General features: G+C 47.0%; 1 protein-coding gene across 2 annotated transcripts; it reads left to right on the top strand.

Moving 5' to 3' along the window:
* Window positions 1–54073: 54073 nt before the first annotated feature.
* LOC110505942 (papilin) lies at window positions 54074–126050 on the top strand. 2 transcript variants are annotated; one of them, XM_036962902.2, is made up of 20 exons: window positions 54074–54799; window positions 64871–64933; window positions 68273–68376; window positions 83010–83070; window positions 85076–85178; window positions 85919–86049; window positions 88508–88631; window positions 89312–89392; window positions 91844–92016; window positions 98662–98785; window positions 100649–100775; window positions 102477–102542; window positions 112930–113134; window positions 114095–114271; window positions 114967–115117; window positions 115227–115307; window positions 118200–118401; window positions 118827–118902; window positions 123676–123796; window positions 124251–126050. In XM_036962902.2, exons 2-20 carry the CDS (start codon window positions 64877–64879, stop codon window positions 124661–124663), a joined length of 2577 nt encoding a protein of 858 aa, XP_036818797.2. In that variant the 5' UTR covers window positions 54074–54799; window positions 64871–64876; the 3' UTR covers window positions 124664–126050. The 2 variants fall into 2 exon arrangements, with proteins under 2 accessions (XP_036818797.2, XP_036818798.2); XM_036962903.2 differs by lacking the exon at window positions 102477–102542 and having other exon boundaries at window positions 54357–54799.
* The last annotated feature ends 7839 nt before the right edge of the window (window positions 126051–133889 follow it).

The raw sequence follows: 133889 nt of genomic DNA, 5'->3' as shown, positions 1-133889 counted from the left end.
CCACCACTGCGACCTGTATGCTCTAGTCGGCTGGCCCTCGCTACATATTCGTCGCCAGACCCACTGGCTCCAGGTCATCTACAAGTCCATGCTAGGTAAAGCTCCGCCTTATCTCAGTTCACTGGTCACGATGGCAACACCCACCCGTAGCACACGTTCCAGCAGGTATATCTCACTGATCATCCCTAAAGCCAACACCTCATTTGGCCGCCTTTCCTTCCAGTTCTCTGATGCCTGTGACTGGAATGAATTGCAAAAATCGTTGAAGTTGGAGACTTTTATCTCCCTCACCAACTTTAAACATCTGCTATCTGAGCAGCTAACCGATCGCTGCAGCTGTACATAGTCTATCAGTAAATGGCCCACCCAATTTACCTACCGCATCCCCATACTGTTTTTATTTATTTACCTTTCTGCTCTTTTGCACACCAGTATCACTACCTGCACATGACCATTTGATCATTTATCACTCCAGTGTTAATCTGCTAAAATTGTAATTATTCACCTACCTCCTCATGCCTTTTGCACACATTGTATATAGACTATTTTTCTACTGTGTTATTGACTTGTTAATTGTTTACTCCATGTGTAACTCTGTGTTGTCTGTTCACACTGCTATGCTTTATCTTGGCCAGGTCGCAGCTGTAAATGAGAACTTGTTCTCAACTAGCCTACCTGGTTAAATAAAGGTGTTCTCAACTAGCCTACCTGGTAAAATAAAGGTGAAATAAAAAATAAAAAATAAAAATGAGGCTTTTAAAACATGTTCCAAGGGCAAATCAATGCTCCCAATGCAACCCTTACAACAACAACAACAACAACAACAACAACAACAATATTGCAGTTTTAAAACTGCAGTAAAAGCATTGATGTAAAGTACTTAGGTAAAAACACTACTAGTACTACGTGTTTTTTGGGGGTATCTGTACTTTACTATTTATATTTTTTGACAACCTTTACTTTTACTCCACTACATTCCTAAAGAAAATTATGTACTTTTTACTTCATATATTTTTCCTGACACCAAAAAGTACTGGTTACATTTTCAATGCTTAACAGGACAGGAAACACAGTTGAACTGCAGTTATACTGCACTCTGACTGCAATATTTTTTTTCGTAAGGGAATACACTGTATATGAAATACATATTGGCTTACAAAGAGAAAACTATTTTAGGTGCAGAAGTAAAAGTGGGGTTGGGCTTAATCACTAGGTTCTGTAGAATCCATATATGGTGTTATTTCCTGGGGGACTGACATCTATATGCCCAGCAACACTTTCTACTCCACCCACTCCATTGGTCCCAATGCAATACACTGTAGGCCTACAATACACTGAAGTGATTAGTCACTTCAAAGAATAATGGACTGGCACACCTGTTAACAAACCTAATTTAACCTGATGATAACGAGCCATACCTGTTAACGAACTAAATTAACCTGATGATGAGCCATACCTGTTAACAACCTAGATTAACCTCATTATGACGATCCATACCTGTTAACAATGTAGATTAACCTCATTATGACGATCCATACCTGTTAACAACCTAGATTAACCTCATTATGACGATCCATACCTGTTAACAACGTAGATTAACCTGATGATGATGAGCTAGTTGTGTCTTTTACACATTTGAATCGGCCCAAGGCCAGCCTTGACCTGTGCCAAAAACACTGACCCTTAAAATGGAGCCAATGGACACTATACGGTACAAATATACAGTACACTTTTGGCTTGCTCTATAATGTAGGTGCCAAATTCTGACTGTTAACAAGTGATTAACTAACTGCTTCAACGTTATTAGTGTCATGTTCATTTACAGGTAGACCAGTCAGTGACCTGCGGTGTGGTCATTTACAGGTAGACCAGTCAGTGACCTGCGGTGTGGTCATTTACAGGTAGACCAGTCAGTGACCTACAGTGTTAATTTACAGGTAGACCAGTCAGTGACCTACGGTGTGGTCATTTACAGGTAGACCAGTCAGTGACCTACGGTGTGGTCATTTACAGGTAGACCAGTCAGTGACCTACGGTGTGGTCATTTACAGGTAGACCAGTCAGTGACCTGCGGTGTGGTCATTTACAGGTAGACCAGTCAGTGACCTACAGTGTTAATTTACAGGTAGACCAGTCAGTGACCTGCGGTGTGGTCATTTACAGGTAGACCAGTCAGTGACCTACGGTGTGGTCATTTACAGGTAGACCAGTCAGTGACCTGCGGTGTGGTCATTTACAGGTAGACCAGTCAGTGACCTACGGTGTTAATTTACAGGTAGACCAGTCAGTGACCTACAGTGTGTTAATTTACAGGTAGACCAGTCAGTGACCTACAGTGTGGTCATTTACAGGTAGACCAGTCAGTGACCTGCGGTGTGGTCATTTACAGGTAGACCAGTCAGTGACCTACAGTGTGTTAATTTACAGGTAGACCAGTCAGTGACCTACAGTGTGTTAATTTACAGGTAGACCAGTCAGTGACCTGCAGTGTGGTCATTTACAGGTAGACCAGTCAGTGACCTACGGTGTGGTCATTTACAGGTAGACCAGTCAGTGACCTGCGGTGTGGTCATTTACAGGTAGACCAGTCAGTGACCTACGGTGTGGTCATTTACAGGTAGACCAGTCAGTGACCTACGGTGTGTTAATTTACAGGTAGACCAGTCAGTGACCTGCAGTGTGGTCATTTACAGGAAGACCAGTCAGGGACCTACGGTGTGGTCATTTACAGGTAGACCAGTCAGTGACCTACGGTGTGGTCATTTACAGGTAGACCAGTCAGTGACCTGCGGTGTGGTCATTTACAGGTAGACCAGTCAGTGACCTACGGTGTGGTCATTTACAGGTAGACCAGTCAGTGACCTACGGTGTGGTCATTTACAGGTAGACCAGTCAGTGACCTACGGTGTGGTCATTTACAGGTAGACCAGTCAGTGACCTACGGTGTGTTAATTTACAGGTAGACCAGTCAGTGACCTGCAGTGTGGTCATTTACAGGTAGACCAGTCAGTGACCTACAGTGTGGTCATTTACAGGTAGACCAGTCAGTGACCTGCGGTGTGGTCATTTACAGGTAGACCAGTCAGTGACTTACAGTGTGTTAATTTACAGGTAGACCAGTCAGTGACCCACGGTGTTAATTTACAGGTAGACCAGTCAGTGACCTACGGTGTGGTCATTTACAGGTAGACCAGTCAGTGACCTGCGGTGTGGTCATTTACAGGTAGACCAGTCAGTGACCTGCGGTGTGGTCATTTACAGGTAGACCAGTCAGTGACCTGCGGTGTGTTAATTTACAGGTAGACCAGTCAGTGACCTACGGTGTGGTCATTTACAGGTAGACCAGTCAGTGACCTGCGGTGTGGTCATTTACAGGAAGACCAGTCAGTGACCTACGGTGTGGTCATTTACAGGTAGACCAGTCAGTGACCTACGGTGTGGTCATTTACAGGTAGACCAGTCAGTGACCTACAGTGTGTTAATTTACAGGTAGACCAGTCAGTGACCTACAGTGTGTTAATTTACAGGTAGACCAGTCAGTGACCTACAGTGTTAATTTACAGGTAGACCAGTCAGTGACCTACGGTGTGGTCATTTACAGGTAGACCAGTCAGTGACCTGCGGTGTGGTCATTTACAGGTAGACCAGTCAGTGACCTACGGTGTGGTCATTTACAGGTAGACCAGTCAGTGACCTACAGTGTGGTAATTTACAGGTAGACCAGTCAGTGACCTACAGTGTGTTAATTTACAGGTAGACCAGTCAGTGACCTGCGGTGTGGTCATTTACAGGTAGACCAGTCAGTGACCTGCGGTGTGGTCATTTACAGGTAGACCAGTCAGTGACCTGCGGTGTGGTCATTTACAGGTAGACCAGTCAGTGACCTGCGGTGTGGTCATTTACAGGTAAACCAGTCAGTGACCTGCGGTGTGGTCATTTACAGGTAGACCAGTCAGTGACCTACAGTGTTAATTTACAGGTAGACCAGTCAGTGACCTGCGGTGTGGTCATTTACAGGTAGACCAGTCAGTGACCTACGGTGTGGTCATTTACAGGTAGACCAGTCAGTGACCTACGGTGTGGTCATTTACAGGTAGACCAGTCAGTGACCTACTGTGTGGTCATTTACAGGTAGACCAGTCAGTGACCTGCGGTGTGGTCATTTACAGGTAGACCAGTCAGTGACCTACAGTGTTAATTTACAGGTAGACCAGTCAGTGACCTGCGGTGTGGTCATTTACAGGTAGACCAGTCAGTGACCTACGGTGTGGTCATTTACAGGTAGACCAGTCAGTGACCTGCGGTGTGGTCATTTACAGGTAGACCAGTCAGTGACCTACGGTGTTAATTTACAGGTAGACCAGTCAGTGACCTACAGTGTGTTAATTTACAGGTAGACCAGTCAGTGACCTACAGTGTGGTCATTTACAGGTAGACCAGTCAGTGACCTGCGGTGTGGTCATTTACAGGTAGACCAGTCAGTGACCTGCGGTGTGGTCATTTACAGGTAGGCCAGTCAGTGACCTACAGTGTTAATTTACAGGTAGACCAGTCAGTGACCTGCGGTGTGGTCATTTACAGGTAGACCAGTCAGTGACCTACGGTGTGGTCATTTACAGGTAGACCAGTCAGTGACCTACGGTGTGGTCATTTACAGGTAGACCAGTCAGTGACCTGCGGTGTGGTCATTTACAGGTAGACCAGTCAGTGACCTGCGGTGTGGTCATTTACAGGTAGACCAGTCAGTGACCTACAGTGTTAATTTACAGGTAGACCAGTCAGTGACCTGCGGTGTGGTCATTTACAGGTAGACCAGTCAGTGACCTACGGTGTGGTCATTTACAGGTAGACCAGTCAGTGACCTGCGGTGTGGTCATTTACAGGTAGACCAGTCAGTGACCTACGGTGTTAATTTACAGGTAGACCAGTCAGTGACCTACAGTGTGTTAATTTACAGGTAGAACAGTCAGTGACCTACAGTGTGGTCATTTACAGGTAGACCAGTCAGTGACCTGCGGTGTGGTCATTTACAGGTAGACCAGTCAGTGACCTGCGGTGTGGTCATTTACAGGTAGACCAGTCAGTGACCTACAGTGTGGTCATTTACAGGTAGACCAGTCAGTGACCTACGGTGTGGTCATTTACAGGTAGACCAGTAAGTGACCTACAGTGTGGTCATTTACAGGTAGACCAGTCAGTGACCTGCGGTGTGGTCATTTACAGGTAGACCAGTCAGTGACCTACGGTGTTAATTTACAGGTACACCAGTCAGTGACCTACAGTGTGTTAATTTACAGGTAGAACAGTCAGTGACCTACAGTGTGGTCATTTACAGGTAGACCAGTCAGTGACCTGCGGTGTGGTCATTTACAGGTAGACCAGTCAGTGACCTGCGGTGTGGTCATTTACAGGTAGACCAGTCAGTGACCTACAGTGTGGTCATTTACAGGTAGACCAGTCAGTGACCTACGGTGTGGTCATTTACAGGTAGACCAGTAAGTGACCTACAGTGTGGTCATTTACAGGTAGACCAGTCAGTGACCTGCGGTGTGGTCATTTACAGGTAGACCAGTCAGTGACCTACAGTGTGTTAATTTACAGGTAGACCAGTCAGTGACCTACAGTGTGTTAATTTACAGGTAGACCAGTCAGTGACCTGCGGTGTGGTCATTTACAGGTAGACCAGTCAGTGACCTACGGTGTGGTCATTTACAGGTAGACCAGTCAGTGACCTGCGGTGTGGTCATTTACAGGTAGACCAGTCAGTGACCTACGGTGTGGTCATTTACAGGTAGACCAGTCAGTGACCTACGGTGTGTTAATTTACAGGTAGACCAGTCAGTGACCTGCAGTGTGGTCATTTACAGGTAGACCAGTCAGGGACCTACGGTGTGGTCATTTACAGGTAGACCAGTCAGTGACCTACGGTGTGGTCATTTACAGGTAGACCAGTCAGTGACCTGCGGTGTGGTCATTTACAGGTAGACCAGTCAGTGACCTACGGTGTGGTCATTTACAGGTAGACCAGTCAGTGACCTACGGTGTGGTCATTTACAGGTAGACCAGTCAGTGACCTACGGTGTGGTCATTTACAGGTAGACCAGTCAGTGACCTACGGTGTGGTCATTTACAGGTAGACCAGTCAGTGACCTACGGTGTGTTAATTTACAGGTAGACCAGTCAGTGACCTGCAGTGTGGTCATTTACAGGTAGACCAGTCAGTGACCTACAGTGTGGTCATTTACAGGTAGACCAGTCAGTGACCTGCGGTGTGGTCATTTACAGGTAGACCAGTCAGTGACTTACAGTGTGTTAATTTACAGGTAGACCAGTCAGTGACCTACGGTGTTAATTTACAAGTAGACCAGTCAGTGACCTACGGTGTGGTCATTTACAGGTAGACCAGTTAGTGACCTGCGGTGTGGTCATTTACAGGTAGACCAGTCAGTGACCTGCGGTGTGTTAATTTACAGGTAGACCAGTCAGTGACCTACGGTGTGGTCATTTACAGGTAGACCAGTCAGTGACCTGCGGTGTGGTCATTTACAGGAAGACCAGTCAGTGACCTACGGTGTGGTCATTTACAGGTAGACCAGTCAGTGACCTACAGTGTGGTCATTTACAGGTAGACCAGTCAGTGACCTACAGTGTGTTAATTTACAGGTAGACCAGTCAGTGACCTACAGTGTGTTAATTTACAGGTAGACCAGTCAGTGACCTACAGTGTTAATTTACAGGTAGACCAGTCAGTGACCTACGGTGTGGTCATTTACAGGTAGACCAGTCAGTGACATGCGGTGTGGTCATTTACAGGTAGACCAGTCAGTGACCTACGGTGTGGTCATTTACAGGTAGACCAGTCAGTGACCTACAATGTGGTCATTTACAGGTAGACCAGTCAGTGACCTACAGTGTGTTAATTTACAGGTAGACCAGTCAGTGACCTACAGTGTGTTAATTTACAGGTAGACCAGTCAGTGACCTACAGTGTTAATTTACAGGTAGACCAGTCAGTGACCTACGGTGTGGTCATTTACAGGTAGACCAGTCAGTGACCTGCGGTGTGGTCATTTACAGGTAGACCAGTCAGTGACCTGCGGTGTGGTCATTTACAGGTAGACCAGACAGTGACCTGCAGTGTGGTCATTTACAGGTAGACCAGTCAGTGACCTACGGTGTGGTCATTTACAGGTAGACCAGTCAGTGACCTACGGTGTTAATTTACAGGTAGACCAGTCAGTGACCTGCGGTGTGGTCAATTACAGGTAGACCAGTCAGTGACCTACGGTGTGGTCATTTACAGGTAGACCAGTCAGTGACCTACAGTGTGGTCATTTACAGGTAGACCAGTCAGTGACCTACGGTGTGGTCATTTACAGGTAGACCAGTCAGTGACCTGCGGTGTGGTCATTTACAGGTAGACCAGTCAGTGACCTGCGGTGTGGTCATTTACAGGTAGACCAGTCAGTGACCTACGGTGTGGTCATTTACAGGTAGACCAGTCAGTGACCTACGGTGTTAATTTACAGGTAGACCAGTCAGTGACCTACGGTGTGGTCATTTACAGGTAGACCAGTCAGTGACCTGCGGTGTGGTCATTTACAGGTAGACCAGTCAGTGACCTACGGTGTGGTAATTTACAGGTAGACCAGTCAGTGACCTACAGTGTGTTAATTTACAGGTAGACCAGTCAGTGACCTGCGGTGTGGTCATTTACAGGTAGACCAGTCAGTGACCTACAGTGTGGTCATTTACAGGTAGACCAGTCAGTGACCTACAGTGTGTTAATTTACAGGTAGACCAGTCAGTGACCTACGGTGTGGTCATTTACAGGTAGACCAGTCAGTGACCTACAGTGTGTTAATTTACAGGTAGACCAGTCAGTGACCTACAGTGTGGTCATTTACAGGTAGACCAGTCAGTGACCTACGGTGTGGTCATTTACAGGTAGACCAGTCAGTGACCTGCGGTGTGGTCATTTACAGGTAGACCAGTCAGTGTCCTGCGGTGTTAATTTACAGGTAGACCAGTCAGTGACCTACGGTGTGGTCATTTACAGGTAGACCAGTCAGTGACCTGCGGTGTGGTCATTTACAGGTAGACCAGTCAGTGACCTACGGTGTTCATTTACAGGTAGACCAGTCAGTGACCTACGGTGTGGTCATTTACAGGTAGACCAGTCAGTGACCTACAGTGTGTTAATTTACAGGTAGACCAGTCAGTGACCTACAGTGTGGTCATTTACAGGTAGACCAGTCAGTGACCTACGGTGTGGTCATTTACAGGTAGACCAGTCAGTGACCTGCGGTGTGGTCATTTACAGGTAGACCAGTCAGTGACCTACGGTGTGGTCATTTACAGGTAGACCAGTCAGTGACCTGCGGTGTGGTCATTTACAGGTAGACCAGTCAGTGACCTACGGTGTTAATTTACAGGTAGACCAGTCAGTGACCTGCGGTGTGGTCAATTACAGGTAGACCAGTCAGTGACCTACGGTGTGGTCATTTACAGGTAGACCAGTCAGTGACCTACAGTGTGGTCATTTACAGGTAGACCAGTCAGTGACCTACGGTGTGGTCATTTACAGGTAGACCAGTCAGTGACCTGCGGTGTGGTCATTTACAGGTAGACCAGTCAGTGACCTGCGGTGTGGTCATTTACAGGTAGACCAGTCAGTGACCTACGGTGTGGTCATTTACAGGTAGACCAGTCAGTGACCTACGGTGTTAATTTACAGGTAGACCAGTCAGTGACCTACGGTGTGGTCATTTACAGGTAGACCAGTCAGTGACCTGCGGTGTGGTCATTTACAGGTAGACCAGTCAGTGACCTACGGTGTGGTAATTTACAGGTAGACCAGTCAGTGACCTACAGTGTGTTAATTTACAGGTAGACCAGTCAGTGACCTGCGGTGTGGTCATTTACAGGTAGACCAGTCAGTGACCTACAGTGTGTTAATTTACAGGTAGACCAGTCAGTGACCTACGGTGTGGTCATTTACAGGTAGACCAGTCAGTGACCTACAGTGTGTTAATTTACAGGTAGACCAGTCAGTGACCTACAGTGTGGTCATTTACAGGTAGACCAGTCAGTGACCTACGGTGTGGTCATTTACAGGTAGACCAGTCAGTGACCTGCGGTGTGGTCATTTACAGGTAGACCAGTCAGTGTCCTGCGGTGTTAATTTACAGGTAGACCAGTCAGTGACCTACGGTGTGGTCATTTACAGGTAGACCAGTCAGTGACCTGCGGTGTGGTCATTTACAGGTAGACCAGTCAGTGACCTACGGTGTTCATTTACAGGTAGACCAGTCAGTGACCTACGGTGTGGTCATTTACAGGTAGACCAGTCAGTGACCTACAGTGTGTTAATTTACAGGTAGACCAGTCAGTGACCTACAGTGTGGTCATTTACAGGTAGACCAGTCAGTGACCTACGGTGTGGTCATTTACAGGTAGACCAGTCAGTGACCTGCGGTGTGGTCATTTACAGGTAGACCAGTCAGTGACCTACGGTGTGGTCATTTACAGGTAGACCAGTCAGTGACCTGCGGTGTGGTCATTTACAGGTAGACCAGTCAGTGACCTACGGTGTGTTAATTTACAGGTAGACCAGTCAGTGACCTACAGTGTTAACTAACTGGCCTACCTGTAAATGGCCTACATTATCTTAATGATGATGAGCAGGCATTTAAATTTATTTTTATTTTTTAAATGAGCCCAAGGACAACCTTACGTGCCAAAACATGCATCAGGTGAAGAGTGTTGGCGTGACAACAACAACAACAACAAAACCATTTTTTGGGGGGGTCAGTGTCCAAGTGAGATCAAGCTGCTATAGCTTAGCATCACCCCAGTTATTCCTATAGCCTATCAACTGTTAACAATGCTTTTCTTAAACCCACTCTGGTCGCAAATGAATCAAAAAGGTGTCAAATCAAAACAATGTGCATCTTGGATTTTTTTGTTTTTTTGGACTGAAAGTAGCAGGGATGTGGGTTTGGGTTTTTTGTGACATATTATTACCTCATAAAATAGCAATGTGCCAGTCTGGAAAAGGTAGACTAGTGAATAGACTGGGACCGTGGTTTTACAGATACGCAATCAATCGTTTTTCCTGTACAGTACTACATTTGTACCGTATAGTGTCCAGGCGTCCCATTATAAACTGTTTGACCGCAGAAAAAGTCCAGACCTAGCTTTTTATGTTTAAACTCTCCATTTCTTGTATTCTAAGGGACTCTAGTCAGTATAATGCGCCCTGACTTTATGGACACACTATCAATTGTTTTTTCCTGTACAGTGCAATTTGTTTGCCCAACACAACACATCCCTTTAAAAAAAAAAAAAGATTGCCGTCAGAGTGCAGTATAACTGCAGTATGCTACAAATACCGCAGTAATTTAGCAGTATAACTGCAGTTCAACTGCAGCACCTTGGAGTTAATGTGCAATAACTGCTTCCAAAAAAAAAACACAGTCGACAGCAGTTATTGTTAGAGCGCTGCGTACCAGGTCATCAATGAGGGACATTCGAGCGCTGAGTACCAGGTCATCAATGAGGGATGTTAGAGCGCTAGGGTACCAGGTCATCAATGAGGGACGTTAGAGCGCTGAGTACCAGGTCATCAATGAGGGACATTAGAACGCTGAGTACCAGGTCATCAATGAGGGACATTCGAGCGCTGAGTACCAGGTCATCAATGAGGGACGTTAGAGCGCTGAGTACCAGGTCATCAATGAGGGACGTTAGAACGCTGAGTACCAGGTCATCAATGAGGGACATTAGAATGCTGAGTACCAGGTCATCAATGAGGGACATTAGAACGCTGAGTACCAGGTCATCAATGAGGGACATTAGAGCGCTGAGTACCAGGTCATCAATGAGGGACATTCGAGCGCTGAGTACCAGGTCATCAATGAGGGACATTAGAGCGCTGAGTACCAGGTCATCAATGAGGGACGTTAGAGCGCTGAGTACCAGGTCATCAATGAGGGACATTAGAACGCTGAGTACCAGGTCATCAATGAGGGACATTAGAGAGCTGAGTACCAGGTCATCAATGAGGGACATTCGAGCGCTGAGTACCAGGTCATCAATGAGGGACATTAGAGCGCTGAGTACCAGGTCATCAATGAGGGACATTCGAGCGCTGAGTACCAGGTCATCAATGAGGGACATTAGAGCGCTGACTATCAGGTCATCAATGAGGGACATTAGAGCGCTGAGTACCAGGTCATCAATCAGGGATGTTAGAGCGCTAGGGTACCAGGTCATCAATGAGGGACATTAGAGCGCTGACTATCAGGTCATCAATGAGGGACATTAGAGCGCTGACTATCAGGTCATCAATGAGGGACATTAGAGCGCTGAGTACCAGGTCATCAATGAGGGATGTTAGAGCGCTAGGGTACCAGGTCATCAATGAGGGACATTAGAGAGCTGAGTACCAGGTCATCAATGAGGGACGTTAGAGCGCTGAGTACCAGGTCATCAATGAGGGACGTTAGAGCGCTGAGTACCAGGTCATCAATGAGGGACGTTAGAGCGCTAGGGTACCAGGTCATCAATGAGGGACATTAGAGAGCTGAGTACCAGGTCATCAATGAGGGACGTTAGAGCGCTGAGTACCAGGCCATCAATGAGGGACATTAGAGCGCTGAGTACCAGGTCATCAATGAGGGACATTAGAGCGCTGAGTACCAGGTCATCAATGAGGGACGTTAGAGCGCTGAGTACCAGGTCATCAATGAGGGACATTAGAACGCTGAGTACCAGGTCATCAATGAGGGACATTAGAGCGCTGAGTACCAGGTCATCAATGAGGGACGTTAGAGCGCTGAGTACCAGGTCATCAATGAGGGACATTAGAACGCTGAGTACCAGGTCATCAATGAGGGACGTTAGAGCGCTGAGTACCAGGTCATCAATGAGGGACATTAGAGCGCTGAGTACCAGGTCATCAATGAGGGACATTAGAGAGCTGAGTACCAGGTCATCAATGAGGGACATTCGAGCGCTGAGTACCAGGTCATCAATGAGGGACATTAGAGCGCTGAGTACCAGGTCATCAATGAGGGACGTTAGAGCGCTGAGTACCAGGTCATCAATGAGGGACATTAGAACGCTGAGTACCAGGTCATCAATGAGGGACATTAGAGCGCTGAGTACCAGGTCATCAATGAGGGACGTTAGAGCGCTGAGTACCAGGTCATCAATGAGGGACATTAGAACGCTGAGTACCAGGTCATCAATGAGGGACGTTAGAGCGCTGAGTACCAGGTCATCAATGAGGGACATTAGAGCGCTGAGTACCAGGTCATCAATGAGGGACATTAGAGAGCTGAGTACCAGGTCATCAATGAGGGACATTCGAGCGCTGAGTACCAGGTCATCAATGAGGGACATTCGAGCGCTGAGTACCAGGTCATCAATGAGGGACATTCGAGCGCTGAGTACCAGGTCATCAATGAGGGACATTAGAGCGCTGAGTACCAGGTCATCAATGAGGGACGTTAGAGCGCTGAGTACCAGGTCATCAATGAGGGACATTAGAACGCTGAGTACCAGGTCATCAATGAGGGACGTTAGAGCGCTGAGTACCAGGTCATCAATGAGGGACATTAGAACGCTGAGTACCAGGTCATCAATGAGGGACGTTAGAGCGCTGAGTACCAGGTCATCAATGAGGGACATTAGAGCGCTGAGTACCAGGTCATCAATGAGGGACGTTAGAGCGCTGAGTACCAGGTCATCAATGAGGGACGTTAGAACGCTGAGTACCAGGTCATCAATGAGGGACATTAGAACGCTGAGTACCAGGTCATCAATGAGGGACATTAGAACGCTGAGTACCAGGTCATCAATGAGGGACATTAGAGCGCTGAGTACCAGGTCATCAATGAGGGACATTCGAGCGCTGAGTACCAGGTCATCAATGAGGGACATTAGAGCGCTGAGTACCAGGTCATCAATGAGGGACGTTAGAGCGCTGAGTACCAGGTCATCAATGAGGGACATTAGAACGCTGAGTACCAGGTCATCAATGAGGGACATTAGAGAGCTGAGTACCAGGTCATCAATGAGGGACATTCGAGCGCTGAGTACCAGGTCATCAATGAGGGACATTAGAGCGCTGAGTACCAGGTCATCAATGAGGGACATTCGAGCGCTGAGTACCAGGTCATCAATGAGGGACATTAGAGCGCTGACTATCAGGTCATCAATGAGGGACATTAGAGCGCTGAGTACCAGGTCATCAATCAGGGATGTTAGAGCGCTAGGGTACCAGGTCATCAATGAGGGACATTAGAGCGCTGACTATCAGGTCATCAATGAGGGACATTAGAGCGCTGACTATCAGGTCATCAATGAGGGACATTAGAGCACTGAGTACCAGGTCATCAATGAGGGATGTTAGAGCGCTAGGGTACCAGGTCATCAATGAGGGACATTAGAGAGCTGAGTACCAGGTCATCAATGAGGGACGTTAGAGCGCTGAGTACCAGGTCATCAATGAGGGACGTTAGAGCGCTGAGTACCAGGTCATCAAGGAGGGACGTTAGAGCGCTAGAGTACCAGGTCATCAATGAGGGACGTTAGAACGCTGAGTACCAGGTCATCAATGAGGGACATTAGAACGCTGAGTACCAGGTCATCAATGAGGGACATTAGAACGCTGAGTACCAGGTCATCAATGAGGGACATTAGAGCGCTGAGTACCAGGTCATCAATGAGGGACATTCGAGCGCTGAGTACCAGGTCATCAATGAGGGACATTAGAGCGCTGAGTACCAGGTCATCAATGAGGGACGTTAGAGCGCTGAGTACCAGGTCATCAATGAGGGACATTAGAACGCTGAGTACCAGGTCATCAATGAGGGACATTAGAGAGCTGAGTACCAGGTCATCAATGAGGGACATTCGAGCGCTGAGTACCAGGTCATCAATGAGGGACATTAGAGCGCTGAGTACCAGGTCATCAATGAGGGACATTCGAGCGCTGAGTACCAGGTCATCAATGAGGGACATTAGAGCGCTGACTATCAGGTCATCAATGAGGGACATTAGAGCGCTGAGTACCAGGTCATCAATCAGGGATGTTAGAGCGCTAGGGTACCAGGTCATCAATGAGGGACATTAGAGCGCTGACTATCAGGTCATCAATGAGGGACATTAGAGCGCTGACTATCAGGTCATCAATGAGGGACATTAGAGCGCTGAGTACCAGGTCATCAATGAGGGATGTTAGAGCGCTAGGGTACCAGGTCATCAATGAGGGACATTAGAGAGCTGAGTACCAGGTCATCAATGAGGGACGTTAGAGCGCTGAGTACCAGGTCATCAATGAGGGACGTTAGAGCGCTGAGTACCAGGTCATCAATGAGGGACGTTAGAGCGCTAGGGTACCAGGTCATCAATGAGGGACATTAGAGAGCTGAGTACCAGGTCATCAATGAGGGACGTTAGAGCGCTGAGTACCAGGCCATCAATGAGGGACATTAGAGCGCTGAGTACCAGGTCATCAATGAGGGACATTAGAGCGCTGAGTACCAGGTCATCAATGAGGGACGTTAGAGCGCTGAGTACCAGGTCATCAATGAGGGACATTAGAACGCTGAGTACCAGGTCATCAATGAGGGACATTAGAGCGCTGAGGACCAGGTCATCAATGAGGGACGTTAGAGCGCTGAGTACCAGGTCATCAATGAGGGACATTAGAACGCTGAGTACTAGGTCATCAATGAGGGACGTTAGAGCGCTGAGTACCAGGTCATCAATGAGGGACATTAGAGCGCTGAGTACCAGGTCATCAATGAGGGACATTAGAGAGCTGAGTACCAGGTCATCAATGAGGGACATTCGAGCGCTGAGTACCAGGTCATCAATGAGGGACATTAGAGCGCTGAGTACCAGGTCTTCAATGAGGGACATTCGAGCGCTGAGTACCAGGTCATCAATGAGGGACATTCGAGCGCTGAGTACCAGGTCATCAATGAGGGACATTAGAGCGCTGAGTACCAGGTCATCAATGAGGGACGTTAGAGCGCTGAGTACCAGGTCATCAATGAGGGACATTAGAACGCTGAGTACCAGGTCATCAATGAGGGACGTTAGAGCGCTGAGTACCAGGTCATCAATGAGGGACATTAGAACGCTGAGTACCAGGTCATCAATGAGGGACGTTAGAGCGCTGAGTACCAGGTCATCAATGAGGGACATTAGAGCGCTGAGTACCAGGTCATCAATGAGGGACGTTAGAGCGCTGAGTACCAGGTCATCAATGAGGGACGTTAGAACGCTGAGTACCAGGTCATCAATGAGGGACATTAGAACGCTGAGTACCAGGTCATCAATGAGGGACATTAGAACGCTGAGTACCAGGTCATCAATGAGGGACATTCGAGCGCTGAGTACCAGGTCATCAATGAGGGACATTAGAGCGCTGAGTACCAGGTCATCAATGAGGGACGTTAGAGCGCTGAGTACCAGGTCATCAATGAGGGACATTAGAACGCTGAGTACCAGGTCATCAATGAGGGACATTAGAGAGCTGAGTACCAGGTCATCAATGAGGGACATTCGAGCGCTGAGTACCAGGTCATCAATGAGGGACATTAGAGCGCTGAGTACCAGGTCATCAATGAGGGACATTCGAGCGCTGAGTACCAGGTCATCAATGAGGGACATTAGAGCGCTGACTATCAGGTCATCAATGAGGGACATTAGAGCGCTGAGTACCAGGTCATCAATCAGGGATGTTAGAGCGCTAGGGTACCAGGTCATCAATGAGGGACATTAGAGCGCTGACTATCAGGTCATCAATGAGGGACATTAGAGCGCTGACTATCAGGTCATCAATGAGGGACATTAGAGCGCTGAGTACCAGGTCATCAATGAGGGATGTTAGAGCGCTAGGGTACCAGGTCATCAATGAGGGACATTAGAGAGCTGAGTACCAGGTCATCAATGAGGGACGTTAGAGCGCTGAGTACCAGGTCATCAATGAGGGACGTTAGAGCGCTGAGTACCAGGTCATCAATGAGGGACGTTAGAGCGCTAGGGTACCAGGTCATCAATGAGGGACATTAGAGAGCTGAGTACCAGGTCATCAATGAGGGACGTTAGAGCGCTGAGTACCAGGCCATCAATGAGGGACATTAGAGCGCTGAGTACCAGGTCATCAATGAGGGACGTTAGAGCACTGAGTACCAGGTCATCAATGAGGGACATTAGAACGCTGAGTACCAGGTCATCAATGAGGGACGTTAGAGCGCTGAGTACCAGGTCATCAATGAGGGACATTAGAGCGCTGAGTACCAGGTCATCAATGAGGGACGTTAGAGCGCTGAGTACCAGGTCATCAATGAGGGACGTTAGAGCGCTGAGTACCAGGTCATCAATGAGGGACATTAGAACGCTGAGTAGCAGGTCATCAATGAGGGACGTTAGAGTGCTGAGTACCAGGTCATCAATGAGGGACATTTAGTGCTGAGTACCAGGTCATCAATGAGGGACGTTAGAGCGCTGAGTACCAGGCCATCAATGAGGGACGTTAGAGCGCTGAGTACCAGGCCATCAATGAGGGACGTTAGAGCGCTAGGGTACCAGGTCATCAATGAGGGACATTAGAGAGCTGAGTACCAGGTCATCAATGAGTGACGTTAGAGCGCTGAGTACCAGGCCATCAATGAGGGACATTAGGGCGCTGAGTACTAGGTCATCACTGAGGGACGTTAGAGCACTGAGTACCAGGTCATCAATGAGGGACATTAGAACGCTGAGCACCAGGTCATCAATGAGGGACGTTAGAGCGCTGAGTACCAGGTCATCAATGAGGGACATTAGAGCGCTGAGTACCGGGTCATCAATGAGGGACGTTAGAGCGCTGAGTACCAGGTCATCAATGAGGGACGTTAGAGCGCTGAGTACCAGGTCATCAATGAGGGACGTTAGAGCGCTAGGGTACCAGGTCATCAATGAGGGACATTAGAGAGCTGAGTACCAGGTCATCAATGAGGGACGTTAGAGCGCTGAGTACCAGGCCATCAATGAGGGACCTTAGAGCGCTGAGTACCAGGTCATCAATGAGGGACATTAGAGCGCTGAGTACCAGGTCATCAATGAGGGACGTTAGAGCGCTGAGTACCAGGTCATCAATGAGGGACATTAGAACGCTGAGTACCAGGTCATCAATGAGGGACATTAGAGCGCTGAGTACCAGGTCATCAATGAGGGACGTTAGAGCGCTGAGTACCAGGTCATCAATGAGGGACATTAGAACGCTGAGTACCAGGTCATCAATGAGGGACGTTAGAGCGCTGAGTACCAGGTCATCAATGAGGGACATTAGAGCGCTGAGTACCAGGTCATCAATGAGGGACATTAGAGAGCTGAGTACCAGGTCATCAATGAGGGACATTCGAGCGCTGAGTACCAGGTCATCAATGAGGGACATTAGAGCGCTGAGTACCAGGTCATCAATGAGGGACATTCGAGCGCTGAGTACCAGGTCATCAATGAGGGACATTCGAGCGCTGAGTACCAGGTCATCAATGAGGGACATTAGAGCGCTGAGTACCAGGTCATCAATGAGGGACGTTAGAGCGCTGAGTACCAGGTCATCAATGAGGGACATTAGAACGCTGAGTACCAGGTCATCAATGAGGGACGTTAGAGCGCTGAGTACCAGGTCATCAATGAGGGACATTAGAACGCTGAGTACCAGGTCATCAATGAGGGACGTTAGAGCGCTGAGTACCAGGTCATCAATGAGGGACATTAGAGCGCTGAGTACCAGGTCATCAATGAGGGACGTTAGAGCGCTGAGTACCAGGTCATCAATGAGGGACGTTAGAACGCTGAGTACCAGGTCATCAATGAGGGACATTAGAACGCTGAGTACCAGGTCATCAATGAGGGACATTAGAACGCTGAGTACCAGGTCATCAATGAGGGACATTAGAGCGCTGAGTACCAGGTTATCAATGAGGGACATTCGAGCGCTGAGTACCAGGTCATCAATGAGGGACATTAGAGCGCTGAGTACCAGGTCATCAATGAGGGACGTTAGAGCGCTGAGTACCAGGTCATCAATGAGGGACATTAGAACGCTGAGTACCAGGTCATCAATGAGGGACATTAGAGAGCTGAGTACCAGGTCATCAATGAGGGACATTCGAGCGCTGAGTACCAGGTCATCAATGAGGGACATTAGAGCGCTGAGTACCAGGTCATCAATGAGGGACATTCGAGCGCTGAGTACCAGGTCATCAATGAGGGACATTAGAGCGCTGACTATCAGGTCATCAATGAGGGACATTAGAGCGCTGAGTACCAGGTCATCAATCAGGGATGTTAGAGCGCTAGGGTACCAGGTCATCAATGAGGGACATTAGAGCGCTGACTATCAGGTCATCAATGAGGGACATTAGAGCGCTGACTATCAGGTCATCAATGAGGGACATTAGAGCGCTGAGTACCAGGTCATCAATGAGGGATGTTAGAGCGCTAGGGTACCAGGTCATCAATGAGGGACATTAGAGAGCTGAGTACCAGGTCATCAATGAGGGACGTTAGAGCGCTGAGTACCAGGTCATCAATGAGGGACGTTAGAGCGCTGAGTACCAGGTCATCAATGAGGGACGTTAGAGCGCTAGGGTACCAGGTCATCAATGAGGGACATTAGAGAGCTGAGTACCAGGTCATCAATGAGGGACGTTAGAGCGCTGAGTACCAGGCCATCAATGAGGGACATTAGAGCGCTGAGTACCAGGTCATCAATGAGGGACGTTAGAGCACTGAGTACCAGGTCATCAATGAGGGACATTAGAACGCTGAGTACCAGGTCATCAATGAGGGACGTTAGAGCGCTGAGTACCAGGTCATCAATGAGGGACATTAGAGCGCTGAGTACCAGGTCATCAATGAGGGACGTTAGAGCGCTGAGTACCAGGTCATCAATGAGGGACGTTAGAGCGCTGAGTACCAGGTCATCAATGAGGGACATTAGAACGCTGAGTAGCAGGTCATCAATGAGGGACGTTAGAGTGCTGAGTACCAGGTCATCAATGAGGGACATTTAGTGCTGAGTACCAGGTCATCAATGAGGGACGTTAGAGCGCTGAGTACCAGGCCATCAATGAGGGACGTTAGAGCGTTGAGTACCAGGCCATCAATGAGGGACGTTAGAGCGCTAGGGTACCAGGTCATCAATGAGGGACATTAGAGAGCTGAGTACCAGGTCATCAATGAGGGACGTTAGAGCGCTGAGTACCAGGCCATCAATGAGGGACATTAGGGCGCTGAGTACTAGGTCATCACTGAGGGACGTTAGAGCACTGAGTACCAGGTCATCAATGAGGGACATTAGAACGCTGAGCACCAGGTCATCAATGAGGGACGTTAGAGCGCTGAGTACCAGGTCATCAATGAGGGACATTAGAGCGCTGAGTACCAGGTCATCAATGAGGGACATTCGAGCGCTGAGTACCAGGTCATCAATGAGGGACATTAGAGCGCTGAGTACCAGGTCATCAATGAGGGACATTCGAGCGCTGAGTACCAGGTCATCAATGAGGGACATTAGAGCGCTGACTATCAGGTCATCAATGAGGGACATTAGAGCGCTGAGTACCAGGTCATCAATCAGGGATGTTAGAGCGCTAGGGTACCAGGTCATCAATGAGGGACATTAGAGCGCTGACTATCAGGTCATCAATGAGGGACATTAGAGCGCTGACTATCAGGTCATCAATGAGGGACATTAGAGCGCTGAGTACCAGGTCATCAATGAGGGATGTTAGAGCGCTAGGGTACCAGGTCATCAATGAGGGACATTAGAGAGCTGAGTACCAGGTCATCAATGAGGGACGTTAGAGCGCTGAGTACCAGGTCATCAATGAGGGACGTTAGAGCGCTGAGTACCAGGTCATCAATGAGGGACGTTAGAGCGCTAGGGTACCAGGTCATCAATGAGGGACATTAGAGAGCTGAGTACCAGGTCATCAATGAGGGACGTTAGAGCGCTGAGTACCAGGCCATCAATGAGGGACATTAGAGCGCTGAGTACCAGGTCATCAATGAGGGACGTTAGAGCACTGAGTACCAGGTCATCAATGAGGGACATTAGAACGCTGAGTACCAGGTCATCAATGAGGGACGTTAGAGCGCTGAGTACCAGGTCATCAATGAGGGACATTAGAGCGCTGAGTACCAGGTCATCAATGAGGGACGTTAGAGCGCTGAGTACCAGGTCATCAATGAGGGACGTTAGAGCGCTGAGTACCAGGTCATCAATGAGGGACATTAGAACGCTGAGTAGCAGGTCATCAATGAGGGACGTTAGAGTGCTGAGTACCAGGTCATCAATGAGGGACATTTAGTGCTGAGTACCAGGTCATCAATGAGGGACGTTAGAGCGCTGAGTACCAGGCCATCAATGAGGGACGTTAGAGCGCTGAGTACCAGGCCATCAATGAGGGACGTTAGAGCGCTAGGGTACCAGGTCATCAATGAGGGACATTAGAGAGCTGAGTACCAGGTCATCAATGAGTGACGTTAGAGCGCTGAGTACCAGGCCATCAATGAGGGACATTAGGGCGCTGAGTACTAGGTCATCACTGAGGGACGTTAGAGCACTGAGTACCAGGTCATCAATGAGGGACATTAGAACGCTGAGCACCAGGTCATCAATGAGGGACGTTAGAGCGCTGAGTACCAGGTCATCAATGAGGGACATTAGAGCGCTGAGTACCGGGTCATCAATGAGGGACGTTAGAGCGCTGAGTACCAGGTCATCAATGAGGGACGTTAGAGCGCTGAGTACCAGGTCATCAATGAGGGACGTTAGAGCGCTAGGGTACCAGGTCATCAATGAGGGACATTAGAGAGCTGAGTACCAGGTCATCAATGAGGGACGTTAGAGCGCTGAGTACCAGGCCATCAATGAGGGACATTAGAGCGCTGAGTACCAGGTCATCAATGAGGGACATTAGAGCGCTGAGTACCAGGTCATCAATGAGGGACGTTAGAGCGCTGAGTACCAGGTCATCAATGAGGGACATTAGAACGCTGAGTACCAGGTCATCAATGAGGGACATTAGAGCGCTGAGTACCAGGTCATCAATGAGGGACGTTAGAGCGCTGAGTACCAGGTCATCAATGAGGGACATTAGAACGCTGAGTACCAGGTCATCAATGAGGGACGTTAGAGCGCTGAGTACCAGGTCATCAATGAGGGACATTAGAGCGCTGAGTACCAGGTCATCAATGAGGGACATTAGAGAGCTGAGTACCAGGTCATCAATGAGGGACATTCGAGCGCTGAGTACCAGGTCATCAATGAGGGACATTAGAGCGCTGAGTACCAGGTCATCAATGAGGGACATTCGAGCGCTGAGTACCAGGTCATCAATGAGGGACATTCGAGCGCTGAGTACCAGGTCATCAATGAGGGACATTAGAGCGCTGAGTACCAGGTCATCAATGAGGGACGTTAGAGCGCTGAGTACCAGGTCATCAATGAGGGACATTAGAACGCTGAGTACCAGGTCATCAATGAGGGACGTTAGAGCGCTGAGTACCAGGTCATCAATGAGGGACATTAGAACGCTGAGTACCAGGTCATCAATGAGGGACGTTAGAGCGCTGAGTACCAGGTCATCAATGAGGGACATTAGAGCGCTGAGTACCAGGTCATCAATGAGGGACGTTAGAGCGCTGAGTACCAGGTCATCAATGAGGGACGTTAGAACGCTGAGTACCAGGTCATCAATGAGGGACATTAGAACGCTGAGTACCAGGTCATCAATGAGGGACATTAGAACGCTGAGTAACAGGTCATCAATGAGGGACATTAGAGCGCTGAGTACCAGGTCATCAATGAGGGACATTCGAGCGCTGAGTACCAGGTCATCAATGAGGGACATTAGAGCGCTGAGTACCAGGTCATCAATGAGGGACGTTAGAGCGCTGAGTACCAGGTCATCAATGAGGGACATTAGAACGCTGAGTACCAGGTCATCAATGAGGGACATTAGAGAGCTGAGTACCAGGTCATCAATGAGGGACATTCGAGCGCTGAGTACCAGGTCATCAATGAGGGACATTAGAGCGCTGAGTACCAGGTCATCAATGAGGGACATTCGAGCGCTGAGTACCAGGTCATCAATGAGGGACATTAGAGCGCTGACTATCAGGTCATCAATGAGGGACATTAGAGCGCTGAGTACCAGGTCATCAATCAGGGATGTTAGAGCGCTAGGGTACCAGGTCATCAATGAGGGACATTAGAGCGCTGACTATCAGGTCATCAATGAGGGACATTAGAGCGCTGACTATCAGGTCATCAATGAGGGACATTAGAGCGCTGAGTACCAGGTCATCAATGAGGGATGTTAGAGCGCTAGGGTACCAGGTCATCAATGAGGGACATTAGAGAGCTGAGTACCAGGTCATCAATGAGGGACGTTAGAGCGCTGAGTACCAGGTCATCAATGAGGGACGTTAGAGCGCTGAGTACCAGGTCATCAATGAGGGACGTTAGAGCGCTAGGGTACCAGGTCATCAATGAGGGACATTAGAGAGCTGAGTACCAGGTCATCAATGAGGGACGTTAGAGCGCTGAGTACCAGGCCATCAATGAGGGACATTAGAGCGCTGAGTACCAGGTCATCAATGAGGGACGTTAGAGCACTGAGTACCAGGTCATCAATGAGGGACATTAGAACGCTGAGTACCAGGTCATCAATGAGGGACGTTAGAGCGCTGAGTACCAGGTCATCAATGAGGGACATTAGAGCGCTGAGTACCAGGTCATCAATGAGGGACGTTAGAGCGCTGAGTACCAGGTCATCAATGAGGGACGTTAGAGCGCTGAGTACCAGGTCATCAATGAGGGACATTAGAACGCTGAGTAGCAGGTCATCAATGAGGGACGTTAGAGTGCTGAGTACCAGGTCATCAATGAGGGACATTTAGTGCTGAGTACCAGGTCATCAATGAGGGACGTTAGAGCGCTGAGTACCAGGCCATCAATGAGGGACGTTAGAGCGCTGAGTACCAGGCCATCAATGAGGGACGTTAGAGCGCTAGGGTACCAGGTCATCAATGAGGGACATTAGAGAGCTGAGTACCAGGTCATCAATGAGGGACGTTAGAGCGCTGAGTACCAGGCCATCAATGAGGGACATTAGGGCGCTGAGTACTAGGTCATCACTGAGGGACGTTAGAGCACTGAGTACCAGGTCATCAATGAGGGACATTAGAACGCTGAGCACCAGGTCATCAATGAGGGACGTTAGAGCGCTGAGTACCAGGTCATCAATGAGGGACATTAGAGCGCTGAGTACCAGGTCATCAATGAGGGACGTTAGAGCGCTGAGTACCAGGTCATCAATGAGGGACGTTAGAGCGCTGAGTACCAGGTCATCAATGAGGGACATTAGAACGCTGAGTACCAGGTCATCAATGAGGGACGTTAGAGTGCTGAGTACCAGGTCATCAATGAGGGACATTTAGTGCTGAGTACCAGGTCATCAATGAGGGACGTTAGAGCGCTGAGTACCAGGCCATCAATGAGGGACGTTAGAGCGCTGAGTACCAGGCCATCAATGAGGGATGTTAGAGCGCTGAGTACCAGGTCATCAATGAGGGACGTTAGACTGCTGAGTACCAGGTCAGACGACGTGGCTCTGGATACACAAACGTGGTTGGCCCGATAATGTTGTTGTTATTACTGGAGTTACTGTCACCGCTGGGGACGATCCTACCTCATAAATGGGAGGGTTTTGGTTGGTACTTAGGAGGGTTTTGGTTGATACTCAGTGAATGATGTGTAGTCTGGTCCCCTATGGCTTTCATTTTAGTTGGCAAGACAGCACAAACTGATCTGGGACCAGGCTAGTTAATGACCATAGGAGCTGACAGGACAATACAAACAGATCTGGGACCAGGCTAGGTAATGACCATAGGAGTTGACAGGACAATACAAACAGATCTGGGACCAGGCTAGGTAATGACCATAGGAGTTGACAAGACAGCACAAACAGATCTGAGACCAGGCTAGTTAATGACCATAGGAGTTGTCAAGACAGCACAAACAGATCTGGGACCAGGCTAGTTAACGACCATAGGAGTTGTCAAGACAGCACAAACAGATCTGGGACCAGGCTAGTTAACGACAATAGGAGTTGACAGGACAATACAAACAGATCTGGGACCAGGCTAAATGATATCAGCCATGTTATTCTGTGATGCTGTATGCTGATTGTCCCCACAGTTGTGAACAGAAACACAGAAATATTGATCGATGTGCGTTTCCCCTGTCCCCTGTTAAACATGTTCCCCTCTGTTCCCCCTCCAGGCGACTACGGCTCCAGTGCCAACCCAGAACCAGCCCGCCGAGCTGAGGGTACGGGCCAGAGGTGGGGGCGTGGCGGAGCAGATTGGACAGCCTGCCGTCACAGGTGGTAGAGAGCGAGGAGGACGAGGATGAAGAGTTGACACTGAAGTACGGGGCCAAACACGTCATCATGCTGTTCGTCCCCGTCACGCTCTGCATGGTGGCCGTCGTGGCAACCATCAAGTCCGTCAGCTTCCACACCCAGAACGACGGACAGAGGGCTGTGAGTACTGGCGATGTTAGGACAACGTACTGACAACGTGCTGGTGATGTTCTGGGTTAAGGAGATGGAGGAAATAGAACGGGGGGGAAGAGGGTTGTTGTAACCACGGTTACAGATTGAACGGGGGGGTGGGAGGGTTGTTGTAACCACGGCTACAGATTGAACGGGGGGGAGGGAGGGTTGGTCTCAGAGTGAGTCAGGATTGCAGAATATGAAACAAGGAGTGACTTGTTGTTTGACATTGGGTGCAGTAGACCAGCAGAACCACTAGATGGCGATAATACAACACATAATATGTTGATGGGCCATCGTTACAGATCTAAAAGGGGCCACTGGCAGAACTATGTGCTTGACCTAATAACAAAAAGGCCCATTGTTCAGTGTGTTTTACCTGTAGGCTGTAGGTCAAACACCAGAAACACAGACTAGATAATAATACAAAGTAAAGGGAGGGTTTGTATATATTCAAGATAGGATGCTCTTTGATTATTACTGATAGTTGTCTGAAGCTGTAATAATGTTGTCTGGGATCATGATACAGTGCCTTCAGAAACTATTGATGCCCCTTTACGTATTCCACATCTTGTTTTTACAGCTTGAATTCAAAATGTATTAAATACCTAAAAATCCTCGCCCATCTAATAACTTAACAAGGTGAAAACATGTTTTTATTCAAAAATAATTATTTTGCACAAAAAAAAAAGAATAACAGAAATATATTTCCTGTACTTGGCTCCATTTAGTTTCTTTTTAAGTATTCCCACCCCTGAGTCAACACATGTTGGAATCACCATTGGCAACGCCAGCGATTACAGTTGAGTCATTCTGGGTAAGTCGCTCAGAGCATTCTGGGTAAGTCTCTCAGAGCATTCTGGGTAAGTCTCTCAGAGCATTCTGGGTAAGTCTCTCAGAGCATTCTGGGTAAGTCTCTCAGAGCTTTCCTCACCTCGATTGTACAACATTTGTCCATTTATGTGTTATTTTCAACATTCTTCAAGCTCTGTCAAATTGGTTGTTGATCATAGCTAGACAGCCATTTTCAAGTTTTGCCATAGATTTTCAAGTGGATTTTAAGTCAAAATATGTGGTATTTGATTCAGGACAAAAAAAAAGTGAACTGCTTTGCCACATTTTTTGGCCAGTATTACTTTAGTGCTTTGTTGCAAACAGGATGCATGTTTTTGGGGATATTTTTTATTCTGTACAGACTTCTTTTCACTCTGTCATTTAGGTCAACGAGTCAAAACGCACCTTCCACGTTGTTCATTACTTTCAATAGAACGCATAGCCCCTCGTTGATTATCCCTGACACGGAACCCAAACCGGCTGCGCGCGTGCGCCATCGTGCGCTATTTTGCATGCTATTGATGACCCTCTTGCTTTACAGTTGTCTCTCACTGCTGTTTCTACTGGATACTACGCTAGACAAGGCAGTGAATCTGGTGTCCAGATGATATCTTGTGGATGTATGGCGTTTGTCGTCTTAAACAGCCTCTGCCACAGTTTTCCAGCTCAACTTCTTCCAATCTCATATCCCCATAGCTGCCTAGCTAATGCATCTACCAGCAACCATGGTGTGGCTGCTCAACATGGCAGACACTGGCCTCGGAAAGAGACCGCTGACCAGGAAGAACTCAACAGAAACATCCGCCGCTCGGCCTGATGGTCCAGGTGACTCTTCTTCACCTGTAGGAGAGTCTCAGCCGGATAGTCAAGGTGACTCTTCTTCACCTGTAGGAGAGTCTCAGCCTGATAGTCAAGGTGACTCTTCTTCACCTGTAGGAGAGTCTCAGCCTGATAGTCAAGGTGACTCTTCTTCACCTGTAGGAGAGTCTCAGCCTGATAGTCAAGGTGACTCTTCTTCACCTGTAGGAGAGTCTCAGCCTGATGGTCCAGGTGACTCTTCTTCACCTGTAGGAGAGTCTCAGCCTGATGGTCAAGGTGACTCTTCGTCACCTGTAGGAGAGTCTCAGCCTGATAGTCAAGGTGACTCTTCTTCACCTGTAGGAGAGTCTCAGCCTGATAGTCAAGGTGACTCTTCTTCACCTGTAGGAGAGTCTCAGCCTGATAGTCAAGGTGACTCTTCTTCACCTGTAGGAGAGTCTCAGCCTGATAGTCAAGGTGACTCTTCTTCACCTGTGGGAGAGTCTCGGCCTGATAGTCAAGGTGACTCTTCTTCACCTGTAGGAGAGTCTCAGCCTGATGGTCCAGGTGACTCTTCTTCACCTGTAGGAGAGTCTCAGCCTGATGGTCAAGGTGACTCTTCGTCACCTGTAGGAGAGTCTCAGCCTGATAGTCAAGGTGACTCTTCTTCACCTGTAGGAGAGTCTCAGCCTGATGGTCAAGGTGACTCTTCGTCATCTGTAGGAGAGTCTCAGCCTGATAGTCAAGGTGACTCTTCGTCACCTGTCCATTAAAAACTTCCTCTTTAAGTATTATGTTGGTTTAGCTTTGGAAATTGGGCTCTGAACTGTCAACTTTCATAGTCTCAATGAGTTGTGCTCATGAGCAAGGTACTTAAAAACCTTCCTTTGTCTTCTCCAGTGCTTTATTTAAATGCCTCTCTATCCCCCCCCCCCCCCCCCGGCCCGGGGCCCAGACTCCCTCATCCACTTCCGGTGTATTATAGTTGATTCATGTGGAGGCAGGGTAGCCTCGTGGTTAGAGGTGGTAGCCTAGTGGTTAGAGGAGGTAGTCTAGTGGTTAGAGGTGGTAGCCTAGTGGTTAGAGGTGGTAGCCTAGTGGTTAGAGGTGGTAGCCTAGTGGTTAGAGGAGGTAGCCTAGTGGTTAGTGGTGGTAGCCTAGTGGTTAGAGGGGGTAGCCTAGTGGTTAGAGGTGGTAGCCTAGTGGTTAGAGGGGGTACAGAAGGGTAGCAGTAGAGAACAGTAACAGAACGGTAACAGTAGCGTTACACAATGGTAATGGAATGGAACGGTAACCAAACGTTACCTAGCAGTACAGAACGGAAACGTTGCCTAGCAGTACAGAACGGAAACGTTACCTAGCAGTACAGAACGGAAACGTTGCCTAGCAGTACAGAACGGAAACGTTGCCTAGCAGTACAGAACGGAAACGTTACCTAGCAGTACAGAACGGAAACGTTACCTAGCAGTACAGAACGGAAACGTTACCTAGCAGTACAGAACGGAAACGTTACCTAGCAGTACAGAACGGAAACGTTACCTAGCAGTACAGAACGGAAACGTTACCTAGCAGTACAGAACGGAAACGTTACCTAGCAGTACAGAACGGAAACGTTACCTAGCAGTACAGAACGGAAACGTTACCTAGCAGTACAGAACGGAAACGTTACCTAGCAGTACAGAACGGAAACGTTACCTAGCAGTACAGAACGGAAACGTTACCTAGCAGTACAGAACGGAAACGTTACCTAGCAGTACAGAACGGAAACGTTACCTAGCAGTACAGAACGGAAACGTTACCTAGCAGTACAGAACGGAAACGTTACCTAGCAGTACAGAACGGAAACACAATTTGTTTTGGCATAGTAGTGTAAAATGTTTTATTAGAATAGGCATTAAAGCTTGCTAAATGTAATTATACCGCAGACACCGCTCTGTACCTCAGACACCGCTCTGTACCTCAGACACCGCTCTGTACCTCACACCGCTCTCTATCTCAGACACCGCTCTGTTCCTCAGACACGCTCTGTACCTCAGACACCGCTCTGTACCTCAGACACCGCTCTGTACCTCACACCGCTCTCTATCTCAGACACCGCTCTGTTCCTCAGACACGCTCTGTACCTCAGACACCGCTCTGTACCGCAGACACCGCTCTGTACCTCAGACACCTCAGACACCTCAGACACCGCTCCATACCTCAGACACCTCAGACACCGCTCTGTACCGCTCTATACCGCAGACACTGCTCCATACCTCAGACACCGCTCTGTACCTCAGACACCTCAGACACCGCTCCATACCTCAGACACTGCTCTGTACCTCAGACACCGCTCCATACCTCAGACACTGCTCTGTACCTCAGACACCGCAGACACCGCTCTGTACCTCAGACACCGCTCTGTACCTCAGACACCGCAGACACCGCTCTGTACCTCAGACACCGCTCTGTACCTCAGACACCGCTCTGTACGAAGTGTTATATTTGGGTCAAATACCACACATTACTGAGTACCACTCTCCATATTTTCAAGCATAATGGTGACTGCATCATGTTATGGGTATGTTTGTAGTCGTTAAGGACTGAGGAGTTTTTCAGGATAAAAGAGAAATGGTATGGAACTAACCAAAGGCTAAATCCTAGAGGAAAACCTGGTTCAATCTGATTTCCACTAGAAACTGGGAGATGAATTCACCTTTCAGCAGGACAATAACCTAAAACACAAGGCCAAATCTACACTGGAGTTGCTCACCAAGACGACAGTGAATGTTCCTGGGTGGCCCAGTTACAGTTTGGACTGAAATCTGCTTGAAAATCTACGGCGAGACTTGAAAATGGCTGTCTAGCAATGATCAACAACCAATTTGACACAGTTTGAAGAAATGTGTAAAGTATAATGGGCTTAAGTTGCACAATCCAGGTGTGAAAAGCTCTTAATGACTTACCCAGAAACACTCACAGCTGTAATCGCTGCCAAAGGTGATTCTAACATGTTTTGACTGGTGTGAATACTTATGTAAAAGGAGAGATTTCTGTATTTCATTTTTTTTAAAGTATTCTTAAACATGTTCTCACTGTCATTAAGGGGTATTGATTTTGTGTTGATGGGTGAGAGAGAGAAAAAAATATATTTAATCTATTTTGAATTCAGGCTGTAACACAACAAAATGTGTAATAAGTTAAGGGGTAGGAAGACTTTCTGAAGGTGCTGTATGTCCGTGGTGTTGTCCTGTGATATGTTGTGGTATCACACAGTCAAACAGCCATAGGTTCTACCAACAGAAAAATGGAATCGGTCAACATGACAGGAGAGAATTGGTTAAAAAAAATGATAATAATGTAATCTGTTTATAATAATTTATAATAATGTCATTTTTTTATTTAATCTGTTTATAATAATGTAATACGTTTATAATAATTTATAATAATGACATTTTTTAATGTAATCTGTTTATAATAATGTAATCTGTTTATAATAATTTATAATAATGTAATAAAAAAAACAACATTTTAATTAAAGTGTCTGGAAGGCTTCATCTTCTACAGAGTATGCTGTGGAGGATAGAGTTGGGGTTACAGGGTTAGGATCGGTGTGGTAACACATGGTTGTGTTTCCCAGGGGGAGTGAAACTGGGTCTAGGAGACTTCATCTTCTACAGAGTATGCTGTGGAGGATAGAGTTGGGGTTACAGGGTTAGGATCGGTGTGGTAACACATGGTTGTGTTTCCCAGGGGGAGTGAAGCTGGGTCTAGGAGACTTCATCTTCTACAGAGTATGCTGTGGAGGATAGAGTTGGGGTTACAGGGTTAGGATCGGTGTGGTAACACATGGTTGTGTTTCCCAGGGGGAGTGAAGCTGGGTCTAGGAGACTTCATCTTCTACAGAGTATGCTGTGGAGGATAGAGTTGGGGTTACAGGGTTAGGATCGGTGTGGTAACACATGGTTGTGTTTCCCAGGGGGAGTGAAGCTGGGTCTAGGAGACTTCATCTTCTACAGAGTATGCTGTGGAGGATAGAGTTGGGGTTACAGGGTTAGGATCGGTGTGGTAATACATGGTTGTGTTTCCCAGGGGGAGTGAAGCTGGGTCTAGGAGACTTCATCTTCTACAGAGTATGCTGTGGAGGATAGAGTTGGGGTTACAGGGTTAGGATCGGTGTGGTAACACATGGTTGTGTTTCCCAGGGGGAGTGAAGCTGGGTCTAGGAGACTTCATCTTCTACAGAGTATGCTGTGGAGGATAGAGTTGGGGTTACAGGGTTAGGATCGGTGTGGTAACACATGGTTGTGTTTCCCAGGGGGAGTGAAGCTGGGTCTAGGAGACTTCATCTTCTACAGAGTATGCTGTGGAGGATAGAGTTGGGGTTACAGGGTTAGGATCGGTGTGGTAACACATGGTTGTGTTTCCCAGGGGGAGTGAAGCTGGGTCTAGGAGACTTCATCTTCTACAGAGTATGCTGTGGAGGATAGAGTTGGGGTTACAGGGTTAGGATCGGTGTGGTAACACATGGTTGTGTTTCCCAGGGGGAGTGAAGCTGGGTCTAGGAGACTTCATCTTCTACAGAGTATGCTGTGGAGGATAGAGTTGGGGTTACAGGGTTAGGATCGGTGTGGTAACACATGGTTGTGTTTCCCAGGGGGAGTGAAGCTGGGTCTAGGAGACTTCATCTTCTACAGAGTATGCTGTGGAGGATAGAGTTGGGGTTACAGGGTTAGGATCGGTGTGGTAACACATGGTTGTGTTTCCCAGGGGGAGTGAAGCTGGGTCTAGGAGACTTCATCTTCTACAGAGTATGCTGTGGAGGATAGAGTTGGGGTTACAGGGTTAGGATCGGTGTGGTAACACATGGTTGTGTTTCCCAGGGGGAGTGAAGCTGGGTCTAGGAGACTTCATCTTCTACAGAGTATGCTGTGGAGGATAGAGTTGGGGTTACAGGGTTAGGATCGGTGTGGTAACACATGGTTGTGTTTCCCAGGGGGAGTGAAGCTGGGTCTAGGAGACTTCATCTTCTACAGAGTATGCTGTGGAGGATAGAGTTGGGGTTACAGGGTTAGGATCGGTGTGGTAACACATGGTTGTGTTTCCCAGGGGGAGTGAAGCTGGGTCTAGGAGACTTCATCTTCTACAGAGTATGCTGTGGAGGATAGAGTTGGGGTTACAGGGTTAGGATCGGTGTGGTAACACATGGTTGTGTTTCCCAGGGGGAGTGAAGCTGGGTCTAGGAGACTTCATCTTCTACAGAGTATGCTGTGGAGGATAGAGTTGGGGTTACAGGGTTAGGATCGGTGTGGTAACACATGGTTGTGTTTCCCAGGGGGAGTGAAGCTGGGTCTAGGAGACTTCATCTTCTACAGAGTATGCTGTGGAGGATAGAGTTGGGGTTACAGGGTTAGGATCGGTGTGGTAACACATGGTTGTGTTTCCCAGGGGGAGTGAAGCTGGGTCTAGGAGACTTCATCTTCTACAGAGTATGCTGTGGAGGATAGAGTTGGGGTTACAGGGTTAGGATCGGTGTGGTAACACATGGTTGTGTTTCCCAGGGGGAGTGAAGCTGGGTCTAGGAGACTTCATCTTCTACAGAGTATGCTGTGGAGGATAGAGTTGGGGTTACAGGGTTAGGATCGGTGTGGTAACACATGGTTGTGTTTCCCAGGGGGAGTGAAGCTGGGTCTAGGAGACTTCATCTTCTACAGAGTATGCTGTGGAGGATAGAGTTGGGGTTACAGGGTTAGGATCGGTGTGGTAACACATGGTTGTGTTTCCCAGGGGGAGTGAAGCTGGGTCTAGGAGACTTCATCTTCTACAGAGTATGCTGTGGAGGATAGAGTTGGGGTTACAGGGTTAGGATCGGTGTGGTAACACATGGTTGTGTTTCCCAGGGGGAGTGAAGCTGGGTCTAGGAGACTTCATCTTCTACAGAGTATGCTGTGGAGGATAGAGTTGGGGTTACAGGGTTAGGATCGGTGTGGTAACACATGGTTGTGTTTCCCAGGGGGAGTGAAGCTGGGTCTAGGAGACTTCATCTTCTACAGAGTATGCTGTGGAGGATAGAGTTGGGGTTACAGGGTTAGGATCGGTGTGGTAACACATGGTTGTGTTTCCCAGGGGGAGTGAAGCTGGGTCTAGGAGACTTCATCTTCTACAGAGTATGCTGTGGAGGATAGAGTTGGGGTTACAGGGTTAGCATCGGTGTGGTAACACATGGTTGTGTTTCCCAGGGGGAGTGAAGCTGGGTCTAGGAGACTTCATCTTCTACAGAGTATGCTGTGGAGGATAGAGTTGGGGTTACAGGGTTAGGATCGGTGTGGTAACACATGGTTGTGTTTCCCAGGGGGAGTGAAGCTGGGTCTAGGAGACTTCATCTTCTACAGAGTATGCTGTGGAGGATAGAGTTGGGGTTACAGGGTTAGGATCGGTGTGGTAACACATGGTTGTGTTTCCCAGGGGGAGTGAAGCTGGGTCTAGGAGACTTCATCTTCTACAGAGTATGCTGTGGAGGATAGAGTTGGGGTTACAGGGTTAGGATCGGTGTGGTAACACATGGTTGTGTTTCCCAGGGGGAGTGAAGCTGGGTCTAGGAGACTTCATCTTCTACAGAGTATGCTGTGGAGGATAGAGTTGGGGTTACAGGGTTAGGATCGGTGTGGTAACACATGGTTGTGTTTCCCAGGGGGAGTGAAGCTGGGTCTAGGAGACTTCATCTTCTACAGAGTATGCTGTGGAGGATAGAGTTGGGGTTACAGGGTTAGGATCGGTGTGGTAACACATGGTTGTGTTTCCCAGGGGGAGTGAAGCTGGGTCTAGGAGACTTCATCTTCTACAGAGTATGCTGTGGAGGATAGAGTTGGGGTTACAGGGTTAGGATCGGTGTGGTAACACATGGTTGTGTTTCCCAGGGGGAGTGAAGCTGGGTCTAGGAGACTTCATCTTCTACAGAGTATGCTGTGGAGGATAGAGTTGGGGTTACAGGGTTAGGATCGGTGTGGTAACACATGGTTGTGTTTCCCAGGGGGAGTGAAGCTGGGTCTAGGAGACTTCATCTTCTACAGAGTATGCTGTGGAGGATAGAGTTGGGGTTACAGGGTTAGGATCGGTGTGGTAACACATGGTTGTGTTTCCCAGGGGGAGTGAAGCTGGGTCTAGGAGACTTCATCTTCTACAGAGTATGCTGTGGAGGATAGAGTTGGGGTTACAGGGTTAGGATCGGTGTGGTAACACATGGTTGTGTTTCCCAGGGGGAGTGAAGCTGGGTCTAGGAGACTTCATCTTCTACAGAGTATGCTGTGGAGGATAGAGTTGGGGTTACAGGGTTAGGATCGGTGTGGTAACACATGGTTGTGTTTCCCAGGGGGAGTGAAGCTGGGTCTAGGAGACTTCATCTTCTACAGAGTATGCTGTGGAGGATAGAGTTGGGGTTACAGGGTTAGGATCGGTGTGGTAACACATGGTTGTGTTTCCCAGGGGGAGTGAAGCTGGGTCTAGGAGACTTCATCTTCTACAGAGTATGCTGTGGAGGATAGAGTTGGGGTTACAGGGTTAGGATCGGTGTGGTAACACATGGTTGTGTTTCCCAGGGGGAGTGAAGCTGGGTCTAGGAGACTTCATCTTCTACAGAGTATGCTGTGGAGGATAGAGTTGGGGTTACAGGGTTAGGATCGGTGTGGTAACACATGGTTGTGTTTCCCAGGGGGAGTGAAGCTGGGTCTAGGAGACTTCATCTTCTACAGAGTATGCTGTGGAGGATAGAGTTGGGGTTACAGGGTTAGGATCGGTGTGGTAACACATGGTTGTGTTTCCCAGGGGGAGTGAAGCTGGGTCTAGGAGACTTCATCTTCTACAGAGTATGCTGTGGAGGATAGAGTTGGGGTTACAGGGTTAGGATCGGTGTGGTAACACATGGTTGTGTTTCCCAGGGGGAGTGAAGCTGGGTCTAGGAGACTTCATCTTCTACAGAGTATGCTGTGGAGGATAGAGTTGGGGTTACAGGGTTAGGATCGGTGTGGTAACACATGGTTGTGTTTCCCAGGGGGAGTGAAGCTGGGTCTAGGAGACTTCATCTTCTACAGAGTATGCTGTGGAGGATAGAGTTGGGGTTACAGGGTTAGGATCGGTGTGGTAACACATGGTTGTGTTTCCCAGGGGGAGTGAAGCTGGGTCTAGGAGACTTCATCTTCTACAGAGTATGCTGTGGAGGATAGAGTTGGGGTTACAGGGTTAGGATCGGTGTGGTAACACATGGTTGTGTTTCCCAGGGGGAGTGAAGCTGGGTCTAGGAGACTTCATCTTCTACAGAGTATGCTGTGGAGGATAGAGTTGGGGTTACAGGGTTAGGATCGGTGTGGTAACACATGGTTGTGTTTCCCAGGGGGAGTGAAGCTGGGTCTAGGAGACTTCATCTTCTACAGAGTATGCTGTGGAGGATAGAGTTGGGGTTACAGGGTTAGGATCGGTGTGGTAACACATGGTTGTGTTTCCCAGGGGGAGTGAAGCTGGGTCTAGGAGACTTCATCTTCTACAGAGTATGCTGTGGAGGATAGAGTTGGGGTTACAGGGTTAGGATCGGTGTGGTAACACATGGTTGTGTTTCCCAGGGGGAGTGAAGCTGGGTCTAGGAGACTTCATCTTCTACAGAGTATGCTGTGGAGGATAGAGTTGGGGTTACAGGGTTAGGATCGGTGTGGTAACACATGGTTGTGTTTCCCAGGGGGAGTGAAGCTGGGTCTAGGAGACTTCATCTTCTACAGAGTATGCTGTGGAGGATAGAGTTGGGGTTACAGGGTTAGGATCGGTGTGGTAACACATGGTTGTGTTTCCCAGGGGGAGTGAAGCTGGGTCTAGGAGACTTCATCTTCTACAGAGTATGCTGTGGAGGATAGAGTTGGGGTTACAGGGTTAGGATCGGTGTGGTAACACATGGTTGTGTTTCCCAGGGGGAGTGAAGCTGGGTCTAGGAGACTTCATCTTCTACAGAGTATGCTGTGGAGGATAGAGTTGGGGTTACAGGGTTAGGATCGGTGTGGTAACACATGGTTGTGTTTCCCAGAGGGAGTGAAGCTGGGTCTAGGAGACTTCATCTTCTACAGAGTATGCTGTGGAGGATAGAGTTGGGGTTACAGGGTTAGGATCGGTGTGGTAACACATGGTTGTGTTTCCCAGAGGGAGTGAAGCTGGGTCTAGGAGACTTCATCTTCTACAGAGTATGCTGTGGAGGATAGAGTTGGGGTTACAGGGTTAGGATCGGTGTGGTAACACATGGTTGTGTTTCCCAGGGGGAGTGAAGCTGGGTCTAGGAGACTTCATCTTCTACAGAGTATGCTGTGGAGGATAGAGTTGGGGTTACAGGGTTAGGATCGGTGTGGTAACACATGGTTGTGTTTCCCAGGGGGAGTGAAGCTGGGTCTAGGAGACTTCATCTTCTACAGAGTATGCTGTGGAGGATAGAGTTGGGGTTACAGGGTTAGGATCGGTGTGGTAACACATGGTTGTGTTTCCCAGGGGGAGTGAAGCTGGGTCTAGGAGACTTCATCTTCTACAGAGTATGCTGTGGAGGATAGAGTTGGGGTTACAGGGTTAGGATCGGTGTGGTAACACATGGTTGTGTTTCCCAGGGGGAGTGAAGCTGGGTCTAGGAGACTTCATCTTCTACAGAGTATGCTGTGGAGGATAGAGTTGGGGTTACAGGGTTAGGATCGGTGTGGTAACACATGGTTGTGTTTCCCAGGGGGAGTGAAGCTGGGTCTAGGAGACTTCATCTTCTACAGAGTATGCTGTGGAGGATAGAGTTGGGGTTACAGGGTTAGGATCGGTGTGGTAACACATGGTTGTGTTTCCCAGGGGGAGTGAAGCTGGGTCTAGGAGACTTCATCTTCTACAGCATGCTGGTGGGGAAGGCCTCTGCTGCAGCTAGTGGAGACTGGAACACCATTCTGGTTTGCTTCGTAGCCATACTCATCGTGAGTACACTACTCATTACCACAGTAACACACCTCTCTTCTTTCTCTCTCTTTCTATCTCTAAAAACAGTTTTTTTTACTCACTTTTACATAAGTATTCAGACCCTTTACTCAGTACTCAGTACTACTTCAGACCCTTTACTCAGTACCACAGGAGCACAGCCGACCCACTCGACAGCCAGGCCCACCCACTGGGGAGCCAGGCCCAGCCAATCAGAATGAGTTTTCCCCCACAAAAGAGCAGTAGGGCCTGTGGAGGTCCTGGGCTGGCGTTGTTACACGTGGTCTGTAGTTGTGAGGCCGGTTGGACGTACTGACACATTTTCTAAAATGACTTTGGAGGCGGCTTATGGTAGAGAAATTAACATTAAATTCTCTGACAACAGCTCTGGTGGACACTCCTGCAGTCAGTATGCCAATTGCTTCCTCAAAACTTGAGATGTCTGTGGCATTGTGTTGTGTGACACATTTTAGAGTGGCCTTTTATTGTCCCCCCCAGCACAAGGTGCACCTGTGTAATGATCATGCTGTTTAATCCGTTTCTTGATATTCTACACCTTGTCAGGGTGGATGGATTTATCCCGGCGAAGGAGACATGCTCCCCAACAGGGACGTAAACAACATTTGAGAGAAATAAGCTTTTTGTGCAAAACGGAACATTTCTGGGATCTTTTATTTCAGCTCATTAAACACGTGACCACTTTTACATGTTGTGTTGCTGTTTTTTGTTGTTGTTCTGTGTAGAATGAGGACTCTATTTCTATGGTTACTATCGTCATGCTGTTCTAATGTCGTCTTGGAGACCCACACAACCCCCCCCCCCCCCCCCAAAAAAAAAAAAACAGAGGTGGAGAAGTACCCTGGCGCACTCAAAACGACCGACCGTCTGAAAAAGGACTTTCACAGAGGGGACTTTTTTTAACAAAAAGGGGACTTTGTTAAACTGACGGTTTAGGCCTTGACCTCCACTAACAGACGGTCACGTGACATGGTGATGTAACTGATGGTAATTAGCTTAACTGGTCAACTTTTTTTTCCCATAATTCCAGATCAATAGAATTTTGCTTTGTCCATCCATCAGAACTCCAGATCAGTGCCCTAAACGGCACCCCTATTCCCTAATATAGTGCACTACTTTAGACCAGAGCCCTAAACGGCACCCCTATTCCCTAATATAGTGCACTACTTTAGACCAGAGCCCTATTCCCTTCGTAGTGCCCAGGGCACTGCTCAAACGGAGTGCACTCCATAGAAGATAGGGTTGCCGTGTGTCCTGCATCCCAGGAGTCATTGGTTTTGTTTTTCTCCCCTCAGTCAGTCGCTCAGACCACGAAACCAAAGCCCTGTGAGTTTTACACAGTGTTGCTGGCCTGATCCCCCCCCCCCCCCCCACACACAATGCTGCTTTTTACTGAACAAGATATTTTGAAACTTAACTGTAACTTAACAGCTTGGAGTTTGGTCACCCCCCCCACAACGGTTTGTTGTTTGTTTTGTTCTCTCAGAGTTACATCTAAATCTAGACTCTGATACTAGCCTCTGGTCCCAGTGTTGTTCTCTCAGAGTTACATCTAAATCTAGACTCTGATACTAGCCTCTGGTCCCAGTGTTGTTCTCTCAGAGTTACATCTAAATCTAGACTCTGATACTAGCCTCTGGTCCCAGTGTTGTTCTCTCAGAGTTACATCTAAATCTAGACTCTGATACTAGCCTCTGGTCCCAGTGTTGTTCTCTCAGAGTTACATCTAAATCTAGACTCTGATACTAGCCTCTGGTCCCAGTGTTGTTCTCTCAGAGTTACATCTAAATCTAGACTCTGATACTAGCCTCTGGTCCCAGTGTTGTTCTCTCAGAGTTACATCTAAATCTAGACTCTGATACTAGCCTCTGGTCCCAGTGTTGTTCTCTCAGAGTTACATCTAAATCTAGACTCTGATACTAGCCTCTGGTCCCAGTGTTGTTCTCTCAGAGTTACATCTAAATCTAGACTCTGATACTAGCCTCTGGTCCCAGTGTTGTTCTCTCAGAGTTACATCTAAATCTAGACTCTGATACTAGCCTCTGGTCCCAGTGTTGTTCTCTCAGAGTTACATCTAAATCTAGACTCTGATACTAGCCTCTGGTCCCAGTGTTGTTCTCTCAGAGTTACATCTAAATCTAGACTCTGATACTAGCCTCTGGTCCCAGTGTTGTTCTCTCAGAGTTACATCTAAATCTAGACTCTGATACTAGCCTCTGGTCCCAGTGTTGTTCTCTCATAGTTACATCTAAATCTAGACTCTGATACTAGCCTCTGGTCCCAGTGTTGTTCTCTCAGAGTTACATCTAAATCTAGACTCGGATACTAGCCTCTGGTTCCAGTGTTGTTCTCTCAGAGTTACATCTAAATCTAGACTCTGATACTAGCCTCTGGTCCCAGTTTTTTTTTGGAAATGACGACGACTAACAAGGAATTAACGTGTTATAGCACAAACAGATCTGGGACCAGGCTATATTGATTGATCTACACTAGATTCATAGGTTTAAAAGTTTTTGTTTAATTGTTTATTTGTAGTACTCTTATCAGGTGAAGAAGTCTACTGTACCTTTCTCTATTGTGGCCTGGCTGCCTGTTTGTTACTGCTCACTCTGAGGCATGACAAACCAAAATATATTGGGACAGGGCTACTCCTGTTCTGCTTTTTAAGGGAAAGCAAAAAAGTTCATCATTGCTGATGTAGCACTGAATGCTAACTAGTTCTTTAGGGGGCAGGTTTCCTGGACACACACAAAAAAAAAACACAATGCCCATTTTTTTTAAATAGTTTTTTTCTCCAGGATTAGGCTTTATATGTGTCTGGGGAAACTGGGCCTAAATGTTGCATCCAATTAAATGCTTCGCTGCAGAGAGACCTGCACCTGGGACAAGAGATAAAATCCAACTTTGTCACGTGTGCCGAATACAACAGGTAGACCTTACAGTGAAATGCTTACTTACAGGCTCTAACAAATGGTGTGAAAAAAGTATTAGGTGAACAACAGGTAAGTAAAGAAATAAAAACAACAGTAAAAAGAGGCTAAATACAGTAGAGAGGTTATATACAGTAGAGGGGCTATATACAGTAGAGAGGTTATATACAGTAGAGAGGCTATATACAGTAGAGAGGCTATAAACAGTAGAGAGGCTATATACAGTAGAGAGGCTATATACAGTAGAGAGGCTATATACAGTAGAGAGGCTATATACAGTAGAGAGGTTATATACAGTAGAGAGGCTACATACAGTAGAGAGGTTATATACAGTAGAGAGGCTATATACAGTAGAGGCTATATACAGTAGAGAGGTTATATACAGTAGAGAGGCTATATACAGTAGAGAGGCTATATACAGTAGAGAGGTTATATACAGTAGAGAGGCTATATACAGTAGAGAGGCTATATACAGTAGAGAGGTTATATACAGTAGAGGGGCTATATACAGTAGAGAGGTTATATACAGTAGAGAGGCTATATACAGTAGAGAGGCTATAAACAGTAGAGAGGCTATATACAGTAGAGAGGCTATATACAGTAGAGAGGCTATATACAGTAGAGAGGTTATATACAGTAGAGAGGCTATATACAGTAGAGAGGTTATAAACAGTAGAGAGGCTATATGCAGTAGAGAGGCTATATACAGTAGAGAGGCTATATACAGTAGAGAGGCTATATACAGTAGAGAGGCTATATACAGTAGAGAGGCTATATACAGTAGAGAGGTTATATACAGTAGAGAGGTTATATACAGTAGAGAGGCTGTATACAGTAGAGAGGCTATATACAGTAGAGAGGCTATATACAGTAGAGAGGCTATATACAGTAGAGAGACTATATACAGTAGAGAGGCTATATACAGTAGAGGCTATATACAGTAGAGAGGCTATATACAGTAGAGAGGCTATATACAGTAGAGGCTGTATACCGTAGAGGCTTTATACAGTAGAGAGGCTATATACAGCATAGAGGCTATGTAGAGTAGAGGCTGTATACAGTAGAGTGGCTATATACAGTAGAGAGGCTATATAGAGTATAGGCTGTATACAGCAGAGAGGCTGTATATAGTAGAGGGGCTGTATACAGTAGAGGGGATGTATACAGTAGAGGGGCTATATACAGTAGAGAGGCTATATACAGTAGAGAGGCTATATACAGTAGAGGCTATATACAGTAGAGAGGTTATATACAGTAGAGAGGCTATATACAGTAGAGGCTGTATACAGTAGAGAGGCTATATACAGTAGAGAGGCTATATACAGTAGAGGCTATATACAGTAGAGAGGTTATATACAGTAGAGAGGCTATATACGGTAGAGGCTATATACAGTAGAGAGGCTATATACAGTAGAGAGGCTATATACAGTAGAGAGGCTATATACGGTAGAGGCTACTACATACGGTAGAGGCTACATACAGTAGAGAGGCTATAAAAGTAGCGAGGCTATATACAGTAGAGAGGCTATATACAGTAGAGAGGCTATATACAGTAGAGAGGCTATATACAGTAGAGAGGCTATATACAGTAGAGAGGCTATATACAGGCACTGGTTAGTCAGGCTGGTTGAGGTAGTATGTACATGTATGTAGATATGGTTGAAGTGAGTATGCACATATGATGAACAGAGCGTAGCAGTAGCGTGATGTCATTGTGCTGAGGTCATTGTGCTGAGATGTCATTGTGCTGAGATGTCATTGTGCTGAGATGTCATTGTGCTGAGATGTCATGATGAAGAGATGATGTCATTGTGCTGAGATGTCATTGTGCTGAGATGTCATGATGAAGAGATGATGTCATTGTGCTGAGATGTCATTGTGCTGAGATGTCATGATGAAGAGATGATGTCATTGTGCTGAGATGTCATTGTGCTGAGATGTCATGATGAAGAGATGATGTCATTGTGCTGAGATGTCATGATGAAGAGATGATGTCATTGTGCTGAGATGTCATGATGAAGAGATGATGTCATTGTGCTGAGATGTCATGATGAAGAGATGATGTCATTGTGCTGAGATGTCATGATGAAGAGATGATGTCATTGTGCTGAGATGTCATTGTGCTGAGATGTCATGATGAAGAGATGATGTCATTGTGCTGAGATGTCATGATGAAGAGATGATGCCATTGTGCTGAGATGTCATGATGAAGAGATGATGTCATTGTGCTGAGATGATGTCATGATGAAGAGATGATGTCATTGTGCTGAGATGTCATGATGAAGAGATGATGTCATTGTGCTGAGATGTCATGATGAAGAGATGATGTCATTGTGCTGAGATGTCGTGATGAAGAGATGATGTCATGATGAAGAGATGATGTCATGATGAAGAGATGATGTCATTGTGCTGAGATGTCATGATGAAGAGATGATGTCATTGTGCTGAGATGTCATGATGAAGAGATAATGTCATTGTGCTGAGATGATGTCATGATGAAGAGAAGATGTCATTGTGCTGAGATGTCATGATGAAGAGATGATGTCATGATGAAGAGAAGATGTCATTGTGCTGAGATGATGTCATGATGAAGAGAAGATGTCATTGTGCTGAGATGTCATGATGAAGAGATGATGTCATTGTGCTGAGATGATGTCATGATGAAGAGATGATGTCATTGTGCTGAGATGTCATGATGAAGAGATGATGTCATGATGAAGAGATGATGTCATTGTGCTGAGATGATGTCATGATGAAGAGATGATGTCATTGTGCTGAGATGTCATGATGAAGAGATGATGTGATGAAGAGATGATGTCATTGTGCTGAGATGATGTCATGATGAAGAGATGATGTCATTGTGCTGAGATGTCATGATGAAGAGATGATGTCATGATGAAGAGATGACGTCATGATGAAGAGAAGATGTCATTTTGCTGAGATGTCATGATGAAGAGATGATGTCATGATGAATAGATGATGTCATGATGAAGAGATGCATGTCATTGTGCTGAAATTGTTTTCTTTCCTTTCTGAGAAATGATGACGTTGGCTTGTCTTTGTCTCCACATGCAGACGATGATGTCTGCATTATGTTATTATTCATTTCAAATGTTCCTTTTTAAAAAAAAATTTTTATAAATGAATCAAGAATAAAACAATCATAGTATTTCTTGAATATATGAGTTTTGAGAGACTTTCCCTTTAGTTACAATATTGTTATTTAATGTCGAGAGGCTAGCAATTTGTTTTGGTAACAACAACAGCATGTTAACAAGTCGGGATTGTTATCCTTCTGCCGATTATGTTGCAAAACGTTTCTTAAACGGAATGAAACCAGGGTGGGATTTAACCACATTTAACCAATAGAAACTCAAGTTTTAGTCACATTTAACCAATAGAAACTCAAGTTTTAGTCACATTTGACCCATATAAACTCAAGTTTTAGTCACATTTGACCAATAGAAACTCAAGTTTTAGTCACATTTGACCAATAGAAACTCATGTTTTAGTCACATTTGACCAATAGAAACTCAAGTTTTAATCACATTTGACCAATAGAAACTCAAGTTTTAGTCACACGCCCCAGTTGGAAGACAGTTGGAACACTAACAAATCATGTGGAATATATTTGAACATATTGGCATTCTGATGACTGTGTGTGATGCTTGGTGCATCAGTTGAGGCTTGATTCAGATTGTTTAATGGTCACATGTACGGGGTTGCCGATGTGATTGCAGGGTACAGTGGGAAAACCTTAGGCTCCAAACTCAAACATGCAGGACAAAGTGAAATAAAATAATGAAAATGGTGTTTTAAAAACCAATTAGAACTAGGACTATATACATAACTGTGGCAGTGATAAATTAATAAATAAATATCCATTGGGGGGTGGGGACAAAGTAAAGACTGTGGGGGGGAATGACAATGGTGGGAGCAGCAGAATGATCATTGAGGGGGGGGGGGGGTCCATGGTGGGAGCAGCAGAATGATCATTGAGGGGGGGGGGGGGTGTCCATGGTGGGAGCAGCAGAATGATCATTGGGGTGGGGGGGGGGGGGGTGTTCATGGTGGGAGCTTCAGAAGGATCATGGGGGGGGGGGGTGTTCATGGTGGGAGCAGCAGAATGATTATTGGGGTGGGGGGGGGGGTGTTCATGGTGGGAGCAGCAGAATGATCATTGGGGTGTGGGGGGGGGGTGTTCATGGTGGGAGCAGCAGAATTATTATTGGGGTGGGGGGGGGGGGGGTGTTCATGGTGGGGAGCAGCAGAATGATCATTGGGGTGGGGGGGGGTGTTCATGGTGGGGAGCAGCAGAAGGATCATGGGGGGGGGGGGGGTGTTCATGGTGGGAGCTTCAGAAGGATCATGGGGGGGGGGGTGTTCATGGTGGGAGCAGCAGAATGATTATTGGGGTGGGGGGGGGGGTGTTCATGGTGGGAGCAGCAGAATGATCATGGGGGGGGGGGGTGTTCATGGTGGGGAGCAGCAGAAGGATCATGGGGGGGGTGTTCATGGTGGGAGCTTCAGAAGGATCATGGGGGGGGGGGTGTTCATGGTGGGAGCAGCAGAATGATCATTGGGGTGGGGGGGGGGGGGGGGTGTTCATGGTGGGGAGCAGCAGAATGATCATTGGGGTGGGGGGGGGGGGTGTTCATGGTGGGGAGCAGCAGAATGATCATTGGGGTGGGGGGGGGGTGTTCATGGTGGGAGCAGCAGAATGATCATTGGGGTGGGGGGGGGGGGGTGTTCATGGTGGGGAGCAGCAGAATGATCATTGGGGTGGGGGGGGGGTGTTCATGGTGAGGAGCAGCAGAATGATCATTGGGGTGGGGGGGGGGGGGGGGGGGTTCATGGTGGGGAGCAGCAGAATGATCATTGGGGTGAGGGGGGGGGGGTGTTCATGGTGGGAGCAGCAGAATGATCATTGGGGTGAGGGGGTGTCCTTGGAGAGATTGAAATGTATACAAAAAAAACAACTGAATATTTACATGGGACAAAAACGGGACAAAAACAAACATGTCTTACTGCTACGCCATCTTGGATTGAAAATGTGCCCAAGAACACCAAGGTAACCTGTCTAAATGACTACCGACCCGTAGCACTCACGTCTGTAGCCATGAAGAGCTTTGAAAGGCTGGTCATGGCTCACATCAACACCATCATCCCAGAAACCCTTAGACCCACTCCAATTTGCATACCGCACCAACAGATCCGCAGATGATGCAATCTCTATTGCACTCCACACTGCCCTTTCTCACCTGGACAAAAGGAACACCTATGTGAGAATGCTATTAGTTGACTACTGCTCAGCGTTCAAGACCATAGTGCCCTCAAAGCTCATCAATAAGCTAAGGACCCTGGGACATAACACCTCCCTCTGCAACTGGATCCTGGACTTCCTGACGGGCCGCCCCCAGGTGGTAAGGGTTGGTAACAACACATCGCCACGCTGATCATCAACACGGGCCACTCAGGGGTGCATGCTCAGTCCCCTCCTGTACTCCCTGTTCACTCATGACTGCACGGCCAGGCACGACTCCAACACCATCATTAAGTTTGCTGATGACACAACAGTTGTAGTTGGCCTGATCACAGACAACGACGAGACAGCCTATAGGGAGGAGGTCAGAGACCTGACCGTGTGGTGCCAGGACAACAACCTATCCCTCAACGTGATCAAGATAAAGGAGATGATTGTGGACTACAGGAAAAAGAGGACAGAGCCACGCCGCCATTCACATCGACAGGGCTGCTCCTACCAAACCATTCAGACAGTACTGGGACCTCCTACCAAACCATTGAGACAATACTAACCTGGGGTGGCTCTAGTGGTTAGAGCGTTGGACTAGTAACCGAAAGGTTGCAAGTTCAAACCCTCAAGCTGACAAGGTACAAATCTGTCATTCTGCCCCTGAACAGGCAGTTAACCCACTGTTCCTAGGCTGTCATTGAAAATAAGAATTTGTTCTTAACTGACTTGCCTAGTTAAATAAAGGTAAAATTAAATACTGGGACCTCCTACCAAACCATTCAGACAGTACTGGGACCTCCTACCAAACCATTGAGACAATACTGGGACCTCCTACCAAACCATTCAGACAATACTGGGACCTCCTACCAAACCATTCAGACAATACTGGGACCTCCTACCAAACCATTCAGACAATACTGGGACCTCCTACCAAACCATTCAGACAATACTGAGACCTCCTACCAAACCATTGAAACAGTACTGGGATGGAAGTCACTGGAAACCCAAAAGTCAGCCTGGTACCCGGCCCAGGACAGCGGTGAGATCCAGATGTGGAGGCCCTACACTTTTTCTTTCGCACTCCATATCACACACATCTTGATTTACATTTGGCTATCATGGCTTCCTTTTAACTCTCACATGCCCTCTGCACCTTCTACCTCTTAGTGCTGTCGGGTTCAGGAGCAGGCTATAAGAAGTAAGCTGTCATTCTCTCTGGGGGCGGGGCAGTTTCCTCTGGAGATGGACTAGGCTCTGTGGGTAGGACAGAGGTGTGACAGTTTCCTCTGTAGACAGAATGTGCTCTGGATCAGGCTCGGTGTGGGAGGGTGTGTAGGTCCTGTAAGGCGCTGTGACTGTCATTGTGATGTGCGTCTACGTGTAACCCTACGTGGGCTGTAGCCCAGGATAGTTCTCCACTAACGGGATTAGAGACGGAGTGAGGAGGAGGGAGCGGCCCAATGTGAGACACGTAGGGACTAGGGGATTAGGCTTTAAATAGTCCCCCCCCGGAACAGGACAGGACAGGACAGGTAACTAACAGGTAACCAACCAACACAGACGTTGGTCAACCTGAGAGGAGACGAATATCCTAATTTACCACCTGGGATAGCAGCTTCCTTTCACATCTTTTGTCTTTCAGCCAAATCAGGCGACCACCTGCAGAAGCTTAGGCCACAAAGTGAGGAATTCAACAAGCTCTCGTCTATACAAGTACAAGAAGCTTATCACGAAGCTTGACGAAAACAAACTGAACGACCACCTGCAGAAACTCTCCATCTACACAGTGAGTACAAGAAGCTTGACGAAAACAAACTGAACGACCACCTGTAGAAACTCTCCATCTACACTTTGAGTAGAAGAAGCTTTAACCCGACTTGGCAAAGGACAACAAGATGTCGTCGAAGGATAAGTTGGAGGGTCTGGTGAAGCGTATGGAGTTGACCCTGACGGAGATGGAGGCTCTGAAGCTCCACTGTGGGAAGCAGAGTGAGGAGCTTAGCCAGCTGGTGGTGGACCTCCGCAGGGAGAACCAGGAGCTTCTGGAGAAATATAGTCAGCTAACTCTGGACATGAAGGAAGCCAAGGAGATTATAGAACGACTACAGGACACAAAGTACGCCTTTGACGCCAAGGAGAGACAGGCACGCAAACTCAGCAAGCAACTGTGAGAAAGAGCGAAGGAGATGACGGTTGAAATTGGCTCTGAGGATCTTGGGGGGGGGGGGGATAATCCCACTGGGGCACGAACTGGAAAGAATCAACGGAGAGGGAGAAAGGACTGTGTAAAAGGGAGCATGGAGGGGTTGACGGTGGGTGAGAAGGTTAGGGTGGGTTATTAGATGGATGGGAGAAAGGACTGTGTAAAAGGGAGCATGGAGGGGTTGACGGTGGGTGAGAAGGTTAGGGTGGGTTATTAGATGGATGGGAGAAAGGACTGTGTAAAAGGGAGCATGGAGGGGTTGACGGTGGGTGAGAAGGTTAGGGTGGGTTATTAGATGGATGGGAGAAAGGACTGTGTAAAAGGGAGCATGGAGGGGTTGACGGTGGGTGAGAAGGTTAGGGTGGGTTATTAGATGGATGGGAGAAAGGACTGTGTAAAAGGGAGCATGGAGGGGTTGACGGTGGGTGAGAAGGTTAGGGTGGGTTATTAGATGGATGGGAGAAAGGACTGTGTAAAAGGGAGCATGGAGGGGTTGACGGTGGGTGAGAAGGTTAGGGTGGGTTATTAGATGGATGGGAGAAAGTGGGTAAAAAGTCTGAAAAAACGAGGATGGAATATATGTAATATGCAAAAGGAAAATGCCTGTTTTTTTGGGGGGGGGGTTTGAGTTGTTCAAATGAATTAGGGCAAGGGTTTGGCATGTCATGTAAGGTTGGTGTGGTTTGTTCTTCTAAATGTATAGACTGTATAATTTGTGTGTGTGTGTGTGTACATTTTAACCGACGTCGAGGATGGGATAAATGTAAAGGAAAGTAATTACAATGTGAACTCAAATGCTGTGGCTTAGTGTGTAACTATAACGCTCTATTTAGATGCAATGACCAAGACAGCAGATTGGGGATTTCTGTGAGGAGAGGATGTGGGGACTGTGGATTCTAGCAGAGGGCCCATCCTTGTGGCCACCATGGTTTATGAGGTATACCAAACCAGGGCTCTCCAACCCTGTTCCTGGAGAGATACCCTCCTGTAGGTTTTTGCTCCAACCCCAGTTGTAACTCACCTGGTTCATCTTTTCAACCAGCTAATTATTAGAATCAGGTGCGCTAGAATAGGGTTGGAGTGAAAACCTACAGGATGGTGGCTCTCTGGGAACAGGGCTAGAGAGCTCTGAGATAAACTGTAAAGGAGACATTTAAAAGGGTACCCTAGTCCCTATTTAGTGTACTACTTTTGACCAGGGCCTATAGTCCCACCTGGCACCCTATACCCTATAAGTAGTGCACTAAATAGGAAATTGTTTGCCATCATTGTGCTCACATGGTGTTCTACAGGAAAAAAAACAACAACCTGTAGTTAGTAACAGCCAGGTTGGAAGATCCTCAAAGGAAAGCTTAATCATCTATCAAATTACAGTGGCTGGGTTGGTTGGTAAGTGTGATAGTGTTGATTAGACACAAAAAACAAACAACATCTGATACTGGATTTGGGTGATCACGTGTTCACTGCCTGACTATAACCACACCCTGGTGCATGAACACGTGAGGTTCTGTTCTATAGAGCCCATCTGGACCTCCAAGACAGTTCCACTTCTTTCTTTTTCTTCTTTCTTTAATTCTTCCCCTTTTCATTTTTTGTTGTTGTTTGTTTTTGTTTTTTTTGTAATGTAACCTTTATTTAACTAGGTTGATTTAGACCAAGGGGGGGGGTGATATTAAGGATCAGGGCCTGATTTAGACCTGGGGCACCAGGTGGGGGTGATATTAAGGATCAGGGCCTGATTTAGACCTGGGACACCAGGTGGGGTGATATTAAGGATCAGGGCCTGATTTAGACCTGGGACACCAGGTGGGGTGATATTAAGGATCAGGGCCTGATTTAGACCTGGGACACCAGGTGGGGTGATATTAAGGATCAAGGCCTGATTTAGACCTGGGACACCAGGTGGGGTGATATTAATGATCAGGGCCTGATTTAGACCTGGGACACCAGGTGGGGTGATATTAAGGATCAGGGCCTGATTTAGACCTGGGACACCAGGTGGGGTGATATTAAGGATCAGGGCCTGATTTAGACCTGGGACACCAGGTGGGGTGATATTAATGATCAGGGCCTGATTTAGACCTGGGACACCAGGTGGGGTGATATTAAGGATCAGGGCCTGATTTAGACCTGGGACACCAGGTGGGGTGATATTAAGGATCAGGGCCTGATTTAGACCTGGGACACCAGGTGGGGTGATATTAACGATCAGATAGAACAAATAAATCAGCTGTACTCCGGACCTTGTAGGGTAAGAGTTGAGTACCCCTCTACTAGATTACCATCAAATGCACCCTCTATCCACCTCTATGCCATGCGCGCTCAGACGGTGGCGGGAGGAGATCAAGACGCCCCGACACACAGAGGATTACATCACTGCATTGAGCCAGGTCCGGCCATGGAACTGCTTGGGGTATACAGGAGATCAGATGGACACTTGGCAATCACAGAGTTTTCATTATTTATAGTCTTTGGTACCTACATCTATGGGGATACATAGGATAGACATGACAAAAATGGACAATGGCTATTCTACTTTGTCATAGAGTATGAGTCACTTTGTGAATATGGACCCTGATTGCTCTCTCCCTCCATCCCCATTTCTTACTCTGGCTTTTATAGACCCATGTCTTCCCCCTCTGGCTATCATAGACCCAAGTCCTCCCCTTCTGGCTATCATAGACCCAAGTCCTCCCCTTCTGGCTATCATAGACCCAAGTCCTCCCCTTCTAGCTATCATAGACCCAAGTCTTCCCCCTTCTAGCTATCATAGACCCAAGTCTTCCCCCTTCTAGCTATCATAGACCCAAGTCTTCCCCCTTCTGGCTATCATAGACCCAAGTCTTCCCCCTTCTAGCTATCATAGACCCAAGTCTTCCCCCTTCTGGCTATCATAGACCCAAGTCTTCCCCCTTCTAGCTATCATAGACCCAAGTCTTCCCCCTTCTAGCTATCATAGACCCAAGTCTTCCCCCTTCTAGCTATCATAGACCCAAGTCTTCCCCCTTCTGGCTATCATAGACCCAAGTCTTCCCCCTTCTAGCTATCATAGACCCAAGTCTTCCCCCTTCTAGCTATCATAGACCCAAGTCTTCCCCCTTCTAGCTATCATAGACCCAAGTCTTCCCCCTTCTAGCTATCATAGACCCAAGTCTTCCCCCTTCTAGCTATCATAGACCCAAGTCTTCCCCCTTCTGGCTATCATAGACCCAAGTCTTCCCCCTTCTAGCTATCATAGACCCAAGTCTGAGTGAAGACCACTTTATAGTACTACTGTCTTATTTGGTCTTTCATCAGAGACCATTACATGCTTTCCCTACAATTTCGATGACATAATTCCCTTAAATTTCAATGACATAATTTTCGGGAAAACATCCAGGTCCCAAACTACACAAATGTATCAAAGTTTTTATGATCAAGTGGAACGATTCAACAACAACAAAAATGTAATTGAAGAGAAAGATTGCAATAAAGATCTTGACGATTATGTGACAGCTACCCATTGGTCTTTATTGAGAATGTTATATCGCTCAGTCTGTTTACATACGGAGGGAGAAATCTCATAGTGGCTCTTGAATTGATGGTTTAAAGGCTTGTAGTAAAGTAAGCATTTACACGGTAAGGTATTTGGCGCATGCGACAAATAAAAATGTAATTTTACCCATAATTCCACAGAGCAGATCTACCACCAGGTACTACTGGGCTGTACATAATAGCAGTTTGTTTTCGGTATTTCTGCCTAAAAACGAGTTGAAGCTAAAATCACTGTGCTAGTAAAATGACCTCAACCCCCCCCCCCCCCCCCCCCCCCCCTCCCCCCCACCCGAAAGAGAGGAGAGAAACCTCACCCTTGAAAGAGACGTGGTGGGGAGGGGAAGCCGGTTCTGGGAACACATGGAGGTAGTTTTCTTAAACACAGTCTTTGTACGGGCTCTGGCGGTTTCCTGTTTTTTAAAACCCAAAATAAGCTCTCTGTTTAACTAACTAACTGATCCTCTCTGTTTACTAAACTAACTAATCGTCTCTGTTTACTAGACTAACTAATCGTCTCTGTTTACTAAACTAACTAATCGTCTCTGTTTAACTAACTAACTGATCCTCTCTGTTTACTAAACTAACTAATCGTCTCTGTTTACTAGACTAACTAATCGTCTCTGTTTACTAACTAACTGATCCTCTCTGTACTTCTCAAGTGATAGTTTAACAAGAGATCAATGGTCACGACACAGATTAACATGTCAACGTCTAAACGTCTCTTTTACAAGGTCTTTCTTTTGTATTATATTTAGTTCTTCTCCTGGTTTCTTTCCCATTTCTGTACTTCATTTCCTAAAGGAAAATTCTCCAAAATGTGTGGGAAAACACAACTAATTGTTAGTGATTATAACATCTGCCTTGAAGCTGTTCATGCTTTAGGCTTTATGACACCCCTTATTTATAGTGTAGGGTTGACATGTTCAACCTCAGATGTATTACTTTGGTATATTTCATTTCTCTCCTTTTATGATCCTTAACTGCCGAGGTGGAAGGTAGCCTAGTGGTTAGAGTGGAGGGTCGGCAGGTAGCCTAGTGGTTAGAGTGGAGGGTCGGCAGGTAGCCTAGTGGTTAGAGTGGAGGGTCGGCAGGTAGCCTAGTGGTTAGAGCGTAGGGCCAGTAACCAGCAGGTAGCCTAGTGGTTAGAGTGGAGGGTCGGCAGGTAGCCTAGTGGTTAGAGTGGAGGGTCGGCAGGTAGCCTAGTGGTTAGAGTGGAGGGTCGGCAGGTAGCCTAGTGGTTAGAGCGTAGGGCCAGTAACCAGCAGGTAGCCTAGTGGTTAGAGCGTAGGGCCAGTAACCAGCAGGTAGCCTAGTGGTTAGAGCGTAGGGCTAGAGCGTAGGGCCAGTAACCAGCAGGTAGCCTAGTGGTTAGAGCGTAGGGCCAGTAACCAGCAGGTAGCCTAGTGGTTAGAGCGTAGGGCCAGTAACCAGCAGGTAGCCTAGTGGTTAGAGCGTAGGGACAGTAACCAGCAGGTAGCCTAGTGGTTAGAGCCAGTAACCAGCAGGTAGCCTAGTGGTTAGAGCGTAGGGCCAGTAACCAGCAGGTAGCCTAGTGGTTAGAGCATAGGGACAGTAACCAGCAGGTAGCCTAGTGGTTAGAGCGTAGGAACAGTAACCAGCAGGTAGCCTAGTGGTTAGAGCGTAGGGCCAGTAATCGAAAGGTAGCATAGTGGTTAGAGCGTAGGGCCAGTAACCAGCAGGTAGCCTAGTGGTTAGAGCGTAGGGCCAGTAACGAAAGGTAGCCTAGTGGTTAGAGCCAGTAACCAGCAGGTAGCCTAGTGGTTAGAGCCAGTAACCGAAAGGTAGCCTAGTGGTTAGAGCGTAGGGCCAGTAACCAGCAGGTAGCCTAGTGGTTAGAGCGTAGGGCCAGTAACCAGCAGGTAGCCTAGTGGTTAGAGCGTAGGGCCAGTAACCAGCAGGTAGCCTAGTGGTTAGAGCATAGGGCCAGTAACCAGCAGGTAGCCTAGTGGTTAGAGCGTAGGGCCAGTAACCAGCAGGTAGCCTAGTGGTTAGAGCGTAGGGCCAGTAACCAGCAGGTAGCCTAGTGGTTAGAGCGTAGGGCCAGTAACCAGCAGGTAGCCTAGTGGTTAGAGCGTAGGGCCAGTAACCAGCAGGTAGCCTAGTGGTTAGAGCATAGGGCCAGTAACCAGCAGGTAGCCTAGTGGTTAGAGCGTAGGGCTAGAGCGTAGGGCCAGTAACCAGCAGGTAGCCTAGTGGTTAGAGCGTAGGGCCAGTAACCAGCAGGTAGCCTAGTGGTTAGAGCGTAGGGCCAGTAACCAGCAGGTAGCCTAGTGGTTAGAGCGTAGGGACAGTAACCAGCAGGTAGCCTAGTGGTTAGAGCCAGTAACCAGCAGGTAGCCTAGTGGTTAGAGCGTAGGGCCAGTAACCAGCAGGTAGCCTAGTGGTTAGAGTGTAGGGCCAGTAACCAGCAGGTAGCCTAGTGGTTAGAGCGTAGGGACAGTAACCAGCAGGTAGCCTAGTGGTTAGAGCGTAGGGCCAGTAATCGAAAGGTAGCATAGTGGTTAGAGCGTAGGGCCATTAACCAGCAGGTAGCCTAGTGGTTAGAGCTTACGGCCAGTAACGAAAGGTAGCCTAGTGGTTAGAGCCAGTAACCAGCAGGTAGCCTAGTGGTTAGAGCGTAGGGCCAGTAACCAGCAGGTAGCCTAGTGGTTAGAGCGTAGGGACAGTAACCAGCAGGTAGCCTAGTGGTTAGAGCGTAGGGCCAGTAACCAGCAGGTAGCCTAGTGGTTAGAGCGTAGGGCCAGTAACCGAAAGGTTGCTAGATTGAATCCCAGAGCTGACAAGGTAAGACATCTGTTGTTCTGCCCCTGAACAGGCAGTTAAGCCACTGTTTTAAGGCTGTCATTGTAAATAAGAATGTTTTCTTAACTGACGTGCCTAGTTAAATAAAATAAATAATTAATTAATGTCTCCAAAATGTAGAAAACACAACCAGCTCTTTTGAGACCTGATTTAGGGTTAGGTATACTGGAGCTACCTGCCTAGTATAATGGAGCTACCTGCCTAGTATACTGGAGCTACCTGCCTAGTATACTGGAGCTACCTGCCTAGTATACTGGAGCTACCAGCCTAGTATACTGGAGCTACCTGCCTAGTATACTGGAGCTACGTGCCTAGTATACTGGAGCTACCTGCCTAGTATACTGGAGCTACCTGCCTAGTATACTGGAGCTACCTGCCTAGTATACTGGAGCTACCTGCCTAGTATACTGGAGCTTACCCGCCTAGTATACTGGAGCTACCTCCCGAGTATACTGGAGCTACCTGCCTAGTATACTGGAGCTACCTGCCTAGTATACTGGAGCTACCTGCCTAGTATACTGGAGCTACTAGCCTAGTATACTGGAGCTACCAGCCTAGTATACTGGAGCTACCTGCCTAGTATACTGGAGCTACCTGCTGAGTATACTGGAGCTACCTGCCTAGTATACTGGAGCTACCTGCCTAGTATACTGGAGCTACCTGCTGAGTATACTGGAGCTACCTGCCTAGTATACTGGAGCTACCTGCCTAGTATACTGGAGCTTACCCACAGGGCTACAGGTAGCCTCCTAGCCTGGTCCAAGACCTGTTTGTGCTGTCTTTCCAACTCCTATTTGTCAATGGCCACCAAACATAACGCCCGTAGGAGTTGACATTGGGCAAGACAGCACAAACACAAATGTATATTAGTAATTGTAACACCCTGGTAATAAGGGTGATATGACACATAACCTGACACTGCTATTTATATATTTTTATTTATTTAACTAGGCAAGTCAGTTAATAACAAATTCTTATTTATAATGACAGCCTACTGGGGAACAGTGGGTTAACTGCCTTGTTCAGGGGCAGAATAACATATTATTTTATTTTGTCAGCTCGGGGTTTCCATCCAACATTTTTTTTTGGTGACTAGTCCAACGCTCTAACCACTAGGCTACCCTGCCGCCCCATGCTAGACTCATTGTAATGCTATAACCACTGGCATGTAAAAACGAAAATAACAAATTAAAAGTTAATCCTGAATATTCATTCTGAGAAGAAGGGTATTTAAATCTTCAAACTTTCATTAACAGTTCTTTTTTACAATCTGAAATTATAGCCTCAAAAATAAAGTCTCGATTTGAGTTCTGCACATAGTAACCACCACCACGAAGATAAGGCAAGATGCGGTTAGCCTGAGTGACGCTGACAGAGGAGGTTTTTTAACACCGACTGGACCATAGTTGCTGGAAGTAAGGGTACTGCAGCACCCCACCCCCCACGAACGAAAAGAAAAACGTTTCCTCCCCCACAAAAGTAGTGGACTGAGCCTTTAAAAATAGGCGTCTGTAGCGCGGGTAACTCTCCTCTTTGAAGAAAACAATTTGCAGCACCCACAAACTACTTCCAGTGGCTATGGACTCGACTGTTTCTCCTGGTTTCAATATACTGTTATTAAAAAGAGAAAGTAGAAGTGTCTAGTAGCTAGAGAACCTGTTCAGAACAGGGGTTGTCTTACAACGACATAGACAGGGCTCTATACTCCAGAACTAAAACCCTCCCCTGTACACCGGAGGCACCACAACACCAGCGCAGCGAAAATACACAAGGTGTTTTTGGACAGTTCAAGGGACGCAGAAACGCTCAACAGGTAAATTCGACCAAACTTTTATTACGATTTTGAGGCATATTGTAAGAAACAATTATTGGGTAGTTTCTGGAAAACCAAGACTTTTCCAAGAGTTGTTTTTCACATTTGTAACCTACTACTGGGCTATTTATTTCCGAGTTTACAAATGAACTAACGTTAGCAGAACTCACCGATGATAAACCGAGGCTACCTATAGTTTTTTTTTCTAGCAAATAGTTTCCCCCACAGGGTTTTGGCTATCTCCACCCTGCTGCAGGACTCTTAATAACAGCAGCATGCACAGACTGGCAGTGTGGACAGCATCACTTTTTTTTTCACTCCAAAGAAAATTCCCTGTTTTCTATATTATTCTATGTAATACTTAGTGTTCAGGATGTACACACAAAAAAACACTTAACTGTACTTGCTTTATCCTGTTATCACAACACTGATTAAATAAGGTATTCACAATATGCATTACTTTTTTGATGGACCATTCCTTCAGTGTGTGTACAGTATGTATGCGTGCGCGTGCATGTGTGTATTCGACGCGCGCGCGCACGTGTGTGTGTGTGTGTGTGTGAAGTGTGTTTTTACATCTATGTGTCTTTGCTACTGCGGGCAAGGAATGGGTCTGGTCTGAGAGTACAGAGTTCGTGCAGCTCAGTCCATTGATGGTGTTACGCTTCGATCACAACCGACAGTGTTGTTGCATTGTAGTACACCAGAATTACATTCATTTCACATGAAGCTGCGTTTGCCTTGCAGCATTGCGTTGCGGAGGCAGGTTGCAGTGCGTTCGGTGTGGCGCATACTTTGGATTTATCGACAGTATGCGTAAACGGCTTGACAGAAATGGTAGCAGGAGGTGAATGTTGAACTGTTGTTGCACACATATCCAGATGATGCTGCGTGCTATTTTACGCAATGATGCTGTCGGGAGTGTTCGAAGCGTTAGTGAGAGTTGAATCCTTGCCCTAACAGGTTGAGCACAATAGGTTCATAGAGACGCTGACACCAATAACAAGCTTCAAGTGAGTGCAATTATGGGTAGTCAGATCAGTCCCGAGCAGTGTCCGCTATGTTGCCCCTGACTCGGCCCCTCACTGCCTCCCAGACGTCTTGGCAGCATCAAATCAAATCAAGCTTTATTTAGACAGCTCATTTCAGACATGGAATGCAACGCAATGTGCTTTACAGGAAAAAAAACCGAGAAAAAACGATACAAATAAATGCTGAAATATTTACTACTGTAAGGACAGACGCTGGTAAACGAGAGGCAAGTACAGGGAGTGAACATTTGAATACATATTGGAAGTAAAACAGAACAAGGACAGCGTCTGGACAGGGGAAACATAACGACATTAATGCAGACACGGGGAAGAAACTGAGGAAGTGACAGATAGAGGGGATGCAATCAATGAAGTAAAATAGTCCAGGTGAGTCCCGTGAATCGCTGATGCGCGTAACCTTGGTGACAGGTGTGTGTGTGTGTAATGATGGACCGTCGAGCGCCAGATAGGGGGAGCGGGGGCAGGCGTGACTACACAACAAACATAAGATGAAAACACAAGAATGACTAACTGAAAAACGAAAAAGCACCCTGAGGAAAAGCAAAGCTAAGAAGATGGTTCTGCCCCCCAGCCTCCCGCTCTGCCCCCCACAGCCTCTCCGCTCTGCCCCCCCCAGCCTCCCCAGTCTGCCCCCCCCAGCCTCCCCGCTCTGCCCCTCCCCCATCCTCCCCGTTCTGCCCCCCCCAGCCTCCCGCTCTGCTCCACTCTACCCCTCTAGCCCAATCACATGGAGTGTCCACCCACCAACCATCCAGCGGCCTGACCTGGGCTAAATGTGTTTGTAGAGTGTGTTGGCGTCCGGTAGGCTACGCGTTATGTTATGTTTGGTGGCCAATGACAATAGGAGTTGGAAAGTCAGCACAAACAGGTCTTGGACCAGGCTAGGACCTGTAGCCCTCTGGGTAAGCTCCAGTATACTAGGCTGGTAGCTCCAGTATACTAGGCAGGTAGCTCCAGTATACGAGGCTAATAGCTCCAGAATACTAGGCTGGTAGCTCCAGTATACTAGGCTGGTAGCTCCAGTATACTAGGCTGGTAGCTCCAGTATACTAGGCTGGTAGCTCCAGTATACTAGGCTGGTAGCTCCAGTATACTAGGCAGGTAGCTCCAGTATACTAGGCTGGTAGCTCCAGTATACTAGGCTGGTAGCTCCAGTATACTAGGCTGGTAGCTCCAGTATACTAGGCTGGTAGCTCCAGTATACTAGGCAGGTAGCTCCAGTATACTAGGCTGGTAGCTCCAGTATACTAGGCAGGTAGCTCCAGTATACTAGGCAGGTAGCTCCAGTATACTAGGCTAGTAGCTCCAGAATACTAGGCTGGTAGCTCCAGTATACTAGGCTGGTAGCTCCAGTATACTAGGCTGGTAGCTCCAGTATACTAGGCAGGTAGCTCCAGTATAATAGGCTGGTAGCTCCAGTATACTAGGCACGTAGCTCCAGAATACTAGGCTGGCTAGGCTAGCCTCAGGGGGTAGAGAGGGTCTACTGGGTCCAGCAGGCTAGGCTAGCCTCAGGGGGTTTAGAGGGTCTACTGGGTCCTGCAGGCTAGGCTAGCCTCAGGGGGTAGAGAGGGTCTACTGGGTCAGTCAGGCTAGGCTCAGGGGGTAGAGGGGGTCTACTGGGTCAGTCAGGCTAGCCTCAGGGGGTAGAGAAGGTCTATTGGGTCCATCAGGCTAGCCTCAGGGGGTAGAGAGGGTCTACTGGGTCAGTCAGGCTAGGCTCAGGGGGTGAGAGTGTCTACTGGGTCCAGCAGGCTAGGCACAGGGGGTAGAGAGGGTCTACTGGGTCAGTCAGGCTAGCCTCAGGGGGTAGAGAGGGTCTACTGGGTCAGTCAGGCTAGGCTCAGGGGGTAGAGAGGGTCTACTGGGTCAGTCAGGCTAGCCTCAGGGGGTGAGAGTGTCTATTGGGTCCATCAGGCTAGCCTCAGGGGGTAGAGAGGGTCTACTGGGTCAGTCAGGCTAGGCTCAGGGGGTAGAGAGGGTCTACTGGGTCAGTCAGGCTAGTCTCAGGGGGTAGAGAGGGTCCACTGGGTCAGTCAGGCTAGCCTCAGGGGGTAGAGATAGTCTACTGGGTCAGTCAGGCTAGGCTCAGGGGGTGAGAGTGTCTACTGGGTCCAGCAGGATATGCCATATTTCCTGCTTCCCTGATAACATAGCAGCCAAGGAAAACAAACAACAGGCTGTCCAGCTGATCACCACACAGAACATTACAGCGTAGCGACAATATTTCATCTCAATAAAGTCTAGAGAGAGCGAGAAAGGCCAGGTTGCTGTGCACTCTTCTGCTGTACAGATGGTTCTGGTTCCAATGCTGACTATTCTGTTTATTTACAGAAAGGGAAAGTCCAAAGTGATGCCCTGAAATGGTTTGGTTTCCCAACACAAACTCTCTCTCAGTCATTACAGATATAGATGGGCTGGTGGTGCCTTCTCTCTTGAGATTGGCTAGCTGGTTGGAGGTTAGGTAGGTTGGCTGGCTGGTTGTTAGGTAGGTTGGCTGGTTGTTAGGTAGGTTGGCTGGTTGTTAGGTAGGTTGGCTGGCTGGTTGTTAGGTAGGTTGTCTGGCTGGTTGTTAGGTAGGTTGTCTGGCTGGTTGTTAGGTAGGTTGGCTGGCTGGTTGTTAGGTAGGTTGGCTGGCTGGTTGTTAGGTAGGTTGGCTGGTTGATTGATTCGTTGGTTGGTTGAAGGTTGGTTGGCTGGTTGATTCGTTGGTTGGAAGTTGGTTGTAGGTTTGTTGGTTGGTTGGTTGGTTGGCTGGTTGATTTGTTGGTTGGAAGTTGGTTGAAGGTTGGTTGGCTGGTTGGTTGGCTGGTTGATTGGCTGGTTGATTCGCTGGTTGGTTGGTTGGTTGGCTGGTTGATTGTCTGGTTGATTCGTTGGTTGGTTGGAGGTTGGTTCGTTGGTTGGTTGGCTGGCTGGTTGATTGGCTGGTTGATTCGTTGGTTGGTTGGTTGGCTGGTTGATTGGCTGGTTGATTCGTTGGTTGGTTGGCTGGCTGGGAGGTATGTAGGTTGGTTGGTTGGTTGATTCGTTGGTTGGAGGTTGGTTGGCTGGTTGATTGGCTGGTTGATTGGCTGGTTGATTCTTTGGTTGGTTGGAGGTTGGTTGGTTGGTTGGTTGGCTAGCTGGTTGATTGGCTGGTTGATTCGTTGGTTGGAGGTTGGTTGGTTGGTTGGCTAGCTGGCTGGCCATAGCCGACCAAAACTTCCAACGTAAATGCCAGAACTGTAGCTCCCACACTGCTCCGTTTAGCATCACTGCTAACATTGTGAAAAACAAAAACAAAAAATATGGATACAGGGTATACGGTCTACAGACTGTAACAGACTATAAGCGGCTGTGACACTTGTCGGATGTGGCAGGGCTTGACAATTATTACGGACTACAAAGGGAAAACATGATGCGAGCCTACCAGACGAGCTAAATGCCTTTTATGCTCGCTTCGAGGCAAGCAACACTGAAGCATGCACGAGAGCACCAGCTGTTCTGGTGATAAACACTCTCTGTAGCCAATGTGAGCAAGACCTTTAAACAGGTCAACATTCAAAAAGCCGCGGGCCAGACGGATTACCAGGACGTGTACTCAAAGCATGCGCTGATACACTAGCAAGTGTCTTCACTGACATTTTCAGTCTCTCCCTGATTGAGTCTATAATACCTACATGTTTCAAGCAGACCACCATAGTCCCTGTGCCCAAGGAAACCTGCTTAAATGAGCACTCACGTTGATAGCTATGAAGTGCTTTGAAAGACTGGTCATGGCTCACATCAACAGCATCCTCCCGGATACCCTAGACTCACTCTAATTCGCATACCGCCCCAACAGATCCACAGATGACGTAATCTCAATTGCACTCCACACTGCCCTTTCCCATTTGGACAAAAAGAACACCTACTATTTAAGAATGCTGTTCATTGGCTATAGCTCAGCATTCAACACCATAGTGCCCTCAAAGCTCATCACTTAGCTAAATTCCCTGGGACTAAAAACCTCCATCTGGAAATGGATCCTGGACTTCCTGACGGGCCGCCCCCAGGTGGTGAGGGTAGGCAACAACACATCAGCCACGCTGATCCTCAACACTGGGGCCCCTCAGGGGTGTGTACTTAGTCCCCTCCTGTACTCCCTGTTCACCCATGACTGCGTGGCCAAACACGACTCCAACACCATCATTACATTTGCTGACGACACAACAGTGTTAGACCTGATCCCCAACAGTGATGAGACAGCCTATAGGGAGGAGGTCAGAGACCTGGCAGTGTGGTGCCAGGACAACAACCTCTCCCTCAATGTGAGCAAGACAAAGGAGCTGATCGTGGACTACAGGAATAGGAGGGCCGAACAGGCCCCCATTAACACGAAGACAGTCGTGAAGAAGGCACGACAAAACCTATTCCCCCTCAGGAGACTGAAAAGATTTGGCATGGGTCCCCAGATCCTCAAAGTTCTACAGCTGCACCATCGAGAGCATCCTGACCGGTTGCATCACCGCCTGGTATGGCAACTGCTCGGCCTCTGATCGTAAGTCACTACAGAGGGTAGTGCGTACGACCCAGTACATCAGTGGGGCCAAGCTTCCTGCAATCCAGGACCTATATAATAGGCGGTATCAGAGGAAAGCCCATAAAATTGTCAGAGACTCCCGTCACCGAAGTCATTAACTTCTCTGCTACCGCACGGAAAGCGGTACCGGGCGCCATGTCTAGGACAAAAAGGCTCCTTAACAGCTTCTACCCCCAAGCCATAAGACTGCTGAACAATTAATCAAATGGCCACCGGACTACGACACTGCTGCTACTCGCTGTTTACTATCAATGCATAGTCACCTCACCCCTACCTACATGTACAAATGACCTCTAACCTGTAACCCCGCACACTGACTCGGTACCGGTTCCCCCTGTATATAGCCTCCACATTGACTTGGTACCGGTTCCCCCTGTATATAGCCTCCAGATTGACTCTGTACCGGTACCCCCTATATATAGCCTCCACATTGACTCTGTACCGGTACCTCCACACTGACTCTGTACCGTAACACCCTGTATATAGCCTCCACATTGACTCTGTACCGGTACCCCCTATATATAGCCTCCACATTGACTCTGTTCCGGTATCCCCTGTATATAGCTTCCACACTGACTCTGTACCGGTACCCCCTGTATATAGCCTCCACACTGACTCTGTACCGGTACCCCCTGTATATAGCCTCCACACTGACTCTGTACCGGTACCCCCTGTATATAGCCTCCACACTGACTCTGTACCGGTACCCCCTGTATATAGCCTCCACATTGACTCTGTACCGGTACCCCCTGTATATAGCCTCCACACTGACTCTGTACTGGTACCCCCTGTATATAGCCTCCACACTGACTCTGTACTGGTACCCTCTGTATATAGCCTCCACATTGACTCTGTACCGGTACCCGCTGTATATAGCCTCCACATTGACTCTGTACTGGTACCCCCTGTATATAGCCTCCACATTGACTCTGTACTGGTACCCCCTGTATATAACCTCCACATTGACTCTGTACCGGTACCCCCTGTATATAGCCTCCACATTGACTCTGTACTGGTACCCCCTGTATATAGCCTCCACATTGACTCTGTACAGGTACCCCCTGTATATAGCCTCCACACTGACTCTGTACCGGTACTACCTGTATATAGCCTCCACATTGACTCTGTACCGTAATACCCTGTATATAGCCTCCACATTGACTCTGTACCGTAATACCCTGTATATAGCCTCCACATTGACTCTGTACCGGTACCCCCTGTATATAACCTCCACATTGACTCTGTACCGTAATACCCTGTATATAGCCTCCACATTGACTCTGTACCGGTACCCCCTGTATATAGCCTCCACATTGACTCTGTATCGGTACCCCCTGTATATAGCCTCCACATTGACTCTGTAATGGTACCCCCTGTATATAGTCTCCACATTGACTCTGTACTGGTACCACCTGTATATAGCCTCCACATTGACTCTGTACTGGTACCACCTGTATATAGCCTCCACATTGACTCTGTACTGGTACCCCCTGTATATAGCCTCCACATTGACTCTGTACCGTAATACCCTGTATATAGCCTCCACATTGACTCTGTAATGGTACCCCCTGTATATAGCCTCCACATTGACTCTGTACCGGTACCCCCTGTATATAGCCTCCACATTGACTCTGTAATGGTACCCCCTGTATATAGCCTCCACATTGACTCTGTACCGGTACCCCCTGTATATAGCCTCCACATTGACTCTGTACCGGTACCCCCTGTATATAGCCTCCACATTGACTCTGTACCGGTACCCCCTGTATAAAGCCTCCACATTGACTCTGTACCGTAATACCCTGTATATAGCCTCCACATTGACTCTGTACCGGTACCCCCTGTATATAGCCTCCACATTGACTCTGTAATGGTACCCCCTGTATATAGCCTCCACATTGACTCTGTACCGGTACCCCCTGTATATAGCCTCCACATTGACTCTGTACCGGTACCCCCTGTATATAGCCTCCACATTGACTCTGTACCGGTACCCCCTGTATAAAGCCTCCACATTGACTCTGTACCGTAATACCCTGTATATAGCCTCCACATTGACTCTGTACCGGTACCCCCTGTATATAGCCTCCACATTGACTCTGTACTGGTACCCCCTGTATATAACCTCCACATTGACTCTGTACTGGTACCCCCTGTATATAGCCTCCACATTGACTCTGTACCGTAATACCCTGTATATAACCTCCACATTGACTCTGTACCGTAATACCCTGTATATAGCCTCCACATTGACTCTGTACCGGTACCCCCTGTATATAACCTCCACATTGACTCTGTACCGTAATACCCTGTATATAGCCTCCACATTGACTCTGTACCGGTACCCCCTGTATATAGCCTCCACATTGACTCTGTTTCGGTACCCCCTGTATATAGCCTCCACATTGACTCTGTAATGGTACCCCCTGTATATAGTCTCCACATTGACTCTGTACTGGTACCACCTGTATATAGCCTCCACATTGACTCTGTACTGGTACCACCTGTATATAGCCTCCACATTGACTCTGTACTGGTACCCCCTGTATATAGCCTCCACATTGACTCTGTACCGTAATACCCTGTATATAGCCTCCACATTGACTCTGTAATGGTACCCCCTGTATATAGCCTCCACATTGACTCTGTACCGGTACCCCCTGTATATAGCCTCCACATTGACTCTGTAATGGTACCCCCTGTATATAGCCTCCACATTGACTCTGTACCGGTACCCCCTGTATATAGCCTCCACATTGACTCTGTACCGGTACCCCCTGTATATAGCCTCCACATTGACTCTGTACCGGTACCCCCTGTATAAAGCCTCCACATTGACTCTGTACCGTAATACCCTGTATATAGCCTCCACATTGACTCTGTACCGGTACCCCCTGTATATAGCCTCCACATTGACTCTGTACTGGTACCCCCTGTATATAACCTCCACATTGACTCTGTACTGGTACCCCCTGTATATAGCCTCCACATTGACTCTGTACCGTAATACCCTGTATATAACCTCCACATTGACTCTGTACCGTAATACCCTGTATATAACCTCCACATTGACTCTGTACCGTAATACCCTGTATATAGCCTCCACATTGACTCTGTACCGTAATACCCTGTATATAGTCTCCACATTGACTCTGTACCGTAATACCCTGTATATAACCTCCACATTGACTCTGTACCGTAATACCCTGTATATAACCTCATTATTGTGTTACTTTTTATTATTTTTTACTTTAGTTTATTTGGTAAATATTTGAACTCTTCTTGAACTGCTGGTTAAGGGCTTGTAAATAAGCGTTTCACGGTAAGGTCTACAGACTAGATGGTCTACAGACTAGAAGGTCTACAGACTAGAAGGTCTACAGACTAGATGGTCTACAGACTAGAAGGTCTACAGACTAGAAGGTCTACTGACTAGAAGGTCTACTGACTAGAAGGTCTACAGACTAGAAGGTCTACAGACTAGAAGGTCTACAGACTAGAAGGTCTACTGACTAGAAGGTCTACTGACTAGAAGGTCTACAGACTAGAAAGTCTACAGACTAGAAGGTCTACTGAGTAGAAGGTCTACAGACTAGAAGATCTACAGACTAGAAGATCTACTGAGTAGAAGGTCTACTGACTAGAAGGTCTACATACTAGAAGGTCTACAGACTAGAAGGTCTACTGAGTAGTAGGTCTACTGAGTAGTAGGTCTACAGACTAGAAGGTCTACACACTAGATGGTCTACAGACTAGAAGGTCTACAGACTAGAAGGTCTACAGACTAGAAGGTCTACAGACTAGAAGGTCTACTGACTAGAAGGTCTACTGACTAGAAGGTCTACAGACTAGAACGTCTACAGACTAGAAGGTCTACAGACTAGAAGGTCTACTGACTAGAAGGTCTACTGACTAGAAGGTCTACAGACTAGAAAGTCTACAGACTAGAAGGTCTACTGAGTAGAAGGTCTACAGACTAGAAGATCTACAGACTAGAAGATCTACTGAGTAGAAGGTCTACAGACTAGAAGGTCTACAGACTAGAAGGTCTACAGACTAGATGGTCTACTGAGTAGTAGGTCTACTGAGTAGTAGGTCTACAGACTAGAAGGTCTACACACTAGATGGTCTACAGACTAGAAGGTCTACAGACTAGAAGGTCTACTGAGTAGAAGGTCTACTGAGTAGAAGGTCTACAGACTAGAAGGTCTACACACTAGATGGTCTACAGACTAGATGGTCTACAGACTAGAACGTCTACAGACTAGGTCTACACACTAGAATGTCTACAGACTAGAAGGTCTACTGAGTAGAAAGAAGGTCTACTGACCAGAAGGTCTACTGACCAGAAGGTCTACAGACTAGAAGGTCTTCAGACTAGACGGTCTACAGGTCATTAGAATAACGACAGTATAACTTTATACGACTAACGTGTTGTCCTTTCATCTCCATCAGTGAAAGATGAAGATGCTGTGGTATCTGTCTGCTCTGCAGCTGTTCCTGGCTCCAGCTCTCCTGGTAAGCAGACGTAATGTTCATCTGAATAGTATTGTATAATATTGTTATTATATTCTGTGAATACATATAGTCAGGTACAGGGGTCACATCTAACCTATATGTTACAGTAAGGTGTTATATACGATCATACAGGGGTCACATCTAACCTATATGTTACAGTAAGGTGTTATATACGATCATACAGGGGTCACATCTAACCTATATGTTACAGTAAGGTGTTATATACGATCATACAGGGGTCACATCTAAACTAGTTACTGTTAGGTGTTATATATGATCATACAGAGGTCACATACAGCACCCCCTGTCCTTTGGATTGATCCAGTGCCTTCAGAAGGTAGGGTCAAAACCGAGAGGACTAGAAAAAGGAGAACGGGGAAAACACGCTGGTTGACTTGACTAAACATACAAGACAAACTGGCACAGAGACAGGAAACACAGGGATAAATACACTGGCACAGAGAGACAGGAAACACAGGGATAAATACACTGGTACAGAGAGACAGGAAACACAGGGATAAATACACTGGTACAGAGAGACAGGGATAAATACACTGGCACAGAGAGACAGGAAACACAGGGATAAATACACTGGTACAGAGAGACAGGAAACACAGGGATAAATACACTGGTACAGAGAGACAGGAAACACAGGGATAAATACACTGGTACAGAGAGACAGGGATAAATACACTGGCACAGAGAGACAGGAAACACAGGGATAAATACACTGGTACAGAGAGACAGGAAACACAGGGATAAATACACTGGCACAGAGAGATAGGAAACACAGGGATAAATACACTGGTACAGAGAGACAGGAAACACAGGGATAAATACACTGGTACAGAGAGACAGGAAACACAGGGATAAATACACTGGAACAGAGAGACAGGAAACACAGGGATAAATACACTGGTACAGAGAGACAGGAAACACAGGGATAAATACACTGGTAGAGAGAGACAGGAAACACAGGGATAAATACACTGGTACAGAGAGACAGGAAACACAAGGATAAATACACTGGAACAGAGAGACAGGAAACACAGGGATAAATACACTGGAACAGAGAGACAGGAAATACAGGGATAAATACACTGGTACAGAGAGACAGGAAACACAGGGATAAATACACTGGCACAGAGAGACAGGAAACACAGGGATAAATGCACTGGTACAGAGAGACAGGAAACACAGGGATAAATGCACTGGTACAGAGAGACAGGAAACACAGGGATAAATACACTGGTACAGAGAGACAGGAAACACAGGGATAAATACACTGGCACGGAGAGACAGGAAACACAGGGATAAATACACTGGCACGGAGAGACAGGAAACACAGGGATGAATACACTGGCACAGAGAGACAGGAAACACAGGGATAAATACACTGGTAGATGACAGGATAGTGGTGAGCTAGATGACAGGATAGTGGTGACAGGATTGTAGTGAGGTGGATGACAGGATAGTAGTTAGGTAGATGACAGGATAGTCATGAGGTAGATGTTAGGATAGTGGTGACAGGATAGTAGTGAGGTAGGTGACAGGATGGTGGTGAGGTAGATGACAGGATGGTGGTGAGCTATATGACAGGATAGTGGTGACAGGATATTGGTGAGGTTGATGACAGGATAGTCGTGAGGTAGATGACCGGATAGTGGTGAGGTAGATGACAGGATAGTGATGAGGTAGATGACAGGATAGTGATGAGGTAGATGACTGGATAGTGATGAGGTAGATGACTGGATAGTGGTGACAGGATAGTGGTGAGGTAGATGACAGGATAGTGGTGAGGTAGATGACTGGATAGTGATGAGGTAGATGACTGGATAGTGGTGACAGGATAGTGGTGAGGTAGATGACAGGATAGTGGTGAGGTAGATGACAGGATAGTGGTGAGGTAGATTACAGGATAGTGGTAACAGGATAGTAGTGAGGTAGATGACCGGATAGTGGTGAGGTAGATGACAGGATGGTGGTGAGGTAGATGACAGGATAGTGATGAGCTAGATGACTGGATAGTGGTGACAGGATAGTGGTGAGGTAGATGACAGGATAGTGGTGATGTAGATGACAGGATAGTGGTGAGGTAGATGACAGGATAGTGGTGAGCTAGATGACAGGATAGTGGTGAGGTAGATGACAGGATAGTAGTGAGGTAGATGACAGGTTAGTGGTGAGGTAGATGACAGGATAGTGGTGAGCTAGATGACAGGATAGTGGTGAGGTAGATGACAGGATAGTGGTGAGGTAGATGACAGGATAGTGGTGAGGTAGATGACAGGATAGTGGTGAGGTAGATGACAGGATAGTAGTGAGGTAGATGACAGGATAGTTGTGAGGTAGATGACAGGATAGTAGTGAGGTAGATGACAGGATAGTGGTGAGGTAGATGACAGGATAGTAGTGTAGGCCCTGGTCTAAAGTATCGTGTTCCTATAAAGCCCTGTGGGCCCTGGTCTAAAGTATATTGTTCCTATAAAGCCCTGTTGTCCCTGGTCTAAAGTATCGTGTTCCTATAAAGCCCTGTGGGCCCTGGTCTAAAGTATTGTGTTCCTATAAAGCCCTGTTGTCCCTGGTCTAAAGTATCGTGTTCCTATAAAGCCCTGTTGTCCCTGGTCTAAAGTATCGTGTTCCTATAAAGCCCTCTTGTCCCTGGTCTAAAGTATAGTGTTCCTATAAAGCCCTGTTGTCCCTGGTCTAAAGTATCTTGTTCCTATAAAGCCCTGTGGGCCCCGGTCTAAAGTATCTTGTTCCTATAAAGCCCTGTTGTCCCTGGTCTAAAGTATCTTGTTCCTATAAAGCCCTGTGGGTCCTGGTCTAAAGTATCGTGTTCCTATAAAGCCCTCTTGTCCCTGGTCTAAAGTATAGTGTTCCTATAAAGCCCTGTTGTCCCTAGTCTAAAGTATCGTGTTCCTATAAAGCCCTGTGGGCCCCGGTCTAAAGTATCTTGTTCCTATAAAGCCCTGTTGTCCCTGGTCTAAAGTATATTGTTCCTATAAAGCCCTGTGGGTCCTGGTCTAAAGTATCATGTTCCTATAAAGCCCTGTGGGCCCTGGTCTAAAGTATCGTGTTCCTATAAAGCCCTGTTGTCCCTGGTCTAAAGTATCTTGTTCCTATAAAGCCCTGTGGGCCCTGGTCTAAAGTATCATGTTCCTATAAAGCCCTGTGGGCCCTGGTCTAAAGTATTGTGTTCCTATAAAGCCCTGTGGGCCCTGGTCCAAAGTATCGTGTTCCTATAAAGCCCTGTATAGGCCCTGGTTGTAGTGCACACAATAGGGAATAGGGTGCCATTTGGGACAGAGACCATAATGTGTTGTTGTGTATGTCCAGCTGCCCAATGGGGACTACTGGGAGGAATGGAGTCCCTATGGAGAATGTAGTCGGAGCTGTGGGAGTGGGGTTACCATGAGAACCAGGAGATGTGTCAGCCAGAGGTAAGAGAGTGATGTTGTTCTTTGTTGTTATTTCTTTCTTTCCTGTTTCTCTGTCCACTCTAGGCTACCCCTGTGTCTCTCTGTCCACTCTAGGCTACCTCTGTGTCTCTCTGTCCACTCTAGGCTACCCCTGTGTCTCTCTGTCCTCTCTAGGCTACCCCTGTGTTTCTCTCTCTGTCCTCTCTAAGCTACCCCTCTGTTTCTCTGTCCTCTCTAGGCTACCCCTGTGTCTCTCTGTCCACTCTAGGCTACCCCTGTGTCTCTCTGTCCACTCTAGGCTACCCCTGTGTCTCTCTGTCCACTCTAGGCTACCCCTGTGTTTCTCTGTCCTCTCTAGGCTACCCCTGTGTTTCTCTCTCTGTCCACTCTAGGCTACCCCTGTGTTTCTCTCTCTGTCCTCTCTAGGCTACCCCTGTGTTTCTCTGTCGACTCTAGGCTACCCCTGTGTCTCTCTGTCTACTCTAGGCTACCCCTGTGTCTCTCTGTCCACTCTAGGCTACCCCTGTGTTTCTCTGTCCACTCTAGGCTGTCCTATGTTTTACAAGGTCAAATCAAATCATATGTTATTGGTCACATACACATGGTTAGCAGATGTTAATGCGAGTGTAGCAAAATGCTTGTGCTTCTAGTTCCGACAGTGCAGTAATAACCAACAAGTAATCTAACAATTCCCCAACAACTACCTAATACACACAAATCTAAAGAGATGGAATAAGAATATGTACATATAAATATATGGATGAGCGATGGCCAAGCGGCATAGGCAAGGTGCAATTTACGGTATAAAATACAGTATATACATGTGATATGAGTAATGTACGATATGTAAACATTATTTGAAGTGGCATTATTTAAAGTGGCATTGTTTAAAGTGACTAGTGATCCATTTATTAGTGTCCAGTGATTGGGTCTCAATGTAGGCAGCAACCTCTCTGAGTTAGTGACGGCTGTTTAGCAGTCTGATGGCCTTGAGAAAGAAGCTGTTTTTCAATCTCTCGGTCTGAGTTTTGCACCTGTACTGACCTCGCCTTCTGGATGGTAGCGGGATGAACAGGCAGTGGCTCGGGTGGTTGTTGTCCTTGATGATCTTTTTGGCCTTCCTGTGACATCAGGTGCTGTATGCGTCATGGAGGGCAGGTAGTTTGCCCCCGGTGATGCGTTGTGCAGACCGCACCGCCCTCTGGAGAGCCTGGCAGTTGAGGGCGGTACAGTTGCTGTACCAGGCTGTGACACTGCCCGACAGGATGCTCTTGATTGTGCATCTGTAAAAGTTTGTCAGGGTTTTGGGTGACAAGCCAAGTTTCTTCAGCTTCCTGAGGTTGCAGAGGTGCTGTTGCCACACTGTCTCAGTTTGTCTGTGATGTGTACACCCAGAAACTTAAAACGTTCCACCTTCTCCACTGCGGTCCCTTCGATGTGGATAGGGGGGTGCTCACGCTGCTGATTCCTGAAGTCCCCGATCATCTCCTTTGTTTTGTTTACGATGAGTGAGAGGTTGTTTTCCTGACACCACACCTCCTCCCTGTAGGCTGTCTTGTCGTTGTTGGTGGTCAGGCCCACTACTGTTGTGTCGTCTGCAAACTTGATGATTGAGTTGGAGGCGTGCATGGCCAAACAGTCGCGGGTGAACACATAGTACAGGAGAGGGCTGAGCACGCACCCTTGTGGGGCCACCAGTGTTGAGGGTCAGCAAAGTGGAGATGTTGTTTCCTACCTTCACCACCTGGGGGCGGCCCATCAGAAAGTCCAGGACCCAGTTTCACAGGGCGGGGTTGAGACCCAGGGCCTCCAGCTTGTTGATGAGCTTGGAGGGTACTATGGTGTTGAATGCAGAGTCAATGAACAGCATTCTTACATACAGTGGGGCAAAAACGTATTTAGTCAGCCACCAATTGTGCAAGTTCTCCCACTTAAAAAGATGAGCGAGGCCTGTAATTTTCATCATAGGAAATCCAGAAAATCACATTGTAGGATTTTTAATGAATTTATTTGCAAATTATGGTGGAAAATAAGTATTTGGTCACCTACAAACAAGCAAGATTTCTGGCTCTCACAGACCTGTAACTTCTTCTTTAAGAGGCTCCTCTGTCCTCCACTCGTTACCTGTATTAATGGCACCTGTTTGAACTTGTTATCAGTATCAAAGACACCTGTCCACAACCTCAAGTATTTGTAAAAATTATTTTATACTTTTTTGCCCCGCTGTAAGTGTTATTTTTGTCCAGATGTGCAGTGTGATGGTGATTGCGTCATCTGTGGACCTTTTGGGGCAGTATGCAAACTGAAGTGGGTCTAGGGTGGCCGGTAAGGCGGAGGTGATATGATCAAAGCACCTCATGATGACAGAAGTAAGTGCTACGGGGCGATAGTCATTTAGTTCAGTTATCTTTGTTTTCTTGGGTACGGGACAAATGGTAGCCGTCTTGAAGCAAGTGGGGACAACAGACTGGGATAGGGAGAGAGATTGAATATGTCCGTAAACACACCAGCCAGTTGGTCTGCGCATGCTCTGAGGACACAGCTAGGGATGCCGTCTGGGTCAGCAGCCTTCCGGGGGTTAACACGTTTAAATGTCTTACTCACGTCAGCCACGGAGAAGGAGAGGAGGGGGGCCGTAGTTATTGTTAGCGTGACGATGGCACTGTATTATCATCAAAACGTGCAAAGAAGGTGTTTAGTTTGTCTGGAAGCGTGACTTCGGTGTCTGTGATGTGGCTGTTTTTGTTTTTGTAGTCCGTTATTTCCTGTATACCCTGCCACATACGTCTCGTGTCCACCTTGTCCCTGTACTGACATTTCCCTTGTTTGATTGCCTTGCGGAGGGAATAACTACACTGTTTATATTCAGCCATATTCCCAGTCTTTCCATGGTTAAATGCGGTGGATCGCATATTCAGTGTTGTGCGAATGCCGCCACCCATCCACGGTTTCTGGTTAGGGTAGGTTTTAAAAGTCTCAGTGGGTACAACATCTCCAATGCACTTCTTTATAAACACACTCACCGAGTCAGCGTATAGGTCAATGTTGTTCTCTGAGGCTGACCGGAACATATTCCAGTCTGCGTCATCAAAAACAATCTTGAAGCGTGGATTCCAATTGGTCAGACCAGCTTTGAATGGTTCTCGTCACTGGTACATCCTGTTTGAGTTTCTGCCCTTAAGACGGAATGAGCAAGATGGCGTCATGGTCGGATTTGCTGAAGGGAGGGCGTGGGAGGGCTTTGTATGCGTCGCAGAAGTTAGAGTTGCAGTGATCGAGAGTATTAGCCCTGCGAGTCGTGCAATCAATATGCTGATAGAATTTAGGTAGCCTTGTTCTCAAATTTGCTTTGTTAAAATCCCCAGCTACAATAAATGCAGCCTCAGGATATATGGTTTCCAGTTTAGAGTCCAGTGAAGTTCCTTGAGGGCCGTCTTGGTGTTCGCTTGAGGGGGAATGTACACATCTGTGACTATAACTGACGAGAATTATCTTGGTAGGAAAAATGGCCGACATTTGATTGTAAGGAATTCTAGATATGGTGAGCATGAGGACTTGAATTGCTGTATGTTGTTATGATTACACAATGAGTTGTTAATCATGAAGCATACACCCCCACCCTTCCTCTTCCCAGTGAGGTGTTTATCTCTGTCAGCGCCATGAATGGAGAAGCCCTGTGGCTGAACCGATTTCGACAAAAAAATCCAGAGAGAGCCATGTGAAACAGAGAATATTACAATCTCTGATGTCTCTCTGGAAGGCAACCCTTGGCTCTAATTTCGTCTACCTTGTTCTCAAGAGACGGGACATTGGCAAGTAGTATACTTGGGAGCGATGTGCACGTCTACGGAGCCTGACCAGAAGGCCACTTCCTCTGCCCCTTCTGCGGCGCCGTTGTTTTGGGTCGGCTACTCGGATTAGATCATTTTTCCTGGGTGGTGGTTCGAACAGAGGATCCGCTTTGGGAAAGTCGTATTCCTTATCGTAATGTTGGTCAGTTGACATCACTCTTATATCCAATAGTTCTTCCCGGCTCTATGTAATAAGACTTAGGATTTACTGGGGTAACAATGTAAGAAATAATACATTAAAAAAACAAAATACTGCAGTTTCCTAAGAACGCGAAGCAAGGCGACCATCTCTGTCGGTGCCATATTTGATTGTAGGGAGTGGCAGTTTAACTTTGAATAGGATTTCTATCTTTAAGTTGGGTGTTGCCTTCTACACCCTCAGCGTGCTGTGAAGCCAACAGAAGATGAAAAGGGAACTTATTACTGTGTTACAGCAACACTCGTTGTGAACCAATTATACAGCGTCTTTCCTTCTTGACAGGTTTTACTAGCAGTGGCTTAGTGTTTGTTCTTGACAGATTTAGCTAGCGGTGGTTGAGTGTGTGTTCTTGTGCGTGTGTTGAAAGGAATCTATATTTGTGGCTTGTTGTGCTGGAGGTTGATTATGCAGGAAAGAGAGGAGCAAGGAGAGAGGGGAGGGATAGAGCTAAGCTAAGCGCTTTGTCCATAAATCATATAGTTGGAATCCAGCCTGCTTGTTCCCTCTTGCACCTGATAATATTATGAAGAGAGGAAAGTAAAGTACATGTCTCCCCATGTACAGCCGGATGATCGTGTAGTCTCCCATTCTAACTGGATGAGGAGGTACAGACTCAAGGAGTCTTACATGACATGTCATCCCCCTGGGGTCACTACACCCCAAATCCTTCCTAAGGAGTTTGGTTGTAAATGAGTGTCTTTGACTTTGTTCTTCATAGTTCATCCCCCTTTCCCAGCAGTGATCTATACTGCCCAGCAGACACAGACAAATCAGATATTTATGCTGCTATCGCAAATCGCCACAAACGTTAGTCAGCAGCAACTTTTTCAGTACGATTTAGTGATGGCAGCTTGAGGTTGGTATGGTAAAGGAACAGGCTCAAAGCTGTTCCTTTGTGGGCACTGGGCTGAAGGCTGGGTCTGTGGGCACTGGGCCGAAGGCTGGGTCTGTGGGCACTGGGCTGAAGGCTGGGTCTGTGGGCACTAGGCACTGGGCCGAAGGCTGGATCTGTGGGCACTAGGCTGAAGGCTGGGTCTGAGGGCACTGGGCCGAAGGCTGGGTCGGTGGGCACTGGACCGATGGGCTGAAGGCTGTGTCTGCGGGCACTGGGGTGAAGGCTGGGTCTGCGGGCAATGGGCTGAAGCCTGGGCCTGCGGGCACTGGGCTGAAGGCTGGGTTTTAGGGCACTGGGCTGAATGCTGGGTCTGTGGGCACTGGGCTGAAGGCTGGGTCTGCGGGCACTGGGCTGAAGGCTGTGTCTTAGGGCACTGGGCTGAAGGCTGGATCTGCGGGCACTGGGCCGAAGGCTGTGTCTGCGGGCACTGGGCTGAAGGCTGGGTCTTAGGGCACTGGGCTGAAGGCTGGGTCTGCGGGCACTTGGCTGAAGGCTGGGTCTTAGGGCACTGGGCTGAAGGCTGGGTCTGCGGGCACTTGGCTGAAGGCTGGATCTGCGGGCACTGGGCTGAAGGCTGGGTCTGCGGGCACTGGGCTGAAGGCTGGGTCTGCGGGCACTGGGCTGAAGGCTGGGTCTTAGGGCACTGGGCTGAAGGCTGGATCTGCGGGCACTGGGCTGAAGGCTGTGTCTTAGGGCACTGGGTTGAAGGCTGGGTCTTAGGGCACTGGGCTGAAGGCTGGGTCTGCGGGCACTGGGCTGAAGGCTGGATCTGCGGGCACTGGGCTGAAGGCTGGATCTGCGGGCACTGGGCTGAAGGCTGGGTCTTAGGGCACTGGGCTGAAGGCTGGGTCTGCGGGCACTGGGCTGAAGGCTGGGTCTGCGGGCACTGGGCTGAAGGCTGGATCTGCGGGCACTAGGCTGAAGGCTGGGTCTGTGGGCACTGGGCTGAAGGCTGGGTCTGCTTAGATCTCAGTTAGGAGGAATTTATTCAAACAGAAATGGCTTCCTAGACGTGCTGAAGCACAGCTACACTGATGTCATTGGTTATTTTCATTTCACATTTTGGAAAATAAATTAGACAAATATCTTGACAGCGGAGTCAAATCCATTTAATTTACTGTCAGTTGAAGGGACATGGATATAGAAGTATGTGATTTGGCACATGAGACAGAGAGAGAGCTTTGTATCACTGTACAGGGAAAAGTATATTGTACCTTTATCTCCATCCACGCCCTAGCACCCATGGCTACCATTAAATACTCTCTGCCTGTTGAATCATTAATGCTGTCACTGTTAGTCTAACACGCCCAAATGCTGCTCTACCCCGTTACACGCCAGACAGTCAGTTAGCCAGCCAGCCAGCCAGTCAGTTAGCCAGCCAGACAGTCAATTAGCCAGCCAGACAGTCAGTTAGCCAGCCAGACAGTCATTTAGCCAGCCAGACAGTCAGTTGGCGAATTAGCCAGCCAGACAGTCAGGTAGCCAGCCAAACAGTCAGTTAGCCAGCCAGACAGTCAGTTAGCCAGCCAGACAGTCAGTTGGCCAGCCAGACAGTCAGTTAGCCAGCCAGACAGTCAGGTAAACAGTCAGTTAGCCAATTAGCCAGCCAGACAGTCAGTTTGCCAGCCATCCAGCCAGACAGTCAATTAGCCAGCCAGACAGTCAGTTGGCCAGCCAGACAGTCAGTTAGCCAGCCAGACAGTCAGTTGGCGAATTAGCCAGCCAGACAGTCAGTTAGCCAGCCAAACAGTCAGTTAGCCAGCCAGACAGTCAGTTAGCCAGCCAGACAGTCAGTTGGCCAGCCAGACAGTCAGTTAGCCAGCCAGACAGTCAGGTAAACAGCCAGACAGTCAGTTAGCCAATTAGCCAGCCAGACAGTTAGCCAGCCAGACAGTCAGACAGTCAGTTAGTTAGCCAGCCAGACAGTCAGTTCAATAACAGTTGGCTGAACAGAAATAAGACAAATGTCTTGACAGTAGTTACCTGCCTCCCCCAACTGGTACACCCAGTCCAGCCTCCATGCTACCTGCCTCCACCCAGCTGGTACAACCAGTCCAGCCTCCGTGCTACCTGCCTCCCCCAGCTGGTGCACCCAGCCTCCATGCTACCTGCCTCCACCCAGCTGGTACACCCAGTCCAGCCTCCATGCTACCTGCCTCCATCCAGCTGGTACACCCAGCCTCCATGCTACCTGCCTCCACCCAGCTGGTACACCCAGCCTCCATGCTACCTGCCTCCACCCAGCTGGTACACCCAGCCTCCGTGCTACCTGCCTCCCCCAACTGGTACACCCAGTTCAGCCTCCGTGCTACCTGCCTCCCCCAACTGGTACACCCAGTCCAGCCTCCGTGCTACCTGCCTCCCCCCAGCTGGTACACCCAGCCTCTGTGCTACCTGCCTCCCCCAGCTGGTGCACCCAGCCTCCATGCTACCTGCCTCCCCCAACTGGTGCACCCAGCCTCTGTGCTACCTGCCTCCCTCCAGCTGGTACACCCAGCCTCCATGCTACCTGCCTCCCCCAGCTGGTACACCCAGCCTCCATGCTACCTGCCTCCCCCCAACTGGTGCACCCAGCCTCCGTGCTACCTGCCTCCCCCAACTGGTACACCCAGTCCAGCCTCCGTGCTACCTGCCTCCCCCAACTGGTACACCCAGTCCAGCCTCCGTGCTACCTGCCTCCCCCCAGCTGGTACACCCAGCCTCTGTGCTACCTGCCTCCCCCAGCTGGTACACCCAGCCTCCATGCTACCTGCCTCCCCCCAACTGGTGCACCCAGCCTCCATGCTACCTGCCTCCACCCAGCTGGTACACCCAGTCCAGCCTCCATGCTACCTGCCTCCACCCAGCTGGTACACCCAGCCTCCATGCTACCTGCCTCCCCCCAGCTGGCACACCCAGTCCAACCTCCGTGCTACCTGCCTCCCCCCAGCTGGTGCACCCAGCCTCCGTGCTACCTGCCTCCCCCAACTGGTACACCCAGTCCAGCCTCCGTGCTACCTGCCTCCCCCAACTGGTACACCCAGTCCAGCCTCCGTGCTACCTGCCTCCCCCCAGCTGGTACACCCAGCCTCTGTGCTACCTGCCTCCCCCAGCTGGTGCACCCAGCCTCCATGCTACCTGCCTCCCCCAACTGGTGCACCCAGCCTCCGTGCTACCTGCCTCCCTCCAGCTGGTACACCCAGCCTCCATGCTACCTGCCTCCACCCAGCTGGTACACCCAGTCCAGCCTCCATGCTACCTGCCTCCATCCAGCTGGTACACCCAGCCTCCATGCTACCTGCCTCCACCCAGCTGGTACACCCAGCCTCCATGCTACCTGCCTCCACCCAGCTGGTACACCCAGCCTCCGTGCTACCTGCCTCCCCCAACTGGTACACCCAGTTCAGCCTCCGTGCTACCTGCCTCCCCCAACTGGTACACCCAGTCCAGCCTCCGTGCTACCTGCCTCCCCCCAGCTGGTACACCCAGCCTCTGTGCTACCTGCCTCCCCCAGCTGGTGCACCCAGCCTCCATGCTACCTGCCTCCCCCAACTGGTGCACCCAGCCTCTGTGCTACCTGCCTCCCTCCAGCTGGTACACCCAGCCTCCATGCTACCTGCCTCCCCCAGCTGGTACACCTAGCCTCCATGCTACCTGCCTCCCCCCAACTGGTGCACCCAGCCTCCATGCTACCTGCCTCCACCCAGCTGGTACACCCAGTCCAGCCTCCATGCTACCTGCCTCCACCCAGCTGGTACACCCAGCCTCCATGCTACCTGCCTCCCCCCAGCTGGCACACCCAGTCCAACCTCCGTGCTACCTGCCTCCCCCCAGCTGGTGCACCCAGCCTCCGTGCTACCTGCCTCCCCCAACTGGTACACCCAGTCCAGCCTCCGTGCTACCTGCCTCCCCCAACTGGTACACCCAGTCCAGCCTCCGTGCTACCTGCCTCCCCCCAGCTGGTACACCCAGCCTCTGTGCTACCTGCCTCCCCCAGCTGGTGCACCCAGCCTCCATGCTACCTGCCTCCCCCAACTGGTGCACCCAGCCTCCGTGCTACCTGCCTCCCTCCAGCTGGTACACCCAGCCTCCATGCTACCTGCCTCCCCCAGCTGGTACACCCAGCCTCCATGCTACCTGCCTCCCCCCAACTGGTGCACCCAGCCTCCGTGCTACCTGCCTCCCCCCAACTGGTGCACCCAGTCCAGCCTCCGTGCTACCTGCCTCCCCCAACTGGTACACCCAGTCCAGCCTCCATGCTACCTGCCTCCACCCAGCTGGTACACCCAGTCCAGCCTCCATGCTACCTGCCTCCACCCAGCTGGTTCACCCAGCCTCCATGCTACCTGCCTCCCCCCAACTGGTGCACCCAGCCTCCGTGCTACCTGCCTCCCCCAGCTGGTGCATTGCTACTTCCTGAGGCTACCGTCCACCTGGTCTGTTGTGTTGTGTCTCGTCAGGAACATTAGTCAGCCTGTCCAGTACCTATCTTCAATTATTAGACCACATCACTCTTTTGACTTGAACTCCTCCTGCACCCTATTACAGTATGCGTCAATGTTCCCTTCACAGATACCAGTTACCATGTTGCCAACAGTTACCATGTTGCCGACAGTTACCATGTTGCCAACAGTTACCGTGTTGCCGACAGTTACCGTGTTGCCGACAGTTACCATGTTGCCGACAGTTACCATGTTGCCAACAGTTACCATGTTGCCGACAGTTACCATGTTGCCGACAGTTACCATGTTGCCGACAGTTACCATGTTGCCGACAGTTACCATGTTGCCGACAGTTACCGTGTTGCCAACAGTTACCATGTTGTTCAAACAGAAAGGGAGGAGGAGGAGTATAGTCTGAGCCTGGGTGAAGTGAATAACACTTAGGATACGTCTCAAATGGCTCCATATTCCCTGTTTAGTGCCCTACTTTAGACCAGGGCCCATAGGGCTCTACTTTAGACCAGGGCCCATAGGGCTCTACTGTTGACCAGGGCCCTTAGAGCTCTACTTTAGACCAGGGCCCATAGGGCTCCACTGTTGACCAGGGCCCTTAGAGCTCTACTTTAGACCAGGGTTCATAGAGCTCTGTCGACCAGGGCCCATAGGGCTCTACTGTTGACCAGGGCCCATAGGGCTCTACTGTTGACCAGGGCCCATAGGGCTCTACTGTTGACCAGGGCCCATAGGGCTCTACTGTTGACCAGGGCCCATAGGGCTCTACTGTTGACCAGGGCCCATAGGGCTCTACTGTTGACCAGGGATCATAGGGCTCTACTGTTGACCGGGGCCCATAGGGCTCTACTGTTGACCAGGTTTCATAGAGCTCTACTGTTGACCAGGGCCCTTAGAGCTCTACTGTTGACCAGGGATCATAGGGCTCTACTGTTGACCGGGGCCCATAGGGCTCTACTGTTGACCAGGTTTCATAGAGCTCTACTGTTGACCAGGGCCCTTAGAGCTCTACTGTTGACCAGGGATCATAGGGCTCTACTGTTGACCAGGTTTCATAGAGCTCTACTGTTGACCAGGGCCCTTAGAGCTCTACTGTTGACCAGGGATCATAGGGCTCTACTGTTGACCGGGGCCCATAGGGCTCTACTGTTGACCAGGGATCATAGAGCTCTACTGTTGACCAGGGTCATAAAAGCTCTACTGTTGACCAGGGATCATTGAGCTCTACTGTTGACCAGGGATCATAGAGCTCTACTGTCGACCAGGACCCATAGAGCTCTACTGTCAACCAGGGATCATGGAGCTCTACTGTTGACCAGGGATCATAGAGCTCTACTGTTGACCAGGGATCATAGAGCTTTACTGTTGACCAGGGTCATAAAAGCTCTACTGTTGACCAGGGACATTAGAGCTCTACTGTTGACCAGGGATCATAGAGCTCTACTGTTGACCAGGGTCATAAAAGCTCTACTGTTGACCAGGGATCATTGAGCTCTACTGTTGGCCAGGGATCATAGAGCTCTACTGTTGACCAGGGATCATAGAGCTCTACTGTTGACCAGGGTCATAAAAGCTCTACTGTTGACCAGGGACATTAGAGCTCTACTGTTGACCAGGGATCATAGAGCTCTACTGTTGACCAGGGATCATAGAGCTCTACTGTTGACCAGGGACATTAGAGCTCTACTGTTGACCAGGGATCATAGGGCTCTACTGTTGACCAGGGATCATAGAGCTCTACTGTTGACCAGGGATCATAGAACTCTACTGTTGACCAGGGATCATAGGGCTCTACTGTTGACCAGGGATCATAGAGCTCTACTGTTGACCAGGGTCATAAAAGCTCTACTGTTGACCAGGGATCATTGAGCTCTACTGTTGACCAGGGATCCTAGAGCTCTACTGTCGACCAGGACCCATAGAGCTCTACTGTCAACCAGGGATCATGGAGCTCTACTGTTGACCAGGGATCATAGAGCTCTACTGTTGACCAGGGTCATATAAGCTCTACTGTTGACCAGGGATCATTGAGCTCTACTGTTGGCCAGGGATCATAGAGCTCTACTGTTGACCAGGGATCATTGAGCTCTACTGTTGACCAGGGATCATAGAGCTCTACTGTTGACCAGGGTCATAAAAGCTCTACTGTTGACCAGGGACATTAGAGCTCTACTGTTGACCAGGGATCATAGAGCTCTACTGTCGACCAGGGATCATAGAGCTCTACTGTTGACCAGGGACATTAGAGCTCTACTGTTGACCAGGGACATTAGAGCTCTACTGTTGACCAGGCTCTACTGTTGACCAGGATTGAACTCATCATGGAGACATAACACTAGCCTAGTGGTTAGAGCATTGGGCCAGTAACCGAAAGGTTGCTGGATTGAATCCCCGAGCTGACAATGTAAAAATCTGTTGTTCTGCCCCTGAGCAAGGCAGTTAACCCACTGTTCCCCAGGCGCCGACGACATGGATGTCGATAATGGCAGCCCCCCGCACCTCTCTGATTCAGAGAGGTTGGGTTAAATGCAGGAAGACACATTTCAGTTGAATGCATTCAGTTGTACAACTGACTAGGTATCCCCCTTTCCCTCCCCTCTCTTACGCGTTCTTACTTGTGGAATCATAAAGATGGGACATGTCTGGTATTTAGTCTCAGGCATAACAAGCCTGGCTAAACACCTTGTTATTGATAGAACACAGATCTGAAGGGAAAGCTCTTACCAACACCACCCTATGAATACCAGCTCTTACCAACACCACCCTCTGAATACCAGCTCTTACCAACACCACCCTCTGAATACCAGCTCTTACCAACACCACCTTCTGAATACCAGCTCTTACCAACACCACCCTCTGAATACCAGCTCTTACCAACACCACCCTCTGAATACCAGCTCTTACCAACACCACCCTCTGAATACCAGCTCTTACCAACACCAACCTCTGAATACCAGCTCTTACCAACACCACTCTCTGAATACCAGCTCTTACCAACACCACCCTCTGAATACCAGCTCTTACCAACACCACCCTCTGAATACCAGCTCTTACCAACACCAACCTCTGAATACCAGCTCTTACCAACACCACTCTCTGAATGCCAGCTCTTACCAACACCACCCTCTGAATACCAGCTCTTACCAACACCACCCTCTGAATACCAGCTCTTACCAACACCACCCTCTGAATACCAGCTCTTACCAATACCACCCTCTGAATACCAGCTCTTACCAACACCACCCTCTGAATAGCAGCTCTTACCAACACCACCCTCTGAATACCAGCTCTTACCAACACCACCCTCTGAATACCAGCTCTTACCAACACCACCCTCTGAATAGCAGCTCTTACCAACACCACCATCTGAATAGCAGCTCTTACCAACACCAACTTGTGTGGGCTCCAGGGAATTTCCCTTTGGTGCAGATCTAGGATTAGCTTCCCTTCCCCCTAACCCCCCCTATCCTCCAGATGGCATCCAGTGATTTTTGAACTTTTTCCTCAAGTATAAATAGAGTCAAGTACACACACTAAATATGTTTTTAACATCACATTACACAACTGCACACTTCAAGGAGATGGGACATTCAAGGAGATGGGACATTGTAAGGAGATGGGACATTGTAAGGAGATGGGACATTCAAGGAGATGGGACATTCAAGGAGATGGGACATTCAAGGAGATTGGACATTGAAGGAGATTGGACATTGAAGGAGATTGGACATTCAAGGAGATGGGACATTCAAGGAGATTGGACATTGAAGGAGATGGGACATTGAAGGAGATGGAACATTGTAAGGAGATGGGACATTCAAGGAGATGGGACATTCAAGGAGATGGGACATTCAAGGAGATGGGACATTGAAGGAGATGGGACATTCAAGGAGATTGGACATTGAAGGAGATTGGACATTGAAGGAGATGGAACATTGAAGGAGATGGGACATTCAAGGAGATTGGACATTCAAGGAGGTTGGACATTCAAGGAGGTTAGACATTCAAGGAGATTGGACATTCAAGGAGGTTAGACATTCAAGGAGATTGGACATTCAAGGAGGTTAGGCATTCAAGGAGATTGGACATTGAAGGAGTTGGACTGATGGTCAGATGTGATGTCATCACAATGCTTGTGGGAACAATAAAGCCCCCCCCCCCCCCCACACTTGTGCCATGTCATGTTATACCTGGTCCACCTATTGAGATGTGCCTTTTGTTAAGTAAATCAAGTGATAAATGAGGTGAAAAGGAATGGATTTCTATGAATTTGTAGGGTCCGCTCATATAGCAGACCAATACCCAACTACCCACTTAGTTAGTTAGGTCTGTTCAGAGGCGTTAAGGGGGTAGGATGTTGGGTGGGGGGGGGGGGGGGGGGCATATAAACTACATCTTATGTTTCTGTGCAATAGTTATTGTTAAAACTTAAATACATATTTTCAAAAAGGTGAAAAGGAGACTGGGAGAGGACTTTAACCATGAGTGGAAAAAACTGACCCAGGATCAGCGCGGAGGAGCAACTTCACCCTACACTTCCTGTACATCAGCGGAGGCTGGTGGGAGGAGCTATAGGAGGACAGGCTCCATGTAACGGCTGGAACGGAATCAACGGAACGGAGTCAAACGTGTGGTTTCCGTTTCGTTTGACACAAGTTCCATGTATTCCATTCCAGCCGTTGCAACGAGCCCGTCCTCCTATAACTCCTCCCACCAGCCTCCTCTGCTGTACATACTGCAGGAAGCCAAACGCTCTTGTAGGGACTGTGTACCAAATGGTACCCTATTCCTTTTGTAGGGCACTACTTTTGACCAGGACCCATAGAGCTGTGGTTGAAAGTAGTGCACTACGTAGGGAATAGGGTGTAATTTGGCGTGAACCCTTCACTGTGTACTGATGTAGGTGAAAGGTCAGCCTTAATGACTACATTATCTTCATCGTGTAATTATCTCTGTAATCTCTCTCTCCCGGTTAAGAGGGCGAAGTTGCCTTGCCCCCAAATGCTGATCCAGGGTCAGTTTAGCTTAAGGTTAGGGTTGATGAAGCTGATCCTAGGTCTGTACCTAGGGGAAAGTTCCGCCTTGGAGCTCTGAGCCCACTGATTGTAGCCTGGTCCCAGGTCTGTTTATGCTGTTTTGCCAACTTCCAGGATGTTGTCATGCCGAACATGTATTGGCAAGACAGAACAGATCTGGGACCAGATAACTGATGAATTAGCTCTAATCTTTATCCTGTCTTTAAACCATGAATAACCTCTGACCTTTAATCCGTGTTACAGGACTGACGGAGGGAATAACTGTGTGGGACCAGACAAGTCCTACAGCTCCTGTAATATCCAGGTAAACAACATGCTAATTCCCCAAATCCCCAAAAACGTTCTTTCACAGACTATTCATCTTGGTGTAACTCTCTGTCTATTACTGTTGGTGTAACTCTCTCAGTCTATTACTGTTGGTGTAACTCTCTCAGTCTATTACTGTTGGTGTAGCTCTCTCTCTGTCTATTACTGTTGGTGTAGCTCTCTCAGTCTATTACTGTTGGTGTAGCTCTCTCTCTGTCTATTACTGTTGGTGTAACTCTCTCAGTCTATTACTGTTGGTGTAACTCTCTCAGTCTATTACTGTTGGTGTTGCTCTCTCTCAGTCTATTACTGTTGGTGTTGCTCTCTCGCAGTCTATTACTGTTGGTGTTGCTCTCTCAGTCTATTACTGTTGGTGTAGCTCTCTTTCAGTCTATTACTGTTGGTGTAGCTCTCTCTCAGTCTATTACTGTTGGTGTTGCTCTCTCTCAGTCTATTACTGTTGGTGTTGCTCTCTCTCAGTCTATTACTGTTGGTGTAGCTCTCTCTGTCTATTACTGTTGGTGTAACTCTCTCTCAGTCTATTACTGTTGGTGTAGCTCTCTCAGTCTATTACTGTTGGTGTAGCTCTCTCTGTCTATTACTGTTGGTGTAACTCTCTCTGTCTATTACTGTTGGTGTAACTCTCTCTGTCTATTACTGTTGGTGTAACTCTCTCTCAGTCTATTACTGTTGGTGTAGCTCTCTCAGTCTATTACTGTTGGTGTTGCTCTCTCTCAGTCTATTACTGTTGGTGTAGCTCTCTCTCAGTCTATTACTGTTGGTGTAGCTCTCTCAGTCTATTACTGTTGGTGTAGCTCTCTCAGTCTATTACTGTTGGTGTAGCTCTCTCTCAGTCTATTACTGTTGGTGTAGCTCTCTCAGTCTATTACTGTTGGTGTAGCTCTCTCAGTCTATTACTGTTGGTGTAGCTCTCTCTCAGTCTATTACTGTTGGTGTAATTCTCTCAGTCTAATACTGTTGGTGTAGCTCTCTCTCAGTCTATTACTGTTGGTGTAATTCTCTCAGTCTAATACTGTTGGTGTAGCTCTCTCTCAGTCTATTACTGTTGGTGTAATTCTCTCAGTCTATTACTGTTGGTGTAGCTCTCTCTCAGTCTATTACTGTTGGTGTAATTCTCTCAGTCTAATACTGTTGGTGTAGCTCTCTCTCTCTCTCAACCCTGTTACTGTCAACCCTGTTACTGTCAACCCTGTTACGGTCAACCCTGTTACTGTCAACCCTGTTACGGTCAACCCTGTTACTGTCAACCCTGTTACTGTCAACCCTGTTACTGTCAACCCTGTTACGGTCAACCCTGTTACGGTCAACCCTGTTACTGTCAACCCTGTTACGGTCAACCCTGTTACGGTCAACCCTGTTACTGTCAACCCTGATACTGTCAACCCTGATACTGTCAACCCTGTTACGGTCAACCCTGTTACTGTCAACCCTGTTACGGTCAACCCTGTTACGGTCAACCCTGTTACGGTCAACCCTGTTACTGTCAACCCTGTTACGGTCAACCTTGTTACTGTCAACCCTGGTACGGTCAACCCTGGTACGGTCAACCCTGTTACTGTCAACGCTGTCATGGTCAACCCTGTTACGGTCAACCCTGTTACGGTCAACCCTGTTACGGTCAACCCTGTTACGGTCAACTCTGTTATTTTATTTGGCACTAATTAGTTACTTACTATAACACTTTTTTTGTTTAACCTCTTGAAAACTTTTTTTTAACATTAAGTTGAACATGTCCTCTTTATGACAAAATATTCAAATTAGGTGACCAGGGTACACTTCTTCAAAGGCAGCGAATTGGCAGAACGACTCAGTTGTTAATCTTTGGGAATAAACCATATATTTCATGTTAAGTTCATATCACTGACAGGAAAGAGCCAACAGGGTGTTATACAGTAATATACTCTCTGTCGGCCTATGCCCTGACTTCTAATTACCCCTCTAATTACCCCTTACCCCATTACCTCTCCCTGTGTATCACCCAGGATTGCCCAGAGGGATCTCGGGACTTCAGAGAGGAGCAGTGTTCTCAGTTTGATGGATCTGACTTCCAGGGAAAACGATACAAATGGCTCCCATACTATGGAGGTGAGTCAGGAGGGCCTGAGGGCCGGGGCTTTATACAGCTCCCATACTATGGAGGTGAGTCAGGAGGGCCTGAGGGCCGGGGCTTTATACAGCTCCCATACTATGGAGGTGAGTCAGGAGGGCCTGAGGGCCGGGGCTTTATACAGCTCCCATACTATGGAGGTGAGTCAGGAGGGCCTGAGGGCCGGGGCTTTATACAGCTCCCATACTATGGAGGTGAGTCAGGAGGGCCTGAGGGCCGGGGCTTTATACAGCTCCCATACTATGGAGGTGAGTCAGGAAAAAGACTGTATAACGTTTGGTAAAGACTGTATAACGTTTGGTAATGACTGTATAACGTTTGGTAATGACTGTATAACGTTTGGTAATGACTGTATAACGTTTGGTAATGACTGTATAACGTTTGGTAATGACTGTATAACGTTTGGTAATGACTGTATAACGTTTGGTAATGACTGTATAACGTTTGGTAATGACTGTATAACGTTTGGTAATGACTGTATAACGTTTGGTAATGACTGTATAACGTTTGGTAATAACGTTTGGTAAAGACTGTATAACGTTTGGTAATGACTATAACGTTTGGTAATGACTGTATAACGTTTGGTAATAACGTTTGGTAAAGACTGTATAATAATAACAGCAATGTTCAGCAGACCACTGGAATATATTACTGGTAATGTTACGCAAATTCCAGGTGAAGAAGGGTGAACTAAAGGTGTGTTTGTGTTTCCCACCAGCTGACAACCTGTGTGAGCTGAACTGTATGCCCAGAGGAGAGAACTTCTTCTACCGCCACAGGACAGCTGTGGCCGACGGCACGCCCTGCCACCCCGGGAGGAAGGATGTCTGTGTTGATGGAGTCTGTAAGGTAGGTGTGTGTGTGTTCGTGTGTGTGTGTGTGTGTGTGTGTGTGTGTGTGTGTGTGTGTGTGTGTGTGTGTGTGAGGTAGGATTAAACTTGAGGCTTAATAACAGAAGGGTATTGTGATTATCGAGGGGGGGGGGGGTTGGATGGAACTTATCAACACTTTCACTCAATTCATCAATTTCACTCTGACCTTAACATGTTTCACTCTGACTTCAGTTTCCCTCTAACTTCAGTTTCCCTCTAACTTCAGTTTCCCTCTAACTTCAGTTTCCCTCTAACTTCAGTTTCCCTCTAACTTCAGTTTCCCTCTAACTTCAGTTTCTCTACAACTTCAGTTTCCCTCTAACTTCAGTTTCTCTACAACTTCAGTTTCCCTCTAACTTCAGTTTCCCTCTTACTTCAGTTTCCCTCTAACTTCAGTTTCCCTCTAACTTCAGTTTCCCTCTTACTTCAGTTTCCCTCTTACTTCAGTTTCCCTCTTACTTCAGTTTCCCTCTTACTTCAGTTTCCCTCTTACTTCAGTTTCCCTCTAACTTCAGTTTCCCTCTTACTTCAGTTTCCCTCTTACTTCAGTTTCCCTATTTCTTATAACTTCAGTTTCACGGGTACTTCAGTTTCCCTTTAACTTCAGATTCCCTCTAACTTAAACCTGTATTGAGTTGTGTGACAGCCTTCTTGTCTTCCTGAATCCCACTGATAAGATCTTCATAGCTACGCAAATACCTTCCCAGATCTAGTATCTCTCTCCTTCCAGACCTAGAATCTCTCTCTCCTTCCAGACCTAGTATCTCTCTCTCCTTCCAGACCTAGTATCTCTCTCTCCTTCCAGACCTAGAATCTCTCTCTCCTTCCAGACCTAGTATCTCTCTCCTTCCAGACCTAGTATCTCTCTCTCCTTCCAGACCTAGTATCTCTCTCCTTCCAGACCTAGAATCTCTCTCTCCTTCCAGACCTAGTATCTCTCTCTCCTTCCAGACCTAGTATCTCTCTCCTTCCAGACCTAGTATCTCTCTCCTTCCAGACCTAGAATCTCTCTCCTTCCAGACCTAGAATCTCTCTCTCCTTCCAGACCTAGAATCTCTCTCCTTCCAGACCTAGAATCTCTCTCTCCTTCCAGACCTAGTATCTCTCTCTCCTTCCAGACCTAGTATCTCTCTCCTTCCAGACCTAGTATCTCTCTCCTTCCAGACCTAGAATCTCTCTCTCCTTCCAGACCTAGTATCTCTCTCTCCTTCCAGACCTAGTATCTCTCTCCTTCCAGACCTAGTATCTCTCTCTCCTTCCAGACCTAGTATCTCTCTCTCCTTCCAGACCTAGTATCTCTCTCTCCTTCCAGACCTAGTATCTCTCTCTCCTTCCAGACCTAGAATCTCTCTCTCCTTCCAGACCTAGTATCTCTCTCCTTCCAGACCTAGAATCTCTCTCTCCTTCCAGACCTAGTATCTCTCTCCTTCCAGACCTAGAATCTCTCTCTCCTTCCAGACCTAGTATCTCTCTCCTTCCAGACCTAGAATCTCTCTCTCCTTCCAGACCTAGTATCTCTCTCTCCTTCCAGACCTAGTATCTCTCTCCTTCCAGACCTAGTATCTCTCTCCTTCCAGACCTAGTATCTCTCTCTCCTTCCAGACCTAGTATCTCTCTCTCCTTCCAGACCTAGTATCTCTCTCCTTCCAGACCTAGTATCTCTCTCTTTCCAGACCTAGTATCTCTCTCCTTCCAGACCTAGTATCTCTCTCCTTCCAGACCTAGTATCTCTCTCCTTCCAGACCTAGTATCTCTCTCCTTCCAGACCTAGTATCTCTCTCCTTCCAGACCTAGTATCTCTCTCTCCTTCCAGACCTAGTATCTCTCTCTCCTTCCAGACCTAGTATCTCTCTCTCCTTCCAGACCTAGTATCTCTCTCTCCTTCCAGACCTAGTATCTCTCTCTCCTTCCAGACCTATTATCTCTCTCTCCTTCCAGACCTAGTATCTCTCTCTCCTTCCAGACCTAGTATCTCTCTCTCTCCTTCCAGAGAACCCTGTTGCTGGAGAGATACCCTCCTGTAGGTTTTCACTCCAACCCCAGTTTATCAACCAGCTAATTGTTAGAATCAGGTGTGTTAGATTAGGTTTGGAGCGAAAACCTACAGGATGGTAGCTCTCCAGGAACAGGGTCATAGAGACCTGGTGTAAACCTACAGGAGGGTATCTCTCCAGGAACAGGGTCGTAGAGTCCTGGTGTAAACCTACAGGAGGGTATCTCTCCAGGAACAGGGTTGGAGAACCCTGGTTTAAACCTACAGGAGGGTAGCTCTCCAGGAACAGGGTCGGAGAGGCCTGGTGTAAACCTACAGGAGGGTATCTCTCCAGGAACAGGGTCGGAGAGGCCTGGTGTAAACCTACAGGAGGGTATCTCTCCAGGAACAGGGTCGGAGAGGCCTACTCTAACCCATGTCCCTATCCCCCCCCCCCCCGTAGCGTCTGGGCTGTGACAACATGCTGGAATCCCCCCAGCAGGAGGACCCCTGTCTGCAGTGTGGGGGCAACGGACAGTCCTGCTACCCCGTCAGGAGCACCTTCAGCATGACCAACCTGCCCAAAGGTACAGTTCTCTTACCTCTTCACCAGGATCCGTGGATAGAGCTCCCGTTACAGCCCACTCTCTGTACATCAGTGTGTTAACATAGCATCTCTCCAGGTATCGACTCTTCATGTCCACTGGTGTGTTTTATGTCTCCTGTCCTCCTCCCCCCAGGCTATAACCAGGTGTTTTATATCTCCTGTTCTCTTCCCTCCCAGGCTATAACCAGGTGTTTTATCTCTCCTGTTCTCTTCCCTCCCAGGCTATAACCAGGTGTTTTATGTTTCCTGTTCTCTTCCCTCCCAGGCTATAACCAGGTGTTTTATCTCTCCTGTCCTCCTCCCCCCAGGCTATAACCAGGTGTTTTATCTCTCCTGTTCTCTTCCCTCCCAGGCTATAACCAGGTGTTTTATGTATCCTGTTCTCTTCCCTCCCAGGCTATAACCAGGTGTTTTATCTCTCCTGTTCTCTTCCCTGCCAGGCTATAACCAGGTGTTTTATCTCTCCTGTTCTCTTCCCTCCCAGGCTATAACCAGGTGTTTTATCTCTCCTGTTCTCTTCCCTGCCAGGCTATAACCAGGTGTTTTATCTCTCCTGTTCTCTTCCCTCCCAGGCTATAATCAGGTGTTTTATCTCTCCTGTTCTCTTCCCTCCCAGGCTATAACCAGGTGTTTTATATCTCCTGTTCTCCTCCCTCCCAGGCTATAACCAGGTGTTTATCATCCCTGTGGGAGCCACCTCCATCCAGATCAGAGAGACTGTTGCCACTCGTAATTACCTGGGTGAGTCCCTAACTGCCCGGGTGAGTCCCTAACTGCCTGGGTGAGTCCCTAACTGCCCGGGTGAGTCCCTAACTGCCCAGGTCCCTAACTGTCCGGGCGAATCCCTAACTGCCCGGGTAAATCCCTAACTGCCTGGGTGAGTCCCTAACTGCCTGGGTGAGTCCCTAACTGCCTGGGTGAGTCCCTAACTGCCTGGGTGAGTCCCTAACTGCCTGGGTGAGTCCCTAACTGCCCGGGCGAGTCTTTAATTCCTTGGATGACTGGGCTAGAGATGACAGGACATGAGATGGCAATAGGACAGTTGTACCAGAAAAGCTGTGTTCTATGGTGGTGTAATGATCTGTGACTCTGAACTCTAGTCCTTCTGTCTGTAATGATCTGTGACTGAACTCTAGTCCTTCTGTCTATAATGATCTGTGACTGAACTCTAGTCCTTCTGTCTGTAATGATCTGTGACTCTGAACTCTAGTCCTTCTGTCTGTAATGATCTGTGACTCTGAACTCTAGTCCTTCTTTCTGTAATGATCTGTGACTCTGAACTCTAGTCCTTCTGTCTGTAATGATCTGTGACTGAACTCTAGTCCTTCTGTCTGTAATGATCTGTGACTATGAACTCTAGTCCTTCTGTCTGTAATGATCTGTGACTCTGAACTCTAGTCCTTCTGTCTGTAATGATCTGTGACTGAACTCTAGTCCTTCTGTCTGTAATGATCTGTGACTGAACTCTAGTCCTTCTGTCTGTAATGATCTGTGACTCTGAACTCTAGTCCTTCTGTCTGTAATGATCTGTGACTGAACTCTAGTCCTTCTGTCTGTAATGATCTGTGACTCTGAACTCTAGTCCTTCTGTCTGTAATGATCTGTGACTCTGAACTCTAGTCCTTCTGTCTGTAATGATCTGTGACTGAACTCTAGTCCTTCTGTCTATAATGATCTGTGACTGAACTCTAGTCCTTCTGTCTGTAATGATCTGTGACTGAACTCTAGTCCTTCTGTCTGTAATGATCTGTGACTCTGAACTCTAGTCCTTCTGTCTATAATGATCTGTCACTCTGAACTCTAGTCCTTCTGTCTCTTCTGTCTCTGAACTCTAGTCCTTCTGTTTGTAATGATCTGTGACTCTGAACTCTAGTCCTTCTGTCTCTAATGATCTGTAATTCTGAACTCTAGTCCTTCTGTCTCTAATGATCTGTGACTCTGAACTCTAGTCCTTCTGTCTCTAATGATCTGTGACTCCGAACTCTGTGTCTGTGTCTGTCTCTGTCTGTCTGTGTCTCTGTCTGTCTCTGTCTGTCTCTCTCTGTCTCTTGCTGTGTCTGTCTGTGTTTGTGTCTGTCTGTCTATCTCTGCCTGTCTCTGCCCATCTCTGCCTGTCTCTATCTCTGCCTGTCTCTGCCCATCTCTGCCTGTCTCTGTCTCTGCCTGTCTCTGCCCGTCTCTGTCTGTGTCTGCCTGTCTTTGTCTCTGTCTGTCTCTGTTTGTCTCTGCCTGTCTCTGTCTCTGCCTGTCTCTGTTTGTCTCTGCCTGTCTCTCTCTCTGCCTGTCTCTGCCGTCTCTGTCTGTGTCTGCCTGTCTTTGTCTCTGCCTGTCTCTGTGTCTGCCTGTCTCTCTCTCTGCCCGTCTCTGTCTGTGTCTGCCTGTCTTTGTCTCTGTCTGTCTCTGTTTGTCTCTGCCTGTCTCTGTCTCTGCCTGTCTCTGTTTGTCTCTGCCTGTCTCTCTCTCTGCCGTCTCTGTCTGTGTCTGCCTGTCTTTGTCTCTGCCTGTCTCTGTGTCTGCCTGTCTCTCTCTCTGCCTGTCTCTCTCTCTGCCTGTCTCTGCCGTCTCTGTCTGTGTCTGCCTGTCTTTGTCTCTGCCTGTCTCTGTGTCTGCCTGTCTTTGTCTCTGTCTGTCTCTGTGTCTGCCTGTCTTTGTCTCTGTCTGTCTCTCTCTCTGCCTGTCTCTGCCGTCTCTGTCTGTGTCTGCCTGTCTTTGTCTCTGCCTGTCTCTGTGTCTGCCTGTCTCTCTCTCTGCCTGTCTCTCTCTCTGCCTGTCTCTGCCGTCTCTGTCTGTGTCTGCCTGTCTTTGTCTCTGCCTGTCTCTGTGTCTGCCTGTCTTTGTCTCTGTCTGTCTCTGTGTCTGCCTGTCTTTGTCTCTGTCTGTCTCTCTCTCTGCCTGTCTCTGCCGTCTCGGTCTGTGTCTGCCTGTCTTTGTCTCTGCCTGTCTCTGTGTCTGCCTGTCTTTGTCTCTGTCTGTCTCTCTCTCTGCCTGTCTCTGCCGTCTCTGTCTGTGTCTGCCTGTCTTTGTCTCTGCCTGTCTCTGTGTCTGCCTGTCTTTGTCTCTGCCTGTCTCTGTGTCTGCCTGTCTTTGTCTCTGTCTGTCTGTCTCTGTCTGTCCGTGTCTCTGCCTGTCTCTGTGTCTGCCTGTCTTTGTCTCTGTCTGTCTGTCTCTGTCTGTCTGTGTCTGTTTCACCAGCCGTTAAGAACCTGCGTGGTGAGTACTACCTGAACGGCCACTGGGTGATTGAGTTCTCTAGGACCACTCCAGTAGCTGGCACCATGCTATACTACCAGAGAGGGGCTGAGGGAGAGATGACTCCTGAGACCATCATCGGTCGTGGACCCACCACCGAGCCGCTGGTTATAGAGGTCAGAGTCAGTTGATCCTTTAGTTCCTTGGGGAGGGGGGGGGGGGGATTAGGTTCTAGTCCTTCTGTCTCTAATGATCTGTGACTCTGAACTCTAGTCCTTCTGTCTCTAATGATCTGTGACTCTGAACTCTAGTCCTTCTGTCTGTAATGATCTGTGACTATGAACTCTAGTCCTTCTGTCTGTAATGATCTGTGACTCTGAACTCTAGTCCTTCTGTCTGTAATGATCTGTGACTGAACTCTAGTTCTTCTGTCTGTAATGATCTGTGACTGAACTCTAGTCCTTCTGTCTGTAATGATCTGTGACTCTGAACTCTAGTCCTTCTGTCTACAATGATCTGTGACTGAACTCTAGTCCTTCTGTCTGTAATGATCTGTGACTATGAACTCTAGTCCTTCTGTCTGTAATGATCTGTGACTCTGAACTCTAGTCCTTCTGTCTGTAATGATCTGTGACTCTGAACTCTAGTCCTTCTGTCTGTAATGATCTGTGACTGAACTCTAGTCCTTCTGTCTGTAATGATCTGTGACTCTGAACTCTAGTCCTTCTGTCTGTAATGATCTGTGACTGAACTCTAGTCCTTCTGTCTGTAATGATCTGTGACTCTGAACTCTAGTCCTTCTGTCTCTAATGATCTGTGACTCTGAACTCTAGTCCTTCTGTCTGTAATGATCTGTGACTCTGAACTCTAGTCCTTCTGTCTGTAATGATCTGTGACTCTGAACTCTAGTCCTTCTGTCTGTAATGATCTGTGACTCTGAACACTAGTCCTTCTGTCTGTAATGATCTGTGACTCTGAACTCTAGTCCTTCTGTCTGTAATGATCTGTGACTCTGAACTCTAGTCCTTCTGTCTGTAATGATCTGTGACTCTGAACTCTAGTCCTTCTGTCTGTAATGATCTGTGACTCTGAACTCTAGTCCTTCTGTCTCTAATGATCTGTGACTCTGAACTCTAGTCCTTCTGTCTGTAATGATCTGTGACTCTGAACTCTAGTCCTTCTGTCTCTAATGATCTGTGACTCTGAACTCTAGTCCTTCTGTCTGTAATGATCTGTGAATCTGAACTCTAGTCCTTCTGTCTGTAATGATCTGTGACTCTGAACTCTAGTCCTTCTGTCTCTAATGATCTGTGACTCTGAACTCTAGTCCTTCTGTCTGTAATGATCTGTGACTCTGAACTCTAGTCCTTCTGTCTCTAATGATCTGTGACTCTGAACTCTAGTCCTTCTGTCTGTAATGATCTGTGAATCTGAACTCTAGTCCTTCTGTCTCTAATGATCTGTGACTCTGAACTCTAGTCCCTCTGTCTCTAATGATCTGTGACTCTGAACTCTAGTCCTTCTGTCTCTAATGATCTGTGACTCTGAACTCTAGTCCTTCTGTCTGTAATGATCTGTGAATCTGAACTCTAGTCCTTCTGTCTCTAATGATCTGTGACTGAACTCTAGTCCCTCTGTCTCTAATGATCTGTGACTCTGAACTCTAGTCCTTCTTTCTGTAATGATCTGTGACTCTGAACTCTAGTCCTTCTGTCTCTAATGATCTGTGACTCTGAACTCTAGTCCTTCTGTCTCTAATGATCTGTGACTCTGAACTCTAGTCCTTCTGTATGTAATGATCTGTGACTCTGAACTCTAGTCCTTCTGTCTGTAATGATCTGTGACTCTGAACTCTAGTCCTTCTGTCTCTAATGATCTGTGACTCTGAACTCTAGTCCTTCTGTCTCTAATGATCTGTGACTCTGAACTCTAGTCCTTCTGTCTGTAATGATCTGTGACTCTGAACTCTAGTCCTTCTGTCTGTAATGATCTGTGACTCTGAACTCTAGTCCTTCTGTCTCTAATGATCTGTGACTCTGAACTCTAGTCCTTCTTTCTGTAATGATCTGTGACTCTGAACTCTAGTCCTTCTGTCTCTAATGATCTGGGGGGGGGGTTGTAATTTCATTTTGTATGTATGTATGTATTCATGTTTTCTGACAATTATTATGAAAAAATAAATATCACAACAACACAAAAAGAGGTCTGTAACGGTTTTCTGTATGGGAAAGAGAGTCGGACCAAAATGCGGCGTGGCTATTGCGATCCATGTTTAATCAAACAAAGTAAACACGATCAAATACAAAAACAAATAAACGTAACACTAAAACCGATACAGCCTAATACTGGTGCAAAGTAACACAGAGACAGAAACAAGGACAATCACCCACAAAACCCAACACCAAACAGGCTACCTAAATATGGTTCCCAATCAGAGACAATGACCAACACCTGCCTCCGATTGAGAACCATATCAGGCCAAACATAGAACTAGACAAAGTAGACATGTAAACATAGAATGCCCACTCAGATCACTCCCTGACCAACCAAAACATAGAAACATACAAAGCAAACTATGGTCAGGGTGTGACAAGGTCAGAGTCATACAACGACCTCCTCGGCTGTTATAGACCTGAAACACGGGTGTTTATGTCACGTGTTTTAAAGTACCTTCTAATTTGACATTTGAGTCATATACGGGCAGTTTCCCGGAAACACAGATCTCCATTAAAAAATGCTTTAGTCCAGAAGAAGACTTAATCTGTGTTTGGGAAATCGCCCCTCTAGTTCTTTTCGCAGACGCACTTAGCCAGAGTGAATCAAACCTTGTCATTCAGTTAAAGTAGGTAAAGCAATTCCATACGAGTAGTCTGATCCCAGGTCTGTTGTAGTCTGGTCTCAGGTCTGTTGTAGTCTGGTCTCAGGTCTGTTGTAGTCTGATCCCAGGTCTGTTGTAGTCTGGTCTCAGGTCTGTTGTAGTCTGGTCTCAGGTCTGTTGTAGTCTGGTCCCAGGTCTGTTGTAGTCTGATCCCAGGTCTGTTGTAGTCTGGTCCCAGGTCTGTTCTAGTCTGGTGTCAGGTCTGTTGTAGTCTGGTCCCAGGTCTGTTGTAGTCTGGTCCCAGGTCTGTTGTAGTCTGGTCCCAGGTCTGTTGTAGTCTGGTCCCAGGTCTGTTGTAGTCTGATCCCAGGTCTGTTGTAGTCTGGTCCCAGGTCTGTTGTAGTCTGGTCCCAGGTCTGTTGTAGTCTGGTCCCAGGTCTGTTGTAGTCTGGTGTCAGGTCTGTTGTAGTCTGGTGTCAGGTCTGTTGTAGTCTGGTGTCAGGTCTGTTGTAGTCTGGTGTCAGGTCTGTTGTAGTCTGGTGTCAGGTCTGTTGTAGTCTGGTGTCAGGTCTGTTGTAGTCTGGTCCCAGGTCTGTTGTAGTCTGGTCCCAGGTCTGTTGTAGTCTGGTCCCAGGTCTGTTGTAGTCTGGTCCCAGGTCTGTTGTAGTCTGGTCCCAGGTCTGTTGTAGTCTGATCCCAGGTCTGTTGTAGTCTGGTCCCAGGTCTGTTGTAGTCTGGTCCCAGGTCTGTTGTAGTCTGGTCCCAGGTCTGTTGTAGTCTGGTGTCAGGTCTGTTGTAGTCTGGTGTCAGGTCTGTTGTAGTCTGGTGTCAGGTCTGTTGTAGTCTGGTGTCAGGTCTGTTGTAGTCTGGTGTCAGGTCTGTTGTAGTCTGGTGTCAGGTCTGTTGTAGTCTGGTCCCAGGTCTGTTGTAGTCTGGTCCCAGGTATGTTGTAGTCTGATCCCAGGTCTGTTGTAGTCTGGTCCCAGGTCTGTTGTAGTCTGATCCCAGGTATGTTGTAGTCTGGTGTCAGGTCTGTTGTAGTCTGGTGTCAGGTCTGTTGTAGTCTGGTGTCAGGTCTGTTGTAGTCTGGTCCCAGGTCTGTTGTAGTCTGTTCCTAGGTCTGTTGTAGTCTGGTCCCAGGTCTGTTGTAGTCTGGTCCCAGGTCTGTTGTAGTCTGGTGTCAGGTCTGTTGTAGTATGGTCCCAGGTCTGTTGTAGTCTGGTCCCAGGTCTGTTGTAGTCTGGTCCCAGGTCTGTTGTAGTCTGGTCCCAGGTCTGTTGTAGTATGGTCCCAGGTCTGTTGTAGTCTGGTCCCAGGTCTGTTGTAGTCTGGTCCCAGGTCTGTTGTAGTCTGGTCCCAGGTCTGTTGTAGTCTGGTCCCAGGTCTGTTGTAGTCTGGTCCCAGGTCTGTTGTAGTCTGGTGTCAGGTCTGTTGTAGTCTGGTGTCAGGTCTGTTGTAGTCTGGTGTCAGGTCTGTTGTAGTCTGGTGTCAGGTCTGTTGTAGTCTGGTGTCAGGTCTGTTGTAGTCTGGTCCCAGGTCTGTTGTAGTCTGATCCCAGGTATGTTGTAGTCTGGTGTCAGGTCTGTTGTAGTCTGGTGTCAGGTCTGTTGTTGTCTGGTGTCAGGTCTGTTGTAGTCTGGTGTCAGGTCTGTTGTAGTCTGGTCCCAGGTCTGTTGTAGTCTGGTCCCAGGTCTGTTGTAGTCTGGTCCCAGGTCTGTTGTAGTATGGTCCCAGGTCTGTTGTAGTCTGGTCCCAGGTCTGTTGTAGTCTGGTCCCAGGTCTGTTGTAGTCTGGTCCCAGGTCTGTTGTAGTCTGGTCCCAGGTCTGTTGTAGTCTGGTCCCAGGTCTGTTGTAGTCTGGTGTCAGGTCTGTTGTAGTCTGGTGTCAGGTCTGTTGTAGTCTGGTGTCAGGTCTGTTGTAGTCTGGTGTCAGGTCTGTTGTAGTCTGGTGTCAGGTCTGTTGTAGTCTGGTCCCAGGTCTGTTGTAGTCTGATCCCAGGTATGTTGTAGTCTGGTGTCAGGTCTGTTGTAGTCTGGTGTCAGGTCTGTTGTAGTCTGATCCCAGGTACGTTGTAGTCTGTTCCTAGGTCTGTTGTAGTCTGATCCCAGGTATGTTGTAGTCTGGTGTCAGGTCTGTTGTAGTCTGGTCCCAGGTCTGTTGTAGTCTGGTCCCAGGTCTGTTGTAGTCTGTTCCTAGGTCTGTTGTAGTCTGATCCCAGGTCTGTTGTAGTCTGGTCCCAGGTCTGTTGTAGTCTGATCCCAGGTATGTTGTAGTCTGGTGTCAGGTCTGTTGTAGTCTGGTGTCAGGTCTGTTGTAGTCTGGTCCCAGGTCTGTTGTAGTCTGGTCCCAGGTCTGTTGCTGTCTGATCCCAGGTCTGTTGTAGTCTGATCCCAGGTCTGTTGTAGTCTGATCCCAGGTATGTTGTAGTCTGGTGTCAGGTCTGTTGTAGTCTGGTCCCAGGTCTGTTGTAGTCTGGTCCCAGGTCTGTTGTAGTCTGGTGTCAGGTCTGTTGTAGTCTGATCCCAGGTCTGTTGTAGTCTGATCCCAGGTATGTTGTAGTCTGGTGTCAGGTCTGTTGTAGTCTGGTCCCAGGTCTGTTGTAGTCTGGTGTCAGGTCTGTTGTAGTCTGGTCCCAGGTCTGTTGTAGTCTGGTCCCAGGTCTGTTGTAGTCTGGTCCTAGGTCTGTTGTAGTCTGGTCTCAGGTCTGTTGTAGTCTGGTCTCAGGTCTGTTGTAGTCTGGTCCCAGGTCTGTTGTAGTCTGGTCCCAGGTCTGTTGTAGTCTGGTGTCAGGTCTGTTGTAGTCTGGTCCCAGGTCTGTTGTAGTCTGGTCCCAGGTCTGTTGTAGTCTGGTCCTAGGTCTGTTGTAGTCTGGTCCCAGGTCTGTTGTAGTCTGATCCCAGGTCTGTTGTAGTCTGATCCCAGGTATGTTGTAGTCTGGTGTCAGGTCTGTTGTAGTCTGTTCCTAGGTCTGTTGTAGTCTGGTGTCAGGTCTGTTGTAGTCTGGTCCCAGGTCTGTTGTAGTCTGGTCCCAGGTCTGTTGTAGTCTGATCCCAGGTCTGTTGTAGTCTGATCCCAGGTATGTTGTAGTCTGGTGTCAGGTCTGTTGTAGTCTGGTGTCAGGTCTGTTGTAGTCTGGTGTCAGGTCTGTTGTAGTCTGATCCCAGGTCTGTTGTAGTCTGTTCCTAGGTCTGTTGTAGTCTGGTCTCAGGTCTGTTGTAGTCTGGTCCCAGGTCTGTTGTAGTCTGGTCTCAGGTCTGTTGTAGTCTGATCCCAGGTCTGTTGTAGTCTGGTCCCAGGTCTGTTGTAGTCTGGTCCCAGGTCTGTTGTAGTCTGGTCCCAGGTCTGTTGTAGTCTGGTCCCAGGTCTGTTGTAGTCTGGTCCCAGGTCTGTTGTAGTCTGTTCCCAGGTCTGTTGTAGTCTGGTCCCAGGTCTGTTGTAGTCTGTTCCTAGGTCTGTTGTAGTCTGGTCTCAGGTCTGTTGTAGTCTGGTCCCAGGTCTGTTGTAGTCTGATCCCAGGTCTGTTGTAGTCTGGTCTCAGGTCTGTTGTAGGTCTGTTGTAGTCTGATGTCAGGTCTGTTGTAGTCTGGTCCCAGGTCTGTTGTAGTCTGGTCCCAGGTCTGTTGTAGTCTGGTCTCAGGTCTGTTGCTGTCTGGTCCCAGGTCTGTTGTAGTCTGGTCCCAGGTCTGTTGCTGTCTGATCCCAGGTCTGTTTGTAGTCTGGTCTCAGGTCTGTTGTAGTCTGATCCCAGGTCTGTTGTAGTCTGGTCTCAGGTCTGTTGTAGTCTGATCCCAGGTCTGTTGTAGTCTGGTCCCAGATCTGTTGCTGTCTGATCCCAGGTCTGTTGTAGTCTGGTCTCAGGTCTGTTGTAGTCTGGTCCCAGGTCTGTTGTAGTGTGATCCCATGTCTGTTGCTGTCTGTGTCTCTCTCTGTCTTTCTCTGTACTCAGTCAAATTAAATAAAGGTAGAGGTTTTGATGTGTTTCTCTCTTTCTCTCCCCCCTCAGTTGATCATCCAGGAACATAACCAGGGAGTAGAGTACGAGTACTACCTCCCTAACGGTCGGTCCAGAGAGGGATACTACTGGAGCTTCGGCTCCTGGTCTACCTGCAGCAGAGAGTGTGGATCAGGTACGTGTCCTTCTGGGGTTGCAATATTTTGCTTACTTTCCCCAAATTCCCAGGTTTTTCAGAAATTACATTTTAAAAAATCCCGGAATCAGGAGGGAATAAGCAGGAAATCCGGAATCTTCCAAGCAGGAAATTGACTCTAATTTTGCAACCCTAGTCCCTCTTTACTATAACGTCACCTTATTTTAATCTAATGTCACTTTACTTTAATCTAATGTCGCCTTACTTTAATCTAATGTCACCTTATTTAATCTAATTTCACTTTATTTTAATCTAATGTCACCTTATTTACTCTAATGTCACCTTACTTTAATCTAATGTCACCTTATTTTAATCTAATGTCACTTTATTTTAATCTAATGTCACCTTATTTACTCTAATGTCACCTTACTTTAATCTAATGTCACCTTATTTTAATCTAATGTCACTTTACTATAATCTAATGTCACCTTATTTAATCTAATGTCACCTTACTTTAATCTAATGTCACTTTATTTTAATCTAATGTCACCTTACTTTAATCTAATGTCACTTTATTTTAATCTAATGTCACCTTACTTTAATCTAATGTCACCTTACTTTAATCTAATGTCACTTTATTTAATCTAATGTCACTTTATTTAATCTAATGTCAATTTATTTTAATCTAATGTCACCTCACTTTAATCTAATGTCACCTTATTTAATCTAATTTAACTTTATTTAATCTAATGTCACTTTACTTTAATCTAATGTAACCTTATTTTAATCTAATACCTTACTTTAATCTGTAACCTTACTTTAATCTAATGTCACTTTACTTTAATCTAATGTAACCTTATTTTAATCTAATACCTTACTATAATCTGTAACCTTACTTTAATCTAATGTCACCTCACTTGAATCTGTCACCTTACTTTAATCTGTCACCTTACTTTAATCTGTCACCTTACTTTAATCTGTCACCTTACTTTAATCTGTAACCTTACTTTAATCTGTAACCTTACTTTAATCTGCCACCTTACTTTAATCTGTAACCTTACTTTAATCTGTAACCTTACTTTAATCTGCCACCTTACTTTATTCTGTCACCTTACTTTATTCTGTCACCTTACTTTATTCTGTCACCTTACTTTAATCTGTCACCTTACTTGAATCTGTCACCTTACTTTAATCTGTCACCTTACTTTAATCTGCCACCTTACTTTAATCTGCCATCTTACTTTAATCTGTCACCTTACTTTAATCTGTCACCTTACTTTAATCTGTCACCTTACTTTAATCTGTCACCTTACTTTAATCTAATGTAACCTTATTTTAATCTAATACCTTACTATAATCTGTAACCTTACTTTAATCTAATGTCACCTCACTTGAATCTGTCACCTTACTTTAATCTGTCACCTTACTTTAATCTGTCACCTTACTTTAATCTGTCACCTTACTTTAATCTGTCACCTTACTTTAATCTGCCACCTTACTTGAATCTGTAACCTTACTTTAATCTGCCACCTTACTTTATTCTGTCACCTTACTTTATTCTGTCACCTTACTTTAATCTGTCACCTTACTTTAATCTGTCACCTTACTTTAATCTGTCACCTTACTTTAATCTGTCACCTTACTTTAATCTGTCACCTTACTTTAATCTGCCACCTTACTTTAATCTGCCATCTTACTTTAATCTGTCACCTTACTTTAATCTGTCACCTTACTTTAATCTGTCACCTTACTTTAATCTGTCACCTTACTTTAATCTAATGTCACTGGAGTCTTTTTGTTTACATGATGTTTCTGACATATCTTGACTTGGTCCTTCTTCTTCATCTTCTTCTTCCTCCTTGACTGATTCCTCCTTCTGTTCCCTCTTCCTCCCTCCACTAGGCTACCAGTCCCGTCTGGTGTTCTGTGCCATCGATAACGAGGCCTACCCAGACTACCTGTGCACCGCCCTGCCACGCCCCCTCACCAACCGCACCTGCAACCCTCAGACGTGCCCTCAGACCCGTCGGTGAGTCAGCCGGGCACTAGTGGGGGGGCTACGTATCACAGTAACTCCTTTTGGGAAATCAACAGACTTTTCAAGTAAATGGTGTTAGTTATTTACAGTCAGTGCCTCAAAAGCTGCAAAACGTTGTCCAGCGTTAACAAATGTGTGTGATTACGGGATAAGCTAGCCCAGAGCCAGTCTTAGCCTGGGGCTAAGGACAATGTGGTGTGAAAAGGCTTTTGGAGGAGAACAGTGATACCTTGTTATGACTGATCTGGGTTCAGTAGTGTTAGTCCATGCAGGAGCTCTGTCTGGGCTACTAGCTGTGTCTGGACTCCTAGCTGTCTGGCTGGGCTACTAGCTGTGTCTGGACTCCTAGCTGTCTGGCTGGGCTACTAGCTGTCTGGCTGGGCTACTAGCTGTCTGGCTGGACTACTAGCTGTGTCTGGACTCCTAGCTGTCTGGCTGGGCTACTAGCTGTCTGGCTGGGCTACTAGCTGTGTCTGGAATCCTAGCTGTCTGGCTGGGCTCCTAGCTGTCTGGCTGGGCTACTAGCTGTGTCTGGACTCCTAGCTGTCTGGCTGGGCTCCTAGCTGTCTGGCTGGGCTACTAGCTGTGTCTGGACTCCTAGCTGTCTGGCTGGGCTCCTAGCTGTCTGGCTGGGCTACTAGCTGTGTCTGGACTCCTAGCTGTCTGGCTGGGCTACTAGCTGTGTCTGGACTCCTAGCTGTCTGGCTGGGCTACTAGCTGTCTGGCTGGGCTACTAGCTGTCTGGCTGGGCTACTAGCTGTCTGGCTGGGCTACTAGCTGTCTGTCTGGACTCCTAGCTGTCTGGCTGGGCTACTAGCTGTGTCCGGACTCCTAGCTGTCTGGCCGGGCTACTAGCTGTGTCTGGACTCCTAGCTGTCTGGCTGGGCTCCTAGCTGTCTGTCTGGGCTCCTAGCTGTCTGGCTGGGCTACTAGCTGTGTCTGGACTCCTAGCTGTCTGGCTGGGCTCCTAGCTGTCTGTCTGGGCTACTAGCTGTGTCTGGACTCCTAACTGTCTGGCTGGGCTACTAGCTGTGTCTGGACTACTAGCTGTCTGTCTGGACTCCTAGCTGTCTGTCTGGACTCCTAGCTGTCTGGCTGGGCTCCTAGCTGTCTGTCTGGACTCCTAGCTGTCTGGCTGGGCTACTAGCTGCCTGGCTGGGCTACTAGCTGTCTGTCTGGATTCCTAGCTGTCTGTCTGGACTCCTTGCTGTCTGTCTGGACTCCTAGCTGTGTCTGGACTCCTAGCTGTCTGTCTGGACTCTTAGCTGTCTGGCTGGGCTCCTAGCTGTCCGGCTGGGCTCCTAGCTGTCTGGCTGGGCTCCTAGCTGTCTGGCTGGGCTCCTAGCTGTCTGTCTGGACTTCTAGCTGTCTGGCTGGGCTCCTAGCTGTCTGGCTGGGCTCCTAGCTGTCTCCTATCTGTCTCCGAGCTGTCTGGCTGGGCTCCTAGCTGTCTGGCTGGGCTCCTAGCTGTCTGGGGTGTATTCACTAGAAACTAAATTGAAGCAAACGTAACGAAACAGGGCGGGAGCTACCAGAATTTGTCCAAAAGAAACTCTTGTTTTTGTTGAATTTTTTATTTTTTTTCCCCGTTATGAAACATTTTGCTGCGGTATGCTACGATGTGCACTAATGAATACACCCCAGGTCTCACTGTTGTGGGTGATGTTGTTGTTGTTGTCCCTGTTCATAAAGGATGGCGTACCTGTATCAGCCAATTGCGTGGACGCCCTCTGAAAGCCCCAGAACATATGTGTACAGGTAACCCAGGGCCTACGGTGGCCCCCGCTGATCCCCGGAGCTCAAACACAGGGGATATATATTTACACAGTTAGTCATTTAGAAGACACTCTTATCCAGAGAGGTTTACTGTTAGTGCGTATATGAGATCATGTCTTCATATACACTAGGTCAAGTAGGCCAAAGATTCAATATATTTCATTTACTACATCATCCACTATAGGCATGTAATGCTAACCTGGACATTATAGACACATCATCCACTATAGGCATGTAATGCTAACCTGGACATTATAGACACATCATCCACTATAGGCATGTAATGCTAACCTGGACATTATAGACACATCATCCACTATAGGAATGTAATGCTAACCTGGACATTATAGACACATCATCCACTACAGGAATGTAATGCTAACCTGGGCACAGCATCCAATATAGGCATGTAATGCTAACCTGGACATTATAGACACATCATCCACTATAGGAATGTAATGCTAACCTGGACATTATAGACACATCATCCACTATAGGAATGTAATGCTAACCTGGACATTATAGACACATCATCCACTATAGGCATGTAATGCTAACCTGGACATTATAGACACATCATCCACTATAGGAATGTAATGCTAACCTGGACATTATAGACACATCATCCACTATAGGAATGTAATGCTAACCTGGACATTATAGACACATCATCCACTATAGGAATGTAATGCTGACCTGGGCATTATAGACACATCATCCACTATAGGCATGTAATGCTAACCTGGACATTATAAACACATCATCCACTATAGGCATGTAATGCTGACCTGGACATTATAGACACATCATCCACTATAGGCATGTAATGCTAACCTGGACATTATAAACACATCATCCACTATAGGCATGTAATGCTGACCTGGGCATTATAGACACATCATCCACTATAGGAATGTAATGCTGACCTGGGCATTATAGACACATCATCCACTATAGGCATGTAATGCTAACCTGGACATTATAGATACATCATCCACTATAGGCATGTAATGCTGACCTGGACATTATAGACACATCATCCACTATAGGCATGTAATGCTGACCTGGACATTATAGACACATCATCCACTATAGGCATGTAATGCTGACCTGGACATTATAGACACATCATCCACTATAGGAATGTAATGCTAACCTGGACATTATAGACACATCATCCACTATAGGAATGTAATGCTGACCTGGACATTATAGACACATCATCCACTATAGGAATGTAATGCTAACCTGGGCATTATAGACACATCATCCACTATAGGCATGTAATGCTAACCTGGACATTATAAACACATCATCCACTATAGGCATGTAATGCTAACCTGGACATTATAAACACATCATCCACTATAGGCATGTAATGCTGACCTGGGCATTATAGACACATCATCCACTATAGGCATGTAATGCTAACCTGGACATTATAAACACATCATCCACTATAGGCATGTAATGCTGACCTGGACATTATAGACACATCATCCACTATAGACATGTAATGCTGACCTGGGCATTATAGACACATCATCCACTATAGGAATGTAATGCTAACCTGGACATTATAGACACATCATCCACTATAGGCATGTAATGCTGACCTGGACATTATAGACACATCATCCACTATAGGCATGTAATGCTAACCTGGACATTATAGACACATTATCCACTATAGGCATGTAATGCTGACCTGGACATTATAGACACATCATCCACTATAGGCATGTAATGCTGACCTGGGCATTATAGACACATCATCCACTATAGGCATGTAATGCTAACCTGGACATTATAAACACATCATCCACTATAGGCATGTAATGCTGACCTGGACATTATAGACACATCATCCACTATAGGAATGTAATGCTAACCTGGACATTATAGACACATCATCCACTATAGGAATGTAATGCTGACCTGGGCATTATAGACACATCATCCACTATAGGCATGTAATGCTAACCTGGACATTATAGATACATCATCCACTATAGGCATGTAATGCTGACCTGGACATTATAGACACATCATCCACTATAGGCATGTAATGCTGACCTGGACATTATAGACACATCATCCACTATAGGCATGTAATGCTGACCTGGACATTATAGACACATCATCCACTATAGGAATGTAATGCTAACCTGGACATTATAGACACATCATCCACTATAGGAATGTAATGCTGACCTGGACATTATAGACACATCATCCACTATAGGCATGTAATGCTGACCTGGACACATCATCCACTATAGGCATGTAATGCTAACCTGGACACATCATCCACTATAGGCATGTAATGCTAACCTGGACATTATAGACACATCATCCACTATAGGCATGTAATGCTGACCTGGACATTATAGACACATCATCCACTATAGGAATGTAATGCTAACCTGGACATTATAGACACATCATCCACTACAGGCATGTAATGCTAACCTGGACATTATAGACACATCATCCACTATAGGCATGTAATGCTAACCTGGACATTATAGACACATCATCCACTATAGGAATGTAATGCTAACCTGGACATTATAGACACATCATCCACTATAGGAATGTAATGCTAACCTGGACATTATAGACACATCATCCACTATAGGAATGTAATGCTAACCTGGACATTATAGACACATCATCCACTATAGGAATGTAATGCTAACCTGGACATTATAGACACATCATCCACTACAGGCATGTAATGCTAACCTGGACATTAGACACATCATCCACTATAGGCATGTAATGCTGACCTGGACACATCATCCACTATAGGAATGTAATGCTAACCTGGACATTATAGACACATCATCCACTATAGGAATGTAATGCTAACCTGGACATTATAGACACATAATCCACTATAGGAATGTAATGCTAACCTGGACATTATAGACACATCATCCACTATAGGAATGTAATGCTAACCTGGACATTATAGACACATCATCCACTATAGGAATGTAATGCTAACCTGGACATTATAGACACATCATCCACTATAGGAATGTAATGCTAACCTGGACATTATAGACACATCATCCACTACAGGCATGTAATGCTAACCTGGACATTATAGACACATCATCCACTATAGGCATGTAATGCTAACCTGGACATTATAGACACATCATCCACTATAGGAATGTAATGCTAACCTGGACATTATAGACACATCATCCACTATAGGAATGTAATGCTAACCTGGACATTATAGACACATCATCCACTATAGGAATGTAATGCTAACCTGGACATTATAGACACATCATCCACTATAGGAATGTAATGCTAACCTGGACATTATAGACACATCATCCACTACAGGCATGTAATGCTAACCTGGACATTAGACACATCATCCACTATAGGCATGTAATGCTGACCTGGACACATCATCCACTATAGGAATGTAATGCTAACCTGGACATTATAAACACATCATCCACTATAGGCATGTAATGCTGACCTGGACACATCATCCACTATAGGAATGTAATGCTAACCTGGACATTATAGACACATCATCCACTATAGGAATGTAATGCTAACCTGGACATTATAGACACATAATCCACTATAGGAATGTAATGCTAACCTGGACATTATAGACACATCATCCACTATAGGAATGTAATGCTAACCTGGACATTATAGACACATAATCCACTATAGGAATGTAATGCTAACCTGGACATTATAGACACATCATCCACTATAGGCATGTAATGCTAACCTGGACATTATAGACACATCATCCACTACAGGCATGTAATGCTAACCTGGACATTATAGACACATCATCCACTATAGGAATGTAATGCTGACCTGGACATTATAGACACATCATCCACTACAGGCATGTAATGCTGACCTGGACATTATAGACACATCATCACCTATAGGCATGTAATGCTAACCTGGACATTATAGACACATAATCCACTATAGGAATGTAATGCTAACCTGGACATTATAGACACATCATCCACTACAGGCATGTAATGCTAACCTGGACATTATAGACACATCATCCACTATAGGAATGTAATGCTAACCTGGACATTATAGACACATCATCCACTATAGGAATGTAATGCTGACCTGGACATTATAGACACATCATCCACTATAGGAATGTAATGCTAACCTGGACATTATAGACACATCATCCACTATAGGAATGTAATGCTAACCTGGACATTATAGACACATCATCCACTATAGGCATGTAATGCTAACCTGGACATTATAGACACATAATCCACTATAGGAATGTAATGCTAACCTGGACATTATAGACACATCATCCACTACAGGCATGTAATGCTAACCTGGACATTAGACACATCATCCACTATAGGAATGTAATGCTAACCTGGACATTATAGACACATCATCCACTACAGGCATGTAATGCTGACCTGGACATTATAGACACATCATCACCTATAGGCATGTAATGCTAACTTGGACATTATAGACACCAGCTGGTAAAAGGTCAAAGAAAGCCTGTACACCTCTAACACACAGCTACAGTGCAGCAGTCCTCCCTGTGTTTGAGTTCAGGCTGAGTGTCTCAAGTCTGTGTTCAGTGTTGAAGCCTGTCCTCCAGGTTGGGTGAGGGGCAACTATCCAGCTCAGAGATCCAAACTCTCTCTCCTCCTCCTCCTCCTGCAGCCAACTCAGAGATCCAAACTCTCTCTCCTTCTCCTCCTCCTGCAGCCAGCTCAGAGATCCAAACTCTCTCCTCCTCCTCCTCCTCCCTTCTCCTTCACCTCTCCTCCCTCCTCATTCACCTCTCCTCCTCCTCTTGCAACCAGCTCAGAGATGCAAACTTTTTCTCCTCCTCCTCCTTCTCCTCCCATCTCCTTCCCATGGTGGTCTGGTCTATACAGTTGAAGTCAGAAGTTTACATACACTTTAGCCAAATACATTTAAACTCAGTTTTTCCACAATTCCTGACATTTAATCCTAATAAAAATTCCCTGTCTTAGGTCAGTTAGGATCACCACTTTATTTTAAGAATGTGAAATGTCAGAATAATAGTAGAGAGAATTATTTATTTCAGCTTTTATTTCTTTCATCACATTCCCAGTGGGTCAGAAGTTTACATACACTCAATTAGTACTTGGTAGCATTGCCTTTCAATTGTTTAACTGGGGTCAAAAGTTTTGGGTAGCCTTCCAGAAGCTTCCCACAATAAGTTGGGTGAATTTTGTCCCATTCCTCCTGACAGAGCTGGTGTAACTGAGTCAGGTTTGTAGGCCTCCTTGCTCGCACTCGCTTTTTCAGTTCTGCCGCCAGATGTTCTATAGGATTGAGGTCAGGGCTTTGTGAGGGCCACTCCAATACCTTGACTTTGTTGTCCTTAAGCCATTTTGCCACAACTTTGGAAGTATGCTTGGGGTCATTGTCCATTTGGAAGACCCATTTGCGACCAAGCTTTAACTTCCTGACTCATGTCTTGAGATGTTTCTTCAATATATCCACATAATTTTCTTCCTCATGATGCTGTCTATTTTGTTAAGTGCACCAGTCCCTCCTGCAGCAAAGCACCCCCACAACATGATGCTGTCACCCCCGTGCTTCACGGTTGGGATGGTGTTCTTCAGCTTGCAAGCCTCCCCTTTTTCCTCCAAACATAACTATGGTCATTATGGCCAAACTGTTTCATCAGACCAGAGGACATTTCTCCAAAAAGTATGATCTTTGTCCCCATTTGCAGTTGCAAACTGTAGACTGGCTTTTTATGGCGGTTTTGGAGCAGTGGCTTTTTCCTTGCTGATCGGCCTTTCAGGTTATGTCGATATAGGACTCGTTTTACTGTGGATATAGATACTTTTGTACCTGTTTCCTCCAGCATCTTCACAAGGTCCTTTGCTGTTGTTCTGGGATTGATTTGCACTTTTTGCACCAAAGTACGTTCATCTCTAGGAGACAGAACGCGTCTCCTTCCTGAGCTGTATGACAGCTGCGTGGTCCCATGGTGTTTATACTTGCGTACTATTTGTACAGATGAACGTGGTACCTTCAGGCGTTTGAAAATTGTTCCCAAAGATGAACCAGACTTGTGGAGGTCTACAATTTTCTTTCTGAGGTCTTGGCTGATTTCTTTTGATTTTCCCATGATGTCAAGCAAAGACGCACTGCGTTTGAAGGTAGGCCTTACATCCACAGGTACACCTCCAATGAACTCAAATTATGTCAATTAGCCTATCAGAAGCTTCTAAAGCTATGACATCATTTTCTGGAATTTTCCAAGCTGTTTAAAGGCAGAGTCAACTTAGTGTATGTAAACTTCTGACCCACTGGAATTTGATACAGTGAATTATAAGTTAAATAATCTGTCTGTAAACAATTTTTGGAAAAATGACTTGTGTCATGCACAAAGTAGAAGACCTAACCGACTTGCCAAAACTATAGTTTGTTAACAATCAATTTGTGGAGTGGTTGAAAAATGAGTTTTAATGACTCCAACCTACGTGTATGTAAACTTCCTACTTCAAGTGTTTATCAGTATGTCTGGGTGTTTGGTCTTCAGAAAGAGTTTTAATGACTCCAACCTACGTGTATGTAAACTTCCTACTTCAAGTGTTTATCAGTATGTCTGGGTGTTTGGTCTTCAGAAAGTGTTCATACCCCTAGACTTTTTCCATATTTTGTTGTTACATTCTGAATTTAAATGGATTAATTTGAGAGTTTGTGTCACTGGCCTAAACACAATACCCCATAATGTCAAAGTTGAGTTAGGCTTTTAGAAGTGTTTACAAAATAATTCAAAATGAAAAGCTGAAATGTCTTGAGTCAATAAATATTCAACCCCTTTGTTATGGCAAGCCTAAATAAGTTCAGTAGGAAATATTTGCCTAACAAGTCACATGGACTAACTCTGTAAAAATGTGCTCAACAAGTCACATAATAAGTTGCATGGCCTCACACTGTGTGCAATAGTAGTGTTTATCATGATTTTTTAATGACTACCTCATCTCTGTACCCCACACATACAATTATCTGTAAGGTCCCTCAGTCGAGCAGTGACTTTCCACCACAAAGACCAGGGAGGTTTTTCAATGCCTCGCAAAGAAGGGCACCTATTGGTAGACGGGTAAAAATAAAAAAGCAGACACTGAATATCCCTTTGAGCACGAGGAAGTTATTAATTACACTTTGGATGGCGTATCAATACACCCAGTCACTACAAAGATACAGGTGTCCTATCTAACTCAGTTGCCGGAGAGGAAGGAAACTGCTCAGGGATTTCAACATGATGACTTTAAAACAGTCACAGAGTTTAATGGCTGTGATAGGAGACTCTGAGGATGGATCAACAACATTGTAGTTACTCCACAATACTAACCTAATTGACTGAGTGAAAAGAAGGAAGCCTGTACAGATACAAAATATTCCAGAACATGCATCCTGTTTGCAACAAGGCACTAAAGTTAAACTGAAAAAAATGTGGACAAGAAATTCATTTTATGTTCTGAATACAAAATGTTACCACTTTTCATATTTTCAAGCATGGTGGTGTCTGCGTCATGTTATGTGTATGCTTGTTATTGTTAAGGACTGGGGAGTTTTTTTTAGGATAAAAATAAATGGAATAGAGCTAAGCACAGGTATAGGTCTAGAGGAAAACCTGGCTCAGTCTGCTTTATACCCCGATGACGACAGCTTGGCTGTCGAAACGTCGGTAATTAATTTTTTTGCATCTGAGCTCCTAGAGTGTGCGGCTCTCTTTTATTTTCAAGTTTCTACTCCGCTAGCCAGCACCTCGTCTTAATAGGTGTTCTACTCCGCTAGCCAGCACCTCGTCTTAATAGGTGTTCTACTCCGCTAGCCAGCACCTCGTCTTAATAGGTGTTCTACTCCGCTAGCCAGCACCTCGTCTTAATAGGTGTTCCACTCCGCTAGCCAGCACCTCGTCTTAATAGGTGTTCTACTCCGCTAACCAGCACCTCGTCTTAATAGGTGTTCCACTCCGCTAGCCAGCACCTCGTCTTAATAGGTGTTCTACTCCGCTAGCCAGCACCTCGTCTTAATAGGTGTTCTACTCCGCTAGCCAGCACCTCGTCTTAATAGGTGTTCTACTCCGCTAGCCAGCACCTCGTCTAAATAGGTGTTCTACTCCGCTAGCCAGCACCTCGTCTTAATAGGTGTTCCACTCCGCTAGCCAGCACCTCGTCTTAATAGGTGTTCTACTCCGCTAGCCAGCACCTCGTCTTAATAGGTGTTCCACTCCGCTAGCCAGCACCTCGTCTTAATAGGTGTTCTACTCCGCTAGCCAGCACCTCGTCTTAATAGGTGTTCCACTCCGCTAACCAGCACCTCGTCTTAATAGGTGTGCGTTTCTTTTCTTTCTAGATCAGTCTGCTTTCCAACAGAAACTGGGAGACACATTTCAGGAGGACAATAAACCTAGAGCACAAGGTCAAATATAACACTGAATTGAATGTTCCTGAGTGGCCTAGTTACAGTTTGGACTTGAAAATATATGGCAAGACTTGAAAATGGCTGTGTAGCCAACGAACTTGACAGAGATTTTACAAAATAATAATGTGCAAATATTGTACAATCCAGGTGTGAAAAGCTCTTTGAGACTTACCCAGAAAGACTCACAGCTGTAATCGCTGCCAGGTGATTTCCAACATGTATTGTCTCAGGGCTGTGAATACGTATGTAAATGATTATGGGGTATTGTGTATAGACAGGTGAGAAATCTATTTTAATTTTAGGCTGTAATACAAGAACATTTGTAAAAAGTCAAGGGGTATGAATACTTTCCGAAGGTACTGTACTCGTGTATATATCAGTATTAACTCAGTAGAGTACTAGTGTGTATATATCAGTATTAACTCAGTAGAGTACTAGTGTGTATATATCAGTATTAACCCCAGTAGAGTACTAGTGTGTATATATCGGTATATACCCCAGTAGAGTACTAGTGTGTATATATCAGTATAGACCCCAGTAGAGTACTAGTGTGTATATATCAGTATAGACCCCAGTAGAGTACTAGTGTGTATATATCGGTATATACCCCAGTAGAGTACTAGTGTGTATATATCAGTATAGACCCCAGTAGAGCACTAGTGTGTATATATAAGTATTGACCCCCAGTAGAGTACTAGTGTGTATATATCAGTACTTACCCCAGTAGAGTACTAGTGTGTATATATCAGTATTTACCCCAGTAGAGTACTAGTGTCTATATGTTAGTATTAACTCAGTAGAGTACTAGTGTGTATATATCAGTACTTACCCCAGTAGAGTACTAGTGTGTATATATCAGTATTTACCCCAGTAGAGTAGTAGTGTGTATATATTAGTATTAACTCAGTAGAGTACCAGTGTTTAGGGGCACTATGTTGCTATGTGTTGCTATGTGTATGTATATGATCAGAGGAAACCTCTGTCAGCTAACTGTCTGTTTTATGTGTATTCAACACTGCTTGTTGACTTTAGTGTGTTAAAGTCTAGCCTAACCAGTGAGGGGTAGTAACCTGGAATAGCCCTCCTGATTAGTTGCTTGCTTTGAGGTTTGTAGCATCAGCTTATGACTGTGGTGTGGGTAGCTGCGGGTGGAGGGGGCCTGGGGTTGTGGTGTGGGTAGCTATGGGTGGAGGGGGCCTGGGGTTGTGGTGTGGGTAGCTGTGGGTGGAGGGGGCCTGGGGTTGTGGTGTGGGTAGCTGTGGGTGGAGGGGGCCTGGGGTTGTGGTGTGGGTAGCTGTGGGTGGAGGGGGCCTGGGGTTGTGGTGTGGGTAGCTGTGGGTGGAGGGGGCCTGGGGCTGTGGTGTGGGTAGCTGCAGGTGGAGGGGTTTGTGGCTACAGTACTGAGTCTGACCAGGAATAGAATAGCTTCTAACCCTCAGACATGTTTGTACACTCAGAGACACGCCATTGGACAGGGCTGTCAAACTCACTTCCTGGACGGCAGAGTGGCTGCTGGTTGTTTTATCCTTTCCATTTGTGTCCAATGAAGACAACCAGGTGAGGGGAGGTCCTAACTCATTAATGAAGACCTAGACAACCAGGTGAGGGGAGGTCCTAACTCATTAATGAAGACCTAGACAACCAGGTGAGGGGAGGTCCTAACTCATTAATGAAGACCTAGACAACCAGGTGAGGGGAGGTCCTAACTCATTAATGAAGACCTAGACAACCAGGTGAGGGGAGGTCCTAACTCATTAATGAAGACCTAGACAACCAGGTGACACTGGGCCCTCCATGAATTGAGTTTGACTCCCTGCCATAGGAGTTTACAGCCGTGTCTCAGGGCTAAGTAACATCAAAACGTTAACTCCTGTCTCTCTTTACTTCCTGTTAGCTGGACAACAGGTGAGTGGAACGCATGCTCAGTGTCGTGCGGCGGTGGTTCCCAGGTGCGCAGCGTGCAGTGTGTCTCCCATGATGCATCGGGGCCCCGCGTGGTGGAGGACGGCGTCTGTGCAGCCTACACTCCAGCCCCGCCCACCCTGCAGACCTGTAGCATGCAGCTGTGTGCCTCCTGGAGGGCCTCTGCCTGGAGCCTGGTAGGTACTGAAGCTGAGCAGCAGAGCGACGGGGGTTGACTAATGAGAGAGTCATACGTAGATTGTCACCATGGTTGGAGTGAATTCCTTAAACTATCGTATTCGTGAATTGTTTGTATGTCTCTCTTTGAATGTTCTGTACATAAAGCACATCCATTTATTTGAAGAACAGACAATAATTGAAGACTCAAATCCAATTGAATCCAATCTAATCCAATTTAATCTAATCCAATTTAATCTGATCCAATCTAATTTAATCTAATCCAATCTAATCCAATCTAATTGAATCTAATCCAATTTAATCTAATCCAATTTAATCTCATCCAATTTAATCTGATCCAATCTAATTTAATCTAATCCAATCTAATCCAATCTAATTGAATCTAATCCAATTTAATCTCATCCAATTTAATCTCATCCAATTTAATCTGATCCAATCTAATTTAATCTAATCCAATCTAATCCAATCTAATTTAATCTAATCCAATCTAATCCAATCAATCTAATCCAATTTTATCTGATCCAATCTAATTTAATCCAATCTAATCCAATCTAATCCAATTGAATCTAATCCAATCCAATTGAATCTGATCTAATCCAATCGAATCCAATTTAATCTAATTCAATCCAATCCAATTTAATTCAGTCAATTTACCTGAATTGACAGCATTGAAGTGGAATTCACCCCAATCCTACTAGTCCCATTTTTTAGTGATAAAGAATCGGAGCAGTGTTCAGTCTGACTGGTTCTCTGCCGAGTTCAGTCTGACTGGTTCTCTGCCGGGTTCAGTCTGACTGGTTCTCTGCAGTGTTCAGTCTGACTGGTTCTCTGCCGGGTTCAGTCTGACTGGTTCTCTGCCGTGTTCAGTCTGACTGTGGTGTGTTACTCTGCAGTGTTCAGTCTAACTGTGGTGTGTTACTCTGCAGTGTTCAGTCTAACTGTGGTGTGTTACTCTGTAGTGTTCAGTAACATGTGGGACAGGGGATCAATCCAGAGAGGTGATGTGTGTAGGAGAAGCATCAGTCCAGCTAGCAGACACCTCCTGCTCCGCCTCACTCCGCCCTGTAGCCGCCCAGTCCTGTTCCATGCCCGCATGCCTACTGGCTGTCAGCTGGCACGTTGGAGACTGGGGACTGGTGAGTGGCACAGACTGACAGACAGACGTTACAAACACATACACACACAGTTAACACACACTCAAGCTCAGACACACACATACATACACGCATGCTTAAACACTCACATCATTCCTCTCCTCCTCTCTTCCCCTCCTGCCCTCCTCCTACCCTCCTACCCTCTTCCCATCCTCCTCCTCCCCTCTTCTCCTCCTACCCTCCTCCTACCCTGCTACCCTCTTCCCCTCCTCCTCCCCTCTTCCTACCCTCCTACCCTCCTCCTCCACACTTCCTACCCTCTTCCCATCCTCCTCCTCCCCTCTTCTCCTCCTCTCCTCCTCCTACCCTCTCCTCCTCTCCTCCACCTCTCCTCCTCTTCTCCCCTTATCCTCCCCTCTCCTCCTCCCCTCCTCCTCTCCTCCTCTCCCGTCTCCTCCCCTCCTCCTCTCCTCTCCTCCTCTCCTCTCCTCCTCTCCTCTCCTCCTCCTCTCCTCCTCCTCTCCTGTCTCCTCCCCTCCTCCTCTCCTCTCCTCCTCCTCTCCTCTCCTCCTCTCCCGTCTCCTCTCCTCCTCCCCTCCTCCTCTCCTCTCCTCCTCTCCCGTCTCCTCTCCTCCTCTCCCGTCTCCTCTCCTACTCTCCTCCTCCTCTCCTCTCCTCCTCTCCCGTCTCCTCTCCTCCTCCCCTCCTCCTCTCCTCTCCTCCTCTCCCGTCTCCAGTGCTCTAAGAGCTGTGAGTCAGGTCTGCGTGAGCGCCAGGTGATGTGTTCTGACAGAGAGAGGAACCTGTACCCAGTGGAACGTTGTAACTATGTCCCCAAACCCCTCACATTGGAGACCTGCAACACACAGCCCTGCTACCACCCACAAGGTGAAAACATGCTGTCTCTCTGTGTGTGTGTCTCCATCTCTCTGTCCAGCGACCCCCTGTCTACTATAGCTGGCTATATATTTATGCCTGTCTCCATCTCTCTGTCCAGCGACCCCCAGTATGCAGGATCCCAGAGGACATGACAACACACAGTATGGTTTCACTCCCTACATGCCAGACCACGCCACAGGTACCTGACTCATTCTTTCATCCTTCTGTCCACTTGTCCTTGACTTTCATTCATCTGTCTATCTGTCCAAGTCCACTTGACCTTGTCCTTTCATCCATCTGTCTATCTGTCCAAGTCAACTTGTCCTTTCATCCATCTGTCTATCTGTCCAAGTCAACTTGTCCTTTCATTCATCTGTCTATCTGTCCAAGTCCACTTGACCTTGTCCTTTCATCCATCTGCCTATCTGTCCAAGTCAACTTGTCCTTGTCCTTTCATCCATCTGTCTATCTGTCCAAGTCAACTTGTCCTTTCATTCATCTGTCTATCTGTCCAAGTCAACTTGTCCTTTCATTCATCTGTCTATCTGTCCCAGTCAACTTGTCCTTTCATTCATCTGTCTATCTGTCCAAGTCAACTTGTCCTTTCATTCATCTGTCTATCTGTCCAAGTCAACTTGTCCTTTCATTCATCTGTCTATCTGTCCAAGTCAACTTGTCCTTTCATTCATCTGTCTATCTGTCCAAGTCAACTTGTCCTTGTCCTTTCATCCATCTGTCTATCTGTCCAAGTCAACTTGTCCTTTCATTCATCTGTCTATCTGTCCAAGTCAACTTGTCCTTTCATCCATCTGTCTATCTGTCCCAGTCAACTTGTCCTTGTCCTTTCATCCATCTGTCTATCTGTCCAAGTCAACTTGTCCTTTCATCCATCTGTCTATCTGTCCAAGTCAACTTGTCCTTTCATCCATCTGTCTATCTGTCCCAGTCAACTTGTCCTTGTCCTTTCATCCATCTGTCTATCTGTCCCAGTCAACTTGTCCTTGTCCTTTCATCCATCTGTCTATCTGTCCAAGTCAACTTGTCCTTTCATCCATCTGTCTATCTGTCCAAGTCAACTTGTCCTTTCATCCATCTGTCTATCTGTCCCAGTCAACTTGTCCTTGTCCTTTCATCCATCTGTCTATCTGTCCAAGTCAACTTGTCCTTTCCTCCATCTGTCTATCTGTCCAAGTCAACTTGTCCTTTCATCCATCTGTCTATCTGTCCAAGTCAACGTGTCCTTGTCCTTTCATCCATCTGTCTATCTGTCCAAGTCAACTTGTCCTTGTCCTTTCATTCATCTGTCTATCTGTCCAAGTCAACTTGTCCTTTCATCCATCTGTCTATCTGTCCCAGTCAACTTGTCCTTGTCCTTTCATCCATCTGTCTATCTGTCCAAGTCAACTTGTCCTTTCATCCATCTGTCTATTTGTCCAAGTCAACGTGTCCTTGTCCTTTCATCCATCTGTCTATCTGTCCAAGTCAACTTGTCCTTGTCCTTTCATTCATCTGTCTATCTGTCCAAGTCAACTTGTCCTTTCATCCATCTGTCTATCTGTCCAAGTCAACTTGTCCTTGTCCTTTCATCCATCTGTCTATCTGTCCAAGTCAACTTGTCCTTGTCCTTTCATTCATCTGTCTATCTGTCCAAGTCAACTTGTCCTTTCATCCATCTGTCTATCTGTCCAAGTCAATTTGTCCTTGTCCTTTCATCCATCTGTCTATCTGTCCAAGTCAACTTGTCCTTGTCCTTTCATTCATCTGTCTATCTGTCCAAGTCACGGGGTCCGTGGGCTTTGTCGGTCTGATTCAAATATGTGTGAGTGAGCGCCGGTCTGGACTGTGTGATATTTCTCTGCTGTGTGTTCTCTATGTGACTAGTTCTCTGTGTGATCTGTCATCATGTTGCTGTGTTGTTGATAGTTTGTCCATGCTGTGTGTTCTCTCACTGGGGTTCTACTAACAGTAGTCATTACTGTGATCCAGTCTCTTTCTGCCCTGACCTCTGCCCCCTGACCCCTATGTGAGCTGTACTCTCTGACAAGACTGATGTTTAACTCTGACAGCAGCTCTCCTTCCATTGGCGTGTTCTACCCTGACCCCTGACCCCTAACCCCTGACCCCTGTGTGAGCTGTACTCTTTGACAGCAGCTCTCCTTCTATTGACGTGTTCTACCCTGACTCCTAACACCTGACCTCTGACCCCTGTGTGAGCTGTGCTCTCTGACAGCAGCTCTCCTTCCATTGACGTGTTCTACCCTGACCCCTAACCCCTGACCCCTGACCCCTGTGTGAGCTGTACTCTCTGACAGCAGCTCTCCTTCTATTGACGTGTTCTACCCTGACTCCTAACACCTGACCCCTGACCCCTGTGTGAGCTGTATTCTCTGACAGCAGTTCTCCTTCAATTGACGTGTTCTACCCTGACCCCTGGCCCCTGACCTCTGACCCCTGTGTGAGCTGTGCTCTCTGACAGCAGCTCTCCTTCCATTGACGTGTTCTACCCTGACCCCTAACCCCTGACCCCTGTGTGAGCTGTACTCTCTGACAGCAGCTCTCCTTCTATTGACGTGTTCTACCCTGACTCCTGACACCTGACCCCTGACCCCTGTGTGAGCTGTATTCTCTGACAGCAGTTCTCCTTCAATTGACGTGTTCTACCCTGACCCCTGGCCCCTGACCTCTGACCCCTGTGTGATCTGTACTCTCTGACAGCAGCTCTCCTTCCATTGACGTGTTCTACCCTGACCCCTGGCCCTTGACCTCTGACCCCTGTGTGAGCTGTACTCTCTGACAGCAGCTCTCCTTCCATTGACGTGTTCTACCCTGACCCCTGGCCCCTGACCTCTGACCCCTGTGTGAGCTGTACTCTCTGACAGCAGCTCTCCTTCCATTGACGTGTTCTACCCTGACCCCTGTGTGAACTGTATCCTCTGACAGCAGCTCTCCTTCCATTGACATGTTCTACCCTGACCCCTGACCTCTGACCCCAGTGTGAGCTGTACTCCCTGACAGCAGTTCTCCTTCCATTGACCGTTCTTCCTTCTCCCACTCTCACCAAGGTCCCCATGTAATCCAATGTTTCTGTCAGTCCACAGACCAGACAGTGTTGACCCCCAGACCAGCACAGTGTACCACCCTCACGGCTTCGGGCCGGCCCAACACTGTAGCCAGTCCTACTACGGCTGCTGCCCAGACGGCGCCACGGCAGCTGGGGGGGCAGGGGGTCTAGGCTGCCCACAGGTGTCCCGCTGGGCTCCACGCCCCGAGCAGGCTTTCTGCACAACCACCAGGTAGACCACACACACACACGCACACGCACGGTTCTCTGCTCAAACTCTCCCTCCCTCTCTCTCTGTCTGTCTGACTAAATCCCTCCCGCTCTGTCTGTATGACTAAATCCCTCCCTCTCTGACTGTCTGACTAAATCCCTCCCTCTCTGACTGTCTGAGTAAATCCTTCCCTCTCTGTCTGTATGACTAAATCCCTCCCTCCCTCTGTCTGTCTGTCTGACTAAATCCCTCCCTCTCTGTCTGTCTGTCTGACTAAATCCCTCCCTCTCTGTCTGTCTGACTAAATCCCTCCCTCTCTGTTTGTCTGTCTGACTAAATCCCTCCCTCTCTGTCTGTCTGTCTGTCTGTCTGACTAAATCCCTCCCTCTCTGTCTGTCTGACTAAATCTCTCCCTCTCTGTTTGTCTGTCTGACTAAATCCCTCAGGTATGGATGTTGCAGGGATGGTGTGACCGTATCACAGAGGCCCAACAGGGAAGACTGTCTGGAATATGTTCCTCAAGTAAGGACCTGTACTTCCTCTATCCTATAACCTCCTCTCTGAGCCCCTCTCTATCCTATAACCTCCTCTCTGAGACCCTCTCTATCCTATAACCCCTCTCTATCAAAGCCTTATGTCCCTCTCTCTCTCTCTCTCTCTCTCTCTCTCTCTCTCTCTCTTTCTCTCTATCAAAACCTCTCTCTCTCTCTCTCGAAGTCCTCATCTCTCTCTCTCTCTCTCTCTCTCTCTCTCTCTCTCTCTGTCTCTGTCTCTCTCTCTGTATCAAAACCGTATGTCCCCCCCCTCTCTCTCTCTCTCTTTCTCTCTATCAAAACCTTATGTCTCTCTCTCTCTCTTTCTCTATCAAAACCTTCTCTGTCTCTGTCTCTGTCTCTGTCTCTGTCTCTGTCTCTGTCTCTGTCTCTCTCTCTCTCTCTCTCTCTCTCTCTCTCTCTCTCTCTCTCTCTCTCTCTCTCTCTCTCTATCAAAACCGTATGTCCCCCCTCTCTCCATATCCAAGGTAAGTTGCTAGCTAGCATTAAACTTATCTTATAAAAAAATAATCAATCTTCACATAATCACTAGTTAACTAGTGATATTACTAGTTTAACTAGCTTGTCCTGCGTTGCATATAATACATGCGGTGCCTGTTAATTTAATAATCAAATCACTTCTCCAAACGGGGGATGATTTAACAAAAGCGCACTCGCAAAAAAAGCACAATCGTTGCACAAATTGGACACAGGCGCCTCTTAAAGAAGAAGTTACAGGTCTGTGAGAGCCAGAAATCTTGCTTGTTTGTAGGTGACCAAATACTTATTTTCCACCATAATTTGCAAATAAGTTCATAAAAAATCCTACAATATGATTTTCTGGATTTTTTTTCTCATTTTGTCTGTCATAGTTGAGGTGTACCTATGATGAAAATTACAGGCCTCTCTCATCTTTTGAAGTGGGAGAACTTGCACAATTGGTGGTTGACTAAATACTTTTTTGCCCCACTGTATATATTTTTTAATCTGCATATTTAGCTCAAAGAAATTCATGTCTGCAGGCAATATTATCTAGGGAAATTGTGTCACTTCTCTTGCGTTCATTGCACGCAGAGTCAGGGAATATGCAGCAGTTTGGGACGCCTGACTCGTTGCGAACTAATTAATGATATGACATAACATTGAAGGTTGTACAATGTAACAGGAATATTTAGACTGATGGATGCCACCCGTTCGCTAAAATCCGGAACGGTTTCGTATTTCACTGAAAGAATAAACGTTTTGTTTTCGAGATGATAGTTTCCGGATTTGATTTAATGACTAAAGGCTTGTGTTTCTGTGTTATAATATTATAATTAGGTCTGCATTGTGTGTGTGTGTGTGTGTGTGTGTGTGTGTGTGTGTGTGTGTGTGTGTTCGTGTGTGTGTGTGTGTGTGTGTGTGTGTGTGTGTGTGATGCACAGCTATTTGTCCCTGTGGCGTATTCCCATTGATTTTATGAGTGTGTGGTTTATGTGTCTGTGTGTTCTTGGGTGTGTGTGTGTCTGTCAGTGTATATCTGTGTTTGTGTGTGTGCGGGCGCATGCGCACACGCATGTGTATGTGTGTGTGTGCGTGCATTTGTGTGTGTGTGTACGTGCGTTTGTGTGTGTGTGTGTGTGTGTGTTCGTGTGTGTGTGTGTGCATTGCCCTCAGACAGGATACACAGGATATTTTTATTACAGAAACCCAACATTAGTGTGAATAATAGGTATTAGATATATATATATATATTTATTATTTTTTTATTTCACCTTTATTTAAACAGGTAGGCTAGTTGAGAACAAGTTCTCATTTTTCAACTGTGACCTAACCAAGATAAAGCATAGTAGTATGATTTGATATTTGATAGAGCAATCTGACTGAGCGGTGGTAGGCAGCAGCAGGCTCGTAAGCATTCTTTCAAACTTTACTGTGCCAGTAAAGCAATACTTAGCAATGCTTGAAGCACAGCGCTGTTTGACTTCAAGCCTATCAACTCCTGAGATTACTAAATACTAAAGTGCCTATAAGAACATCCAATAGTCAAAGGTATATGAAATACAAATGGTATAGAGAGAAATAGTTGACGCGTCATAATTCCTATAATAACTAAAACAACAACAACCTAAAACTTCTTAACTGGGAATATTGAAGACTCATGTTAAAAGGAACCACCAGCTTTCATATGTTCTCATGTTCTGAGCAAGGAACTGAAACGTTTTACATGGCACATATTGCACTTTTACTTTCTTCTCCAACACTTTGTTTTTGCATTATTTAAATCAAATTGAACATGTTTCATTATTTATTTGAGACTAAATTGATTATATTTATGTATTATATTAAGTTAAAATATAAGTGTTCATTGTTCATTCAGTATTGTTGGAATTGTCATTATTACAAATATATACAGTTGAAGTCGGAACATACACCTTAACGAAGTACATTTAAACTCAGTTTTTCACAATTTCTGACATTTAATCCTGAGTGATTTCTTTCATCACGTTCCCTGTGGGTCAGAAGTTCACATACACTCAATTCGTATTTGGTAGCATTGCCTTTAACCTTTTGTGACTAGGGGGCAGAATTTCCATGTTTTGCCTTTAAATTGTTTAACTTGGATCAAAGGTTTTTGGGTAGCCTTCCACAAGCTTCCCACAATAAGTTGGGTGAATTTTGGCCCATTCCTCCTGACAGAGCTGATGTAACTGAGTCAGGTTTGTAGGCCTCCTTGCTCGTACATGCTTTTTCAGTTCTGCCCACTATAGGATTGAGGTCATGGCTTTGTGACGGCCACTCCAATACCTTGACTTTGTTGTCCTTAAGCCATTTTGCCACAACTTTGGAAGTATGCTTGGGGTCATTGTCCATTTGGAGGACCCATTTGTGACCCAACTTTAACTTCCTGACTCATGTCCTGAGATGTTGCGTCAATATATCCACATATTTTTCCTCCCTCATGATGCCATCTATTTTGTGAAATGCACCAGTCCCTCCTGCAGCAAAGCACCCCCACAACCCTCCCCCTTTTTCCTCCAAACATAACGATGGTCATTATGGCCAAACAGTTCTATTTTTGTTTCATCAGACCAGAGGACATTTCTCCAAAAAGTACGATCTTTGTACCCATGTGCAGTTGCAAACCGTAGTCTGGCTTTTTAATGGTGGTTTTGGAGCAGTGGCTTCTTCCTTGCTGAGCGGCCATTCAGGTTATGTCTATATAGGACTCGTTTTACTGTGGATATAGATACTTTTGTACCTGTTTCCTCCAGCATCTTCACAAGGTCCTTTGCTGTTGTTCTGGGATTGATTTGCACTTTTCGCACCAAAGTAAGTTAATCTCTAGGAGACAGAACGCGTGTTTATACTTGCGTACTTGCGTACTATTGTTTGTACAGATGAACGTGGTACCTTCAGGAGTTTGGAAATTGCTCCCAAGGATGAACCAGGCTTGTGGAGGTCGACAATTCTTTTTCTGAGGTCTTGGCTGATTTCTTTTGATTTTCCCACAATGTCAAGCAAAGAGGCACTGAGTTTAAAGGTAGGCCTTGAAATACATCCACAGGTACACCTCCAATTGACTCAAATGATGTCAATTAGCCTATCAGAAGCTTCTAAAGCCATGACATAATTTTCTGGAATTTTCCAAGCTGTTTAAAGGCACAGTCAACTTAGTGTATGTAAACTTCTGACCAAACTGGAATTGTGATACAGTGAATTATAAGTGAAATAATCTGTCAGTAAACAATTGTTGGAAAAATTACTTGTGTCATGTACAAAGTAGATGTCCTAACCGGCTTGTCAAGACATTTGTGGAGTGGTTGAAAAACAAGTTTTAATGACTCCAACCTAAGCATATGTAATCTTCTGACTTCAACTGTACATATAAAAATCGTCCGACGTAATCGGTATTGGCTTTTTTTGGTCCTCCGATTATCGGTTTCGCCGCAAAAAAAAATCATATTCAGTTGACCTCTAGTTGACCTCTAGTTTAGTGTGTTTCAATTGTCCCGGAAGTTGTTCGATTCTATGGATTCTTCAATGACATTGAGCTGATTTCTGCTGTTCCTTCTTTTTTCGTATTGTGTATTTCTGTATTGTTTTAGTGATTCACCATAGTGTGGGCTCATGTTTTCTGGGTCTCTATGTTATCGGTTGGATATTCTTCATCAAACCATTTGTCATTGTTGTTCATTTGCTTGACATTTCTAGATTGATTAGGGACGCTGAGAGGTCAAATATACGGTGTAGGTTTTCTACTGCCAAGTTTACACCTTCACTATTACAGCGAAACATTTTGTCCAGGAAGTTGTCTGAAAGGGATTGAATGTGTTGTTGCCTAATTGTTTTTTGGTAGGTATCCACACTACTTTCCTTCCATCTATAGTATTTCTTAATATTATTCAGTTCCTTTGGCTTTGATGCCTCATGATTTGAGTATTGCTCTGTTCAAGTAGACTGTGATTTTGCTGTGATCTGATAGGGGTCTCTCTGTCTCTGTCGCTCTCTCTCTCTCTCTCTCTCTCTCTCTCTATCTCTATCTGTCTCTCTCTCTATCTCTATCTGTCTCTCTCTCTCTCTCTCTCTCTCTCTCTATCTCTATCTGTCTCTCTCTCTCTCTCTCTCTCTCTCTCTCTCTCTCTCTCTCTCTCTCTCTCTCTCTCTCTCTCTCTCTCTCTCTCTCTCTCTCTCTCTCTCTCTCTCTCTCTCTCTCTCACACTGGCTCTTACTGTCTCACTGGCTCTTACTGTCTCGCTCTCTTCCTTTCTCCTCCTCCCAGGCTCCTCCTCCAGCTGAGAACAGTATCCAGTGTCGCCTGACCACCTACGGGTGCTGTTTCGACCGTATGTTCGTAGCCGCAGGTCCCAATGGAGAGGGCTGCCCCAACCCACCATACAACGGTAGGACAGGGAAGGGGCATGAGGGAATGAGGGGAGGAGGGAGAAGGGAACGAGGGGAGGAGGAGGGAGAAGGGAACGGGAGGAGGGTGAAGGGAAGAGAGAATAGGTTTCGGTGAGGAAGGGAGAGGGGTACGGGAGGAGGGTGAAGGGAAGAGAGAATAGGTACGGTGAGGAAGGGAGAGGGGTACGGGAGGAGGGTGAAGGGAAGAGAGAATAGGTTTCGGTGAGGACGGGAGAGGGGTATTATCTCTGCTCGATAGAAAGACTGACAGTAGCGGTTTAGCTTGTTACTGTTCATTCGTTATTGTTGTGCCTTGAATACGACATTATATTAATACAGTTATAAAACACGAAACACCTTTTACACTTTTCTCGTACCACCTTTTGTTTATGTTCACATGTTCTAATGGACAAAAAGGAGAGAAGTGTGACATGTCTTCCTGTTTCTCTGTAGTTCCCAGAACCACCTGTTCTCTGCCCAAGGCGGCCGGCTCCTGCAGTGGCTGGACGGGCCGATACTTCTACGACGTCACCGCCTCCAGGTGCTCCCACTTCTGGTACGGCGGCTGCCACGGCAACAACAACAACTTCCTGACGATTGCCGAGTGCCAAAGGACGTGCCCCGGTGCCCAGGTCAACCAGATGAGCCAACCCAGTAGCCAATCAATCCAGACGATTCAGCTGAGTCAACCCAGTCAGCCGGGAACAGGTCAGGACATGAGCAAGGTCTTGACGGTGCAGCGCGGCAGCTCAAGGGGCTCAACCGGCGGGCGCCAGGGGACCAGCGCTGCCGACCACGCCCACCGGGCCAGAGTCCATGTCCGCCGCCCCGCCCCCTACGGCGTCCTGCACGAGGTAGCGAGGTAAGAACCCGAGGACCGTCCAGGGGCGTCTAGCCATGCCCACCCCTGCTGCCTCCGCCCGCTGCCCCGCCCGCGCGCTGCCCCGCCCACAGCCAGCCGCCTGGCTAGGTGACGCTTCAACCCTGAGAAGGAAGCTGAGATGAGCCAGTGAGAAACAAAGAAGCTTAACAACATCCCACGGACCAAAGACAGACTTACACACACACACGCACGCACGCACACACACACAAACACATGTTAACAGGATGTATACAGTGAGCTCTAAAAGTATTGGCACATTTGTTGTTGTTTTGGCTCTGTACTCCAGCACTTTGGATTTAAAACGATACAATGACTATGAGGCACAAATATCATAACCCCCCCTTGTAATGGTGAGAGGTTAGCATGTCATAGGGGTATGATATGAAATGCTAACCTCCCCTGTTATTGTAATGGGGAGAGATTAGCATGTTTTAGGGGTATGATATGAAATGCTAACCTCCCCTGTTATTGTAATGGGGAGAGATTAGCATGTTTTAGGGGTATGATATGAAATGCTAACCTCCCCTGTTATTGTAATGGTGAGAGGTTAGCATGTCGTAGGGGTATGATATGAAGTGCTAGCCTCCCCTGTTATTGTAATGGTGAGAGGTTAGCATGTCGTAGGGGTATGATATGAAATGCTAACCTCCCCTGTTATTGTAATGGTGAGAGGTTAGCATATGGTTGGGGTATGATATGAAATGCTAACCTCCCCTGTTATTGTAATGGTGAGAGGTTAGCATGTCATGGGGGTATGATATGAAATGCTAACCTCCCCTGTTATTGTAATGGTGAGAGGTTAGCATGTCGTAGGGGTATGATATGAAATGCTAACCTCCCCTGTTATTGTAATGGTGAGAGGTTAGCATGTCGTAGGGGTATGATATGAAGTGCTAATCTCATATCATACCCCTACGACATGCTAACCTCTCACCATTACAAGGGGGGGTTATGATATTTGTGCCTCATAGTCATTGTATCGTTTCAAATCCAAAGTGCTGGAGTACAGAGCCAAAACAACAACACATGTTTCACTGTCCCAATACTTTTAGAGCTCACACACACACACACACACACACACACACGCAAATACTGTATATATCAAGCCCACTATCGCCACACTGCGCTACCACAGATACCTCTCTCACACAGCGACACACATGCTTGACCTATAGCTTTTATAACTTTTCATCTTGACTATAATCCCAGATGGTGTTTACCTGACAGCGGCCATATTGGACAGTGCCATCTATACCTCTGTTGTCCCAGAGATGAATCATATTTTACTGTCCATGTTATCGGTCATCGCCACGTCTGTGTGACTTTCTGGTGTCATTCAATAAAACTGATATGTCATTCAATTAAAAAAAGAGTCTGCTCTTCCTTTATCTGTGTGTTGGTCTGTCTGTGTATCTGTCTGTGTGTTGGTCTGTCTGTGTATCTGTCTGTGTGTTGGTCTGTCTGTGTATCTGTCTGTGTGTTGGTCTGTCTGTGTATCTGTCTGTGTGTTGGTCTGTCTCTATATATCTGTGTGTTGGTCTGTCTGTGTATCTGTCTGTGTGTTGGTCTGTCTGTGTATCTGTCTGTGTGTTGGTCTGTCTGTGTATCTGTCTGTGTGTTGGTCTGTCTGTGTATCTGTCTGTGTGTTGGTCTGTCTGTGTATCTGTCTGTGTGTTGGTCTGTCTCTACACCTGTCTGTGTGTTGGTCTGTCTGTGTATCTGTCTGTGTGTTGGTCTGTCTCTATATATCTGTGTGTTGGTCTGTCTGTGTATCTGTCTGTGTGTTGGTCTGTCTGTGTATCTGTCTGTGTGTTGGTCTGTCTGTGTATCTGTCTGTGTGTTGGTCTGTCTGTGTATCCGTCTGTGTGTTGGTCTGTCTGTGTATCTGTCTGTGTGTTGGTCTGTCTGTATGTCTGTCTGTGTGTTGGTCTGTCTCTATATATCTGTCTGTGTGTTGGTCTGTCTCTATATATCTGTCTGTGTGTTGGTCTGTCTCTATTTATCTGTCTGTGTGTTGGTCTGTCTCTATATATCTGTCTGTGTGTTGGTCTGTCTCTATATATCTGTCTGTGTGTTGGTCTGTCTCTATATATCTGTCTGTGTGTTGGTCTGTCTGTGTATCTGTCTGTGTGTTGGTCTGTCTGTGTATCTGTCTGTGTGTTGGTCTGTCTGTGTATCTGTCTGTGTGTTGGTCTGTCTGTGTGTTGGTCTGTCTGTGTGTTGGTCTGTCTGTGTATCTGTCTGTGTGTTGGTCTGTCTGTGTATCTGTGTGTTGGTCTGTCTGTGTATCTGTCTGTGTGTTGGTCTGTCTGTGTGTTGGTCTGTCTGTGTGTTGGTCTGTCTGTGTGTTGGTCTGTCTGTGTGTTGGTCTGTCTGTGTGTTGGTCTGTCTGTGTATCTGTCTGTGTGTTGGTCTGTCTGTGTATCTGTCTGTGTGTTGGTCTGTCTCTACACCTGTCTGTGTGTTGGTCTGTCTCTACACCTGTCTGTGTGTTGGTCTGTCTGTGTATCTGTCTGTGTGTTGGTCTGTCTCTACACCTGTCTGTGTGTTGGTCTGTCTGTGTATCTGTCTGTGTGTTGGTCTGTCTCTACACCTGTCTGTGTGTTGGTCTGTCTGTGTATCTGTCTGTGTGTTGGTCTGTCTCTACACCTGTTTGTGTGTTGGTCTGTCTCTACACCTGTCTGTGTGTTGGTCTGTCTCTACACCTGTCTGTGTGTTGGTCTGTCTGTGTGTTGGTCTTTCTCTTTATCTGTCTGTGTGTTGGTCTGTCTGTGTATCTGTCTGTGTGTTGGTCTGTCTCTACACCTATCTGTGTGTTGGTCTGTCTATCTGTCTGTTGGTCTGTCTCTATATCTGTCTGTGTGTTGGTCTGTCTGTGTGTTGGTCTGTCTATCTGTCTGTGTGTTGTTCTGTCTCTATGTCTATCTATATATATCTGTGTGTTGGTCTGTCTCTATATCTCTGTGTGTTGGTCTGTCTATCTGTGTGTTGGTCTGTCTCTATATCTGTCTGTGTGTTGGTCTGTCTATCTGTCTGTGTGTTGTTCTGTCTCTATGTCTATCTATGTCTATCTGTGTGTTGGTCTGTCTCTATGTCTATCTGTGTGTTGGTCTGTCTCTATGTCTATCTGTGTGTTGGTCTGTCCCCATGTCTATCTATGTGTTGGTCTGTCTCTATATCTGTCTGTGTGTTGGTTTGTCTCTATGTCTCTCTGTGTGTTGGTCTGTCTCTATGTCGATCTGTGTGTTGGTCTGTCTCTATATCTCTCTGTGTGTTGGTCTGTCTATCTGTGTGTTGGTCTGTCTCTATATCTGTCTGTGTGTTGGTCTGTCTGTGTGTTGGTCTGTCTATCTGTCTGTGTGTTGTTCTGTCTCTATGTCTATCTATGTCTATCTGTGTGTTGGTCTGTCTCTATGTCTATCTGTGTGTTGGTCTGTCTCTATATCTGTCTGTGTGTTGGTTTGTCTCTATGTCTCTCTGTGTGTTGGTCTGTCTCTATGTCGATCTGTGTGTTGGTCTGTCTCTATGTCTATCTGTGTGTTGGTCTGTCTCTATATCTGTCTGTGTGTTGGTCTGTCTCTATGTCTATCTGTGTGTTGGTCTGTCTCTATGTCTATCTGTGTGTTGTTCTGTCTCTATGTCTATCTGTGTGTTGGTCTGTCTCTATGTCTATCTGTGTGTTGGTCTGTCTCTATATCTATCTGTGTGTTGGTCTTTCTCTTTATCTGTCTGTGTGTTAGTCTGCCTCTATGTCTATCTGTGTGTTGGTCTGTCTCTATATCTGTCTGTGTGTTGGTCTGTCTCTATATCTGTCTATGTGTTGGTCTGTCTCTGTCTTTCTGTGTGTTGGTCTGTCTCTATCTATCTGTGTGTTGGTCTGTCTCTAGGTCTATCTGTGTGTTGGTCTGTCTATATATCTATTGGTGTGTTTGTCTGTCTCTATATATATCTGTGGGTTGGTCTGTCTCTATGTCTGTGTGTTGGTCTGTCACTATGTATGTGTGTTGGTCTGTCTCTCTATATATCTTTGTGTTGGTCTGTCTCTGTCTATCTGTGTGTTGGTCTGTCTCTATGTCTCTGTGTGTTGGTCTGTCTCTAGGTCTATCTGTGTGTTGTCCTGTCTATCTGTGTGTTGGTCTGTCTATATTTATCTGTGTGTTGGTCTGTCTCTATCTGTGTGTTGGTCTGTCTCTATATTTATCTGTGTGTTGGTCTGTCTATATATCTTTCTGTGTGTTGGTCTTTCTCTATGTCTATAGTGGTGTCTGGGGTCAACGTGGGCTGGTCCAGGTGAGTTATATAGTGGTGTCTGGGGTCAACGTGGACTGGTCCAGGTGAGTTATATAGTGGTGTCTGGGGTCAACGTGGGCTGGTCCAGGTGAGTTATATAGTGGTGTCTGGGGTCAACGTGGGCTGGTCCAGGTGAGTTATATAGTGGTGTCTGGGGTCAACGTGGGCTGGTCCAGATGAGTTACAGTATATAGTGGTGTCTGGGGTCAACATCAACATGGGCTGGTCCAGGTGAGTTATATAGTGGTGTCTGGGGTCAACGTGGGCTGGTCCAGGTGAGTTATATAGTGGTGTCTGGGGTCAACGTGGGCTGGTCCAGGTGAGTTATATAGTGGTGTCTGGGGTCAACGTGGGCTGGTCCAGATGAGTTACAGTATATAGTGGTGTCTGGGGTCAACATCAACATGGGCTGGTCCAGGTGAGTTATATAGTGGTGTCTGGGGTCAACGTGGGCTGGTCCAGGTGAGTTATAGTGTTTAGTTTAGTATGACCATTAGAGGTCATACTAAACCTGAGCCTGGTGTAGTACCACTAATAACCACTAGAGGTCATACTAAACCTGAGACTGGTGGTACTACCACTCATAACCACAAGAGGTCCTACTAAACCTGAGACTGGTGTACTACCACTCATAACCACTAGAGGACATACTAAACCGGAGACTGGTGTACTACCACTCATAACCATTAGAGTTCATACTAAATCTGAGACTGGTGTAGTACCACTCATAACCACTAGAGGTCATGCTAAACCTGAGACTGGTGTAGTACCACTCATAACCACAAGAGGTCCTACTAAACCTGAGACTGGTGTACTACCGCTCATAACCACTAGAGGTCATAGTAAACCTGAGACAGTGTGAACTCCCACCTCAGTGTGACTTGTAGATGGGGTTTTAGAATGTGGTGACACCTGTATTTTCCTCTCAAATCATTTGTTCAGGAACCAGTCATGAAGTCGCCCCACTCTTCAATGGAAGTGTAAGTTTAAACCCTCCATTAGATCACTGGTTGTAATCTCTCCTCAGGGTCCCCAGACATCTATATACTATAACACTAGTCTAGTTTAACCCTCCATTAGATCACTGGTTGTAATCTCTCCTCAGGGTCCCCAGACATCTATATACTATAACACTAGTCTAGTTTAACCTTCCATTAGATCACTGGTTGTAACCTCTCCTCAGGGTCCCCAGACATCTATATACTATAACACTAGTCTAGTTTAACCCTCCATTAGATCACTGGTTGTAATCTCTCCTCAGGGTCCCCAGACATCTGTATACTATAACACTAGTCTAGTTTAACCCTCCATTAGATCACTGTTTGTAACCTCTCCTCAGGGTCCCCAGACATCTATATACTATAACACTAGTCTAGTTTAACCCTCCATTAGATCACTGGTTGTAATTTCTCCTCAGGGTCACCAGACATCTATATACTATAACACTAGTCTAGTTTAACCCTCCATTAGATAACTGGTTGTAATCTCTCCTCAGGGTCCCCAGACATCTATATACTATAACACTAGTCTAGTTTAACCCTCCATTAGACAACATAACACTAATCCGTAAGGGTGATTGAGATCCTAAATGTGAAGGTATGAAGTATTCGCCTTCATCCCAAATGGCACCAAATTCCCTTTATAGTGGCCCAGGACCTATAGGGAATATAGTGGACCAGGACCTATAGGGAATATAGTGGACCAGGACCTATAGGGAATATAGTGGACCAGGACCTATAGGGAATATAGTGGACCAGGACCTATAGGGAATATAGTGGACCAGGACCTATAGGGAATATAGTGGACCAGGACCTATAGGGAATAGAGTGGACCAGGACCTATAGGGAATATAGTGGACCAGGACCTATAGGGAATAGAGTGGACCAGGACCTATAGGGAATATAGTGGACCAGGACCTATAGGGAATATAGTGGACCAGGACCTATAGGGAATATAGTGGCCCAGGACCTATAGGGAATATAGTGGACCAGGTCCTATAGGGAATATAGTTGACCAGGTCCTATAGGGAATATAGTGGACCAGGACCTACAGGGAATATAGTGGACCAGGACCTATAGGGAATATAGTGGACCAGGTCCTATAGGGAATATAGTGGACCAGAACCTACAGGGAATATAGTGGACCAGGACCTATAGGTAATATAGTGGACCAGGACCTATAGGGAATATAGTGGACCAGGACCTATAGGGAATATAGTGGACCAGGACCTATAGGGAATATAGTGGACCAGGTCCTATAGGGAATAGAGTGGACCAGGACCTATCGGGAATATAGTGTCCTATAGTGGACCAGGACCTATAGGGAATATAGTGGACCAGGACCTATAGGGAATATAGTGGACCAGGACCTATAGGGAATATAGTGGACCAGGACCTATAGGGAATATAGTGGACCAGGACCTATAGGGAATATAGTGGACCAGGACCTATAGGGTTATATAGTGGACCAGGACCTATAGGGAATATAGTGGACCAGGGCCTATAGGGAATATAGTGGACCAGGACCTATAGGGTTATATAGTGGACCAGGACCTATAGGGAATATAGTGGACCAGGACCTATAGGGAATATAGTGGACCAGGACCTATAGGGAATATAGTGGACCAGGACCTATAGGGAATATAGTGGACCAGGACCTATAGGGAATATAGTGGACCAGGACCTATAGGGAATATAGTGGACCAGGACCTATAGGGAATATAGTGGACCAGGACCTATAGGGAATAGAGTGGACCAGGACCTATAGGGAATATAGTGGACCAGGACCTATAGGGAATAGAGTGGACCAGGACCTATAGGGAATATAGTGGACCAGGACCTATAGGGAATATAGTGGACCAGGACCTATAGGGAATATAGTGGACCAGGACCTATAGGGAATAGAGTGGACCAGGACCTATAGGGAATATAGTGGACCAGGACCTATAGGGAATATAGTGGACCAGAACCTATAGGGAATATAGTGGACCAGGACCTATAGGGAATATAGTGGACAAGGACCTATAGGGAATATAGTGGACCAGGACCTATAGGGAATATAGTGGACCAGGACCTATAGGGAATATAGTGGACCAGAACCTATAGGGAATATAGTGGACCAGGACCTATAGGGAATATAGTGGACCAGGACCTATAGGGAATATAGTGGACCAGGACCTATAGGGAATATAGTGGACCAGGACCTATAGGGAATATAGTGGACCAGGACCTATAGGTAATATAGTGGACCAGGACCTATAGGGAATATAGTGGACCAGGACCTATAGGGAATATAGTGGACCAGGTCCTATAGGGAATATAGTGGACCAGGTCCTATAGGGAATATAGTGGACCAGGACCTATAGGGAATATAGTGGACCAGGACCTATAGGGAATATAGTGGACCAGGACCTATAGGGAATATAGTGGACCAGGACCTATAGGGAATATAGTGGACCAGGACCTACAGGGAATATAGTGGACCAGGACCTATAGGGAATATAGTGGACCAGGACCTATAGGGAATATAGTGGACCAGGACCTATAGGGAATATAGTTGACCAGGTCCTATAGGGAATATAGTGGACCAGGACCTATAGGTAATATAGTGGACCAGGACCTATAGGGAATATAGTGGACCAGGACCTATAGGGAATATAGTGGACCAGGACCTATAGGGAATATAGTGGACCAGGACCTATAGGGAATATAGTGGACCAGGACCTATAGGTAATATAGTGGACCAGGACCTATAGGGAATATAGTGGACCAGGACCTATAGGGAATATAGTGGACCAGGACCTATAGGTAATATAGTGGATCTGGACCTATAGGGAATATAGTGGACCAGGACCTATAGGGAATATAGTGGACCAGGACCTATAGGTAATATAGTGGACCAGGACCTATAGGGAATAGAGTGGACCAGGTCCTATAGAGAATATAGTGGACCAGGACCTATAGGGAATATAGTGGACCAGGACCTATAGGGAATATAGTGGACCAGGACCTATAGGGAATAGAGTGGACCAGGACCTATAGGGAATATAGTGGACCAGGACCTATCGGGAATATAGTGGACCAGGACCTATAGGGAATATAGTGGACCAGGACCTATAGGGAATATAGTGGACCAGGACCTATAGGGAATATAGTGGACCAGGACCTATAGAGAATAGAGTGGACCAGGACCTATAGGGAATATAGTGGACCAGGACCTATAGGGAATATAGTGGACCAGGTCCTATAGGGAATATAGTGGACCAGGACCTATAGGGAATATAGTGGACCAGGACCTATAGGGAATATAGTGGACCAGGACCTATAGGGAATATAGTGGACCAGGACCTATAGGGAATATAGTGGACCAGGACCTATAGGGAATATAGTGGACCAGGACCTATAGGGAATATAGTGGACCAGGACCTATAGGTAATATAGTGGACCAGGACCTATAGGGAATGTAGTGGACCAGGACCTACAGGGAATATAGTGGACCAGGACCTATAGGGAATATAGTGGACCAGGACCTATAGGGAATATAGTGGACCAGGACCTATAGGGAATATAGTTGACCAGGTCCTGTAGGGAATATAGTGGACCAGGACCTATAGGGAATATAGTGGACCAGGACCTATAGGGAATATAGTGGACCAGGACCTATAGGGAATAGAGTGGACCAGGACCTATAGAGAATAGAGTGGACCAGGTCTGGACCACTGTAGAGGGGTTTAGAGTGCTGTACTGGTACCACTATAGAGGGGTTTAGAGTGCTGTACTGGTACCACTATATAGGGGTTTAGAGTGCTGTACTGGTACCACTGTATAGGGGTTTAGAGTGCTGTACTGGTACCACTATAGAGGAGTTTAGAGTGCTGTTCACACCAGTAGGAGCAGGGAATGTGGACCCAGTCAGTGTAG

Source organism: Oncorhynchus mykiss, chromosome 25 (assembly GCF_057628025.1).
Source record: "Oncorhynchus mykiss isolate SJ-2025 chromosome 25, ASM5762802v1, whole genome shotgun sequence".
NCBI lineage: Eukaryota > Metazoa > Chordata > Actinopteri > Salmoniformes > Salmonidae > Oncorhynchus > Oncorhynchus mykiss.
This window is presented reverse-complemented; position numbering and strand designations above follow the sequence as displayed.

Coding starts and splice junctions, on each gene's coding strand:
- LOC110505942 (XM_036962902.2), top strand. CDS start 64,877: ATGAAGATGCTGTGGTATCTGTCTGCTCTGCAGCTGTTCCTGGCTCCA. Junction 64,934..68,272: donor TCCTGGCTCCAGCTCTCCTG/GTAAGCAGACGT, acceptor GTGTATGTCCAG/CTGCCCAATGGGGACTACTG. Junction 98,786..100,648: donor CAGCAGAGAGTGTGGATCAG/GTACGTGTCCTT, acceptor TCCCTCCACTAG/GCTACCAGTCCCGTCTGGTG.